This window comes from Phocoena phocoena, chromosome 5 (assembly GCF_963924675.1).
Source record: "Phocoena phocoena chromosome 5, mPhoPho1.1, whole genome shotgun sequence".
Taxonomy (NCBI): Eukaryota; Metazoa; Chordata; class Mammalia; order Artiodactyla; family Phocoenidae; genus Phocoena; species Phocoena phocoena.
Window position 1 is genome coordinate 98,450,296 of NC_089223.1, and position 140,372 is coordinate 98,590,667.

General features: G+C 36.5%; 1 protein-coding gene across 2 annotated transcripts; it reads left to right on the forward strand.

Annotated features, from left to right (window-relative positions):
* Positions 1–26,007: 26,007 nt before the first annotated feature.
* On the forward strand, positions 26,008–120,668 carry RAB28 (RAB28, member RAS oncogene family). Of its 2 annotated transcripts, none has more exons than XM_065877576.1 (7): positions 26,008–26,284; positions 31,088–31,184; positions 36,492–36,580; positions 47,741–47,870; positions 104,472–104,575; positions 109,510–109,587; positions 119,723–120,668. In XM_065877576.1, the coding sequence occupies exons 1-7, from the start codon at positions 26,210–26,212 to the stop codon at positions 119,813–119,815; spliced, it is 666 nt and encodes a 221-aa protein (XP_065733648.1). In that variant the 5' UTR covers positions 26,008–26,209; the 3' UTR covers positions 119,816–120,668. The 2 variants fall into 2 exon arrangements, with proteins under 2 accessions (XP_065733648.1, XP_065733649.1); XM_065877577.1 differs by lacking the exon at positions 119,723–120,668 and adding an exon at positions 118,375–118,464 and having other exon boundaries at positions 26,210–26,284.
* The last annotated feature ends 19,704 nt before the right edge of the window (positions 120,669–140,372 follow it).

Here is a 140,372-nt window from a genome sequence, read left to right on the forward strand (position 1 = left end):
TATTCGTATCAGAAGTTGGACTGCAAACAATAGCCCTTTGGAGAAGAAAATTGCAGAATTGGCTCAGTAGAAGTGATATAAAAAGGGGTGAATAATAAAGATTTCTCCAGAGTGGGACAGGAATGTAGCTTGATTTTGTTATTTGCAGTGCTACAAATATGATTAATCATGTTTAGAGTGGGGAGAATTAGATTGCCAAGGGAAAACCATTTAACAAAATCCCATAGAAATCAATAGAGAAAAGAACTGGACATGGAAAGAAAAATCCAGTGTTTATCAGGTAAAAGCGTTCAGGAAATGAATTGACAACAAACTTTATGTCTTCAGATGAAGAAAATATTAGGAAGAAGTAAAGCAAATTTTCCATTTAAATATGATTAAATATGAGCACTTATAAATGAAAAAGTAAAATGTAGCATGGTGTATATAGTATTTGTGTAAAAAAAAAAAAAAAAGGAGGGACTGTGTATTCATTTCCCAGGGCTGCATAACAAAGTACCACAGACTGAGTGGCTTAAGATAACAGAAATTTATTCTCTTATGGTTCTGAAGGTTAAAAGTCAAAATCAGGGTGTCCCCAGGGCCATGCTCCCTCTACAGGCTCTAAAGGTGAATCTATCCTTGCCTCTTCCAGCTTTGGGTGGCTTTAGGCATTCCTTTGCTTGTGGCAGCATCACTCCAATCTCTGCCTGAGTCTTCATATGGCCTTCTTCTCTCTCTGTGTCTCTGTGTCTTCACGTGGTATTGCTCTCTCTATGTTTCTTTCCTCTTCTTATAAGGATATCAGTTTTACTGGATTAAAGGCTCATGACAATGACCTCACCTTAACTCAATTACATCTGCAAAGACCCTATTTCCAAGTAAGATCACATCCACAGGTGCTGGGGGTTAGGACTTCAACATATCTTTCTGGAGGGGGACAATTCAACACAAAACAGACTCTGTATAAATATATATTTACTTATTCAGTAGACAAATGTTTTTCAAACTGGGGTTATTGTAGATCATATCTTCAAAAAGAGGGCTGCAACAATGTCTCCCATCCTAGGTACACTTCTGTAGTGTTCTTTACCACTCTCCCATTGGTAATTCCCCTCCCCTGGATTCCAGATAGCCTTGGTGACTTGCTGTAATCAAAAGAATGCAGCAGAAGTGTCATCATACATCTTCTGAGGCTCTGTCAGAAAAAAAATTTGCAATTTCCTACCTAGGTCTTGAGAATGCATGCTTGCTGGTCACACCTTCTTAGGATGCCCTCTCTGGGAACACAGCCACTATCCTGTGGGAAGCCCAAGACACATTGAGAAGCCACATGTAGATACTCTTGTTGACAGTCTGAGCTGAGCCAAGTCTTCAAGCCATTCTAGCACAGGATCCAGACATTGAGCAAAGAGTGCTCCAGATTACTCCAGACCCAAGGCATTTGTGCCATTCCCAGTCATCTGAGTCTTCCCAGCTGTAGCCCCAGACAATGCAAAACACAGACAAGCCACCCCTGCTGTGCTCTGCCCCAAATCCTGATAAACAGAATCCCTGAACATAATAAAACGGTGGTTGTTTTACACCCCTAGTTTGTGGTGATTTGTTATGCTGTGACAATAATTGGAATAGTGGGTCATAACTCACTAATGGTTTGTAAGATGAATTTAGTGGGGCACTAAAATTAAACTAAAATTTTTGTATTCTATATTTTGACATTTTTATTTAAAAATATAAACAACACAAATTTGCTATTAAAAGTGATCATTTTGTCGCTGTGATTTGGAAGACTGTGTTCGAAAGATATAGTTATTCAAATGTAATAGACAGCAGAAAGATGTGCAGAGAAATCCACAAACTCAAGGATAAATGTGTGACAGAGAACTTTTGACAGTGTAAAAAAGGGAAAGAAAAGTAAATGTTTGTTATGGGAACAAACCCATTACACTAGTTTGCATGGCCAGCTAGAGGATAAGAGGAATGATTTCTTTTTTCTTTTCAAAATTTTTGTTGAAGTATAGTCGATTTACAATATTGTATAAGTTTAAGTGTACAGCACAGTGATTCAGTTATACACACACACACACACACACACACACACGTTTCAGATTCTTTTCCTTTATAGGTTATTACATAATACTGAGTATAGTTCCCTGTGCTATACAGTAGGTCCTTGTTGGTTATCTATTTTTTACATAGTAGTGTGTATACGTAATCCCAGCCTCTTAATTTATCCCTTCCCACACCCCCTTTCCCCTTTGGTAACCATAAATTTGTTTTCTGTGTCTGTGAGTAAGAGGAATGCTTTCTTGATAGACTACGAATATGAATACTGGCAAAAAGCAACAGTTTAGCACAGGTGTTAAAAAGAACTCTGATAGTAGACTGGGCTTCATTTTAATCTCTTCTCCACTATTTGCATCTGGGTAACCCTAGAAAAATTATATCATGAATCTAAAATTCAGTACTTTCGCCTGTAAAATGTCAATTATGATAGTACCGACTTCACAGAGTTGTTAAGAAATTACATAAGTTAATGTGCATTGACTAGCAAAGGGTCTAGTCCATATAATGAGCTCAAGTAGATAAGTAAGAAGTAGAAAACTCAATACATTAGCTTGGTTCTAAATAACTGAGGAAAGTTAGTTGGTATGGTGGGCAGAATTCTAAGATGGTCCTCAAGAACCCTACTCCTGATGGATAGAGCCTGTATGTGACTACGATGGGAAAGTCACTCCCATGACTAGGTTAGGTTATGTGGCACGGATGACTTAAAGAATAGGAGATTATCCTGGGTAGGTCTGACCTAATCAGATGAACCCTGAGAAGGGCTCTTCCTAAAGCAAGAAATTTGAAGCAAGATGGATTTGATGCGGGGAAGGTTCTTGGTTGCTTGCTTTGGAGTGGAGGGAACCAAACAAGAAGGAATGCAGATGGGCTCTGGGAACTAACTTATCTGTGATTATATCAATGCCAGATAATGACAGAGTTGTTTCTTCATTTCTGATCGTTATAATTACTTCTTTTTCTTGAGCTATGGTGCTAGCTAAGTTTGCCAGTACATCAATAAATAATATCAATGATAGTAGAAATCTTCTTCCCAAGCTCAAATGGAAACTTTGAACTATTTAACACAAAGTGTAATATTTGCTATAGGCTTTCTGTAAACTTCTTTATCAAAATAAGGGAGTTCTTTTCTATTTCCAGTTTGTTAAAATGATTTTTTTAAATCATGAAAGGATGTTGGATTCTTTTGAATTATAATCTCTTCCTTTATCTACTAAGATGGTCATAATTTTTATCCTTTAATCCTTAAATGTAGCGTATTACATTATTTAATTTTATAGTGTCAAACCAGCCTTGAATTCCTTGAATAAGCCCTACTTTATCATGACTTTAGACCATTTTACTCCATTTATGCCTTCCTCTCCCAGACCTATTTGTTGTTATTGTCGTGTTTTTTAGTTTTCCCCTTTTAAACACTATAGGATATTATTATTATTGTTATTAGTTTATAAACTCAGTGTTCCTTTGTTTACCCACATATTGATCACTTTCTTTGTTCTTCTTACATATTAGTCCATATGGAATCATTTTCCTGCCTAAAGTGCATCCTTTAAAATTTTCTTTAGAGTGACTCTAATAGTGGTAAATAATTTTTGTTAGCTTAATTTATCTCCTTCTTTGTACAATATTATTTCTGTGTATAGAAATCTAGCCTGACAATTATTTTCTTGTAGGACATTGAAGAACCCAATTGCTAGTCTTTGGACTTCCACTATGGCTGTTGAGAAGTCAAGGGTCAATATGCCACTCCTTTAATGATAACCTAATTTTAAGACACTCTCTTTGCCTTCGAACTTCTGCATTTCCACAGGGTGTATCTGGATGTGGATTTATTTTTATTTAACTTGTTTGAGATTCGTTGCAATTCTTGAAGCAGTGGATGAATGTCTTTCAAAAGTTCTTGGAAAAGTCTCACCCCTTATCAGTAAAAATATTGCACCTGCCCTGTTTTCTCTTTCATTGTGTTCTAGAGCTCAGATTAGATATTTGATAAACCATTTCACTTTATCCAATGTTTTTCAATGTTTATTTTATATTTTTCACCTTTTTTCTTTCTGTGCTGCATTCTGGATGCTGTCATCTGGACTATCTTATTCACAAATTCTTTTTTCAATTGTGTGAAATACGTGTGTTGTGTTTTTAATGTCAATTATTTTAATTTTCATGTTAAGAAATATTACTTGATTTCTTAGTGTCTGCTATGTTATTTTTAATAAATTCCTCTTCCATGCAAAAATATTCAAGTTTTCAGACTTGCCTTTTATTTCTTTAAACATAGTAAGCATATTTTTTCATAATTTGTGTTAATAATTTCATTATTTTAGGTCTGTTTATGCTGTTATTTCAGCTGATTGTCATTTACAGTACCTTATTTCCTTGTGTTCTGAGTTACCCTTGTGAACTGCTCATTTTTTCATGGGAAGTTAGTTGTGGGGATGCTTTGTAGCATAAGATAAGGGTGCCGTCCTCCAGGGATGATTTGTTTTTGTTTCTTCCATGTGCCTAGGAGCACTAAGATTGCAGACTCATTTTAAGCTAAATTAATAGTTTGAATTTTATCAGTTATATAAGTTGTGTATGTTTTCCCTCATAGCTTGCCCTGTAACTTTGTTTACAGTGGTTTTTTTGTTTGTTTGTTTGTTTGTTTGTTTTGCGGTACGTGGGCCTCTCACTGTTGTGGCCTCTCCCGTTGCGGAGCACAGGCTCCGGACACGCAGGCTCAGTGGCCATGGCTCACGGGCCTAGCCGCTCCACAGCATGGGGGATCTTCCCAGACCGGGGCACGAACCCGTGTCCCCTGCATAGGCAAGTGGACTCTCAACCACTGCGCCACCAGGGAAGCCCTACAGTGTTTTTTATTGAACTATAGTTTGGATTTTTTTTTAATCTTAAGGGGAGCATTACATTTTTTTGTAATTTTGTTTTTATTCCTTAAGAGCCTCTTTCCTACTCCAAGTCATATGTTCTATATTTTCATCTCAAATATTAAAAAGTTTTGATTTTCATAATTGTAAATTATTTTTATTTATAGTATAATATAGAAAATTTATTATTTTTTAATGAATATCCAGTAGTCCAAGCATGATTTACTAAATAGTTCATCCTCTCCTCTCTGATTTGAAATACTATGTTTCCGTGTATGTATGAGTCTGTTTCTGGGCTCTGCATTCTATTCCAGTAGTGCCTTTACCTCTACAATGTCTGCATGCCTCATTCTTCCTTTTCAAAATTACGTGGACATTTAGGATTACCTTGTCAAGTACCACATTAAAACCTGTTTGAAAATTAATTGAAATTGGGTAGTATTTATGTAGACTTGGAGCTGTTTTACAGTAATAACTTTAAAAAATATTGTCTTTCATCTATGAACATAGCCTATATATCTTCATTTATTTCTTTGAGATGTGTTATAATTTTCTCAACAAAATTTTTGAACATCTTCTATGTCTCATTACCTTATCATTTTTTTGTGTGTTTGTGAATGGTATCTTTTTTTTTCTTTATAGTTTCCAGTTGATTTAGCTGGTTTAGAACTATCATTATTTTTTTGTGTGTTAATTTTGTAACCAGCAATCTTAATGAACCCTTTTTAGTACTATGAGTTTATTAGAAGATTTACTTGGCTTTTCTATGCAGTAGATTATGTCATCTACAAAGAAAGTTTTGTATTTACTTTTTAATATTTATTAAGATAGAAAGTGATAAAAACTCTCATCAAAGTGGGTACCAAGGGAACATATCTCAACATAATAAAGGCTTTGTGACAAACCCATAACTAACATCATACCCAATGGTGAAAAGCTGAAAGCCTTTCCTCTAAATTCAGGAAAAAGATGAGGATGCCCACTCTCACCACTTCTATTTAACATCATATTGGAAGTCCTAGCCACAGCAATCAGAAAAGAAAAAGAAATAAAAGGCATCCAAATTGGAAAAAAAAGAAGTAAAACTGTCACTATCTGCAGATGACATGATACTTTAAATCAAAAACTCTAAAATCTCCACCCAAAACTTATTAGAACTAGTCAATGAATCCAGCAAAGTTGCAGGATACAGGATTAATATACAGAAATCTGGTGCTTTTCTATACACTATCAGAAAGAGAAAGTTAAAAAAAAATTCCATTTAAAATTACATCTAAAAGAATGAAATACCTAGGAATAAACTTAACCAAGGATGTGAAAGACCTATACTCTGAAAACTATGAAACACTGATGAAGGAAATTGAAGATGATACAAAGAAATGGAAAGATATCTTGTGTTCTTGGATTGGAAGAATTAATATTGTTAAAATGGCCATACTGCCCAGAGCAATCTATAGACTTAATGCAATCCCTATCAAAGTACTCATAACATTTTTCAGAGAACTAGAACAAATAATCCTAAAGTTCATATGGAACCACAAAATACCTCGAACTGCCAAGGCAATCTTGAGAAAAAAGAACAAAGCTGGAGGTATCATGCTCCCAAACTTCAGACTATACTACAAAGTTACAGTAATCAAAACAGCATGGTACTGGCATAAAAATAGACATATAGACCAGTGGAACAGAACAGAGAGCCCAGAAATAAACCCACACACCTATAGTCAATTAATCTAAGACAAATGAGGCAAGAATATACAGTGGAGAAAAGACAGTCTCTTCAACAAATAGTACTGGGAAAACCAGACTGCTACATGTAAAACAATGAGATTAGAACATTTCCTCACACCATACACAAAATAAACTCAAACTGGATTAAAGACTTAAATGTAAGACCTGAAACCACAAAACTCCTATAAGGGAACATAGGCAGAACATTCTTTGCCATAAATCATAGCAATATTTGTCTGGATCTGTCCCCTACGGCAAAAGAAATAAAAGCAAAAATAACAGATGAGACCTAATTAAAATCTCTTGAACAGCAAAGGAAACCAATGAAAAAGTGAAAAGACAGCCTTTAGAATGGGAGAAAGTATTTGCAAAGGATATAACTTACTGGGGTTAATATTCCAAAATATATAAACAGCTCATACAACTCAATATCCGAAAAAAAAACCAACCAATCAAAAATGGGTATAAGATCTGTATAGACATTTTTCCAAAGAAGACGTATGGATGGCTAACAAGCACATGAAAAGATGCTCAACAATGCAATTATCAGAGAAATACAAATCAAAACAACAGTAAAATATCACCGCACATCTGTCAGAATGGCTATCATGAAAAAGTCTACAGATAAATGTTGGAGAGGATGTGGAGAAAAGGGAACCCTTGTGCACTGTTGGTGCGAATGTAAATTGATGCAGCCACCATGGAAAACAGTATGGTGCTTCCTCAAAAAACTGAAAATAGAGCTACCTATTTTCTGAAAATGCCACTCCTGAGTATATATCCAGAAAAAAATGAAAACACTAATTTGAAAAAGATTTATAATACACAAGATATGGAAGCAACCCAAGTGCCCATCAACAGACAAATGGATAAAGAAGTTGTGGTATATATATACAATGTAATATTACTCAGCCCTACAAAGAATAAAGTCCTGCCATTGGTGGCAGCATGGATGGACCTAGAGAATATTATGCTTAGTGAAATATGTCAGACAGAGAAAGACAAATACCATATGATATCATTATATATGGAATCTGAAAAATAATACAAATGAAATATATGCAAAACAGAAACAGACTCATAGATATAGGAAACAAACTAGTGGTTACCAAAGGGGAGAGAGAAAGGGGCAGGAACAAATAGGGGTTATGGGATTAAGAGATGCAAACTACTATGTATAAAATAGATTAGCAGCAAGGATATATTGTACAGCACAGGGAATTATAGCCATTATCTTGTAATAACTTTTAATGGAGTACAATCTGTTAAAATACTGAATCACAATTCTGTATACCTGAAACTAATAGAATATTATAAATCAACTACACTTCAATGAAAATGCTTTAATATTTAGTGTAATGTTTATTGAAAGGTTTGAGAGTAATTTTGTATCAGATTAAGGAAGTTCCCTTCTATTCCTCATTTTCTAAGAGAGATTGTTTTCTTTTTCTAAATCATAAATGAATATGGACTCGTTGAATGTGCTTTTGTTCTCTGTAATTTTGAAAAAAGTTAAATTATTTTGTCTTTTCAAGAACTGAAGTCATTTATGCCTATAGTTTCATTTCTATCTACTGCTTTAACTTTCTGATTCGACATGATTTGTATCTTGAATTCTATATTATAAAAGTATTTTATACTTCATTCAATCTTATATGTACATAGTAGAGGAAATTACCTCAAATCAAAAGTTTCAATGAATTTATTTTTAATTTTTTGGCTGCGTTGGGTCTTCGTTGCTGTGCGTGGGCTTTCTCTAGTTGGGCGAGCGGGGGCTACTCTTCATTGCGGTGCACGGGCTTCTCATTGCAGTGGCTTCTCTTGTGGGGGAGCATGGGCTCTAGGCATGTGGGCTTCAGTAGTTGCAGCACATGGGCTCAGTAGTTGTGTCACACAGGCTTATTTGCTCCGTGGCATGTGGGATCTTCAGGGCTCAAACTTGTGTCCCCTGCACTGGCAGTCAGATTCTCAACCACTGCACCACCAGGGAAGTCCCCAAAAGCTTTTAGAAGTGTTTTAACTAGGAGTCTGATTGCTAGGTGTAGTGAGTTGAATGGTGGCCTCTAAAAAGATATGTCCACGTCCTAACCTCTGAAACCTGCAAATGTAACCTTATTTGAAAAGGTGTCTTTACAGGTGTAATTATGTTAAGGATCGCAAGACAAGATCATCCTAGATTATCTAGGTGAGCTCTCAATCCAATGACAATAGTCCTTCTAAGAGACATACGGAGGTCTTCTTCTTCTCCTCCAAGAAATGCACAGAGCTACCAGAAGCTAGAAGAGCCAGGGAAGGATTCTTCACTAGAGTCTTCAGAAAGAGTGTGGTTCTATGGACAACTTGATTTTGGACTTCTGACCTCCAGAACGGTGAAACAATACATTTCTGTTAGGGCAATTTTTTATGATACCCCTAGAAAACTAATATCATTCTGGTTATTAAATCTTTTTCTATTTTATATGTTTCAAATGTCTTCTATGAGCCTGTCTCTTGTCTTTTAGTGGAATATGGGTGATCATCATCTTTTTTCACACATTGAGTCTCATTGTCTTCCAAAATGTCTCTGAGTGTTTTCCAGAAAAATTTGAAGAGTTTTTTTCTGAAATTAAGGTAAAGGTGGAGTCATAGTAGCGGTGTGGAAAGGTATGTTTCTTATTAAAGGCACTGACAGCAGGGAAGTTAACATTGTCTCTTGGCAAAAACACAAATCAGCTTCGTAGCTGATATAACATTATTGACAAGTGTTAAAAGTGATGGAAGTGATGAAAGACTGTACTTTCACATGGCATACATGGACAACTTTTTTTTAAAATAAATTAATTTTATTTATTTATTTTTGGCTCCGTTGGGTCTTTGTTGCTGTGCATGGGCTTTCTCTAGTTGTGGTGAGCGGGGGTTACTCTTCGTTGTGGTGTACAGGCTTCTCGTGGTGGTGGCTTCTCTTGTTGCGGAGCATGGGCTCTAGGCATGCAGGCTTCAGTAGTTGTGGCACTCGGGCTCAGTAGTTGTGACAACTAAGCACGGGCTTAGTTGCTCTGCGGCATGTGGGATATTCCCGGGCCAGTGCTTGAACCCGTGTTCCCTACATTGGCAGGCGGATTCTTAACCACTATGCCACCAAGGAAGCCCATGGACAACATTTTTATTATCCTAGAAGGATCAGAGAGGGAAAATAAATCTGTAAGAGTTGAAAGTAGCTGAAGTCTACAAATTTAGCATGTGCTCAGGTGAAAAATTCTGTGTGCATTCATGTGTATGTGTTGTAAAGTGTCATTATTTACAGTATTCAAGATGTAGCCTTTTGTAATTTCCTGTTTATTTTTCTTAGTCTGAGATATAACTTTTTTAAATAAATATTTCCCTTTAGAATGACTTAAATATATCAGACAGATAATATGGTGCCACTATTAATACATGACTATTCAGTAGCTCAGAAATTAAGTGCATTATATATAAATAGAAAATTATTTTCAAGATTTCTAGGATGGTCCTACCTTGTCATTACTCTCTGAAAGCATGGTTCTTCCCCCACCTTGGGTCACCAGTAGAAGACCTTCACATGGATTCCCATCAATAAGTATTTTTCTCATTGACTAAAAAAATTTGATATTTTGGGTGGGAGCTTTGGAGAGGAGAAGCTGGAGTCTCTTAGCTTAGCGTATTATGCAGTACAGTTCAGAGACAGGTATGGTCCCCTCAAGTACTTCAGCTTGACCTGAACTACTGGAGTTCAGCTTCAACATAATTGCAGCACAGCAAGGAGTCCCTTCTGGAAACCAGCTGCTTGATCAGGGATTCATTTATCAGGAGGATTATGACTCCAAACATTTTTCTAAACTGTTGTGGCCATTTAAAAAGGAAAAAAAAAGAGGAGTCTGGGGAACTAATTAGGAAGGAGTGGCTCCCCTCCGAGTCTTGACCTTAACCCCACTGAGAAAGTATGGGATTTACTTTACCTAAGTAAGGAAAGAACATAAATAGTTGGCAAAAATGCTCTGTGGTATGAGTTCCGGCAAGTCATGAATTGGCCTGATACAGACTGGGAGAGAGAGAGGAAATGAAACACAAGAGAAACTCCAAAGACTTTAAAAGTAACAATTAAATGTATCATTATAATACATTATTATTTTGTACTTTCCTGATTACAAGAAAATAAACCAATGTGAGTCTGTGATTAGTATGTAAAATATAATATAAAAAAATGTTTTTGGTCTTTGTCAGGTTATGAAGTGTTGCCACAATGAGTCTGGGTATCACTTTCTATTATTCCATTTAGTAGATTGTGTTTTCTCTATCTGCATTTTAATGTCTCATTAGTTTTGGAAAATCCTCAGGCTTAACCTTGTAGAATATTGTTTCTTCCACATTATTTGCTCCTCTTTCTCCAACTCTAATTGTGTTACACCTTCTTATCTTATTTTCCATGTTTCTTAAACCCTCTTTCATTTAAAAAAAAAACTCCTGATATATTTGTGTTACATTCTGGGTAATGTCATTATTTCTATCTTCCAGTTACTGAGCTATTTCAAATGTACTACTTAATCCACTCACTAAGATTTTCATTTCAGTGATTGTAACTTTCACTTCTTAAGGTTCCATTTAAAAAGAAAAACAGTGTAATTTCTTGAAAGTCTTTAGTTTTGTGTTGGGAGGACTTTATATAGTTTTCAAAACTGCTAGAAGCAGAAATTTAGCCCCTTTTCAAGTCTGTCTCTGCTGTATTAAGTAAACTGTAGGATAAATGAAGATATAATAGCTAGGAAGCTCAAATCAACAAAAACAAGTACTTGTAGCTCCTTGTATAGTCTACAGAGTTCTTTAAAATACTGGTCTTTAATTTGATCTTCATAGTACTCTTGTGAGGTGCTTACTCTTATTTCCATTGCTGAAGCTAAGAGACTTACCCAAGGCCTCCAAGCTAGTAATAAGTAGAGCTGAAATTAAACTCATGTTTTATGACTCATTTTATTCCATACTTTTTCAGTATATATTAAACAATTTTTATGTTTATGTCATGGGGTAATAGAGTGTTGGGTAATTAGGGAAAGGTGTACTTTGTTCCAGTATATCATAATTAAATTTTCTTTGAAAAAAGCTACTTAGGTTCAGCCCAAGATAATTCAAAATATTTCCTGAGTAGAAGACAACGGATTTTCAGACCTGCCTTATTTTCTTCATTTCCATGTTTCCTTACGTTTCTTTCCATATTTCTACCCCTGTTTTTAGGGTCTTATGTTCTGTAAAGCAATTAATAAATTGTAGTTTATAATAATTTAAGATCTACTACTTTTTAGTTTGTTGGATCACTATGAGGATGAAATTAGATCATGTATATTCACGTTCCTCATAAAGTGTCTGGTTCCTAACGGGCACTCAAAAAAAGAGGAATTCTTTTAAATGCAAAGATAGCATAAATACTAATCCCATGAAGTCATAATTCCACTTTGTATCCCTCACAACATGTATCAGTCAGGGTTCTGCAGAGAAACAGAACCATTAGCGTGTGTGTGTGTGTGTGTGTGTGTGTGTGTGTGTGCGCGCACGTGCACATGTGTGTGCATAGAGAGACACAGAGAGATTGACTTTATAGAATTGGTCCACGTGATTGTGGAAGACTGGCACATCTGAAATTTTTAAGGTAGGCCAGCAGGCTGGAAACTCAGGCAGGATTTCTATGTTGCAGTCTTGAGGTAGAGTCTCTGCACCAGGAAACCTCAGTGTTTCAAAATTAACCATCATACAGCGTGTAGTATTAATCCATGGCTCTTCACATTCAGGGACTATATCAAATGTTTTTATTGAATTCAGTTATATTTTTAGAAAAATGTTTCTCACATATCACACCAAAGTTTAATTTATCCATATTTAGTCAGAAAGCTTACTCTCTGTTTACTCACCTTCCAAAAAAGATCTTTTAAAAATATTAGCATCACTGGTTTAACCGTATAGCTTGCCATGGTGACTTTGTTTTATAGGCAAAACTCATTTACATATTTATATGCTAATGTGCTTATTTGATATCAAAATGAGACACTTTAATAATAGGCTCTAACATAGATTTGTTGTTGTACTAAGCATTGTATGCATACATATATTATTGATAAGCTTTATAACAACCCTATGAAGAAAGTATATTACTATAATCTCTTTTATAGATGAGGAAACTGAAACTCATAGACTTTAAATTACTTTTTCAAGGTCATAAACATGACTTCAAATAAAAATCAGATCTCTGAATCTAGGCCAGTGCTTTAACCACTCTGCTTGCATAGCTCTTAACGTTATTATACTAATTTATTTTAGTTATAATGACAGAAGCACTGAGAAAACTTTAAATACATTCTGAATCAAAACACTTGTGTACCAATAGATTGGACTCTCCATATACGTAAGTAGAAATTTAAGTCTTTTTCATATGAACTTTGTATAATGAAGATTTAAGTGTTGAAAATCAGCTTCTTAACTGCTTTTGAGATTTCGTTCTCTCCTGGAATTTTTTAAAGTAGAGTTTCTGAAATAATGTTTTATACAACATTGGTTCTATATGATATCAGTAAAATATTACTTTGGTCAAATAAGTTTGGGAAATTTTGAGTTAAAAAAGTCCAAAGAGAGTGCTTATTGCAATATTTCTCAGAGTATGTTATGCTCAAGTGCATTGTCACTTTCCAAAAGTGGAGTAGCTATAGCTGTTTCCAAACTTTATTTGAACAGCAATTCATGGGACTAGTGTCCCAAAGAACTTGCTTTTGGGGAATGCTATCCCAAAGTTGAGATAATATTTTATAATATCATCTTACTTGTCTGAATGTCTGAAACCTAATTTTCAAAACATAGATAAACCGGAAACCCAGATGATCCAGCTAAGGGGCCATCACAGGTAAAGCAGTTATGCTATAGAGGAAAGCTGTGTAAAACAAGGTTTCTGAAGGGGTCACAGTAAAGGATAATATGTCTTGGAGAACATTTGTACCACTGCCAGTCCATGGAATCTGGAAATGCAGAGTTTCCTTAAAACTTACTGAGCTCTCTATGCTAGTTCTTGATGGTCAGGGAAATTCACATCCCCAAAGCTTCCACAATCAAGTTTCAAATAATATTTTGCATTTATACCATAACTTCTAATTTTTCAAAACATTTCCACACATATTACCTTATTTAACCATGCCAGACTCACTGGTAAGTTGTGATAGGTCTGGTTTTCACAGCTGTGGAGGTGATTTGAGAACTCTCCTGCTTTACAAATTTTGGGTTTTGTCTGGAGCTATGCTTTAGAAATCAATGAAGCACATCCCCAAGCAATGAGGCAGAACTGTGGACAGCTGGGAAATTGAAGCTCACACACCAGCCTGGGGTTCTTTTACAAACAAGATTTTTTTTTTCTTTTCAAACAAAGGGTCTTAGATGATTATGAAACTAACAGGTTTTCTAAATTAGTGGGATCTTCTTATCACACAAAGTTCTCATCTGCTCACTGTGAAAAGGACTGTAGGTAACTATTCAGTCTTTTGTTGTTATTCATGTATTTTTTCATGTTTCCTTTTTCTGATTACAACACACATTCATGTACACTGTAAAAAATTCTTAAAATACAGGGATTACGCTGGTGGCGCAGTAGTTAAGAATCTGCCTGCCAATGCAGGGGACGGGTTCAAGCCCTGGTCCGGGAAGATCCCACATGCTGCAGGGCACCTAAGCCCGTGTGCCACAACTACTGAGCCTGCGCTTTAGAGTCTGCAAGACACAACTACTGAGCCTGCCTGTTACAACTACTGAAGCCCACACGCCTAGAGCCTGTGCACCGCAGCAAAGAGTAGCCGCCGCTCACTGCAACTAGAGAAAGACCGCACACAGCAATGAAGACCCAACGCAGCCAAAAATAAATAAATGAATGAATAAATAAATTTATTTTAAAAATTCATAAAATATAGAAATACATAACATGAAAAGTGATAGTTCTCTATAATCTTGCTATTATTAATGGCTATAAATAACTTGTCTTATATTCTTCTAGATTTAATTTTACTATGCATTTACTATCAACCACATATGTGTATATTTATAAGTTTAATTTAAGAATAACATATAGAAAATTGCACTAATTTTAAGATTATACCTTAGTGAAGTATAAGAAAGTGGACAAACTCATATCTCCACCAGATAAGAAAGTAGACAAAGTCATATTTCCACCAGCCAAATAAAAAACAAAATAGAGTGATTCCAGTACTCTGAAAGCTTCCCTTGTGCCCTGGTCTTCATCATTACCCACTTCTTCCTCCCCAGAGGTAACCATTGCTTTGACTTCTAATACCATAGGGTTTTTTTTTTTCAACTTTATATAAATGGAATTATGGAGGATGTACTCATTCATGTCTGGATTCTTTCATTCTATGTTGTATTGATTAGACTTTTTCCATATTGTAACATGCAGCAATTTTCATTGCTGCATGATAACCCATTGTGTGAATATACCACAATTCAATGGTTGATGAATATTTGGATATGTTCCAGTTTTAGAGTATTATAAATAATGATGCTGTGAACATTCTTGTGCATGTCTTTGTATGCCTCTTGCTTGGATAGATACTAAGAAATGAAATTATTGGACTATAGGGCATATATATATATATCCATCTTTATTAGATGGTGCCAAACACGTTGCTGAAGGGGTTACAGAAATTTATACTCTGACCAGCAGTGCATGGAATGTTAATGGCTCCACATCTTCAGCACCTGGGCAACATCAGTCTGCAATTTTATAGCCATTCTGGTGAGGGTGTAGTGGTAGCTCATTGTAGTTTTCCTTGGCATTTACCTGATTATTATTTCTTTCCCACTGTCTTTGTGCCCTTCCTTCCAGATATTATCTTCTGATTCATTTTCTGCCTTATTATTTCTCTCTTCAACTCTGTCTAACCTGCTATTAAACTTACTCATTGGGATAATTTCTGTTATTATGTTGCTAATTTCCACTTGGTTCTCTTTTACATTTTCAACTTCTTGACCAAATTCTCAGTCTTGTCTTATAAACCCTTACACATACCAGCTATTTAATGACCATGTTTTATATCTCCATTATCTGGATCTCTGTGGGTTACTTCTATTGTTCACAATTTCTCTTGATTTTCAATCACCAAGTCTCACTGCTCATATACCAAGTTTCTGATTGTTAGATATTGATGATGAAAAACTGTAGAGATAATTTGATACTCCTGCAGAGAGAAAAGAGATTTGTTTCCAGTAGTTCACCCAGGAGCACTAGCAACCCAGATCATCTTAGTTCAATGAGGAATTGAGGTAGCACAAAAATTGGCTTCAATTTCTGTGGAGGTGATGTATTTCCAGTTCACCCGCCCTAACTCCTAAGATGTAGCTTCTCAGGAACTTCTTAACCCAAAGAATGGGGGTTGCTTTATAAAGGTTCCTCCTTTGTGATGTGCCTTGACCTTCATTGTTTACCCTTTCTTCTCCCAGCTCTATGAGACTGTGAAAAGTGCTACTTATCCTGTCTCTCAACTCTGCTCTTGAACCAGCAGATACCTCCTGGGGAGAGTGGTCCTCAATGCTGTCTTCTGATCTTTGGGCTTCCTTCCTCTTAGCCCTATACTTACTCATGTCATAATTTGGTAATTCTCTGATAATTTCACATAGATTAAAAAATACTATGTGTAGCTTTTCTAGTTTTCCTCATCTAATCTTTTTGTGGAAGCTTATATGATCCTAATGGTACCTTTGGCACATGAATGTTTAAAATTTTATGTACACATATTATAAGTATTTAATATTTTGACTGAGCTTCATGCCATGTTTACATGAGTTACTTCCACTCCAGGCTATAAATATTTACCTATTTTTTTCTAGTTTGTTATGGCTTCAAAAATGTTTTAATTTCATGTGGGATTCACGTTGGAGTAAGGGATGAGGTAGACTTTAGATTTAAAAATTAACACCATGAGCAACACTGTGTTTTCCCCACTGATTAGAAATAAACTTCCCCCCTTACTATCTGCTCAATTTCTTGATATATTGGAATATTTCTAAACTTTTCTCTTGAAGGAATACAGCTATTTATTCCAGTACCTATTCTACATAATTTTAATTATGATAGTTTAATAATATTTAAAAAATCTGGAAGTTCTAACCTCTTTCCAATACTTAAAAATTAGGCAGTTGCCACTTATTTTTCTTCTAGATTTAGCTTTGGACTGAATTGTGTCCAAAATCTGTTTTATTCAGCTTGCACTGCCATAATAAAATACTGTGGACTGCACGGCTTAAATAACAGAAATTTATTTTTGGAGTCTAGAAGTCCTAGATCAAGATTTAGCAGGGTCAGTTTCCAGTGAGGGCTCTCTTCCTGCCTTGCAGATGACTGCCTTCTTGCTATGTTCTCACATGGCCTTTCCACAGTATGTGTGGGTGTAAAGAGAGATCGCTTTCTCTCTGTCTCTTCTTGTAAGGCCACCAGTTCTGTGGGATTAGGACTCACCCTTATGATCTCATTTAACCTTAATTATCTCCTGAAAGCCCTGTCTCCAGATACAGTCACATTGGGGGTAAAGTCTTCAACATATGAATTTGGGGGCGGGATATACAATTCATATGTTGAAGACTTAATCTCCAATGTGACGTTCTTCTCCTATTCCATCCACATTCTTATTCCCATCTTGAGGTTACCATTAACTAGAATTTTAGTTTACTATTATATTTTTGGATAATTTTTGCCATATATGTTCATAAGTGGATGTATATACATTTAGTTTTGAGCTCTTGTTTTAGAGCTTTATAAATATGGTATCATGCTCTATGTAATCTTTTACGATTAGCATTTTTTTACTCCATGTTATATTTCTAAATTTAATCCAGGTAGCTGTAATTCATTTTTCCCCGCTGCATAATATCTCCATATGTGAATATGCCAAAATCTATTCATTTTGCTGTTGAAGGACCTTTGGATGATTTCTCAAATGAAATGAGCTTATGAAAATTCTTGTACATTTCTTCTGGTGCATTTATGTATGGGATTTTTCAGGGAATATATCTAGGAGTAGAATTGTTAGACCCTAGGTTAGGGAGATCTTTAACTTTACAAAATAATGAAAAATTGTTTTCTAAAATGGTTCCATGCACTCTCCACAAGAAATGTATGAGTTCATGTTGGTCCACATCCTCCTCAACAATTGGTGTTGTGTTGGTTGTAAAGTTTTTGTCTTTAAGCTCCAAACCCACCTTCTGTACTGACTTAACTAGTACTCTGAAAACGACATTGCTCTTTTTCTAGCTTGCTTCCTTTTAGTTTTTGCCAATGGCAAGGGGCACTAGAGGGAGTTTGGAAAGTAGGAAGAGACAGAAGGGGCTTTCTTTTCTGTTTGTGTGATATTTTCCAATCGATGTTCTTCCAACAATGGCATTTCACCTCAGTAGCAGAAGCTGGTTATAAGAGTGGTTATTTCCAGTTTCCAGCTTTTTCTACACTCCTAGAATCAGCCTCATTGTACTCACTTAGAGGCACCAAAAGCAGTGGAACAGTTTTCTCTCCTCAGAAGTGAGTTCCAGCTCTGTGTAGTCCCTCTACTGATCTTCAGAAGCACAGCCAGTAGCAGCTAGTGGAGCTCCTTCCTCAGAATTTTGACTCTTAGTTCCTTGAGTCCTTCCTCTACATTCCTGAAGAACAGCAGCAGTGAGGCAAAAGTCTGAATCCCACCTCCTCAGGCCTTCTCCTTCAAGCTTTAATGTTAGGGTAGCCCCTAACCTCTTCCCTTGCAGTGTTGAGGGTAGTAACTGCTTCCTATAGTAACTAACTTTGTGTTACTGCAGTGTTCCCTTTCTGTTTTTTATTTTTATTTTTTTTTCAGTCTTTTAATACCATAGAACCAATTCCCTATATTAAATTCTCTCTGATGACATAACTATGTGGTTTCTATTTTCTTGGCTGATAAAGATATTATTGGACTTCTTAATTTTTGCTAATGTACTGGATATAAAATGGTAGCTCATTAAGCTCTGTTTTGTGTGTGTTTCTCGGTTACATTAAGAAGGTTGAACTTTTTTTGGATAAGTTTATTGAACATACATGTTTCCTTTTCTGTGAAATGCCTTTCATGTTGTTTGTTCATTTTTCTATTGGATTTTTTTCTTATTGATTTGTATTTCTCTGTATGTTCAGAATATCAATTGGTTGTACATTTTATGTATTGAAAAAATCTTCTCCTAGTTTGTGACTTACATTTTCACTTTCTTTATGGTATCTTTTGATTGGGGAGTTTTTTATTTTAATGTGAATTTCTTTATATTATTCTTTATTGTTAATTATTTTGGTCTTGTTCAAGAAATCCTCTATCCCAAGATAAGAAAGATAGTCACCTCAAATTATTTAACTTCTGTTTTTCACATTTAGATTCTTAATTCCACTGGAATTGTGTGTGTGTGCGTGTGTGTGTGTGTGTGTGTGTGTGATGAAATGTAGGAGTTCCAATTTCAATTCTTTTCATATATGCTTTCCAACTATCTCCCCTTTTTATCTACTGTCATATATAATCTGTCATATATCAAAGTTCCAAGCATGTGAGAGCCTATTTCATGACTCTCCATTTTGTTATAATGGTCAGTTTGTCTATTCCTGAAACAATAAATACACTACATCTTAATTATTATAACTTTATGTGATATCTTAATATCTGGTAAAGCAAGTATTTTTGTTCTTTTTCTAGAATATCTTTGAAATCTTGGATGTTTGCCTTCCAGATGCATCATTTCAAATTCCATGAAAAATTTTATTGGAATTGCATTGTCTCTGTACATCATTTGGTAGAACTGATATATTTACAATATTGTATTTCTATGCATAGACATGGGATAGCTCTTCATTTATTCAGTATTTATTTAATTTCTTTCAATGTTTTGTAATTTCTTTCCATACAATATTTTAAGATGAATTCCTAAGTACTGCATGATATAGTTGCAATTGTAATTAGTATCTTTTAGAAAAATTATATTGTTTGTTGATGATCTTTTCATTTCTTGCCCCTTCCCTTAATTTTCCTCACGTGTCTATTCTTTCAGATAAAATTTAGCATTGTCTGTCAATGAAAAAAAGTTAGGGAGGTTTTGATTGAAAGTGAGTTTAATCTGTTTGTGTGGAACTGACATCTTTATAATGCTGAACAGAACACTACGTGTAAACTGAAGTTTCAGTAGAGACCACTAGTTACAATAGGTGAAACACTCCATGAGCAAATCAACAAATGTAGATGTTAAAAAGGTATATCCAAAAGTCAGCTTCATGATTATTAAATGCTCCAATCATCTCAAGACTATAAAATGTAGATAGAAGAATTTGTGTGTGTGAGGAGAGTGCTATTTGTGAACTGGGATTTCCTTTGGAGGAGGGGGCTAAAGAGCATTATTCATAACATCCCCAAACCTGAAACAATCTCAATGTCCATCAGCAGCAGAGTAGATAACTAAGTTGTGGTTAATTCATATGATGGAATAATGTACAGCAATGAAAAAGTACAAACTACTGCTATATATAATAACATGGATGTCTCTCACAGACATAATATTTAGTGAAGAGTCATTACATACCAAAGAGTACATATTATATGGAGTATATTTCTATAAAGTTCAAAAACAGGTAAAACTAATTTATAGTGCTAGAGGTCACAATTGTAGTTACCTTTGAGGAGGTAATGACTTGAGAGATAGCACAAGGGAGATTGCTGGATTCTGAATTGTTCTATATCTTGATCTAGGTCATGGTTACACACACACACACACGTATATATGTGTGTGTGTGTGTGTATATATATACATATATATATATATATATATATATATATATATATATATATACCATCAAGGGAGAACAGGACTTCAGGAAGAGAGGCTTATTTTTGTCCTCTAGGAGTTTAATAAACCAATAAATTTTGGGGCTCATTTCTATATTCTTCTTAGGTTTTCAGCAGAACTACAGCAATATCAAGTGTACAAGTTGGGAGCATGACCATTATTTTCCCTTACTCAATATATTTTTTCTTTTTTGTTTTTTTTCTTTGTCATTGAGGTGACGTTGGTTTATAACATTATACAAGTTACATGTGTACATTATATTTTGACTTCTATATATACAACAGCATGTCCACCACTAAAAATTTAGTTTCCATCCCTTACCATACACTTGATCCCCTTTAACCATTTCACCCTCCCCCTCCCTGCCACCCTCCTCGCCCTGCCCCTTCCCATCTGGTAATCACCAGTCTGTTCTCTGTATTTACGTGTTTTCTTTTGTTTGGTTTGTTCATTTATTTTGTTTTGTTTGTTTCTCATATTCCACATATGGGTGAAATCATATGGTATGTGTCTTTTTCCATTTGACTTATTTCACTTAGTGTAATACCCTTAAGGTCTGTTCATGTTGTTAGAAATGGAGAGATTTCATCTTTTTTTAATGACTGAGTAATATTCCACTTGTGACATTTATCTCACATCTTCTTTATTGGTTCATCCACTGATGGACACTTAATTTGATTCCATGTCTTGACTATTGTAAATAATGCTGCGATGAACACAGGAGTGCATATATCTTTTCTTAGTGTTTTTGTTTTTCTTGGATAAATACCCAGAATTGCTGCGTGGGGGGTGGTGGTGGTGGTATGAATACTAATGGTATGGTATGATATGGTGGTATGGTGGTATGATAACTAATAAGAACCTGCTGTATAAAAAAATAAAATTAAATTTAAAAAAAAGATTAAAAAAAATACCCAGAACTGGGTACTTCTAGTCTTAAGTTTTTGAGGAATCTCCATACTGTTTTTCATAGTGGCCACACCAATTTACATTTCCATAAAAAATGTATGAGGAGGACTTCCCTGGTGGCACAGTGGTTGACAGTCTGCCTGCAAATGCAGGGGACACGGGTTCGAGCCCTGGTCTGGGAGGATCCCACGTGCCGCCAAGCAACTAGTCCTGTGAGCCACAACTACTGAGCCTGTGCTCTAGAGTCCACGTACCACAACTGCTGAAGCCCGTGAGCCTAGAGCCCTGGATCTGCAGCAGGGGAAGCCACCACAGTGAGAGGTCCACGCACCGCAACAAAGAGTAGCCCCCGCTCACGGCAACTAGAGAAAGCCCATGCACAGCAACGAACACCCAACAACGAAGACCCAATGCAGCCAAAAAACCCAAAAATTTAACAACAAAACTATTACAAAAAAAAGTAAGAGGGTTTTTTTTTCTCCACATCCTTAACAACACTTGTTATTTCTTGCCTTTTTGATAATAGGCATTCTAACAGGTGTGAGGTGATATCTCATTGTGGTTTTGATTTGCATTTCCCTAATAATTAGTGATCTTAATCATATTTTATCTTTATTTCCAAATCCGTATTTACTTAGAATTTTAGTCCTAAGCTCTGAATCTTCAAAATTATGAAATATTGGAAAAAAGTGAAAGAAAACTGACAGATGACTATTGGATTTGTTGAGATGACAGCAGAGATCCATGGTTTTTAAAATCAGTTTACTTGCTGATCCACTTAGTATTTTCTCATATTCATTAGTGATGAATAAAAATGTTTGGATATTTTTACTCTTTATCCCAACCATTGGCTGTTTTAGTACCTTTTTTACTTGAATCTGACATTTTCCTGTTGATTTATTAAATTTTTATGTTCCTCCTTGTGTTAGTTTCCTGTGGTCATTGTAATAAATGACCATAACCTTGGTGCTTAAGACAACATAAATTTATTCTCTCACAGTTCTGGAGGCTGGAAGCCCTAAATCAGTGTTCACTGGACTGAAGTCAAGGTGTTGTCAGGCCTGCACTCTCTCTGGAGGCTCCAGGGAGAGAATTCATTCCCAGCCTCTTCCAGCTGCCGGTGGTTGCCAGCATTCCTTGGCATGTGGCTCCATCACTCAAGTCTCTGCTTCTGTGGTCACACTGCCTTCTCTTTTCCTGTCTGGGTCAAACAGAAAACAGGGACTGGGACCTGATATCTTTAGTCTACTATACCTCCCCACCAAACTGCAATTTTCATGGGAGCAGAGCCCTTGTATGTGTGTGCTCATTGCTCAGAAGAGTTGGGAGCAAGAATGCCTGGCACACAGTAGGCATTCACTTAGTATTTGTCAAAGCAATCATTAATTATAGGGAATCAATTTGAAGAGCTTCCTTTAGAGTTGGGAATTTCTGTTTTATTCCAGAAGTCACATCCAATACCATTAGTTGGAATTTTTAGTGAGAGACTTCAGCTCATTTCAGAAAGAATATTCTAATAACGAGGCCTATCTGTCCACAGTCCAAGTTACTTCATGAGGGAATAAACTCCTTGAATCAGGATATATTCCAACAAAGATTGTTTTGTCACCTGTTAGGGATACTAGAAAATATATTTTAAAGTTAGGTGGGAAGGCGGTTTTACAGATAACAGACAGGTTTATCTTGTGTAACTAATCTTACTTCTTTCTATCTAAAGAACCCCAATTCTTTTTGAAATTTCCAGAATTCTTATCTAAGGTTTTTTTTTTTTTTTTTTTACCCCACATCTCGCAGCTTGTGGGATCTTAATTCCCTGACCTGGACTCTCGGCTGTGAGAATGCAAAGTCCTAACCACTGGACTGCCAGAGAATTCCTTCTAAGCACTTTGTTAAGGTATTAGTTTTAAGACCACTGAAAAAGATTCCCATTTCTCTTTAATTTATATATATATATATATATGGTTCCTAGTCTTCAAATCTAATTTTCAACATGGAATCTTGTGATAGATGTGAAAATATGGTCATTAAAAGAACGCAATTGGCTTTTTGTTTCATGTAGCAATACTGTCTCAGGGATGAATCCATATCCATATAAATGATGTCTCTCCATCAAAGCCGTTGTCCAGGAAATTGGTGATTACAAAATGCAAAGTTTGAAATCACACATAAAAGTCACTTAAATGGCCTTAAGTAAACCTAGTTTTTAGCCAAATATTTGTGCCAATTGGGATGTTTTTGTCTGCAAGTAATGAAATACATCACTAAAGTACCTTAGATTTATTCCCCATAACAAGAAGCCTGGAAGGTAGGGTGTTGAAGGCTGTAGCTGCTCCAAGAATTATGTCCTCACCCAAATAATCACAGCAAAGGAAGGAAGGGGGAGAGCCTTCCTTCTGCATCTCTTGTATTCTTTCTTTTCTTCTTTTCTTAAATCAGAGAGGAAAATCTTTCCCAGATGTTTCCCAAAGGACATCCTCTTCTGTCTCATTGGTCAAACTGGGTCACATAACCATTTCCATTAAGAGTGGAAAAGCCAATTGCTGCCACATTAACTGGCCTCATGGACAAGAAGGGGTTCAATCTGTCCTCATTAAAAACAGATTCCTCAACCTAACATTTACAATGGACTTTGCAAAGCTCTTTCACTTAACTTTTTCTTCTAATTCTCATTAACACATCCAGTGATGTAGAGAGTTGGTGGTGGTGATGGTGGTGGTGGTGGTGGGGAGTAGGGAAAGAACTGGGAACTGGAAGAACTGGAACTGGAAAAACTGGAAACAACTGGGTGTCGACTATTGTGGATAACCTTATCTACAGATGAAGGGACTGAAGCTCTGCATAGGAATCCTGTTTAAGATAACCTGGGTAGAAAGCAGTGATGCTCCAATATGGACCATGTCTAATGGTGACGATGAGGGTGCTTATTATATGCCAGGCATTGTGCTATGTTACTTTACAGTGATTACTTCATTTAATTCTCAACCCTATGAAGGAGGTAGTACCTCTATTTGATAGATAAGGAAATTGTGGCTCAAGGTCACACATCTAATAAGCGCAGGTCTGTGATTAGAACTTCAGTGCTGCTGCCAGGGATGGGTACTTCTTTAAACTGTACTGCTTTCCCATTTGAATTCCCATATTCTTTCCAGGACTATTGCCTCTGAGCTAAGCTTTTTGTGACTTAAGCTTCCTCATCTGTAAAATGACATAATTCTACCTACTTTATAGGGTTCCCATGAGGAGTGAACGTGAATGCATGAAAAGTAATTAACAAGGAGACAAATATAGTAGTCTGGCATTAATATTGTGGAACTTGGGCTTCCCTGGTGGCGTAGTGGTTGAGAGTCCGCCTGCCGATGCAGGGAACATGGGTTCGTGCCCCAGTCCGGGAAGATCCCTACATGCCGCAGAGCGGCTGGGCCCGTGAGCCTTGGCCGCTGAGCCTGCGCGTCCGGAGCCTGTGCTCCGCAATGGGAGAGGACACAACAGTGAGAGGCCCGAGTACCGCAAAAAAAAAAAAAAAAAAAAAAAATATATATATATATATATATTTATATAGTGGAATTTATCTCATTATATTTAAATTTCCAATTATGTCTTTTACCTACGCTACTAGACTGAGATCATCCATCCAGGACAGCAGTTCCCAAACTTTTGAGGCTCAAGGCCCCCTCTACACTCTTAAGAATTATTGTGTACCCCAAATAGTTTTTGTTTATGTAAGTTGTAGCTTTCATTACTGCATCGAAATGAATACTGAGAAATGTTTGCTCCCTTAGCTGTCAGAGTGATATACACATCATGCATCCTCTGGAAAACTTCTACTTATACTTGTGAGAGCATGAACGTGAGAAAGGAAAAAAATAAATGAATTATTAGGAAAATAGTTTTGACTTTATCGGAACCCTCAGGGTTCCCTGGATCACACTTTGAGAACTGCTGCTCTAGCTTAAGTGCTTCGTGAATGATCAGATTCCGCTGTTTGGACAAGGAAACCCAAGGTCTGAGAGGAGGAAACAAAGCAGCACCAGAGCTACGTTCCACGCCTCGCGCCGCCCGGCAGCCTCGCTGTGCAGCAGCTACGTCCTTAGCAACCGCCCCCTCCTCCACCAAGTCGCCGCTCTTCCCGGGGCGCGAAACCCCGGCGCCCACACTGCTCCAGAGGCCCCTCCCCAGCTCGTTCCGCCGGGCAACCTGCGTCCCCCGCGCCCTGAGGCAGGCCCTGCCGCGCTGCCTCTCCTGTGTCCTGGCTTCCATAGCAACCGCGGCGCGCGGCCATGGCGTCACCCCTCCCTCCTCGTCGGGCTAAACCATTCGCTTCAGGAACCTTCACAGGGGGAGATGGAAACAAGGCAATTTAATAGAACGTCTGCGCGCTACTCTGACCCCGTTTTTCTACCTAGCCTAAGTTATACACATCTTTTTTTCTCTTGCCAAATGTCCCTGCGAGTGTGGCGCTGTGTCTCGCCTGCTCGGTTCGAACGCCTCCTTTTCCCAGGCCTGCTGATGGGTCGGCCCGTCAGGAAGGCTAGCGGTCTGCGTGGGTTGGCACACATGCTGGGGAGGGCGCCCGACGTCGCGCTCAGGAGGCGGGGTCAACGCGCAAGGGGGAGGGGAGGTGGGCAAGATGGCTTCTGGCGAGTGATTCTGCCCGGATACCTTCGGCGACCGCTGAGACACCGGGACGGGGGGTGCTGCCCCCACTGCTGCCCTTCTTCCTCTCCCCCGCCCCCAGAGACCCCCTCCTTCCCTTCCTCCTTCTACCTCGGTGGGGAGGGAGGGGAGGTGGGCCTGGTTCCTGGGACACCATGTCGGACTCAGAGGAGGAGAGCCAGGACCGGCAACTGAAAATCGTCGTGCTGGGGGACGGCACCTCCGGGAAGGTCAGTCCTTGAGCGGGCCCGCCGTGCCAGGCCTGCAGGAACCCCGGCCGGCTCTGGCGCCCTCCAGCCTCCTCCCCGCCCCCCCGGCGTCGCCTTATGTCCCCGAGCCCCGGGGCGTCTGCGCTTGGGCCCGCGAGGTCGTGGCCTGGGGTTCGACACTAATAGGCACTTAGTGAAGTCCGTCGAGAGCTGTCCAGCTCCTCTTAAATTAAAAAAAAAAAAAAAGTCATTGCCTAACCCCTGCCTGGATCTCGAACTCCTACTTCTTTAAGACACGAGCCAGTATCGCCTCCCTGGGAAGCTTTCCAGCTTCTCGCCTCTGAGGACTGGCAAGGATCTGCCAAGGCACCTTACCTCTTTTTACTTTAGTCCAGGTCACACTTTGCTCCTTTCCCCCCGTTTACCGTTTCTGATGGCTCCACTGTACTGGGATCTCCCAAGAACTTGACGCTGGAATCAGATTCCCTGGGTGAGAGAATTGGGGCTCCATCACTTACTCGTCGGATCATTGGAGGGCAAATTGCTATCCTGTTTGTACTTCATCTGTAAGATGGGTATATTGATAGGTGTCTCCTCGAAGGGTGAAGTGTGCAAATCCACATTAAATATGAAAATCTACATAAAGCTTTCATAACATGGTGTGCACTCAGTAAATGTTAGTTGCAGTTTTAGAGCATCATATCTGTTCATCTCTGTTCCCAGCACAGGACCTGTCAACACAAACATTCATTCAACAAATATCTATTGAACTCCTATTCTGGACTGGTTGCTGAGGGCAGAGCTGCTAACATGACAGAGGGGATAATTGCCTTAAAGTCTGTCTTTCAGTGACAGTTGGTTGAATGAATGAGAGTGAGTGCGTGAGAATATCTGGCAGCCAGCCCCCTTACCTCGTAGGCACAGGTCTTTAACCCAGGGTTGTGGAGCTCCTGAGATGGAATAAACATTGCCCGGTGCTTGCTCTTTGGAGATGGTTCATAAGATCTTAAAGGGTTCTTGATCCACGTCCCAAATAAGGTGGAGAGCCTCTGCCCGGCCAACCTTCACACCTGTCACTCCTATCAATGGCGCCAACACTGTTTCTGGGAATATTGTTAGAGTTTGTCTCCTTTCTTCTTCCATCCGCTTTCTCAACTAGAGGCTTCAGAAACGCTGGTTATTATTGTTACCAGTTTCCCGTTTTCGGCTTCACGTTTTCATGTTCCTGGTGTAGTTTGGACCCTGGTTCCTATGGTGACGACTGCTCGATACATCTTCCCTGGCAGTTGGCACTGCACAGCTGCTCCTGTCTTTCGTTCTGAGATTTGAGTTCCTAGGGCCCTAGGGAAAGGTGTCATTCATATGCAGGATTTGGAGGATTCTTGTTAATTTCTTTTTTGCCATCCCTGATATTTTGTTATTGATTTTTATTATTGAGGAAAAACAACTTAATATGCTCTGATTACTTTTAAGCATTTTGAGGAAGAAAAGAACTAGGGATCACTTTTCTTTATAAAGTATTAATTATATGACTTTTTGTACACTTGTAACAACTTTTTGAATGGATGAGTTGTTTTAAATGAATCAGCATTGTTTCTAACACCCTTATTCAGTAAAAATTTTAAGTTCTATTTTTATAGTTTTCTCATTCATATTTTCTTTTGAATGTCTTCTAATTTTTCATTTCCTAAATCTTTTTATGGTCAACTCATAACTGAATTTATTTCCTGTTTAAAACTATAATGACTGTCTATAACACTAATACATGTATAAAAAGACACAAAAATTTTCCATTATCTTACATTCTATCATAATTCTTTAAATTTTTGTTAATTTTTTCCCCAATATTCATTATCATACATGTATTTCTCTGTTGAAATTTGTTCATAATTTCTATCTAGGTTTTTCATCTAGCCTGTCATACATTTTCCTCTTGTTACTAATTTAGTGTGAATAATTATGATTTTTCATCTCTGTCAAAAATTTTATCTAGTGTACAACAAAGCGTACTTTTTTCCTTCTATATTATTGAATTAGGATTATCATTCTGCTTCAAAGGATAACAGTGATACTGTTTATGGTGTTCTGATTTAGTCTTTGTCATCTTGACTAATCTATTTTAAAATTGTAAAGATTGTTTTCTGCCAGAAATTTCTGGATACCAGCATCAGAAATCTAACCTTTTTTCATTATTCATATATCAGCTTTTGTTTTTTTCCATACCCTATTCAGTTTTCAGATTATTGCCGTATTATTGGCAGCTACCAACGTTCCCATTCTGTTTCTTTTACTGTTCTTTTCTATTATGAATTCAGCCTCTCTTTCATTCTTACTTGTATCCTGATTTAACTCCTGGCCATATTTTCTAGTATCAGTTTTTCTTGCTAGTTCTAACTCAGGGCATTTTTATACACCCTTACAAAAGCAATAGAATATTGAGATGACCACTAACAGTTTACTCAAGAGAAATTTAGCTCCTCTTGCTATTAACACGTGTTTCTGTTTCTTTCCTGTTTTGAGTCATACTTTGGATTTTATTATATACTTCTTAAGATTTTTTTTTTTGAGGCAAAATATTCTTTTATGGTGTCTTTTCAGTATTAGTAAATGTAGTATGGTTAAAAATTGTTAGCAAAAGTTCACCAAACAAAAAAACTATAAAGAATCAGAAAAAAAGAGTTACAGATATGAAAGATGGTTGTTCTCTTCATAATTGTTTAAAAAGGATATTTATACAATGACTTCTGAGAAATTATTGAATGAGAAAGATAGCGTAATATCTAGATAATTGAAGAGGATGTGCCTCCTTCCCACTGATTCAGTTGATTCTCTGATTAATTTTTATAGTGAGATGTCTGGAGATGGTATAAGAACCCATTTTAATATTCTTTGTTTGCAATGACCTATACTTCTGACAGATTGTTCTCTATTCCAATTGAAAATTCTAGCTTTATGTTTGCCTCAAAAGTGTGAGACTTTCAAAATCTAGAAGTCCGATTTTTAGGAAAAGAAACACTAAGCTGAAGTTACATGTGCCTTGAGTTTGTCTTAGATTTATAAAAGTGTTTCAGCCATCCATATATTAAACATTTTGAAATATCTGTAATAGTATAAGTAGTGTTAATTATTTTTCTCTAGAACTCTGAGCCTCTTCACAGATGATTTTGTGCTCTAAGTTAAATAAGCTCAATGGCATAAACAAGGCTAAATGAAAAAAGGATTTAAAAAAGAATGCTTACTTTTTTTTTCTAATCTCTTAGTTTTTATATTATCAAGGAAGCCAAATGAATTTTCATTTTGTTGTAGTGAGTTTATTTCTGAGTCTAGCAGAACATCTTTCTTATGGTGCTCAATAAATATTTGACCAAATATTTTAGTGATTTCTTACAAATGCTGAATATTTAAATATTAAAAGAATTGGCGTTAGTGTGTGCAAATTGCCATTATATGAAAAATATGGTTCTTATGTCAAAGGGATTTTAGGTCTTTTTGTTTAAAGGAATTGAAGTTTGGCCAAGTTTTCTTTTGCACTACTGTACTTATGTTGTAATTAATTATAGTAAGCTATCTTGGAAATTTTATCTTAGTTTTCATTATTTAGGAATTGACATCTAAGAGCTGTTTTTCCTTAACTTTAGGAATCTGTCTTGAAGAGCATAAAAGCTTCATGAAACTCCCTTTCTCTTCTTTTTGGGGAAGTCTACAAATAAATAAATAATACATTTAAAATGTTTAAGAAGCTTTTGAGTTATTGAGTTATTTCAGTTGTTACTCGATTATTCTTTTGCTTTGGTAAGAAATGGTACCCTAAAGAAACTCTGGAGTTTTGAATGTAACTTAGAGTTGTTATTTAAAAAATGTAGATATATATTTGTTCTGGTTATAATATTCTTGTGACTTTTAAGCTTTATGGTTCTTGGATGGAATATATTTATTTTTGTCTGCTTAATATTAATATTAAAAATATCAACTTCTTAATTTAAAAGATAAATATTATCATTCTATAGAATAATTTTCATTTAACAAATTAAAAAAATAAATTTATTTAAATTTTATTTTTGGCTGTGTTGGGTCTTTGTTATGGTGTGGTGGCTTCTCTTGTTGCAGAGCACGGACTCTAGGCGCGTGGGCTCACTAGTTGTGGCACGCGGGCTCTAGAGAGCAGGCTCAGTAGTTGTGGTGCATGGGCTTAGTTGCTCCATGGCATGTGGGATCTTCCCGGACCAGGGCTCGAACCCGTGTCCCCTGCACTGGCAGGCGGATTCCCAACCACTGCGCCACCAGGGAAGTACAACATTTTTAATATAGAGAAAAATTAGACATGTTTCTTGGGGGGGGAGAAAAGAAAGGAAATTCTATAAACAAGCTTTCCTCTCCTTAATTAGTTCTACTTCTTATTGGCTGAGGGCACAAACTACTCAGATGTTTAACCTCAGAATGAAACATCTCTGAAAGCTGTATTGAACTGATATATAGGGACATATAAGATTCAGATCTTTAATCATGTTGCTTTAGTTTTCTCTGTTGATAATTCTCAAATTCAAATTTCTAGCAAGGTGTAGGGACCTTGACAATCAGGGGATTGAAAGAGATTTAGTTGATTAGTCTGTTGTTGCCACTGATAGCTGGTTGGCAAGTGAAATTTACCTGGTGGAATGTTAAGTCCCTCTTCCCCTTGTAACTGATTAGAACTGCTTAAAGTTGCTTGATGGATTAATGGGAGTATAAGTATTAAGATTACTTAATAAGATTTAGTAGTGATTTTATGTTTACATTTCTTAAACAAAGACATTAATTTTGATATTCTGTGCATCAATTTTTTAGACCTCCTTAGCTACGTGTTTTGCTCAAGAAACTTTTGGGAAACAGTACAAACAAACTATAGGACTGGATTTCTTTTTGAGAAGAATAATGTTACCAGGTAAGAGACTAAAATGTATTAACATAGAAAATTGTCCATATCTGACAATAAGAGACATAAGCAGAAATGTGTAAAATAAATTTTGGGGCTGTTTGTATGTGAAAATATATATAATCAGTAAATCTATCTTAGGGAGGTTAGCTTTCATCAGCATCTACCATGAAGACATACTGTCCATGTGTGTAAGGAAAAAGTTTATATCCTCCCCACTCTCCCACTGTTTCTGACCACTGCACATTTTTTGTGGATAAACAATAGTTGCTTATAAAATTCTAAAGTTAAAAACAAAATCAAATGCCATGTAATTATCAACAGGTATTGTATGAACTAAATGTGAGAAGACTGGAAAGGATTATTTTTTTAAATATTATTTTGATTAACCTCTGCTTCAGTTTTTTGTTTGAGAGAAAGTTGGAACAGAAGTATAATGTAGCTATGGAACTTCTGTGCTCTAATATGTGAATGCTGTTTTATGCAAGGCAGCATGAAATTGCTGGCATTTAATAGACCACTAAAATTTAGGGTCCCTAGGCACTCATAAAAATACAGTTTGAGCATTCAAGATGTTTCAGTTCACCATGCAAAGAAACTATTTAGATGCCAGTTGCAGCACATTTTGTGGGAAATACAGGGAAATAATAACAAAAAAAGAGTGGTTTCTGTTTTAAGTTAGTTTCTGAACAATTGGGGCTTTAAAATGCTCTGTCTATTCACTTGTGCTTAAATTATATGTTTAAAGTATTTTATTAAAAGCAGTTTATCTTGATTGACTTCATAAACTAGTCCATCTTTCTCCTCTCTGAGGAAACACATTTGAATAAAAACAGTTGCAAGTGTAGTGTCAGATTCATATACTGGAACGTGAGTGCTATAGTGGGAAACGGTTTAATAAATTATAATATTTTTGAAATATGTTAACCTCTCAAATACTCCATCTATCAAACAACTCTATGTTTTAGAACAGCTAATGAAAACTCTTGGTAATTGAAGGTATTCTGCATATCTCACTAGTAATATACTCTCTTATATTTTGTGATGGTTGGTATTCGGCTACCAATGAAAAATAAATTAGAAGATGTAGCTTGAGAAAAGAATTCCAGTTTGCCATTACTAAGTTATTATTCATAAAGAGGTTTAATGAGAAACGTGTATTTTGTTTCATTTGTATTTTCTTTTAATGTATTCAAAACTGAAAATCTTATTTTTATTATTCTCACTCTTATGGATAGGTTAATACTGCTTTCAGAATATTTACAACAGTCACTAGTAGAATACATGTACAAATCACATAATATACATACTGAAAACTTATTTTGCAACAGTTTTTTCAGAGATGCCAGTTGTATACAGAGAGCCTCAAAGTGTATTTAATTACTGACTGTTTTGTTTTCGATGCTAATTAGCAAAAGCACTAACTTTCTATATTATTAATATTTTTTAATTTTTCTGATTTTTCAGTTCAAAGACTTAAATAAAGGAGCAAGCATCTACGCAAACATTAAAAACATTTTAAGACTGGTTTTGGACATTTTATATATGTAATATATAAATAATTTCTGATTTTTTGCACAATACTAATTTTTAAATTTTGATGACTTTGTAAAAAATATTTGGTATTTTTGAAATCCAAATTTATAATATATTTTAGAGTTAGAAAGTACTTAGGTTAAAAATAACATTAGGAAATATATACTCTTAATGAATATATATTTTAATTTTCCTGATTAAGGTTTTATTTTGATGGGCAGAGTTCCAGAAAAATATCTTTTTTTATAAAATGGCAGTTGGTTTTATTCTATTTAATTGACTCAAAATTGTGGTAGAAATTTCAGTAAGAAAAAATTTTTTAATGTAACTTGATTTTATATTAATAGGTACATTAAGAAATGAGGTTAATAAATTAAAAGGTTTATATTATACCCTTTATATACTTTAATTCATTGTGTCCAAGGATTAATATTTGTATCATTTGCTAAAACATTACAGGCAGCATTAATTGAATTTATGGTACAGCAGCATAGGAGGCAAATCTTATATTTGTTAGTATTCTAGTAAGTCTTCTGTCCATTCAGATTGTTAGAGGTGTAATACCTCCTGTTCATCTATTGACATTCTCTTCATGCAAGTTTTCAAGGTCATTACTCTGCAAATACTCATCCATGTTAGTATATTTCATGATCTGGTATGCTGTATAGTCTGGATGCAACCACTGTGCAGATTTTACTGCTTAAAATAGTGTATCTGTTAGTCAGAGATTCTGCTGATAGAGCTTCTTAAGAGCCTTAGTCAAAATACTTTCAGGAAGCTTGTGGGTACAGTCAGTAAACAGTGTTCTACTGTGAAAAGGATTTCTAAGTCTTTAGTACAAGAAGTGGGCAGACTTGTGTTTTTAGTTCCATCTTGACTATGCAGCACTTTAAGTAAGGTTAACCAAGGCACCAAGTGTACTTATACAAGGTCACTGTTGAATCCTCTTGGTGGCTTTGATTCATACCAAAAGCAACTTACCTGTATTTTGTCACCTCATTTATTTATTTTTTTCCCTAGTTAAATGTCATTGCTTACAGAAGAGCAGGAATTTTCTAGTATTTTGCATTTGGGATTAGATTGCTGACAGTTTCCTCCTTAACATTCTTTATTAGTTACAAATTTATATTAGATGGATTCTTGGTTTTTAAAAATTTTTCAATGTTGATTATTTGAAAATTCTTATATAGCTTTATAGGCATGTCATTTTGAAAATACACTGGAAGCCTTCATATGTTTTTGCTTGCAAAAACTAAAAGGAATATTAATTTGAATTCTATATTATTTTGTTTCCCAAATAGGAAACTCCCATTTATTTTTATTTTTATGTGTTAATAAGCCTAAAATTCACATGTGGAAGTTAAAAATACTTTTCTAGATACATGAAATAACTATGAAGTTAATATCATTTGTTGTAGCTATAACGATAGCAAAAGATTATTTTTTGGCTAGCATTGTGTATTAGTGGGTTATTAGTATTGCATAGCTATTTTTATCTGAGGCACTAGAATATGTGTATTAAAGAAAAACAAGCCAAGAACAACAAACAGTGTTTATTTGGAAAAGTATGGATTTAAAAAATATCCTCAGCACACAAATATAAACCTCTCAGGTGGGAGATAGTTATAAACGATTTAGAGTCAGTCTTGAAATGATGTAGTCAGAATTTGAAAACATGTAATGAAGATCATATTTCTAAAGTTACAGATAGGATAGGATCTAAATATCATAACTAAATATCAGAACTTAAAGGAAAAAAGCTTCATATTTCTTGATATGAAGTTAAGTGATAGGATTTATTGACCTTGAAGAAAATGGGATTAAATGCCCTTTATTAAGTGTTGCCTAAAATCTTACTTAAAAAAGTTAATATTGTTGAGTACTGTTTTTTTAAGTAAACAAATAACAAAAATTTTGAGAGTAAAATGAACAGAGTACTGCCTGTTTATCTAGGGGCTTCTGAAACTATTTGATATAACTTACAGTGTCGACTAGCCCCTTCTCACCTGCTTAATTTGAGACAGCATTGTAGGAGAATGAATTTTGAGTATCGAAAAATTTAGATTTTTAAGGTATTGGGTTTACATAAGTTGTTGCGTAAGTCTTAGTCTGTGACGTTTTGATTTTTTTATTCATAGACCTTTAAGAACATTTCGGTCATTACTCTGTGAGCGTTGAAAGTGTGTATATTTGGGAATGATGACGGGTAATGAACTTTAGTAGCTCTCATTAATGCTAATGGAAGTTGCTCATGTAAATCCTCTGCAGGTTGGCAGATGGAACAGACCTACATCCAAATAATGGAAAGATTGTAATACAGACCCAACAAGACTTAGAGTTAAGGGTAAAACTTGGCTGCTTAATCCAGTGTCGTACTTTCTTTTCAGTTGCAACGTTGAATGGTGTGACTAACATTCTCCAGTTTTAGTGTTTTGCATTGGCATAAAAATTCATATCTATATAATCCTTTTCTGGTTTGTATTTGAAGTGAGACTAGTTTCTTAGTGTCTAAGTTTTTGAGTTTTCCTGATTTGCAAATCATTCAGAAAGATACATTTTTGGTGTGGGAGCTCATTTTGAAGGTACTAGTTGAGATTTTGTCTGCCTTTGGAGAAAGCTGCATAATTTTATTAGGAGAAATAGTTTGAAATGTTAAACTGTAAAGCATATCGAACTTGATCTTTAAATTTTGTAATTGCATTGATAATAGAGAATAACATAATTTTTTTAACAAGTAAATATTTTGCAATATGGACAAGAATTTTAAAGATTGCCCTTTAGTATTTTAGAATGCTTTTATATGTTTGTATGGGGAAGAGATTTGTTAGACTATTTTATGAGGGCTTTGAAGCACATATTATAATTTGTTTCAGTGGAATGCTTTGAACAGGTATAAATGCATCATAATATTTAGTGATATACTGGGTATGTAACCTACATCAGTTCTGAAGAGGGCTGTCAAAATGTTCATATTTTATAGGTTAAATTTCAAAACATATAATTTTAAAATTATGTTCACTATTGTATATAGTAGCTGACATTCAAATTTAGAAATTCATTGAAGTTGAAACTGTGGGACCATTTTTGTAGTCTATTAGTAATCTGTGAGTTTTAGAACCTATGGAGTTTAGAACTTACAGGAAAATTCATTATGTGCAATAAGGTACATTAGTATATAAAGTTCACTTTTAATTTTTTTTTTTTTTTGCGGTACGCGGGCCTCTCACTGCTGCGGCCCCTCCCACTGTGGAGCACAGGCTCCAGACGCGCAGGCCCAGCGGCCATGGCTGACGGGCCCAGCCGCTCCGCGGTATGTGGGATCTTCCCAGACCGGGGCACGAACCCGCGTCCCCTGCATCGGCAGGCGAACTCTCAACCACTGTGCCACCAGGGAAGCCCACTTTTAATTTTTAAATTATATATCTTATTCCACATATAAGTGCTTTACTTTATGCTCTGTTTAAGAAAAGAAATTCTTTAAGGTTTAAGAAGTTTGTGAATTAAAGCTTTTTTTATTTTCTTCTGTTTTGAAGATGATTATAAATGTGGTTTCATGGAAATGGGGTAAAGTGTAAATCTAAATTTCCCACTGTTATCTCTTTTGACAACATTATTTCACAATTCCAAATATGTGACCATGTGAACATGCAGAATAAAAGACAAATTAGGTTCAGAGTTTATCACTGTGACTTAATGTTCTGTGAAACTGTATTCAATTGTTATATTGTTCCTTAACTTTTTTTGTATTCTTAGTTTTATATTCATTTTTTTGTACTCTAGGAAACTTGAATGTTACTCTTCAAGTTTGGGACATAGGAGGGCAGACAATAGGAGGCAAGATGTTGGATAAATATATCTATGGAGCACAGGTATGAAACAAATTGTATGATTATTCCAGTACTGAAGATACTCTCCTTACAAACACACTGGCAGGTACACACACACATACATGCTCTTTCTACCTTGATTTTTATCTGATATGTAAGGAGACTGATTTTATATTTGTGCTAATCCTTTGATTTCATCCTCCCCCAAAATCATGCTTGGAATGATTTGGGTCAGGGAACTGGAAGACTCTAATAGCTTTCATATGCTGCTTATATTACTAATACTATTGTCAACAGTTGAATACATGCAGTGATAAATGATATTTTGATATTTAGTAACTGATTTGGTTCTATGGACTACTTACAGAATACATAAATTGAATGATAAATATTAGAGAGGAAAATTTAATTTCATTTTAAGTTGTAAGGACAAAAAGCATACATATATGCCTATATATTTTTGTGCTGTGAATTAGTCTATTAAATATTTATAGTTCTTCAGATTTAACAGATATATCAATATATTGTATCAGAAAGCTAAATATGACTAATTATATATATGAAGCACATACAGCATTTTAACATGATAGTCATGTGTGGTGTCTTTTCAGAAGAAAATCTATATAGAGTAAGAAAACCACTTGAATGATTATATAACAAAAATTCTTTGGTATATTAGCTTATATAGACATAATTTATAAGTTTTAAAATTAAATTATACAAATAGAAATTATACATAGTAGTAATATACTTAACAAATTAATTATTGACATGCTGTTTATTTTTGCTTTTCTACTTTGAGTTAGTGTGTATCTTTCATATGATCATGAGGTATTGGGGGGATAATATTCATAATCCTCACTTAGTTTTTCATTGGAGTTCGATATTTTAAGTTGAGAATCATAACATGGTTATGTGGAGCTGGGTTGCTCATAAGAAATGAATCTAGAAGATGAAGACAGACTATTAAGCACTCTGCTGTATGAAGTTTGATACTTAGCAAATACCATTGCCTTAATTTTGGATGGAAAATAGATTCTGAATTATAAAATATTCAGAGAAGGATGAGGCTCATATGGTTCTTAATCATGTATAAAGGCTCTAGGGTTTTGTTTTTTGCGTTATTGATATATAGATTTGGCTCTGAGAACCTTCTTTGCCTCTTCTTCTACATTGTTCTTTGTCTCCTGGAAAATATTTCTGCTCACTTAACATTTTCACTTGTGACCATATGACTTAATATTTTATGACTGTTCATTTTTCTCTTAAAAAATATTTGTCAGATTTTTGTGTCTGGCTTGTTCATTGTTGTTTGTTTCTGTTTTAAACTGATTATGTTTAAAGTAGATATTAAGCTAAAGAAAAATTGCTGGACAGAGATTTGTGGGAAGCCACAGTCCTTGTTTCATTCACCTAGTTGGTAAAATGGGATTTGAAAATAACAATCTCTTTCCTCTTTACTCCATTAAAATCTATCTTCATAGACACATATTGGATTTAAAAAAAATGAAAACTAGATTAGTCAAGCTTCTAATGATATTTGACTCTGAATGTCAAATAGATTAGCTTTTTATGGTTTATAGATATATCTAAAGTTAGTGGAGAATGGGAAGTTTTTATGCATTTCAGAGTAAATAATAATAAAACATTCAATTAATACTTTTTTTCACTTACAAATTAGGGGAATGTAATGTTTATGGGTTAGACTCTTAATTTTACCTTACTTTAAATCATTAAAAAAATTTATTGTTTGATTTATAGAAAATTTAAATTTATTAATATAAAATTATTATATAAACATTAGTGTTGATATGACATTCACATAATATAAAATTAACAATTTTTAAAGTATATAACCAGTGGTATATAGTACATTCACAATGTTGTGTGACCATCCCATCACATCATTTCTTTACAGTGTTTGTTTTATGCTATTACATAGCTGCTTAAAGTCAGCAGACATTAATGGGCAAATTTGTAGAAATTTTAAAAAATTCCATCATTTTTGAGGATACTTGAATTTAGTGAAATGTCTCTGTTCTCTTCTAATGTACTTCACATCTTGGGAGAAAGAGAATGTCACATGAGATTTCTATTTCGAAGGTACATGTTGATTTTTTTCTCTTTTGACAGTGTCTTACATTGTTTATACTTTACAATCTCTGTAAATCATATACCCTGTTTTATTAAAAAACAATGTAATAAAGTATTTCTAGGAATTTCATGAACATTTTCATGAAATCGTCCCAGGAAAGTAGGAATTTTGAGATGATGAGTTGTCATAAATTTTCTCTGCTTTCCAGAGATTCTAAATTAAATGCTATGTAAAATACAGTTAAGTACATTTGCCACTAGTTTCTTTTGTTAAAATACATGTAAATTTTTTACCCAGGCCAGAGAAGCTCAGACTACAGTTCACTACCATAAATTGGGAGAAACGTTACTTTTAAAGAAACAGTGCTTTCATAAACATTTTAATAGCTTTTAATAATTTTATATAATTACATAGCTATTCTTCAAAGTAGATCTATACTGTTTCTAGAGTTGTTGTAGATGCTGTACATTGCCCATCTCACGAATACTTTGGATTTTTGTGCACATGCTACATGATAGAAATCTTTGAGAAGTGTTTTGACAAGCTGTTTTGAGGACATCAGTATAATGTCTTATTTAGGATTTTGTTTTAGGTTCTCTAACTTATGTAATGTGTATGGAAAGAATTATCTTACACATATCTGGGCTATTAAGCTATGTGAATTCATTTTTCTAAAGCATTTCTTATCCAGGAAGAAGCTTATTTGTAGGCTGGAATTAACTTAGCTTCAAATAAAACTGATTATTTTACCCTCTTCACTTTTTCCCCACCAGTTGCGTTAAATTTTAGTGATAGTGTATTGAATAGTGTTGGTTGAAACAATATTGAATAGACACCGAAGAATTAGTGAGGTATTTTGTCAGAAACTAGTTCTAAGAACTGAAGTATGTCCCAGTTAAATTCCCAGAGTTTAAATTAACTTAAAATTTTCTAGGAGTCTTCAGAAAGATGTTATAGGCTATTTTTCATAGTGGTTACAAGCAAACACACAGTACATAGTGTTTAGTGCCCTGTAACCTGTGGCTAACAGAGGCTAATAACAAGCCTCAGAGAAGGACTGGATGTTTCATTTTTGTAGCTCTTTCCGTCCTGGAATCTAAGTGGTTTGCAAACACTACCCTACTGAGTATAAACTCAATGAAGTGTACTCATTTGTGAGGTAGAACATAACTACTATTGTGTACCAGTGCCCCACACAGATGAGTCACCCTGTTAACCACCAACAAAAGCCTGTGGTGCCAGTATGACAACTGGGGAGAGAGCATATCTCAAAGTTGGACTCCCTGAGACTCTCTGCTGTCTTTTACCATGAATTTTTTCATTGGATATTTGTCAACTTATAACTTATTATATTTACAGACCTCTCTTGCATTAGTGTTCCTTCTTACAGGTTGTACTTATACAGCAAAGTACAGTATATGTTGTTATGACTATTGTATAATCTATATGATTTAATTCATTTCTATATATAATTAAAAACTAAAGTAGATTATTTGTTGTACAAATCAAGGAGAAAAAAATACCTGTATTTTGGAAATGGGTAACTTTCACTAAATTGTATGTACTGTATCTGTTAAATTTTAGAACTAAATTTTGAAATACCTTATAATACTGTTAAGTGTTGCCACAGTGTTTGTTCCTTCAAGACTGCTGTCAGTTATTCCTTTGAAAATGGTATCCATTTGGTTTACTGACTCATCATGCTTACTAGATATGGTGATAAGTGAAATAGATGAAAACAAAGTACTATATAATATTATGTAATATTTACTAAAAGTCTTAAGGTTTATAAAGAGAAGGGGTGGTAATATCTTTTGGCAGTTGCGGGGGCGAGGTGGGGAAAGTGAAGTTAAGGCATAGAAGATGGAGGAAATTTTTGTGAAGAATTCAAAGGTGTAGAAGGATTTATTAAACTTGAAGTCTCATTTCCAAAAGTCATGGCAGAAAGGTTTAGAAAGAGGAGCAGGTGGAGGGTAAATTAGGAAGAGGAAGCACAGGACAGTATGGGGATGAAGACATAGCAGAAGGATAAATGGTGGATAGGTGATAAAAGAGGGTATCAGGGACATGAGATATGGTGGTGGGTTTGGATGGCCACAAGATTGCCAAGAAACAGTTATTTCCAGCAGTTCCCCGTAGATTCTTCTTAGACTTGAGTTGTTGCCAAGATGTGTTGCATTTCCGAGGGAGTTGTACTTTCTGATAGTTTTTTGAAAGGAATCAGAAGAGAACTGGATTGACTGATGGGGTGAGAGACTCAGGGGTTTGAGGGTACTTATATTATAGGCTCCCAAAGAGATGAGTACTTAGAGGTCTGGCTTTGGTGTGCTGAAGCTGGTGGGTAGAGGCCCTGGGAGTCCATGGCAGCTTGTATGAGTTTTGGTAGTTTGTGTGTTTCAAAGAAGTGGTTCATTTCATCTTTGTTTTCAAATTTTGGGCTATGGAGTTGTTCATATTATTCCTTCATTATTTTTTTAATGTCTGTGGGAATCAGTAGTCATGACCCCTCATTAATTTGTGCCTTCTCTTTCTTTATCTTTCTGTCTCTCTGACTCTGTCTCTGTCTCTCTTTTTGGTTAATCTGGCTAGAGGTTACCAACTTTTGGTTTTTATTAATTTTCTCTGTTGTTTTCCTCTTTCCAGTTTCATTGATCTCTGCTCTAATTTTTATTACTACTATTTTTTTTGCTTGCAGTAAGTTTAAATTGCTCTTCTTCTTCAGTTTTCTAAAGTGGAAGCTTAGATTTTTGATGTTTCTTCTCTTCTGATATATTCATTCAGTGCTCTACATTTTCCTCGAAGTACTGTTTTTGCTGTATCTTCAAGTTTTGATAGGTTGTATTTTATTTAAGATATTTTAAACTTCTCTTGAGGCTTCTTTTTCGACCCAGGTGTTATTAGAAGTATGTTGTTTAATTTCAAAATATTTTGAGTTTTTCCAGCTCTTTCTATTATTGATTTCTGATAATTCCATTGTAATCTAAGAACATGCTTGGTATGATTTCTGTTCTTATAAATTTGTCAAGGTGTGTTTTATGGTCCAGAATGTAGTCTATCTGGTGAATGTTTCATATGAGCTTGAGAAGAGGGTACATTTTAATGTTGTTGGATGGACTGTTTTATAAATGTCAATTAGATGAAGCTGATTGTTACTGCTGTTCAGGTCAACTTACTGATTTTCTGCTTGCTTGATACATCAATTAATGAAAAAGGGGTGTTGAAATCTCCAACTATATTAGTGGATCTGTGGATTTTGAATTCCTTTAAGTTCTATCAGTTTTGGGCTCCATATTTTGATACTCTGTTATTAAGTGTATATACACAAAGGATTGTTATGTTTTCTTGGAAAATTAACCCCTTTACTGTTATGCCAATCTTTATACCTCATGATTTCCCTTATTCTGAAGTCTGCTTTCTCTGAAATTAATATAGCTACTCCAGCTTTCTTTTCACTTCTTTTAGCATGGTATTTCTTTATCCCTTAACTTTTAACCTGTATCTTCATATTTAAAGCGTGTTTCCTGTAGGCAACATATAGTTGAGTCTTGGTTTTTCATCCACTCTGACAATATTTTTTAATTGGTATATTTGGACCATTCACATTTAAAGTGATTATTCATATAGTTGGATTCATATCTTTCATGTTTGTTTTCTGATCCTTGTGCTTGCTTCCCTCCCCCCCCCCCACCCCTTTCTCTTTCTTTTCTGGGTTTTTGAGCATTTTATCTCTTAGTCTGTCAATTACACTAAAACTTTGTTTTTTAAGCAATTGCCCTAGAGTTTGCAATATACATCTTATACTAATCTAAGTCCACCTTCATATGATACTGCATTGCTTCCTGTGTAGTTCATAAAATATTTCATAAAAGAATATTCTCAGTTCATCCCTCCTGTCCCTGATGGCATCACTGTCATTCATTTCTCTTTTCCATATGCTATAATCACTCAATACCTTGTTACTGTTATTAAATATTTATATTTTAGATTAATTAAGAATAAGAAAAATTAATGATTTTCTTTTACCTTTTCTTGTTCCGTCTCTGATATGCTTCCTTTCTTTATGTAGAACTGAGTTTCTGACCTGTATCATTTCCTTCTTGAAGAACCTCTTTTAACTTTTCTTCCAGAGAAGGTCTTCTGGCTATGAATTCCCTCAGTTTTTGTTTATCTGAGAAAGTCTTTATTCCTCCTTACTTAGAAAAGGATTTTTTACGTCTAGAATTTTAGATTGGTCCTTTTTTTCAACACCTTAAAAATTTCACTCCATTCTTTTCTTACTTGCTTAGTTTCCGATGGGAAATTTTCTATAATTCTTACCCTTGTTGGTCTATAGATAGGGTATTCCCTCCCTCCCCTTGGCTTCCACTCCCTACCTTTTCTCAAGATTTTCTCTTTGTGTTTTGTTTTATGGAGTTTAAGTATATGATGTCTAGGTGTAGATGTTTTGGTATTTATCCTACTTGATGTTCTCTGAGATTCCTGGATCTGTGGATGGTGTGTAATTAATTTTGGCAATTTCTTGGCCATTATTACTTCAGATATTTCTTAAGTTCCATTTTCTCTTCTCCTTGTGGTATTCCAGTTCCATGTGTCATATACATTCAGAATTGTCCCATAGTTCTTTTGTATTCTATTTTATTCATTCTTTTTTATCTTTACATTTCAGTTTTGAAAGTTTCTATTATCTTATCCTAAAGCTGGCTGTTTCTTTCCTGGGTTGTGTCCAGTCTCCTGATGAGCTCATCAACGGCCTTATTTCTGTTATAGTATTTTTGATATCTAGCATTTCCTTTTTATTATTAATTAATGTTTCCATCTCTTTGTGTATAGTACCCACCGTTCTTTCATGTTGTCTACCTTTTCCATTAGAATCTTTAAAATGTTAATTACATTTATTTTAAATTCCTGTTCTGATCACTCCAAAATCTGATTTGAATCTGATTCTAATGTTTGCTTTTTCTCTTCAAACTTCCTTTTAGTGTGCCTTTTAATTTTGTGTTGAAAACTAGACATGATGTATCGAGTAATAACTCAAATAAATAGGCTTTTAGTGTGAGGTTTTATGTTAATTTGGTCAGAAGTTGGTCTGTGTTTAATGTTTGCTGAATCTTTAGATGGCAGAGCCATCAAATTCCTCTAATATCCTTGTGTTTTTCCTCCCCTGTCTTTTTGGGCATCTCAAAGAACTCTTCCTTAGTTGGAGTTTGTGTCTTGCAGCTCTTTCAAATGTAATCTACTATTATATGGAGCCCTATTGGTGTGTTAAAGTATGGACAAGGGGAAACATTCTATACTCTTATGATTAAGTCACAGCCTTGTGTGACTTAAGCATCTGTGTCCCTGGGCTGTGACCTTCTTAGATATTTCTTAGCTTTTCTCATTTAGGTGAGACAGGATGACTAGAAGGGGCTGGAGTTGGAAAATGCCATTCTCTCATGTGGTAGAAGACTCTGAGCTTTTTTCCTGGAGAGGATGCCATTTTACAGATAATGCTCTAGGAATATTTTACAATGGTTACTTGCTCTCTTCTCATGCCAGAGCCATGAGGGGATTTTTCTTGTCTCTTCACGATGAGGATCTTGTGGGGTTCCTAGAGGTAAAACACATGAAAGTCTGGGGGTATCCCAAAGACTGTGTCCCCCAGGAGTTTCTTATCTTCAAGCTAGCCCACACTCAGCCTCCAACAATTCATCAAAATGACCATTTAAATGTTTCTACTATTTACTGGCTCTAGTGGCTTTTGTTCCAGGTAAGCAGATTTTGGCTGTGACTCTTTGGATTCACCCATCACTCCGGATTTCAGGGTGGCAATTTGCCCTGCAAACTCAACTCTCTGTTGTGTCCAAGAAAAGATATGGATTTTCAGTTTGTCCAGCTATGTTCTTACTGTAAGAACAGATGTGATGACTTCCAAGCTCTTTACAAGTCTGAGCTGAAACTGAAAGTCCTAGAACTTCTTTTGTATGTTAATGTCTTTGGTTTTCTCATTTCTCCTTCTCAGTTTTTAACCAGATGGGTGTAGGTCAAAACTGGTACAAAATGGTCATATTAGGAGCAAAGAATAAAAATCATAATTTTTGCGTTAAATGGTATTGAGAAATGGATATATGAACTGATAGATGTTTGGGTTGGTAGATAGCTAGATTAATGAAAAGGTGTTTATCCTTCTATCTTTCTTATGATTCCTGGACAATTCATAGGTATTGCTGACTGAAGAATATTGGGATATATCAGTTTAGATGAGAAATTGGCAAACTTCCTTGAAAAACCAGATAGAAAATATTTTAGGTTTTGCAGGTCAGACTGTCTCTACTGCAGCTGCTCAACTCTGCCATTATAGTGCAAAAGCAGCCATTGATAATACTTAAGTGAGTGTGACTATGTTTCAATAAAAGTTTATTTACAAATATAGGCTATGAACTGGATTTGACCTGGGGGCCATAGTTTACCAACTCCTGGTCTAGATCAGTGATAGTTAATTTTTATTCTATAGCTCTGGTCTAGTACTGATTATCAAGAGATGCTGGCCATGTTTTATTTGCATATATTCTATTATGTTCAGATATTGAACCATGTTGCAATGAATATTTTAATATATTAGTTAGAAGGGTTCTAAAAATTATAAGGTTTAAGAGGCATCATAGGTCAAGGCTCAGTTTATGAGAGTGAAAACAATCTCACGTTTGCCCTGAAAATGTGATTCATATTGATTCAGAATAATAATAAAAAAGTTCCCAGTAAGTGTGTAGTTTGTTGGTTTTAAATTGTCTATTTTTATTACTTTACATAATCAGTTAGGCATGACAGGTATTATGAAAGTGAGTGACAGAAGCATTGCCCAAGATCAGTAGATGGAAGGGCCAGGCAATCCAAAGGCAATCTGACTTCTAGGGCAGAGCTCTTTCAACATAATATATTGTATCACTCATGTCAACTGGAGGTGGAGTCAATAGATTGAATATTAGCTTTGTTCAGAGGCTAATGCTGGGACATTATTCTTAATAAGAAAAGTAGGATTATGTTCATTATTTCAAATAATTCTGTGCTGGGCATTATTTCAAAGCATTTGGGAAGGCAGAAATAGATTTATAAGTTACTAAAATAAATCAGACAAACAATTTTGCATAAAAATTATGGAATAATTAAGTTGAAAGGGATATAGAGTGTTTAATTCAATGATCTAACTTTAGAGGCAAATAACTTGAGACCCAGAGAAGCTAAGTGACTTGGGGGCCAGTGTAGTTTAATAAAAGAGCATGCAGTATATGTAAATTAAGCCATCATGCTGTATGCCTTAAACTTGTACAGTGATGCATGTCAACTATTTCTTAATAAAACTGGAAGAAAAGAGCATAGTACTGGGAGTTCATAATAGTAAGCTAGAGCCACATTGGGAGAGTCAGTTGTTAAATTTTCAGGAATTTTTGTGAGCCGGTTATTGAGTATATTCATGATTAAAAATATATATAAAAACTCATAAATTATATTAAAAACAAAGATTTATATGATCAAAATGCATCACTTACTGATTATTTTACTATATATTTCTGTTGTTTACGCTCTTGAGGTTATTTATATCTAGTGTATCTGTATGGTGGAAGTGCTGTGTAGTGGTGTCCTACCCAACTCTGTTCAGTGAAGTGACATTGATAGCTTTAAAATGACCACAGGGGAGTATTTACACTACAGAAATTGGCAGATGCTACAAATAACACTCTCTCATCCCTTCGCCACTGCTGCCATGACTCAAGCTGGTTAATTAATATTTACCAGCATATCATTGGCCATGACTTCTGTGTTACATACTTGTCTGTTTATGTGCCTGGCTTTGCTGCAAGACTGTGAGTTCCTTGAGGTTGTTCCTCATATCCCTGGTACCCAGCACAATGCTTGGCATATAGTTGGCAGACAAATTTTTGTAGACTGAATGGGTGGACTTTATATTCATTCAGTCCTCGATTCAAATCCTGGCTCCATGTGACTTTGTGTTTATTAGTAAAATGAGGATAATAATACCAGTCTTGCATGATTTTTGTGAGGATTAATGAAAAGATCCAGATATCTGTCTGGTACATAGTAGGTGTAAAAAAGTAGTCAACATTTATGATTATAACTTAAGAAGAAGGAGACATAAGTGCCATTAGGGTCCAGACTTAAATATGCAGAGAGCTTTGTATTAAGTATTTGACTACAAATTGGATGAGAATCAAGAATGTGGCAGTGTTATTTTTGTGAATGTACATACTTCTTCTCCTTCCCACACAAAATAATGGGATATATTAAAAGGAATATGATATATAAGAGGCAGGAAGCAATCCCTCTGTTGTATTTGGCTTTGTTCAGGCTCTTATTACAGTATCATGTCCAGTTTTACATTGCTCATTTTAAAGAGGATGTCAAAAAACTATATGTAGCATGTCCTGGGAAGAACCAACAACTATGATTAAAGGGATAGAAAATAGGTCCTTTGAGGCAAGTTTAAGGAATTGAGTTTGTTTATTCTGGAAGGGAGATGGTGAAGGAGTTACTTAACTATTTTCAAGTACATGAAGGGTTATTATAAGGAGGACACTCTCATGTTGTTCTGCAAATGCACAGAGGACCGAAAGAGGAAATCGACTTATTTCATTTAAAGAAAATTGTGTTAAACACTGAAATTGACTGTCAGGGGATGTCATGGAATCTCCATTTTTGAAAATATTTAAAAAGAGCAGCAGCAGATGGTTATTTATTGAAAGGTTTAAATGTTTGACCTCATGAAAGTGACAGGCAGAATTGTAGACCTTGAAGCTTTTTTCACCTCTATGATATGATTTTCTTATATTTTATTGAAACTTACTAAGTATATCCCAGATATCTCATTGGAAATCCACTTATAGTTTGATAAAATTATTCTTTAGCTTGCATTGTATCTTAATTGCTGGATTTATCTTGAATGAAGACATTCAGTATTATCTGTCTGCTAATACCTAAATTGAAGTCAGATACAAACAGTCCACGTTTGTACTTTTTATACTCTATTCAACATATCTATTACTTAACAGTGTTCATTATTAATATTTTTTAAAGTAGTATATTATAAATATTCTGTAACTCTTTTGCGACAGGGAATCCTCTTGGTATATGATATTACAAATTATCAAAGCTTTGAGAATTTAGAAGATTGGTATTCTGTGGTGAAGAAAGTGAGTGAGGAGTCTGAAACTCAGCCACTGGTTGCCTTGGTGGGCAATAAAGGTAAGTTATTAATGTTTATTTATATATAGGAAACTTTATTTGTCTATCCTGTAGTTTTTATTCCTAAAAAAAAATGATGTTTGGAAACATAAATAGATACTGTTTTCCTGGAGTGAGCAAGTTGAGGAGAAAATTCCTAAAGATGTGTACAGTCTTTTCAATAACAGTTTGATGCTTGATCTATCGTAACTGCTCTGCCACTTTGGCCAATTCCTTGTTAAGGTAAGTTCTGTTCTGCAGTGTGTGTATGTTTTGGCTTCCTGTTGTCTAAGGAAGCAGCGTGGACTATTAAGAACAGCAACACAGCTGCAGATTTTATGATATTACACTGCAGCTTCAGCTCTGCCCCAGAGATTTTGAGAGATACATTTCATTAAATGATACCCTGTTCTAGGGAAGGAAGCAGTGTCTGCATGGAATTTTGTGTGCATTGTTCCTTGCTCTCAGCGCTCATAAACTTCCTTTTCTAAATTTTTGAGGTTTGTTCCTAAATACAGATTTTTTTTTTTGAGAAAGAGTATATTGGGAGAGGAGTGGTGCTTGGAAAAATGATGGATAAGTAATTTTTGAGATCTGTCTCTTGGGCTATGATATACAGCATATAAAAATTATAAGACTGAATTCAGTACAGGATTATTATTTGGCTCATAGTCCTGCAATGCATTTACCCTGGTAAAGGGGACCGTAATAAGAGTTTTCAAATATATAAGATATGATATTACCTAATCTTCTACAACCTATTTGAGGTCAGAAAAAGAGAAAATGAATTTAAATTATACCATGGAGAATTCAGGTTAGGAACTGTTTCCTGACTATAAGCTTTGTTAAATCAATATCCAAGTATACTACCAAGAGAATTATCTTCTCCAAAAGTCTTTAAAAATGCAGTGCATTTTTTTGGGTCTATAATTGTTTAGGAAATAGTACTTCCTGAAGGACCAAGCCATGATTTCTTCATTATGTGGTTTTGCACACTTAGATGAACATTTAATAAATCCAAGCCTTACTTCAAAACCATTACAAAACAGGTGTGAATATCATTTCTCTGAAGAGTTAAAAATATAAATTTTATAATACTTTCTAGAAAACAGTATCACATATCACAAAATGGATGGCTTGGGTAAAAGAAACATTTTTTTTAAAGCTTTAGTTAAATTTTGCTCATCTATTTTTTAGATCTAATTGAGTGAATCAGATGCTTTTCAATTCATTGAAATCCCCCTTTACAAATCATAAGTTTTGATGAGCTTAGGTTCTGTTTCTGAGTGCAGCTTTTCATTTTAGGAGATCATTTGTTAGTCATTCGTCATGTCACCAAAGCATTGGTTTATATTATAGTTAGATGTGTGCTTTATTGGAGGTTTCCCGTCACCTTTTGGGAAATTATAGAGTAAGGGAGTGATGGGGGTTGGGATTTGTTTTCATTTCTTTCAGGATATAATCTAACTACATCTGGAGTAATGGTGTAGTGGTGCACAATTATATACATTATGTTATGTGTTTATGCTATCCTGTGAGGCCTCCACCATTGGTCACTGTCTAAGACAGGATGTCAGGCTAGATGGGCTATTGGACTGTGCTGGTGATGCCATTCCTGGGTTTCAAAAACAAACATTTATATAATTATATGAATTTATGCACAAAACTGTTACAGTGTTATGTTTGAGATATAATTGCATGAAAGTCAAAAGAATTTTTTCACTTTTGGTTTAGCTCTAACCCCTTTCTTGTATTTATAATACTTTCTTTCAGAATATGATCATATAATAGAGTATGCAGACACATAGAATGTTACATGTGTAAAATTAAGTGATTAGAGATGAACATTTTCCTGGATATTATTTACTGCTCTCTGTCACCGGCCCAGTTTCATATGGTCAATATGATCATGTAGTGAATGATCTTACAATTTGTGTTTACAAGTTGATGTTACATTATAGTAGTATGCACTCATTTTCTTTTTTGGGTATATATTAAAAAGCAAAGACTTTTTTTTTGAGCAACACCAAACTAATTAAAGAGATTTTATTAAGAGTTTCTATATCAAGGGCCTCATGAAACATTGGAACGTTTTCCAAGTCAAGGAAGCAGCTCCCAGATTCAGAGAATGTTCCAGATGGCAAGGCTTTCACAGTTGTTTCATCTGACTTTTTTCATTCATCAGATGAGTGTTATATGTGTTCAATCTATTGTTTCTTTTTATTCCTCTTTTTCTGCTTTCTCTTGAGTTAATTGATTATTTATTATTACATTTTATTTCACCTATTAACTTATACATATTATATATTTATATATTATATTTTTAGTTGTTTCCTTAAGATGTTCACTATACATCCTTAATTAGTCTACCTTCAAATAATAGTATATCTCTTCGTGTGTAGTATAAGGAACTTAAACATTAGTGTTTAATTACCTCCTGCCCCAATCCTTTGTGTTATTGTTGTCAGATATATTTTTACATATTCTATAAATAATTTTTTCTTTAAACAGTCATTTAGCTTTTAAGAGCAATTAAAAATAAGAAAAAAAGGTACATTTTATTTTACATTTACTTATTACATTGCCAACACTCTTTATTTATCTGTTTAGATCCAAGAGTCTGTTTGATAGCAGATTCTGCTTGAAGAACTTCCTTTAACATTTCTTTTAGAGTAGATCTATTGACAATGAATTTCCTCAATTAAAAGCAAAGACTTTAGATACTGGTTAAAGGCAAAGCAAAAGAAGCATGATGGGAAGACGTTTGAAGCTGAATTATTATGATCATTATCTATACAGAGTCATCATCTGCCTAAATGATCTTTTAAAAATTCGTTATTCTGTCCTATTCTTTGCTTGAATAGAAAGCATATGTTGAAAAGAAGTATGTGTAGGCTATGAAAATATTGGCAGCAGTAGCCAACTTTTAGCCAAAGTTTAGCAAAAAGATGGGATACAGAGAAAATTTCCATACAAAGAGTGTGTGAATTTGTTCCATAGTAAGAGCTTATAATTAGTAAGTTATAAAATCATGTACTTTTTATTAAAATATGGTAAACTCTCAGAAATTTGGGCTGAGGATTGAGAATAGTTTTAGGTAAAGATGAATTACAGGTTTATTTTTGTAAAAATTACATTTTATTATGGTTTAACTAGTGTAGGTTAATGATATAGGCAGCAGAGGAAGGGACTTGCTTTAATGAAATAGAATTGATAATTAGTAAGTTAATTATTTCAGTATATAATACTTAAAAGTATATAATATATTTGACCCTTGAACAACACAGGGGTTAGGGGCATAGTTCCTTCCTGCAGTCAAAAATCCACGTTTAATTTATAGTCATCCCTCTGTAAACTCTGTTCCTCCTTATTCACGGTTCTGCATCCATGGATTGAATCAACTTCGGATCATGTAGTACTGTAGTATTTACTATTGAAAAAAAAAATCTGCATGTAAGTGGACCTGCACAGTTCAAACCAGTGTTGTTCAAGGGTCAGCTGTACTTAAAACAAATTAATTTATTTTATTTTATATTCAATTCTAAAAGGTTATAAAACAGTAGTGTTATTTCTTTGTACTGTTTAAGATTTTAAATGAAGTATTGAGTCGTGGTTAAGATCAGAGTGTTTTAAATTTAGACAGACTTTGCTTACAAGCCCAATTTCTTCACTTACGAGCAGTGTAACATCAGACAAGTTATGTCTTTAAGTCTCAATTTCTTCATCTAGAAGTAAGGATAATGGTTTCTGTCTGATAAAGTTGGTTTAAGGATTATATGAGCTATTACATAAAAACACTTGGAACACATATCCTGTACACTGTAAGTGCTCAATAACTATTAGTTATTATTATTAATCATAATAGCCTTTTAAAAGCATGGACTATAGTTTCAGTTAGAAAGATCACAAGTTACAAATTAGTACAGCTGACATAGATATTTTACAAAAGTAGCCTGAAGAAAATGGTTCCTAGAGAATTCCTTTGTCACCATCTTATTCCTTGCTTTTTTTTTTTTTTTTTTTTTTTGCGGTACGTGGGCCTCTCACTGTGTGGCCTCTCCCGTTGTGGAGCACAGGCTCCGGATGCGCAGGCTCAGCGGCCATGGCTCACGGGCCCAGCTGCTCCGCGGCATGTGGGATCCTCCCGGACCGGGGCACGAACCCGTGTCCCCTGCATCGGCAGGCGGACTCTCAACCACTGCACCACCAGGGAAGCCCCTTATTCCTTGCTTTTTACCACGATAGTTCTCATGCTGTGTGTTGGGTAGGGCAATTCATTCAGAAAACATTGTCGAGTGCCAGCTATGTGTATTCAGCTAGCCATTGTTAATTTGTGCAAAGGGTTGAACCGCAGAGAGTGCTTAAGGAGTGATTGGGACCTGCTAATCTGGGTCTTAATTTTATTCTTTTTCTCTACCATCTTCAAGTTTTCTAGGAATTTGACTTTCTTTTGCTTTGTCTGGTTGTTGGGATTAATAAATAAAATTATGTTCAAATTTCCGTGGAAGGCTCTACTTTTCCCTAGTGAGGTAAAAAAATATTCCTGGTAGTAACTTTCAAAATGAGAAAGAGGGAGGATTTCCCTGGTGGTGCATTGGTTAAGAATCTGCCTGCCAATGCAAGGGACACGGGTTCAAGCTCTGGTCCGGGAAGATCCCACATGCTGCAGAGCAACTAAGCCCGTGTGCCACAACTACTGAGCCTGCGCTCTAGAGCCTGTGAGCCACAACTACTGAGCCCGCGTGCCACAGCTACTGAAGCCTGTGCACCTAGAGGCCATGCTCCACAACAAAGAGAAGCCACCGCAATGAGAAGCCTGCGCACCACAACGAAGAGTAGCCCCCGCTCACCGCAACTAGAGAAAGCCTGTGCACAGCAACTAAGACCCAATGCAGCCAAAAAAATAAAAATAAATAAATAAATTTATTTTAAAAAATGGGAAAGGGGTAAGTCATCTACTTATTCTGTGTGTTTTGTGGAAGTTCCATTGGAGTTTGATGATGTCTGCAGCTCCAAGTACAATGCGTTGTCTGATTGGCTATGAATATAGCCACATAAGCACCTGGAAACAATTATATTACCATCTAAGGCAACTTCTGCACCAGGCTTAATACCTGATTTCCTGGCCTTGAAGGTCTTGCTCTCCCAGCATCGGGGCACTCTCACTTGATCAGAGCCTGCGCTGCAGAACCTAGGGATTTTCAATATATGACCACTTATTACAGGCTTATTACAGGTGCACCTGACCATGGCCCAACACACAATCACCAACTCTCATGTGAACTATGGCACTAGCTTCCTAACTCTTCCTCCTGCTCTTAGCTTTGATCTCCTAAATCCAGTTCCCAAATCATACTGTATGACTTCTCTCCTTAAAACCCTCTAGTGCTTTCTCATCACACTAGAATGAAATCCAAACTCCTTATCCAATTTCATCAAGCACAGGGTTATCTGACTCCTACCTACATCTCAGACCTCATTTTCTACTAAATGCTCCCTTGCCCACTATATGTGTAAGGCACATTTGTCTTGGCTGGCTCCATTTTGTCATTTGGATCTCATCTTAAATGTCATCTCCTCAGAGTTGCCTTCTTTGACCGCTCAAATCTAAACGAGTCATCAAGTCCCTTTTTGTCAGGACGTTCTGTTTCAGTTATTTGCATAGTCTCATTGTCATCTGATATCATTTCTTGTTTGTTTCTTGTCTGTCTAGGCTCTGTGAAAGCTAGGGACCTCATCACTTAGAACAATCTCTGAATGAATGAATACCAAATGAGTGAATAAAAGCCTTTTCAGGAAGACTCTCTTGAAATTAAAAGTGTATATGGCCTGGGATGTGTTATTCAGGGAAAATGGTTTTCTTAATAAGTAGGTAACAGAGAACTTACTAGATGACCTTCAGGCCCAACTGGCCTAGTGAATTCCACTCTGGTGAATAATGTCAGAGTTTCTTAAGAAACACATTGAAGTTATATTATGCTGGGTCATGTTAGAGATAAAATGTCATAGATTTTATATCATGACTTTAGGTTAAATAAATTAAAAAAATTAGGAATTTTGCTTCATTTTCTTGTGACTTTTACATACTGGTAGAAACTTACACTTTCAACTTTTTATTTACAAATTTTAAATTTGTGTGTTTAATTTAAAAATCAGAGTCTGCACTCAAATACACTTTTAGTTTTTCTTTTAGTGTTTCAGGGAAAGTTCAGATTAAAATGAAATGAACACTCAGGAATATTAATTTTTTAAAGATTAATTTTATATTCAATCCATGTTTTATAACCACATGGCATTTTAATTTGTCATTTTGTTATTTTCTATCTTTAAGCTGTTATGTTTTCCTACTATCTGATCCATCACCTAGTTTCTCCCCTGACTAGCTAACATTCTCAGTTGGATAGATTGTAAACAGAAATTAACAGGGTTGCATAGGAGCTGCCCCCTTCCTGATTTATAGCATCTTAGTTAGTGGAGGGGTGGTGGTTATCAGTAACTTGTATTGGGAGTAGGAATTATCATGCTCCAGTATAGAGTGGATGGATGAATGATTTCTACTCTTAAAGATATTAAACAGATCCTTTCCCAAATAAAGACTAATAACTCAGATTTTTAAACAATCTTCATGACAGATGAGGGCATAGAGAAGAGTGCATCAACACTAATTAACAATGTTGAGTGTATATTCTTCTTAACAGTGATTGATTGTTCTTGGAGTACTATCTCTGCCCAGGAAGTGATGTTTTACACTGTGAGGTTCAAAGGTTACATTTTAATGTACCCTGTAAGTTGTGTTCCCTGAACTCCATGGAAATGTATTAGTAAAACAAGTAAATTTTAAGTTGAAAATTTTACTGATGCTCTCAGTAAAGTTATCACAAGGCTTTTAAAGACTCTTCTTTATTCTTCATAATAGATGAGTATGAGATGACTTTATGTCCAGCTTTAAGAACTTTATGGGAATTTACATGAAAGTACTTACCTATACTGCGACTCTTTTGAGTTTTAAAAAATTCTTATTGTATCTGGAGAGTGGAAATGTGAAACTATGAAGTAAGTAACATTTACTTTGATTCCTATTTTGGAGGATTCATATCAACTTTTATAAAAGTGAACAAGTGAGTCATTATTACCAGTTTGTTTAAAAGAGTTTACAATTTATAAAGCATAAACAAAAACTCTTTTGAGGATTTGAAAAGTTCATTCTGTTTATACAGTCTAAATTATAACATTCTGCCCCTTACCCATTTACTTTAATATGGTTCTTTTTGTTCTGGTGATAGTAATCCCAAAAGTATCAGACCCAAGTGTCTTTTTCAGATGGACCTAATGTTTCTGTTGCTTCATTTTTTTTCTTTTTCCTCTCTCTATATGTAAATTTGTCAAATAGAGCTATGACTATTTACATACTGGAGGATGCTGGTAGCATCTTATTCTGTTACTGATAGCATCAGTGTTCTGTATACTGAGTGAGAGAGTATTTTAATACGTACGCTTACAGCTGTTCTCTTATGTGGTATTTCACGCTCCTACTGTACATTAAGAACACTGATAGTATTTCAAGTTTAATTGGTTGAGTAGTTTTATCAAATTAAATGCATAAGCTTGCATTCACACTGGTGTTGTGACTGATACATTGGGGAAGAAAATGTCAAATAAGTGCTTTTTCATAATACTAATCAGAAACTATTTTTCACCTGACAGTTGTTGCAGTGATGTTATTATGTCATTTCATAGTTACTTTTTTTTAGTTGGCCTACTTTAAACCATTTTGGCAATATTACAGTTTACTTAGCTTGAGAAGTTTAAGGATTTTGTGGTTTTGTTTTGTTTGTTTTGGGGGAATTGTGTAAGCATTTCGGTCATAGCAATCTGTTTATATGATTTCTGTCTGTCTTTCATTGTCATGATAGAGAAAGTGTATTAAATGCTAAAGAAAGCATAATCCACCTGTTTCTTTTATGATGACTCTCTGATTTTAAATTTTAGAAGAAATTAAAAATTAAATATTAAAAAAGAATACAGCTATAAAAACTTTTTGTGAAAAGATTTGAGAGTTTTATTAATGTAATTTAAGCCCCTTTAATGATTTACTTTATATTTGCTGTGATTGTTTAATAAATCCAATATAGATTAAAAGAACACTATAGTGGGGATCAGAAAACTTTGTCCTGCTACTGTCATTTTATCTAGCTACATTATCTTGGCAATTTATTTAATCACTTAAGATGATCCTCATGTATAAAATAAGGGGATTGTACTAGGCAATCATGAGCACCTTCTATTCCTAAAATATGATGACCCAAACTATGTTTAGTTGTAAGTCTGATTAATTGAACATATTTGTTGCCATACAATTTTAAGAGAATTTAACTTTTCATGTGATTGAAATCCTGTCTTCTTATCTTTGCAGAGATGATTTCTTAGGCTCATTTTATCATTCAGTTATTAGATTATTAAGTATCCATTTTCTATATACATGAATAGGTGCATATACCTAATAACAATAAATATAACCAATATTTATTGAATTCTTAGTATTTGCCAGGCACACCCTGGAAATATGACCAACTTTCAAGTGCTTTTTGGGGCTCTAAAAATAGCATTTCTTATTTTTCTTTGAAGTATAGTTGATTTACAATATTATGTTAGTTTAGGGTAAACAACATCATGATTCAATATTTTTATAGATTATACTCCATTTAAAGTTATAAAGTATTGGCTATATTCCCTATGCTGTACAATATATCCCTGTAGCTTATTTCTTTTATACATAGTAGTTTGTACCTTTTAAGCCCCTACCCTATCTTGCCCCTCTTCCCTTCCCTCTCTTTACTGGTAGTGACTAGTTTGATCTCTATAATGTTCTGAAAAAGTCACCTTTTTTAGAGCAGAGTTTTTTATTTTATTTTTTTACTGTTTGGAATTATGTAGGTGTTCTGTAACTAAAGCTCCATGAATGCAGAGACTGTCTACCTTGTTCACTGCTGTGTCTCTAGTATCAAGCTCAGTCCCTGGCACACAGAAGATGCTCAATAAATACTTGCTATGAATGACTAGAAAATTATTAATTCTCTACCTTAGTAAAAGATGAAACTATGGAAATTTTGAGATGATAAAGAGAAAATAATACTGTTTTTTTTTCCTAGCTTTTGTAATACTCTGAGGCTAGGTTTTTCATCTGGAAGAGGCATAGAATAACAGCCTCACTTGGTGCTTATGAGTTACTACTATATAAGATCATGTAAAATGCCTCTGATATTACACACATAGTTCTTTTGAAAACGAAACTCTTAGCCCTCATCACTTAATTTTCATTCAAAATTTTAATTTTAAAAAGATATGAATTGGTATTTTCCCTTATGGATATTTATTTTATAGTGTGTTCTAGCACCTTAATATCTTTAATATAGAGACAGTATGAGTAGTGGTCAAGGACACAGACTTCTAAGTAAGACCACTTAGGTTCAGATATGGGCTCGCTTATTTAAATGTGTGACCATGGTAAGGTACTCACCCTCTTTGTACCTTAGTTTTGTCATCTGTAAAATGGAAATAACAATAGCACCTACCTTATAGGGAGGTCGTTATAAAAATTAAATATATGTAAAGCTCCTAAAACTGTGCCTGGTATATATAGGTGCTGTATGTGTTAGTTGTTATTATTGTATTTCCCACTCTTTCTCCAGATCCTCTCTTCTAGTTATGGGTACTGGGAGGAGGTATTGCCAAGTCTCGTATATTTTTAATTTAAGGATTTAAAAATCAAAAACATTAAAAATTTTGTGGAATGTCTTTGAAATACATCAAAAATGATTAAAATTTTGGTTATAATTATTGTTTGGAAGCCACCCTTCACGTTACTTGTAGTTTAGAAGTATATTTTTCTGAAAAAATATTTAAATTCTATTAATGGAGGTGATATAATTTTGATATTCAATCTGAATGGTGAAAGTTGCCATGAATTTTTATCTTAAGTTTATTTTGCTTTTGTAGACATGTGTCTAATAAAAAAAAAGATGCTGCATAAACCATCATTGGAGTTTGAATGTACTTCTGTTTTTGGTTGAGGTATAAATGTTATTTCTGGCTGTGTCCTTCATACTTAGTTCTTCTTACAACAAATGGAAAGGCCTTAATTGTACCTAAGGGAATAGTTAATCCACAGTGGACATATGGTGGACAAAAGCCGAGTCTAGTAAATGAAATAAAATTATAAATGGTAAAGATTTGAATGCTTACAAAGTCTGGCAGCTATAAAAGATAGTGTATTGTTTGAGATTAGCAAATTTTCTCTGAAGCATGATAGTAATAATTCTTTTCTTGGTGTGTTTTTGTTGTATATTTATATGTAAATTCGACTGAAAGACATACTCTCAACTTATGTATAAAGCATATTTGTCTTTTTTTTATTGTTCATTAAGCTTTGTGATGTGACTTTGACGTCAGTAATAAAGGCTGATGATATCACATTTTTGGAAAGTTACTGCTCTTTTGATTGGGGGCAGTTAATTAGCATTAACCCAGAACAGCTCTTGGGCTTTATGGATTTGAGCATTATATGTGGTTGCACTGCTCCAGCAAAAGGTTAAGTATTAATGGAAAATGGTCACAGCCCTTTTACTTAAAGAAAACATGTTACTTGTAAGTTTTCTTTTGATTTTATTTTTACAGTTACATTGAATGTCTTCATTCATTTAGCCATCCATAAAGCAAATATTGTTGCACATGCGGTGGATAATAAGTCTTTTTAGGACTACTTGTGTGGCATGTCACAGATCATTAACTGCAAGTAACCACCTGACTTGAGGGAAGCCTGGAAGCATCATTATAGTGAAATAAGCTTTTATTTAGGTATCACTGCAGCACATTGATTTATTGAAATGTCACCAATTGCTACTGTGAAAATATATTCTCATTATCATTCAGGGAATGGTAAAAATTAACCACTGTATACTGTAAAAGATATATATTGCTAACAGTGAAAAAAATAAGAATAAATATTATGGTCTGTATTTTTCTAATAATTAAAGAATTAATTAGATGATTAATTAGGCTAAATTAGGTAATTCTTGTAGGATGTTTTCACATCTATGTGTGATTCTATACATGTGTTAAAGGCATGTTCTCAGTTCTTTCTAATTTGAAATACCTTAAAATTAAGCAGCATAGAAAGATAATAGCAAACTTAATATAACTATTGTATTTAAGACAGTCAATCCATAAAGTAATAAGCTCTTTCTGTGAGCACATGGCTGCTTCCTAGGCACATATATCATGAATCCAGCCTTCAGGAAACTTGTCTTTTTGTGGAAGTAAGATTAACATAATGGACAAAAGGTACAAAAGAAAAACAACATATAGTTTAGCACTACTGTTTCAATGAGAGGGAAAGGATTAAGAGGAATGTAGACCTCAAACGGAGTTTTTGCAAAACTGGTAGGGTTTGGATACATCTTGTTATAGGTAAGTCTTGAGCCAATTGAGGGGTATCTCTGCATTTGGAATTTAATGTTGGCTTTAAAAATTTTTTTTAATTTATTTTTTATTGGAATATAGTTGATGTACATTGTTCTGTTAGTTTCAGGTGTATAGCAAAGTGAATCAGTTTTACATATATCCACTTTTTTTGATTCTTTACCCATATAGGTCATTACAGGGATTGAGTAGAGTTCCCTATGCTATACAGTAGGTCCTTATTAGTTATCTATTTTATATATAGTAGTGTGTATCTATCAATCCCAATCTCCCAATTTATTCCTACTCTCCTTTGCCCCCTGGTAACCGTAGGTTTGCTTTTTACATCTGTGACTCTATTTCTGTTTTGTAAATAAGTTCATCTGTACCATTTTTTTTGGATTCCATATATAAGTGATATCATATGATATTTGTCTTTCTCTGACTTCACTCAGTATGACAATCTCTAGGTCCATCTGTGTTGCTGCAAATGACATTATTTTGCTCTTTTTTATGGCTGAGTAATATTCCATATTATATATGTACCACATATTTATCCATTCCTCTGACGATGGACATGTAGGTTGCTTCCATGTCTTGGCTATTGTAAATAGTGCTGCAATGAACATTGGGGTGCATGTATCTTTTCAAATTATGGTTTTCTCCAGATATATGCCCAGGAGTGGGATTGCTAGATCATATGGTAGTTCTGTTTTTAGTTTTTAAGGAACTTCCTTACTGTTCTCCATAGTGGCTGTACCAATTTACATTCCCACCAACAGTATAGGAGGGTTCCCTTTTCTCCACACCATCTCCAGCATTTGTTATTTAGATTTTTTGATGATGCATTTCTCTAATAATTAGTGATGTTGAGCATCTTTTCATGTGCTTTTAGGCCAACTGTGTGTCTTTTTTGGAGACCTCCTAGAGTAATGAAAATAAAAACAAAAATAAACGGGACCTAATTAAACTTAAAAGTGTTTGCACAGCAAAGGAAATCATAAGCAAAACAAAAAGGCAACCCACAGAATGGGAGGAAATATTTGCAAACGAAGTGACCAACAAGGGATTAATCTCCAAAAAGAGCTCATGCAGTTCAGTATCAAAAGACAAACAACCCAATCAGAAAATGGGCAGAAGGAGCACTCCCACTACTGAGCATATAACCTGAGAAAACCATAACTCAGAAAAATACATGTACCACAATGTTCATTGAAGCTTTGTTTACAATAGCCAGATCATGGAAGCAACCTAAATGTCCATCGACAGATGAATGGATAAAGATGTGGCACATATATGCAATGGAATATTACTCAACCATAAAAAGGAACAAAATTGAGTTATTTGTAGTGGAAGAGATGGATCTAGAGTCTGTCATACAGAGTGAAGTAAGTCAGAAAGAGAAAAATACTATATGCTACCACATATATATGGAATCTAAAAAAAAAAAAAAGGTTCTGAAGAACCTAGGGGCAGGACAGGAATAAAGATGCAGACATAGAGAACGGATTTGAGGACATGGGGGAAAGGGGAAGCTGGGATGAAGTGAGAGAGGAGCATTGACCTATATACACTACCAAATGTAAAATGGATGGCTAGTGAGAGGCTGCTGTGTAGCACAGGGAGATCAGCTCGATGCTTTGTGACAACCTAGAGGGGTGGGATATGGAGGGTGGGAGGGAGGCTTAAGAAGGAGGGGATAGGGGGATATATGTATACATGTAGCTGATTCACTTTGTTGTACAGCAGAAACTAACACAACATTGTAATGCAATTATACTCCAATAAAGATGTAAAAAAAAAAAAAGAAAAAAGAAAATGGGCAGAAGATTTAAATGTTGACTTTTTTTACAAAAAAAAAAAATCTCCTAAGAACTCATTTTAGAGTTTCTTAAAATATGAGTTCCACTTCCATATTTTGGTGTTTGTTTCCATGCTAGGAGGATCTAAATAACAAAAAATATTAGAGCCTGTATTAGTTTGCCAGGGCTGCCATAACAAAGTACCTCAAACTGGGTGGTTTAAACAACAGAAATTTATTTTCTAACAATTCTAGAGGCTAGAAGTCTGAGATCAAGGTGTCTGTAGGGTTGGTTTGTAGATGGCTGTCTTCTCCCTTTATCTTCACATGGTCTTTCCTTTGGACATATCTGTGTACGAATCTCCTTTTTTAAGGATCACAGTCATGCTGGATTAGGGCCCATCCATATGACCTTCAATTTTACCTTAATTACTTCTTTAAAGGCCCTTATATTGAAATAAAGTCACATTCTGAGGGTCTGGGGGTTAGAACTTCAACATATTAATTTGAGGGAGAGCAGGTTTGACATAGTTCAGCCCAAAGCAGAGCTATTATGCTTTAATATGTTAGAAGTAAATCTCAAAGAATCATAGAAGTTGAAGCTAGAATAATACAGAAATCTTCTGATTTTATTATTTTATTTACTAATGAGGAAAACAAAATAAGAGCTCTTTTGAAAACGTTATGAAAAACAATGGACGTTAAATTTGTAGACCACCTTTGAATATTTAATATATGAAACTGTGGATTAGATTATTTGAATAACTTTTTGTTTGTTATCAGAATCAAATGCACATAGTATGCAAATTATTGGAAGAATGTTTCTAAAAGCAAATGGTGCCCTCCTCCTTTTTGTTCTGTTCTGGTACTTCTAAAATTATAATGGAAGCCAAAGGAAAGGAAAGTGAGTTGATTTACAGAAATAGAATATCACATATGACTTTTAGAACCACGTAGGCATACATTGAAAATACTGTGGGTTCAGGTCCAGACCACCGTAGTAAAGCGAATATCACAACAAAGTGAGTCACACAATTTTTTTGGTTTCCCGGGGCATGTAAATGTTATATTTACACTATACTGTAGTCTGTTAAGTGTGCAATAGCATTATGTCTAAAAAAACAACATACATACCTTAATTAAAAATACTTTATTGCTAAGAAAACACTAATCATCATCTGAGCCTTTAGCAAGTTGTCTTTTTGCTGGTGTAGGGCCTTGCCTCATTGTTGATGGCTGCTAAATGATCAGGGTGGTAGTTGCCAAAGGTTGGGCTGGCTGTGGCAATTTCTTAAAATAAGACAATGAAGTTTGCCTCATTGATTGATTGTTCCCTTCACAAACACTTTCTCTTCTGCATGCAATGCTGTTTGATAGCATTTTACCCACAGTAGAACTTCTTTCCTCAGACATAAAAAAGAATGAAATACTGTTATTTGCAGCAACATGGATGGACCTAGATAATATTATGTTTAGTGAAATAAGCCTGACAGAGAAAGATAAATACTATATGATATCACTTATATATGGAATGTAAAAAATAACACAAAGGAATATATATGTATACATGAAACAGAATCACAGATACAGAAAACTTGTGGTTACCAAAGAGGAGAGGGAAGGGAGGAGGGACAAATTAGAAGTATGGAATCAACAGGTACAAAATACTATATATAAAATAGATAAGCAATAAGGATTTACTGTATAGCACAGGGAATTATACCAGTTATCTTGTAATAACCTATAATGGGATATAATCTGCAAAAATACTGAATTACTATGCTGTAAACCTAAAACTAACACAATATTATAAATCAACTATACTTCAATAAAAAATCAACAACAAAAAATAGTCACCTGACAAAGAAAAAAAAATTGGAGTCAGTCCCCTTAAACCCTACTGCTGCTTTATCAACTCAGTTTATGTAATATTCTAAATCCTTTGTTGTCATTTCAACAGTCTTCACATCATCTTTACCAGAAGTTGATTACCTCTCAAGCAACCACATTTTTTAGTTATCTGTAAAAAGCAACTTCTCATTCATTAAAGTTTTATCATAAGATTGCAGCAATTCAGTCACATCTTCAGGCTCCACTTCTAGTTCTGTTGCTGTTTCTGCTACATCTGCAGTTACTTCCTCCAATGAAGTTTTAAACCCTTCAGAGTCATCCAAGAGGGTTGGAATTAACTTCCATACTTCTGTTAATGTTGTTATTTTGACTTCTTCCCAAGAATCACTAATGTTATTTAATGGCATCTAGAATGATGAATCTTTCCAGAATGTTTTCAATTACTTTGCCCTGATCCATCAGAGGAATCACTATCTTTGGCAATTATAGCCTTACAAAATGTATTTCTTAGATAATAAGACTTGAAATTTAAAATTACTCCTTGATCTATGGGCTATGGAAAAGATGTTGCATTAGCAGGCATGAAAACATTAATCTCATTGTGCATCTCCATCAGAGCTCTTCGGTGACCAGGTGCATTGTCAGTGAGCAATAATATTTTGAAAGGAATCCTTTTTTTCTGAGCAGTAGGTCTCAACTGTGGGCTTAAAATATTTAGTAAACCATGTTATAAATAGATGTACTGTCATCTAGACTTTGTTGTTCCATCTAGGAGCACAGGCAGAGAAGATATAGCATAATTTTTAAGGGCCCTAGGATTTTCAGAATGGTAAATGAGCATTGGCTTCAACTTTAAGTCATGAGCTGCATTAGCCCCTAACAAGAGAGTCAACCTGTCCTTTGAAGGCAGGCATTGACTTCTCTCCAGTTGTGAAAGTCCTAGATGGCATCTTCTTCCAATATAAGGCTGTTTTATCTACATTGAAAATCTGTTGTTTAGTGTAGCCACCTTCATCAGTTAACTTAGCTAAATCTTCTGGATAACTTGATGCAGCTTCTCTATGAGCACTTGCTTCACCTTGCACTTTTATGTTATGGAGATGGCTTCTTTCCCTAGACCTCATTAATCAACTTCTGTTACCTGCAAACTTTTCTTCTGCAGCTTCCTTACCTCTCTAAGCCTTCGTTAGTTAAAGAGAGTGCTTTGCTTTGGATTAGGCTTTGACTTATGGGAATGTCTTGGTTGGATCATCTTCTATCCAGACCACTAAAACTTTCTCCGTATCAAGAAAAAGTTTGCAAATGATGCAACCAACAAGGGCTTAATTTCCAAAATACACAAACAGCTCCTACAGTTCAATAACAGTAAAACAAACAAACCAATCAAAAAATGGGCAGAAGACCTAAATAGACATTTTTCCAAAGAAGGCATACAGATGGCCAATAGGCACATGAAAAGATGCTCATCATTGCTAATTACTAGAGAAATGCAAATCAAAACTACAATGAGGTACATATATACAATGGAATATTACTCAGCCATAAAAAAGAATGAAATAATGCCATTTGCAGCAATGTGGATGGACCTAGAGATTATACTAGGTGAAGTAAGACAGAGAAAGACAAATATAATATGATATCACTTATATATGGAATCTAAAAAAATGATACAAATGAACTTACTTAGAAAACAGAAATAGACTCATAGACTTAGGAAAACTTATGGTTACCAAAGAAGAAAGGTGGGGGGGAGTGATAAATTAGGAGTTTGGGGTTAACATATACACACTACTATATATAAAATAGGTAAACAACAAGGACATACTGTATAGCACAGGGAACTCTGCTTAATATTCTGTAATAACCTAAATGGGAAAAGAATCTGAAAAAGAATAGATACATGTATATGTATAACTGAATCACTTTGCTGTACACTGGAGGCTAACACAACATTGTAAATCAACTGTACTCCAATATAAAATAAAAATTTTAGAAAGTAGTAGAAAAGTTATTAAAAGAAAACTACAATGAGTTACCACCTCTCACGAGTTAGAATGACCATCATTGAAAAGTCTACAAATAATAAATGCTGGAGAGGGTGTGGAGAAAAGGGAACCCTCTTACACTGTTGGTGGGAATGCAAATTGATACAACCACTATGGAGAACAGTATGGAGCTTCCTTAAAAAACTAAAAATAGAACTACAATATGACCCAGCAATCCTACTACTGGGCATATACCTAGACAAAACTATAGTTTGAAAAGATACATGCACCTCTATGTTCATAGCAGCACTGTTTACAGTAGCCAAGACATGGAAACAATCTAAATGTCCATTGACAGATGAATGGATAAAGAAGATGTGGTGCATATATACAATGGAATATTACTCAGCCATTAAAAAGAATGAAATAACACTGTTTGCAGCAATATGGATGGACCTAGAGATTATCATACTAACTGAAGTAAGTCAGAAAGAGAAAGACAAATACCATATGATATCACTTATATGTGGAATCTAAAATATGGCACAGGTGAACATATCTGTGAAATAAAAACAGACTTACAGATATGGAGAACAGACTTGTGGTTGCCAAGCGGGAGAGGGTGGGGGAGGAAAGGACGAGGAGTTTGGGATTAACGGATGCAAACTATTATATATAGGATAGATAAACCACAAGCTCCTACTGTATAGCACAGGGAACTATATTCAATATCGTATGATAAACCACAATGGAAAAGAATATGAAAGGAATATATATATACACACACATATATTATATATAACTGAGTCACTTTGCTGTACAGCAGAAATTAAACACAACATTGTAAATCAACTATAATAAAAACTTTTCTCCATATCAGCAGTAAGGCTGTTTTGCTTTCTTATCATTTGTGTGTTCACTGGAGTAGCACTTTTAATTTCCTTTAAGAACTTTTCCGTTGCATTCACAACTTGTCTAACTGTCACAAGAGGCCTAGCTTTTGGCCTATCGCAGCTATTGACATGCCCTCCTCACTAAGCTTAATCATTGTAGATTTTCATTTAAAGTGAGAGACGTGTGACTCTTTCTTTCACTTGAACACTTAGAGGTCATTGTAGGGTTACTAATTGGCCTAATTTGAATATTGTGTCTCAGGGAATAGGGAGGCATGAAGAGAGAAAGAGAGACGGTGAAATGGCCAGTGGATGGAGCAGTTAGAACACACACAATATTTATCGATTAAGTTTGCAGTCTTATATGGGTTCAGTTTGTGATGCCCCCAAACAATTACAACAGTAACATCAAAGGTCGCTGATGATACGTCATCTTAACAAATATAATAATAATGGAACAGTTTGAAACATCATGAAAATTGCCAAAATGTGACACAAAAACATAGAGTGAGCAAATGCTGTTGGAAAAATGGTATCAATAGACTTGCTCAATGCAGTGTCGCTACAAACCTTCAACTTTTAGAAAATGCAATACCTGCGAAACACAATAAAGTGAAATGCAATGAAATGAGGTATGCCTGTATGTAACATTCAAGTGAACTCTCTTTTTTTACTGAATATGCTAGGCTTAATTACAGAAGATGGTCTATTTTATCTCTCTTTGAACTGATGGTTTTCTGTTGACTTTTTTCAAATTTAAAAAATATGATGCATATGGAAATAAAAACTTTAAAATTTTTGGAAGACGTTGAGGAACAAATGAACTATCCAGGAATCTGTTGGACACATATAAAAAGTAACTGAGTTTTAATAAGAAGCTCTACCTAGTATTGTTATAATCTATCATATAGTCTCCATATAATCAAAGATTTGTTATTGATAGTTTTTCAAGTGGATCATTACAGAGAAAATTTTCAGGTGCAGCAAGGCAGTCATGACACACTTGATATGATCAGTTGGGCTCTGTATTATAAATATATATAATAATGTGATAAATATATATGATTACAGTTTATATTCTGATATGCTTTCTAAAGAGTGAGGAATGGGTGGAGCTATAGTTAGTGCTTTTGGAATTGTATATATGTAATTGTGTTTGAGGGCATTATTCATTGTGTATCATATTGGAGCAAAATTTAGGGATTAAGAGAGGGTTTAGGAGTTTTGTATGCATGATCAAAAGTTTTATTGGCTTTATTAATTCAGAGTGGTGAAATAGGAACAAAGCACTTTCTATCACCTCAAGAGACCGTTGACCATATTATACTTAAAAAAATTTGTCATAGTTATGGGATGCTGTAGTTATGGGATTTTTAAAGAAAATTTAGATATAATTCACCTACCATAAAGTTCACCATTTTAAAGTACACAGTTTTTAGTATATTCACTGGGTTGTGCAGCCATCACCACTATCTAATTCTAGAACTTTTTCTTTACCCCGAAAAGAAACCTTGTACCCATTAGCAGTCACTATTGCCCTTTCTCCTTCCCTCCATTTCCCCTCCCTAATTTCTGGCGAGGTACTATTCTACTTTATGTTCCTATGGGTTTGCTTATTCTATACATTTCATATAAATGGAATCATGAAATATGTGACCTTTTGTGTTTGGATTCTTTCACTTATAATAATGTTTTCAAGGTTCATTTATGTTATAACATGTATCAGTACTTCATTTCTTTTTATGGCTAAATAATATTCCATTGTATGGATATAACTTACCACATATTGTTTACCCATTCATCAGTTGATGGCCATTTGGGTTTTCCAGTTTTTGGCTATTATGAATAATGCTTTTATGAACATTTATGTATAAGTTTTTGCATGGACATAGGTTTTTATTTATCTTGGGAAGATACCTAGGAATGGAATTGCTGTGTCATATGGCAACTTACTTTTGGAGGAACTACCAAGCTGTTTTCCACAGCAGTTGCACCATTTCACATTCCTACCAGTGATGTATGAGGGCTGCAGTTTCTCTAGATTCTCACCAGCACTTGTTATTTTACTTTTAAAAAAAAAAAATTATAGCCATTCTAGTGTGTGTGAAGTGATATCTCATTATGATTTTGATCTTCATTTCCCTAACAATGATGTTGAGTATCTTTTCAGGTTCTTAATGTCTATTTGTATATCTTCTTTGGAGAAATACATATTCAAATCATTTGCCCGTTTTTAAGTTTTGTTGTCTTTAATTGTTGTGTTGTGTTCTTTAGAGGATATTATACCCTTATCAGATATACAATTTATAAATATTTGATTCTGCAGGTTGGCTTTTCATTTTCTTAGGTCATTTGATACACAAAAGTTTTTGACTTTGATGAAATCCAATTTATTTTTTTTCTTTGGTTGCTTATGCTTTAGGTGTTATATCTAAGAAACTATTGCCTTATCCAAGGTCATGAAGTTTTAATTTAATTTAATTTTATTTTATTTTTGGCTGCGTGGAGTCTTCATTGCTACATGTGGGCTTTCTCTAGTTGCAGAGAGCAGGGGCTACCCTTGTTTTTTAACATCTTTATTGGAGTATAATTGCTTTACAATGGTGTGTTAGTTTCTGCTTTATAACAAAGTGAATCAGTTATACATATACATATATCCCCATATCTCTTCCCTCTTGCATCTCCCTCCCTCCCACTCTCCCTATCCCACCCCTCTAGGTGGTCACAAAGCACAGAGCTGATCTCCGTGTGCTATGCGTCTGCTTCCCACTAGCTATCTATTTTACATTTGGTAGTGTATATATGTCCGTGTCACTCTCTCACTTAGTCCCAGCTTACCCTTCTCTTCGTTGCGGTGTGCATGCTTCTCATTGCGGTGGCTTCTCATTACAGAGCACGGGCTGTAGGCGTGCAGACTTCAGTATTTGTGGCACGCAGGCTCAGTAGTTGTGGTGCACAGGCTTAGTTGCTCTGTGGCATGTGTTATATTCCCAGACCAGGGATTGAATCCATGTCCCCTGCATTGGCAGGTGGATTCTTAACCACTGCACCACCAGGGAAGTGCCAAGGTCATGAAGATTTATACCTATGTATTTTTTTAAAGAGTTTTATGGTTTTAGCTCTTAAGTTTAGGTCTTCAATTCATTTTGAGTAAATTTTTTTAAGATATTTATTCATTTGGCTGCGCTGGGTCTCAGTTGTGACACATAGAATCTTTGTTGCCGCATGTGGGATCTTTGCTGCGGCATGTGAACTCTTATTTGCATCAAGTAGGATCTAGTTCCCTGACCAGGGCTGGAACCTGGGCCCCCTGTATTGGGAGTGCAGCATCTTAGCCACTGGACCACTAGGGAAGTCCCTTGAGTAAATTTTTAAATGGTGTGAGTAGGAGTCCAAATTCATTTTGCATTTGGATATCCTGTTGTCTCAGCATAATTTATTGAAAAGACTGTTCTTTTCCCATTGAATGGTTTTGGCACTCTTGTCAAAAATCAATTGACTATAGATATATGGATTTATTTTTGGATTCTTGCTTGTATTTCATTGATATGTATTTCTATCCTTATGCCATTACCACACTGTCTTATTACAGTAGCTTTGTGGTAACTTTTGAAATCAGGAAGTGTCTAATACTCCTGCTTTATTCTTCTTTTTCCAGATTGTTTTGACTATTCTGTGTCCCTTGCATTTCCGTATGAATTTTAAGATCAGCTTGTCATTTTCTGCAAAGACATCAGCTGGGAATTTGTATTGAATCTGTACATCAATTTGGGGAGTATTGCCATCTTAACAATATTAAGTCTTCCAATCCAAGAACATGGACGTTTAACAACGTTGTAGCTTTCAGGGTATAAAATTCACCCATCTATAAAGTATTTTGTACTTTTCATGCTGTTGTACTATTATAAATGGAAATGTTTTTGTGATTTCATTTTCATAGCTAGTATATAGAAATGCATGTGTTTCTCTGTATTTATATATACTACAACCCTGCTGAAAAAGTTTATTAGCTCTAGTAGTTTCTTTTTTTTTGCGGTGTGGATTCCTTAAGACTTTCAACATACAAGATTATGCCATCTGCAAGTAGAGATGATTTTTTCCTTTTCAGTATGGATACTTTTTAATTCATTTTCTTGCCTAATTGCCCCAGCTTAAATTTACATTGAACAGAAGTGATGAGAACAGATATCTTTGTCATGTTTTTATCATGAAGAGTGTTAGATTTTGTCAAATGCTTTTTCAGTATCTATTGAGATAATCATTTGCTTTTTTCCTCTATTTCAGTTTGATTGTGAATAATCTCAATTGACCTACCTTCAGGTTCACTGATTATTTCTTTTGTCTGCTTGGGTCTGCTACTGAGCCCCTCTAGTGAATTTTTCATTTAAAAAGTGCTTGATAAATTCCATGATGTTTGTTATTTCTAGATCTGTTTCTCTGATTGATTTTTTATCCTGGTTATTACTTGTATTTTAGTTTCTTCATATATCTAATACTTTCTTTACTGGACTTTGGATATTTTACATTCTTGAGTCCTGGGTTTTGTTATCTTATTTTGTACTTTGGTAGGCACTTAAATTATTTGTAACTTGATAGTTTATAAGCTTTGTTAGAGTGACCATACTCTAGAGCTAGTTTAGCCCTATTCCTAAGGTGTTACCCTTTTGTGTTCTTCCATTGAATGCCCTGGTATTTAATGAGTTCTTTCCTCTTTAGTGGTTGGAAGTTGAGTATCTCCCAGTTCTGTTCGCATTCTGGGAATTTTTCTAGTTGCAGCTTTCTCATTCTTCTTTGCCCAGTCTCATGGAGTTTTGCCTATACATGTGTAGTTTAGTAGTCAAGAACAGACTCAAGGAGACTCTCATAAAGATTTCTGGACCTTTTCCTCTTTGTAGCTGTCTTCTTTCTGGTACTCTGCTTCACAAGATCCCAAATGCTTCAGTTTATTTGAACTGCAATCTCAGTTTCCTCTAGTCTACAGGCTGATTGTTTTCAATACTTTCCTTGTGTTCTTCTTCTCCTTTATATAGTTTAGAAGGTTCCTCCAGGTAGAAAGTCACAGTGATTATAAAGCTCATTTTATTTGTTTCTCATCTCTCAGGGATCATCCTCCCTGATATTCAGTGTCTGCTTTATATATTTTGTTTGGTTTTCTAGTTATTTATGGCAGGAGGAAAATCTTGTTCCAGCTGTTCTGACAGAGCTTGAGGCAGTAGTAGTTTAAGAGGATTTTAGTCTTCAGATATATATATATATATATATTTTTTTTTTTTTCGGTATGTGGGCCTCTCACTGTTGTGGCCCCTCACGTTGCGGAGCACAGGCTCCGGACACACAGGCTCAGCGGCCATGGCTCACGGGCCCAGCCGCTCTGCGGCATGTGGGATCTTCTTGGACTGGGGCACGAACCCGTGTCCACTGCATCGGCAGGCGGACTCTCAACCACTGCGCCACCAGGGAAGCCCCAGTCTTCAGATATTTTATATCTCCAAAGTGTTTTGTATCTTCATATTTGTATACTAAATAAGATAAAGATTATACTTACCAGTGTTTTAGGTTGGCTGTTTTTATGAAGAGAGTTTTAAAAATTAGAAATAATCAGAAAAACTCAGTAATGGATCAGTTCATTTCAGAATATCAGATCTGTGGGGAATCCTGATTGTTTGGATCATGAGACTGAACCATTTTCTTACACCATACATATCTTGATTCATGCAAAGTAAGGAGGAAAAGGACAATGTTGACGATTAAAAAACAAATCAACTGAAATTTTCTTTTTAGGGATTGGTCTTGAAAATCCAAATGTCTAAAGTATGTGTTGTGCCCATAGGGTGAAAATTTTCTCCTTAGTCATAATCTTGAGAGTAAAGGTTACCAAGACTAAAACTAACACTAAAATTTTAAAAAAGTCAGCCAAATATTTTGATTAATGCTGTTGAGTAGCACGAGAATAATCTCATCAATAAAAGTAAGGTAATATGTGTATTTAGCGAACATCTGTTAAGGGCCTCTTTTGCCCAGGAATCGTGCTAAATACTGGGAATACAAAAAGAATAAGATATGGTCCTTACCCTTAAAGACCTGATAGTTTTCAAGATATAGCCATAAAATTATGAGGAAGGTTGGATTATAAGATTAAAAATGGATAGTGACCAGTTTATGCACAGTCATGGGAAGGTGGGATATTAAATGGAGATCAAGGTAAAGGATCAGTACCATGTGCAGATTGTGGAATAAAAGTCAAATTCATAGATGTAGATGAAGCATCATTTAGGATCTTATAAAAGCATTTCATTTTCTTCCTCATCGTTCTCATTCTATCAGGGTCTCAATTCTTGTTCTTCTCCTCAGAGATTCTTTTTCAAAGTTGCATTCTCTTTTGTGCACAAATCTTATCAGGTTGGATGAAGCTAGGCGATAACCTGAGGTTAAGAAGAGGATGATTTCTTTTCTGCCCTGTCTTTCCCAATAAGGCTTTTTTTCACTGAATCTTTATGAAAGTCTCACAGGAAAATTTTTTCCCAAAAGATGAGAATGGCAAAGAGGGGTTCTTTAGGTTGAACTAAACAATCAGGTACACTTTTTGTACTCTTCAGTTTGAACATTATCTCAAGTTTAAAACACCAGAGATAATAAATTTGATAATATGATAAAGTTGTCAATGTGACATTTTAAATCACATCTTGCCTTTAACCTAAGCTTTTATTTTTCTTTTATATTTCACTGCTATAATACAAGCAGGTGTTGAGAGGGAATGGAAAGGGAGAGTAGTACCTCAAAGTGATAATCCTATGAATATAATCACTTGTGTGCTTTTAGAATCGATGCTGCTCCAAAGTATGACTACTGTACTGTCAAATTTTTCTTACCACAGAACTCTGTGCACATGTATTAAGTTAAAAAAAAATTAAACAAAATCCCCCAAACTGCCACAACCTATAAAAGCCAAGAACTTTGTCAGATGTTGAAAGTTTCTATTAATTCTCCTATGATGCCAAATTCATCAAGATCTTAGAAAAGTGTATATGGACCAAATTTGGCTTTCTCTGAGAATTCCTCCTGCTCATTTGTATACACAGACACACACACACAGACACACACACACACACAGACACACACAGCGCTCTAAAGTAGGATCTTGAGTGCTTTTGATGATGCTAGAGATTTGCTAATGTTACAGTTTCTGAAGTAGAAAACTCTTTGCTAAATTACTGTGAAGGATTGAAGGATTTGAGGAAAACATTTCTTGACATATGGGATTCAGTCCTTAATTTTAGTAATAGCCAAAGGAGCTTAATTCCAGAACCAATCAGCCTGCTTGCTGATATTCTTTAAAAATAATGCCCTTATTAGGACTTTTATTTTTTAGAGCAGTTGAAGGTTCACAGCAAAATTGAGGGAAGGGTACAGAGATTTCCCATATTCCGCCTGCCCCCACATATGCATAGCCCTACCCCCATTATTAATAACCCCCGGGAGTGGTACTTTTATTACAGTTGATGAACTTAACAGTGGTACATCATAATCACCCAGAGTCCATAGTTTACATTAGGATTCATTCTTGTTGTTATACATTCTGAAGGTTTGAGCAAATATGTGATGGAATGTATCCATCATTATTATATCATACAGAGTATTTTTACTGCCCTAGAAATCCTGTGTGCTCCCCACCTATCCCCTCCTCCCAACTTCTGGCAACCACTGGTCTTTTTACTGTCTCCATAGTTTGCCTTTTCCATAGTGTCATATAGTTTGAATCATGTAGTATGTAGCCTTTTCAGATTGTCTTCTTCCACTTAGTATGTGAATTTACAGCTCCTCCATGTCTTTTCATGGTTTGATAGCTCATTTCTTTTTAGTTCAGTTTATTTGTCCATTCACCTACTGAAGGACATCTTGGTTGCTTCTAAGTTTTGGCAATTATAAATAAAGCTGCTGTAAACATCGGTGTGCAGGTTTTTGTGTGGTCATGTTTTCAAGTCCTTTAGGTAATTACCAAGGAGTGCAATTGCTGGATCGAATGGTAAGAGTATATTTAGTTTTGTAAGAGACTGCCAAATTGTCTTCTAAAAGGGCTGTACCAGATTGCACTTTCACCAGCATTGTATGAGAGTTCCTTGTACTCTTCATCCTCAGCAGCATTTGGTGTTGTCAGTGTTCCAGAGTTTGACCATTCCAGTAGGTTATAGTGCTATGTCATTGACGTTTTCATTTCCATTTCCCTGATTGACAGTATGATGCGAAACATCTTTTCATATGTTGTTTGCCATTTGTGTGTCTTCTTTGGTGAGTTCTGGCTTGTCTTCTCATTCTCTTGATGTTGTCTTTCCCAGAGTAGTTCTTAATTTTAATAATAAAGTCCAGCTTATCACTTTTTTCTCTCATGGATTGTGCCTTTGCTGTTATATCTAAAAAGGTATTGCCATATCCAAAGTCATCTAAGTTTTCTGCTATGTTATCTTCTAGGAGTTTTATAGTTTTGCATTTTACAAATAGTTCCGTGATCCGTTTTGGGTTAATTTTTGTGAAAGGTGTAAGGTCTGTGTCTAGATTCATTTTTTTCTTTTTTTTTTCACATGTGTGTCCAGTTTTTCTAGCACCAATTGAAAAACTATCTTTGCTCCATTGTATTATCTTTACTTCTTTGTCAAAGATGAGTTGACTATATTTATTTGGGTCTACTTCTGGTCTCTCTATTTTGTTCCATTGATCTATTTGTCTGTTCTTTTGCAGTACCACATGGTCTTGATTATTGAAGCTTTTTAGTAAGTCTTGAGGTTGGGTAGTGTCAGTACTCTGTTTTTCTCTTTCAGTATTGTTTTGGCTACTCAGGTCTCTTGCCTCTCCATATAAAGTTTAGAATGAGTTTTTCGGTATCCATAAAATAACTTGTTGGGATTTTGATTGGGATTGCATTGAATCTATAGATCAAGTTGGATAGAACTGAAAGCTTAACAATATTGAGTCTTCCTACCCATGAACATGGAATATATCACCATATCTTTAGTTCTCTCCATTTATTTATTTCTTCTTTGATTTTGTTTATCAGAGTTTTGTAGTTTTTCTCTATATGTACATTTCCTTTACAAGATACAGCTCTTGTACATATTTTGTTAGCTTTACACCAAGGTATTTTATTTTGGGGGGTTATTAACGTAAATGGCATAATGTTTTTAATTTCACATTTTACTTGTTCATTGATGGTATATAGGAATGTGGTTGTCTTTTATATATTAATCTTGTATCCTGCAGTCTTGCTGATATTCTTTTTTTTCTAAATTAATTTATTTATTTTTGGCTGTGTTGGGTCTTCGTTGCTGTGCGAAGGCTTTCTCTAGTTGCAGCGAGCGGGGGCCACTCTTCATCGCAGTGCGCAGACCTCTCACTGTCGCGGCCTCTCTTGTTGCAGAGCACAGGTTCCAGATGTGCACGCTCAGTAGCTGTGGCTCACGGGCTTAGTTGCTTCGCAGCATGTGGGATCCTCCCAGACCAGGGCTCGAACCCGTGTCCCCTGCATTGGCAGGCAGATTCTCAACCACTGCACCACTAGGGAAGCCCCTTGCTGATATTCTTGATGAAATTGATATAATTTTGAAGAATGCCTTAAAAGTCCTATATCTCAATGTACCTATAGGACATTTCATGGAATGTTACTTGTCTGTGTTTAGTATTGAGTATGATATTCTGGAAGGTAGTTGAAGAGAATGTTTCAAGGAAGGAGGAATCAACTATGTCAGATGCTGCTGATAGGTAAGTAAGAAGAGGATCAATTGACTCTTGGATTTAGCAACCATTCATTGTTTATTTTTATAGATCAATTTTGGTGAAGTGGTGAGGACAAAAGTGAGATTAGAATTAATAAGTATAGATGATTCTTCTGAGGAGTATGCTGTAAAGAAAGCAGAGAAATGGAAGGGGGGAGTGGGGTCAGGAGTTTTAGAATTGTTTTTGCTTTCATTTTTTAGGATGGGAAAAATATGTTTCTATGCTGATAGAAATGAAATAGAGTGAGTATAATTGACAATGTAGGAGACAGATGTTAGAATTGCTGGAGTGATGTCATTAAGTAGTTGAGGGGGGTAGGATTCAGTGTACAAATAAATGGTTTGACTTTGGGTAGGAGCATGGATCATTTATTGATTCATGCTAACAGGAGTATAGACGACTGCCTATACTATATTTGATGTGTAGATCTGGTGACATGTAGAAGGACTCTTGACTGTTTCTAGTTTCTCAGTGAAATGGGAAGCACAGTCCTTGTTGTGGGTTAAATTGTTTTCCCCTAAAACAGCGGTCCCCAACCTTTTTCGCACCAGGGACCGTCCGGTTTCTTGGAAGACGATTTTTCCACGGATGGGGGCTGTGGGGGGACGTGGTTCAGGCAGTAATGCGAGCAATGGGCGTGGATGGTTCAGGCGGTAATATGAGTGCTGGGGAGCGGCAGATGAAGCTTTGCTCGCTCGCCTGCCCGCCGCTCACCACCTGCTGTGTGGCCCGGTTCCTAACAGGCCATGGACCAGTAGTGGTCCACGGCCTGGCAGATTGGGGACCCCTGCCCTAAAAGATATGTTGAGATCCTGACCTCCAGTACCTGTGAGTGTGACCTTATTTGGAAATATGGTCTTCATGGATGTAAGCAAGTTAAGATGAGTCATACTTGATTAGGGCTATCTGTAAATCCAATGACTGGTTTCCTTTTAAGGGCAGAGAAATTTGGACAGAGATACAGACACTTAAGGAGGAAAACCATGTAAAGATGGAGGCAGAGATTGGAGTGATGGAGCTACAAGCCAAGGAATGCCAAGGTTTGCTAGTAACCACAAGAAGCTAAGGAGAGGCAAGAAAGGATTCTTCCCCAGAGCCTTCAGAGGGAGCCTGGCTCTGCCAACAATTTGATTTCTGACTTCTAGCTTCCAGAACTCTGAGAGAATACATTACTACTGTTTTAAGCCACCTATTTTATGGTACTTTGTTTCAGCACCCTTGGAAACTGATACCAGTCTTCAACTGAGAGTGAGAATGGGGGAAGGCTTGATGTTTTGATTTCTCATGGGTGTTTTTAAAATTTTTCTTTCTTTGACCTAAGACTTCATATAACATCAAGCTTCCTTGACACTTTCATTGGCTGGTGGGTAGAGTGTTACTAGACTGATTTTTAAGGGACAGAGCATCTCTTCAAGAGTACAAACTTGGTTGTAGTTTTCTCACCTTTTTGCAATTCCAAGCACATGACTTCTTGCAGGTAGGATTTAGAAAAGCTGGTTGCAGCACTCAGGACTGATGGACCCTCTCTTCCCCTCCTCATGAGCCACTGTAGAGTCAGTTTATGATTATTGATCTGTTTTTTATTTTTTAACATTCTTATAAAAATTTTAACATACAGGAAAGTTGAAAGAATTTTACAGTAAATACCTGTATACTCACTGTCTAGAGCAGAAGTTTGGCAAACTTTTTCTGAAAAGAGCCAGATAGTAAATATTTTAGGCTTGACAAGACATATAGCATCTGTTTTAACTATTCAACTGTCCCATTGTAGTACCAATCCAGGCATGGACAATATGTAAATGAATGGGTGTGGCTGTGTTCCAATAAAATGTTATTTATAGACACTAAAATTTGAATTTCATACTTCTTATGTCATGAATTATTCTTTTCATTTATTTTCAACTTTGTAACAATGTAAAAACTGTTCTTAGCTCATGAGCCATAAGAACAGGTGGCGGACCAGTTTGGCCTACATGCTATATAATTTGCTGACCCCGTTCTAGAGTTTACAGTGAACATTCTGTTCTGTTTGCTTTATCACGTATCTATCCATCCCTCTATCAGTCTAAGCAGTTCATCTATATTTTGATATATTTCAAAATTAGTTGTAGGCAGTACACTTTACACCTAAACACTTCATTGTACGTTACTTAGAGATCTTTTTCTTTTTTTTTTTTTTGGTGTGGTAAAATTTACTTACAGTGAAATGAAAAAAAAATTAAGTGTACCATTTGTTGATTTTGACAAATTATGCACCTATATAACCTTTATCTTCATCAAAATATTGAACATTACCATCCCAGATGTGCCCCAGCCTTCCTCATTGCCCTCCAATTCCTGCTGAAGCCATTGCTACAACCACAAAGCTGAAATGAAAGAAACAGAATCAGCAGTATCTGTTGCCACTGCTGTAGCCTCCACTGCCAGAGTGGGAAGAGATTGGAGATGAAAAGAATGGGATGCTTGCTTTTTTTTTTTCTCATTGTCCTTCATTTTCTTTATTGACTGTTTTCTTTAGGGTTAGTAGCTCTGTGTCCTCCCATTCATGTTTTTGATTTCTTAAGCTCTGTAGACTCTTGCTTATTCCTATTTAAATATGAAGATAGAATTGAGTAGTATTGGTAGCTGATCTGGATTTTAAAATTTATGATGAAGGTCATTATTGGATTTTCTTAGTAGCTCTTACCTTGAACCCGAGGACAATCTTCAGGGTTTGCAATATATTTCACCCTTACTATAGAGTATATATATTGACAGTCAGGCTTGTAACATGGGTAGATAGACAGGCAATAACTGAGACCCCTGTCCATTGTAGAAGTTAGAAAGGAATTACTTTGGACTGAGAGTTTATCACTCTGTACAGCTGTCGTTCCTTTCTCTCTCTATACCTTTGTGACAGCTTGAGGTTATGTGGGTGCACTGCTGTTTCTTTCTGTGGTGACAGTGTACTAGGTTAGCTTGGCTAAACTGGAAATATGTTTCCCAAAATTTCCCTCCGTATATTGGTCAGTTAGCATTGGTTACAAAAGACATTTTGTGGAAGACTTGTAAGAGGGAAGCGAAGCGGCAGGCATGCTTTTTGACTCTGAGGGTCAGCGCCGAGTACTAGGCACTGCGGCAGCTCTCACACTGTATCACTGATTTGCTGGGTCATCTTGTATTGTGGGATAGCATGTGGACCTGCAGTTCCTTCAGCTCCTGTCAGATTTCCCCCTCCAGCATCTCTGAATACTTGCCCTGCATGTACAGCTCTGTAGTGAAGGTTGCATGCTTCTCCTGTAGTCACCCTTGGCGTCAGGGTTGGGTTGGCGAGAGACAGATGCGAGTTTCAGTTTGTCATTGCCGGTTCCTGTCATCCTCACAGGTTCCAGTTTGTTCTTGCAGATTTCATTTGTCTCTATCAGTTCCAGCTTATCCTTACAGGTTTCAATTTGTCCTTGCTCTTCTCATTATCCAGTTCCCTTCCTGACTGTTGGTCTGGCTGACCTATAGTGACTTCAGGCTCAAGATTAGATGCAGCGGCATCTAATGTAGGTAGCCTACATCTACTGCTTCAACAGCTCCCACAGTTATGTAAAGTCTAACCATTGTAATAAATCTTTCTTCTTTATCACCCATACTGGTTCTGCCTCATTTCCTGAACCCTAACTGAGACACCCTACCTGTTCCAGGGTTCATAGTAGAAATGTTAATATTAGATCTCATATTTAGAGAGTTATTCCTACCAGCTCATTTTATCTTCCAGAAATTTTTCTGTTTCTTTTCTACTCTTGGCACCTTTTCCTTAGTTTTTTTTTTTTTCCTAGTGCTGCTATGTATTCTCATTTTTAATATTTCTTCAGTATATCAATGGTATTTTAAACCTTTAATAGTTTGGATTAAAAAATCCTTATTGTGCTTAAATATTAGTTTTAAAAACATTTAAACAAATGTAACAATCTCTTATAAACAGTTGAAGTCGGGCTTCCCTGGTGGCACAGTGGTTAAGGATCTGCCTGCCAATGCAGGGGACACGGGTTTGAGCCCTGGTCTGGGAAGATCCCACATGCTGCGGAGCAACTAAGCCCGTGTGCCACAACTACTGAGCCTGCGCTCTAGGGCCCGCGAGCCACAACTACTGAGCCTGCGTGCCACAACTGCTGAAGCCCATGCGCCTAGAGCCTGTGCTCCACAACAAGAGAAGCCACTGCAATGAGAAGCCTGCGCACTGCAATGAAGAGTAGCCCCCACTCACCGCAACTAGAGAGAGCCCGTGCGCAGCAACAAAGACCCAATGAAGCCAAATATAAATAAAAATAAATAGATTAAAAAGAAAACAACAGTTGAAGTCTTCTTACCATAAAGACCCACTTAGTTTTTACATTTAAATGGCCTAGATTGAGACAGAAGTGTCATTTTAAATCAGCACTATGGCAAAGGCATAGTGAGAGGTTTTTGACAACCAACGTTGAGACATATTTTTGTTCTCCGTGAATTTGATGTTCTTGATGTCTCATTGCAAAAAGAATTCAGTGAGAGACAAAGCGATAGGTTAGAAGTGGATTTATTTAGAGAGAAACACACTCCACAGACAGAGTGTGGGCCATCTCAGAAGGCAAGAGAGCTTTGAAATATGGTGTGGTTAGTTTTTATGGGCTGGGTGATTTCATAGGCTAATGAGTGGGAGGATTATTCCAACTATTTCAGGGAGAAAGGGTGGGAATTTCCATGAATTGGGCCGCCGCCCACTTTTTGGCCTTTTATGGTTAGCCTCAGAGCTGTCATGGTGCTGGTGTGTGTGTCATTTAGCAAGCTAATGTATTACAATGAGCATATAATGAGGCTCAAGGTCCACTGGAAGTTGAATATTCTGCCAAAGTGGACCCAGTTCTAACTAGTCTTCATCATGTCTTATGGCTATATCATTCTTTTAAAGGTTTTGCCCTACCCCCTTCCCTCCTCTTTCATTTTCACATTATGCTCTAGATGGGTAATGTAATGTGACGTGATCAATTAAGAAGTAAGGTCTTAAACTTTTCTTTTTGGCAGCTTTAAAGTTTGATCACCTGTTTCAGTGCCATGTGATTCTTCATTGGATTGTGGCTCTTTTGTTTTCAACATGTTTATTTAATATCAGAGATAGTATATTTTTGATTTTTGAAGTTGACTTCTTTTGTTGGCAATAGACAGAATTATTTAACCATTCAGGTTAATTGACCTGCTTTTGGCCCCAAATGAGGTTTTATTATAATGTTTTATTTTCTTACAAGACATTTATATATAAAAGACAATGAAATAAATAATTGTTGGATGAGTTATGCCAAATGGAGAGGTCCAAAAGTATTATTACATTTTAATAAAATATATTATTAAATATTGGTAAAATAATTTTATAACTTTTTAAAGTACAATTACCATTGATATGCTTTTTAAAAAACACTTTTATTTCCATGTATTTATATCACATATTGAAGTATTAGCATAGTGAGTTATTTAAAATATATCACTTGGGCTTCCCTGGTGGCGCAGTGGTTGGGAATTCGCCTGCCGATGCAGGGGACGTGGGTTCATGCCCCAGCTCGGGAGGATCCCACGTGCCACGGAGTGGCTGGGCCCGTGAGCCATGGCTGCTGAGCCTGCGCACCTGGAGCCTGTGCTCCGCAACGAGAGAAGCCACAGCACTGGGAGGCCTGCATACTGCAAAAAAAAAAAAAAAAAAAAAAAAAAAATCACTTGTGTAATGCAGTGTAAGACATTGGTTTAAAACTGAATACCAAAGATGGGTGTATAATTTTGTATCCTTCTTTATTCCATCTTCTTCCCTACCCCTGCCATTTATATATAGAGTTTTAATTTGATATGCTAATACATTGAAACTATGAATTGAATTCTTTATCAGTGGAGATGAATGTTTTCATGTTTGCAATTTAAGCTCACAATTAAGCTCACTCTTTCCTTAGGGTCTCTTTCTGAACCATTAAAGACTACTGACTGGTATTCTATACTTTAATTAGAATTGGTGAAAATTGATTAAATTTTATGTTTAGTCTTAGGTTCAGGAATGAAGTTTTCCTTTTTCAGAAAAAAGTTTTTGTTAGGAATTATCTGTACTCATGCCTTTTCCTTAAATAGTTCCATTATTTTTTTTAGATGAAGCTTTTTTTTTGGTCAGTTGTCTTATTTATTTCTTAGCTTATTGACATATTGGGCTAGCACCATCTTCTGAGAGTTTGTTATATTACATTTAATATTAAAGTCTAATAGATATTTTATAGTTAAGAAAATGCTTTTAGTTTTTATGAGAATTTAAAAAAATTTTTCTATAATCAATTTAGTTAAAATGTTTCGATGACCATAAAAACATAGCTACCTCTTAGAATTTGACTTTGTTCTTACTATTGTAAACATTTGTGCACATTGTTTCCTCTTATATTTTAAAGCATTCATTCAGTCATTCCTTCATGAGTGCCTTTGATGTACTAAGCACAATGGTAGGGGAGATGGTATGATAGTGTTGTCCTAGAGTAAAGTACTTGGTGTACTGGAGGACTTTACAGCAGAAGTAAATACTTAACAGGAATCTTAAGGGATATGCAGGAATGTGCCATACAGAGAAGGACAAGAAATAACAGTTCAGGAAGAAGTAAAAGAATGAATAAAGCCTCAGGAGCTAGGAAATAGTCTGAAATGTAAGGGAAATTTATACCATTTTGTCATGCTAGAGTATAGGGTGCAAGGCAGGAAGAGTTGAGAAGCAGAGACAATATTTTAAGGAGTTTGGATTTTCTTCTAAGAGCTATAGAAAGTCACTAAGGGATTGTAAGCTGAAGAATGATTTGAGCAGTGGTGTAGAGCAAGGGTCAGCAAACTACAGCCCATGCTGCTTTTTTTGTATGGCCAACTACCTGAGAATGGTTTTTACATTTTTAAATTGTGGGAAGAAAATCAAAAGAAGGATAATATTTTCTGACACCTGAAAATTACATGAAACTCAAATTTTAGTGTCTATAAATAGTTTTATTGGAACAGAGCCACACTAATCTGTTTACATCTTGTCTATGCCTGCTTTTTTACTACAACAGCAGAGTTGAGTAGCTGCTGTGAAGAACATAGGACCTGTAAAGCCTGAAATATTTACTGTCTGGCCCTTTACAGAGAATGTTTGTGACACCTGGTCTAAATACACCAATTAAAATATAGAGAGTCAGAATGGATAGAAAAGCAAGACCCAACTATATGCTGTCTATAAGAAATCCACTTTAGAAACCATAAACAAGACCAAAAGACAACCCTCAGAATGGGAGAAAATATTTGCAAATGAAGCAACTGACAAAGGATTAATTTCCAAAATTTACAAGCAGCTCATGCAGCTCAATAACAAAAAAACAAACAACCCAATCCAAAAATGGACAGAAGACCTAAATAGACATTTCTCCAAAGAAGATATACAGACTGCCAACAAACACATGAAAGGATGCTCAACATCATTAATCATTAGAGAAATGCAAATCAAAACTACAATGAGATAACATCTCACACCAGTCAGAATGGCCATCATCAAAAAATCTAGAAACAATAAATGCTGGAGAGGGTGTGGAGAAAAGGGAACACTCCTGCACTGCTGGTGGGAATGTGAATTCGTACAGCCACTATGGAGAACAGTATGGAGGTTCCTTAAAAAACTACAAATAGAACTACCATATGACCCAGTGATCCCACTACTGGGCATATACCCTGAGAAAACCAAAATTCAAAAAGAGTCATGTACCAAAATGTTCGATGCAGCTCTATTTACAATAGCCCGGAGATGGAAACAACCTAAGTGCCCATCATCAGATGAATGGATAAAGAAGATGTGGCAATATACAATGGAATATTAATCAGCCATAAAAAGAAATGAAATTGAGCTATTTGTAATGAGGTGGATAGACCTAGAGTCTGTCATACAGAGTGAAGTAAGTCAGAAAGAGAAAGACAAATACTGTATGCTAACACATATATATGGAATTTAAGAAAAAAAAGTGTCATGAAGAACCTAGGGATAAGACAGGAATAAAGACACAGACCTACTGGAGAACGGACTTGAGGATATGGGGAGGGGGAAGGGTGAGCTGTGACAAAGCGAGAGAGAGGCATGGACATACATACACTACCAAACGTAAGGTAGATAGCTAGTGGGAAGCAGCCACATAGCACAGGGATATCAGCTCGGTGCTTTGTGACTGCCTGGAGGGGTGGGATAGGGAGGGTGGGAGGGAGGGAGACGTAAGAGGGAAGAGATATGGGAACATATATATATGTATAACTGATTCACTTTGTTATAAAGCAGAAACTAACACACCATTGTAAAGCAATTATACCCCAATAAAGATGTTAAAAAAAAAAAAAGAAATCCACTTTAAATATGAAGATACAGTTAGGTTAAAAGTAAAAGGATGGAAAAAGATAAATTCTGTAAACACTAATCAAAAGAAAGTTGAAGTAGCTACATTAATACCAGAAACAAGGAATTTAGCAGGGATAAAGAAGGACATTACATAATGATCAAAGGGTCAATTTACAAAAAAGCCATCACAATCCTAAATGTATATAAATCTGCCAACAGAACTTCAAAATACTTAAAGCAGAAACTGACAGAACAGCGGAGAGAAATAGATAAATCCACCATTGCAGTTGAGATTTCAACACTCCTCTCAATATGGATAGGACAGGTAGGAAATAATTAGTAAGGATACAGAGACATGAACAGCATCAACCAGCTGGACCTAACTGACATTTACAGTACATTTTTTTTTTTTTTTTTTTTTTTTTTTGCAGTACGTGGGCCTCTGACTGTTGTGGCCTCTCCCATTGCGGAGCACAGGCTCCAGACGCGCAGGCTCAGCAGCCATGGCTCACGGGCCCAGCCGCTCCGCGGCATGTGGGATCCTCCCGGACCAGGGCACGAACCTGTGTCCCCTGCATCAGCAGGTGGACTCTCAACCACTGTGCCATCAGGGAAGCCCCATTTACAGTACATTTAATCTGACAAGGGCAGAATACACATTGCTTTCAGGTGCACGTGGAGCAAGAGAGACCATATTCTGGCCTATAAAAACAAATTTAAAAGAATTGAATATGTTCTCTGACAATAGTGGAATTAAACTAGAAATCAATAACATAAAGATATTTGTAATATCCCTATTACTTGGAAATTAAACAACCCACTTTTAAATAACCTACAAATCAATGAGGAAGTCACAAAAAATTAAATATTTTGAATTGAATAAAAATGAAAGCACTGCATATCAAAGTTTGTGGGATGCAGCTCAAATAGTTGTTTAGAGAGGAATGTTTAGCGTTACTAAATGCTTATATTTGAAAAGAAAAAAAAATTCCCAAACTCAGTGACCTAAGTCTTCACCTCAAGAAAACAGAAGATGAAGAGCAAATTAAACCTAATGCAAGCAGAAGAAAGGAAAAAGTAAAGCTAAAAGTAGAAATAAAAGGTAATAGAGAAATCAGTGAAATCAAAAGCTGGTTCTTTGAAAAGATCAATAAAATTGATAAACTTCTAGCCAAACTGACCATGAAAAGAGAGAGAAGATACAAATTACAATATCAGGAATAAAAGAGGGGAAGTTACCACAAATCCTGTGGGTAGTTAAAAGGAGAATGGGGAATATAATGAAAAGTTTTACTTCCATAAGTTTGACAATTTAGATTAAATAAACAAATTCCTTTAAAAATACAAACTGCCAGAGTTTACTCAAGAAGAAATAGATAACCTAAATATTGCTATATTTATGAAAAAGACCCCCTAAATCCATAATTTAAAATGTTCCCACAAAGAAAACTACAGGCCCAGATGGTTTGATTGGTGAATTCTACCAGACACATATGGAAGAAATAATACCAATTGTATGTAAACCCTTTCAGAATACCAAAGAGGATGGAACACTTCTGAACTCATTTTATAACAGCAGCATTAATCTGCTACTAAACCCAGGAAAGGACAATGTAAGAAAACTACAGACTAATATCCCTCATGAACATAGACACAAAAAACTCCTTAACAAAATATTAACAAATTGAATTTAGCAATATATAAAAAGGATACTATGTCATGACCGAGTGGGGTTTATCCTAGAAATGCAAGGCTGGTTCAAATATTCAAAATCAGTTAATATAATTTACTATATAAATAGGCTAAAGAAGAAAAGCCATATGATAATCTCAATAAATGCATAAAAAGCATTGGATAAAATTTAACATCCATTCATGGTATTAAAAAAACAAACTCCGTACAAACTAGGAATGAGAAGTAACTTCTTCAACCTGATAAATGGCATTTATGAAAAACCTACAGTTAACATCATACTTGATAGCAAATGAGTGAATGCTTTCCTCCTGAGGCCAGGTACAAGGCAAGGATGTCCACTCTAACCACTCCTATTCAACATCATTCTTGAAGTCCTAGCTGTTGTAAAACAGGAAGAAAAAAGATATATAAGACATACAGATTAAAAAGGAAGAGATAAAACTACCAAATTCTCAGATGATATGAATAGCTATATCAAAAATCCCCACTTTAGAAAAGTATACAATTTTAATATAAGCTATAAATATAAGACCCAAATAAAAGAAGACAACTCCCATGTTCAAGGCTGCAAAGAGTCAATATTATAAAGAGCAGTTCATCTCAAATTGATTTACTGATTCAGCATAATTTCAAAACCCAATGCTATCTGTGTGTGGTATTTAAGCAAACTGAGTCTAATATGTATATGGATAGATAAAAGGGCCAAGGATAGTTAATATGTTCCTGAATTACAAGGTCAGGAGCATTTGCTATGCCAGGGATCAAAAGTTTTTATAAATAGCTTGTAATAAAGACAATGAGGAATTCACTCAAGGAAATAGAATAGAGATGCTAGAAACAAACCCTCACATAAAGGGAGCTCTGTTGTTATAATGGCAGAGGTATTGAAGATCTTCAAGAAAGAAGAGAATGTTTAATAAGTAGTCCTGGAATAGTTGTTTATATTTCTGGAGAAAAAGAAAATGGTGCCAATAATACTCCCATACACAGAAATCAGTTCCAAATGGATTAAAGACTGAAATGTAAATGGCACAGCTATTTTAGAAGAAAAAAATGAAAGAATATCTTTCCTACCTTGGGATGTGGAGGGATTTTTTAAACAAGATGTAATTGCTAAATTTAAATGTTGAATATATCAACCACATAAGATAAACACATTTGTTTCTATCAAGTGACATTAAATAATTCAAAAAGATAAACCACAAACTGGGAGAAGGTGTTTGTAACCCAAATAACTGACAAAAGATTAGTATACTTTTACAAATCTACAAGAAAGGCAACTTAGTAGAAAAAGGGACATAAAACATGAACAGAAATTTCACAGAAGGACAGACTTCCCAAAGACGTATGAAAGTAAGTGCAGTCTCATCACTAATCAAGGAAGTGCAAAATAAGACCACAGGTAAGTAGCAGGATACAAAATTAATGCACAGAAATATCTTGCATTCCTATACACTAACGACAAAAAAATGAAAGAGAAATTAAGGAAACACTCCCATTTACCATTGCAACAAAAAGAATAAAATACCTAAGAATAAACCTACCTAAGGAGACAAAAGACCTGTATGCAGAAAACTATAAGACACTGATGAAAGAAAACAAAGATGACAAAAACAGATGGAGAGATACACCATGTTCTTGGATTGGAAGAATCAATATTGTGAAAGATGACTATCCTACCCAAAGCAATCTGCAGATTCAGTGCAATCCCTATCAAATTACCAATGGCATTTTTCACAGAACTAGAACAAAAAATTTTACAATTTGTATGGAAACACAAAGGACCCCAATAGCCAAAGCCATCTTGAGAAAGAAAAACAGAGCTGGAGGAGTCAGGCTCCCGGACTTCCTGCTATACTACAAAGCTACAGTAATCAAGACAATATGGTACTGGCACAAAAACAGAAATATAGATCAATGGAACAGGATAGAAAGCCCAGAGATAAACCCACGCACCTATGGTCACCTTATGTTTGATAAAGGAGGGGAGAATATACAATGGAGAAAAGACAGCCTCTTCAATAAGTGGTTCTGGGAAAACTGGACAGGTACATGTAAAAGAATGAAATTAGAACACTTCCTAACACCATACACAAAAATAAACTCAAAATGGATTAAAGACCTAAATTGTAAGACCAGACACTATAGAACTCTTAGAGGAAAACATGGGCAGAACACTCTGTGGCATAAATCACAGCAAGATCCTTTTTGACCAACCTCTTAGAGAAATGGAAATAAAAACAAAAACAAATGGGACCTAATGAAACTTAAAAGCTTTTGCACTGCAAAGGAAACCATAACCAAGACGAAAAGACAACCCTTAGAATGGGAGAAAAGATTTGCAAAGGATTAATCTGCAGAATACACAAGCAGCTCATGCAGCTCAAAAAAAACCCAAAAAACACCACAACCCAATGCAGAAGTGGGCAGAACTAATTAGACATTTCTTCAAAGAAGATATATAGTCGCCAACAGATATATGAAAGGATGCTCAACATCACTAATCATTAGAGAAATGCAAATCAAAACCACAATGAGGTGTCACCTCACACAGGTCAGAGTGGCCATCATCGAAAAGTCTACAAACAATAATTGCTGGAGAGAGTGTGGAGAAAAGGGAACCCTCTTGCACTTTTGCTGGGAATGTAAATTAATACAGCTACTGTGGAGAACAGTATGGAGGTTCCTTAAGAAACTAAAAATAGAATTACATACGACCCAGCAGCCCCACTACTGGGCATATACCCTGAGAAAACCATAATTCAAAAAGAGTCATGTACCACAATGTTCACTGCAGCACTATTTACAATAGCCAGGACATGGAAGCAACATAAGTGTCCATAAACAGATGAATGGATAAGGAAGATGTGGCACATATATACAATGGAATATTACTCAGCCATAAAAAGAAACGAAATCGAGTTATTTATAGTGAGGTGGCTGGACCTAGAGTCTGTCATACAGCATGAAGTAAGTCAGAAAGAGAAAAACATGGGCTTCCCTGGTGGTACAGTGGTTGAGAATCCACCTGCCAACACAGGACACGGGTTTGAGCCCTGGCCCGGGAAGATCCCACATGCTGCAGAGCAACTAAGCCCACAAGCCACAGCTACTGAGCCTGCGCCTGCAAGCCACAACTACTGAGCCCGCATGCTACAACTACTGAAGCCTGCACGCCTAGAGCCCATGCTCTGCAACAAGAGAAGCCACCACGATGAGAAGCCCGCACACCGCAAAGAAGAGTAGCCCCCCTCTCTGCAACTAGAAAAGCCCGTGCACAGTAACGGAGACCCAATGCAGCCAAAAATAAATAAAAGAAATAAATTTATTTAAAAAAAACCCCCAAATACTGTTTGCTAACACATATATATGGAATCTAGGGGAAAAATGGTTCTGATGAACCTAGGGGCAGGACAGGAGTAAAGATGCAGACGTAGAGAATGGACTTGAGGACATGGGGAGGGAGAACAGGAAGCTGGGATGAAGTGAGAGAGTAGCATTGACATATATACACTACCAAATGTAAAATGCATAGCTAGTGGGAAGCAGCCGCATAGCACAGGGAGATCAGCTCGGTGCTTTGTGACCACCTAGAGGGGTGGGGTAGGGAGGATGGGAGGGAGACATAAGAGGGAGGGGATATGTGGATATATGTATACGTATAGCTGATTCACTTTTTTATACAGCAGAAACTAACACACCATTGTAAAGCAATTATACGCCAATAAAGATGTTTTTTAAAAAAATAGACCACAGGTAACTAATAAGGTATAAATCAAAAAAGCTAAGAAGTTACAGAGACATAATGTGAAACTACAGGAATTTATATTCACTGCTGGATGGATTATAAATTGATAAACTACTTTGAAAATAATTTGACATTCTGTAAGGTTGAACATTCATAGACCCTACAGTTCAACAGTTTTATATCTTAAACAGATTGCTATACATATGTATCAGGTGGTATATACTAAGAGTAGTCATGGTGCTTCATTGTTGATAATAACAATTGGAAAGAATTTGAGCATCAGTTGGAGAAAAGTTGTATAAATTGTGGTGTGTTCATACGGGGATATTTTATATGACAGTGAAAGTGAATGATATTTTCCATTTGGGATGACATGAATGAAACAATGTCATGTGTGTCAGAGTTGAGAATGCAGACTGGAGCTGGACTGCCTGGGGTTTGAGTTCTTGCTCCACCCCTTGCTAGATGTGTATCCTTACAAAAGTCATTTATCCTCTCTATGCTTTAGTTTTTTCATCTGTCAGATGATCGTTGTTGTGAGTATTAAACGATTTAATATGTGTAAAGTGCCTATAAAACAGTGTGGTGCTGTATAAATGTTAGCTATTCTTGTTACTCTGAATTCTATTGTTATTGGGCAGTTTTGTCTTTATTATTTACTTTTTGTTGTTATTTAAAATCATGTTTTATCATTCCGCCTCTCCCAATGGATCTAGTGTATGGTCATTGAGGGCAATTAGAAAAGAGAGGAAAATATAAAAAATAATAAATAACCATAATATAATTGCCAGTTGAAGCCGTTCTTACTATAGCATCTGTTCCTTCTACAATCCCAGGGTATACTGTTGTCTAGGGAAGACAAATACACTTCTTTTTTTCATACAAATCTATGTATGAAAGGCATAAGTGAACTGGGACCTTATTATACTATTTACTCATCTATCGTGCAGACTTTGCAACTAAACCTATGCCATACTGAGCCAGTATGAAATTCTCTAGTAAGAATTCCTGTGGAGACTGCCCAAAACATGAAGCAAAATAAGAAATGTCAGTAAGCAATAAAAGTTATAGACAGTCACAAATACAGAAAGATTTACCTACCCCATGGTGTTATGTCCTCATTTAGATCTATTATTACATTTTATCCTGAAGTTAGAAGAGTGGTAGTTAGTCATTTTCTACCACCAGAGGGAATTTAGGTAATTAATGGTACTAAATAAGTTGAAATAATATGAATTTTTACATACTCTCCTTTTTGCCCTTTCGACACTGGCTGCTGTTGGTGTTGTTCTGGTGACTCTACAGAGTTAACGGTACGCATCATTATCCCCTAAGAATCCTTATAGGTGTGTTTGTAGATATGTATATAACTATGCAATAGAAATACAATGAAAAGTGATTAGGTAAATCTTATAGCAATATAGAGAATATAAAAGTGTTGGAGAATTACTAGAAGCAAAAGTAATTAACAAATGAGGATCTGTTAGAGTCAGGTGATAAATAATTAAAGAGAAAATCCACAAGATTCATGACATATATAGGTAGGTCAAAGGAGTATGATTTGATAATAAGGGGTTATTAGAGATCCTTGGGAAAGATTATGAAAACCATGAATATTTTTGTAACAGTGACCCTTCTTTATGATTATATGAAAAATTTGATTTAAAGAGAAGTTTGTTATATTATTATTTTATTAGTAATTTTTAATATAGTGAAATATACACACAGAAAAGTATGTAAAATTTATGTATAAAGAATAGCTATTTCTAGGTCAGGAAATAGAGCATTGGCAAGCATGCCAGAGGCCAACCAGGCACCTTTATCAACCCTCTCTCTACCTTTAGAGTTAACTACTATCCTTTGGCCTGATCTTTTCCTTGCTGTTCTTTTTAGTTTATCATCTGTGTATGCTTTACTAAGTAATAGTAAATTTTGTCATTTTAAAATTTCCTATGGGGACTTCCCTGGTGGCACAGTGGTTAAGAATCTGCCTGCCAATGCAGGGGACATGGGTTCGATCCCTAGTTCTGGAAGATCCCACATGCCACAGAACAACTAAGCCCGTGCACCACAACTACTGAGCCTGTGCTCTAGAGCCTGCGAGCCATAACTACTGAGCCTGTGTGCCACAACTACTGAAGCCTGCATGCCCTAGAGCCCACAAGCCACAGCTGCTGAGCCCACGCACTGCAACTACTGAGCCCACATGCTGCAACTACTGAAGCCTGTGCACCTAGAGCCCGTGCTCCGCACCCAGAGCCCGTTCTCTGCGACAAGAGAAGCCACCACAATGAGAAGCCCATGTGCCACAACTAGAGAAACCTGCGTGCAGCAACGAAGACCCAATGCAGCCAAAAATTAAATAAACAAACAAAATTTCCTATGAATGCCATCATTTATGTGTATTCCTTAATGTCTTTCTTCGTTTGCTCAAAACATTTGTGATATTCATTCTTATTGTGGTGTGAGACTCTAACTCATTAATTTTTCAGTCCTGTATAGTGTTCCTGTAAAATGAAGGATATATATTATTTTAGACACCTTTAATATTTTATATTTCTTTTAAGAGCCTAAAAATGTTTTTCTTTATTCAACAAGTACTTTTGAGTAGCTATTGTGTTATGTGCTTTTTCATTTATTTGTTTTTGTTTTTAGCTGCCTGTAACAGAAGAACCAAGTAAGTGCAGCTTAAATAATAATGAGCTTATTTTCTCAGTGTCTTTGATTTCATAAAATCTTAATTTCTATGTAAAGCATCATGAAAAGGAAAATCCTAACCTGAGGGAAACAAACGTTGGAACAAATATAGCAAATGCCCTTTTTATAGAAAACACTTAAACACATTAACAAGATAAACACTAAAAACAGAAAATGGAAAAAGGAGGGAAGAAGCATTTCACAAAGAAATATAAAAAGTAGTATATAGGAAAAATGTTAAACTGCATTGAGGTTTTTAGATTTATAATAGAAATTAGTTTCTTTGATGACACCTTTTTTCTTTATGTGTTTGTGGAACCCAGTGATTTTCAGGCAGTTGTATTTTTTTAAGAAGTTTGGTTTAAGAATCTACATAGTTGAAGTCAAGTTCTGGTAATTTTTTATTTTCTTGCATTAGCAGTTCTTCTAATACAGTATGATTTACTATGTCATCATAGAAAGACAGCATTAGAGAGTGTACATGGCAGGGTAAAATTAAACATATGCTCACAATCAAATTAATGTATTTCATCTGTCTTCAACTAATAACAATCTGTCATGTTATCTATCTGAGTAGGGGCATAAACAGTTTATTTTGTGTTTGGAGTAACTTCCTGGAGGTAGTTAATGTGACAAGTAGTTTGTTTGAATTGAGTATAACCAGATCAACACTCTAGATGTTTCCTTGATAACCCAAAAATTACTGTGAAAATCTCTACAAGTGCTATATTTGTATTTTGCTTCTTTAAGTTAGGCAGCAACGTATTTTACAGTAATTTCACAGAGAATATTCTGTTTTTGCCATATATGGACTAAGAAGCCTAAATAGTTTATACTTTTAATGCTTTCCATTGACAGGGTATAGACAATAATATAATAAGCTAGCATCATAGAATACTTTCTTTTTTAAAAAAAATGTGAAGTAATACATTCTAGTTTGAATGAAAAAGTCATATTCATTATAGAATATGTTCTTATAGCATGTTGAAAAGTGAATATTTAGGAAAACAGGAATATTGTAAACTCTTAGGCCAATATAAAAATAATATAGAAACTATCATAATGTTTTTCAGAATTTAAAAATTTTACTTAACTTAAAATTTTCTATTTAGTTTGATCAGTAGCTCTGATTATTATACATTTGATATATAGTTTTTAAGCTATTTATTAAATTTGGTACTGTATATTGGAAGACAATTCTGTTCATTATACCAGTAATCCTATAAGTAGATAGAGTGGAGATTGTGAATATGGATGCCTGGATACCAGTAAACAAATAGGACTTATAAAAAAATAGGACTTAAAAAGAGATGTTGTCATGTACTTGGCTTATTAGCATTAGTGTGTGTATTTTAGAAGTCAAAATATATACATAATTTTAAGCACATGTAAATCAAATTTAATAAATTATTAAGGGTATTTTACTTGTCATGTGTGGGCTAATCATGATGGATCATTTTTAAACATTATGTAATTTCACAACTTGTATGTACAGCTGCAAGTACTTTGTAAAGGACTTTATGTAATCAAGTGCTAAGGCAGAGTATCTTATTTTATAATGCTGATGGGCTCAGTTTTATGATTTACTGTTATTAATAAATACTTTTAAAGTACCAGTAAGCAATAACCAGGTATATAATAGTTCACTTTTATAATAATGGGCATTTAAAGTTTGTATGTCTTTATTCTTTTAATTAAAACTCTAAATAAAAGACCGTTAAGTGGTCATCCCCAAAGCTGATGTTCCTTCTTCTTTGTGAGACACTAACAGGATTTGGAACCAGATGGCTTGGTTCTAATTCTGGTGCTAAAGGTGACTAGCAATGGGACTTTGGTTAAGTCACTCTGAGCCTCAGGTTTTTTGTGTGTGAAGTTAGATTAATGCTTTACCTATTTGTCAAGATTGTTATGAGGACCCAAAGTGTTATGTAAATTTTGAAACAGACTTTAAGTTGCTTCAGAAGTCTCCTAAAGTGGTTTCTTTGCATCTGTTTTACCCTTCTGGGTTCTTTCTCCTCGTAGTAGCCAGAGTAATTTTTTTCAAAATGCAAAGATCACATTGTGCCCTTGCTTACAAGCCTCCAATGGCTTTGCATTGCTGTGTTTCAGTGATATCCTCATGTTATTCTGCACATCCCCACTCTTGCTCATTATGTTTCTTTGTTTTCCTCAATTGCACTCAGTCATTTTCCTCTTCTAGATGCATCCTAGTTGTTCCAGTGACAGAAACATTTTTCTCTTCCAACTTCCTGTTAACTTGGTTGGCTTATTCTCATCTTTCAGAGCTCAGATCAAAGAGGTCCTTCAGAGCTACTGTATAAAATTGTCATAATTTCTGTCTTGCTTCCTGTCACTCTCTTACTCTCTATCTGCTCAACAACAATCCCCCCAACCCCCTGGCAATTTCTGATTATAATTGTTACATTGACTTGTTTATTTATGTGTTCACTTGTTTATCAGTCTTTCTCCCTCATGTATGTGAGAGTAAGGATAGTGTCTGCTCTCTAATTTATTGCTTATGCTTTTAGCACAATACTTGGCACATAATAAGTGTTTACATTTAATAAATGAATTTTAAGGTGTTATTTTACTTATTTTAAAGAAGTACATGAACTGTTTTTTTTTGGAGGCTGTGATTTTTGCAACTACACAGTTAATCTGAATCATCTTTAGGTTGATTAATATGCAGTGTAATAACTGTAATGACTTTTGGAGAAAATAATCAGCTGCATGTGTATAAGTATAAAACTTGCCATCTTCTGTTTTTAAAGTTATGATATAGATAATGGCAACTATTTATGTGTACAAGATGCCTGAACAGAAAAAAAAAGTCATATTCCTGAAATCTGTAGGAGTGCAACATTTTTTTAACATTTGTAATTTTCTTTTGAATAGTCTCTGAATTTAGAAACAAAAGTTGTCACTGTGTAGTTAATGGAAGTGCTTTCAATCCAGCAGGGGAAAGTTAAAACCTTTCCAGTATATATCACCTGTAGGATTTCCTTCTTGTGCTTATATTTTTGCTCAGGTGGACTGAAATATGTGAGGTAAGCTGGGTGAAAACTGTATCGGTGTTTAAGTTACCTACATGCATATGAACTTCTCAACATCCCATACAAGACCCTCATGCACATCCCTGCTGATTTCACCATCTCTTGGAAACCAGGTTCTTTCAGATGCTTTTGCACCCATTCCTTTGGCAAAGAATGTCCATCCACCCTGTCTCCAAGGTTGTCTGCCTAATTTTTCCTCATTCTTCAGGAGTTAGCTGAAGCATTGTCTTCTCTGTGAGATCTTTCTTGTCCCCCTATGCAGTTCTATAAATTTCCTTTCCCTATTACTCCTGTTTTACCTTGTCTTGTACAGACCCCTGTTGTTCTCATGGTCTTAGAATTTCACTGTAAAATATTTTTCTACATGTGCTCCTCTCAGCCTTCCTAGCAGTTAGCACTTAGAAGGCCCTGGGTAAATAGTTCATGAATGAATAAATGGATAGACAAATGACAATAACACTAATACTTGTTGAGTATGTGCCAGTCACATACTATGTACCTTACTATGTACCAGTCATTGTTCTGTGTGCTTTATATGTATTTAGTTATTTTATCTATTACAATAACATTATGAGGTACTATTATTGTCCCCATTTTATAGATGAGAAAACTGAGACAGAGAGATTGATTGCTCAGGGTTCCACAAATAGTAACAAGGCATCAAGCCCAGGCATTTTGGCTCTGGAGATTGCATTCTTTACTACCATGTCCTATTTCCTTTCCAAATAAATCAGTGAATTATCGAGGAACCATTGTTTCTTCTACATTTGCCATAATGCAGACAACTGAGAAATTCAGAAAAGTTATTTCTTGTATGAGACTAGTGTTTGTATATAAGCTACCACTCTAGATAGTAAAATAGTACCAAAGATCATTTATTGGGATATGAAAAAATTGCTGTAATGACACTTTCTTTATGATGATATTTGACATAGTGTCATTTTTATCAGAATTGTGTATTGTTTATTAAACATCATTTACTTTCTGTTACTCATCAAAATCTGTTTCTGTGTCCTGATATACAGGCTACTTTATCCTGAAAGTTATCCACGTAAGTAAATTTTGAACCATCACATCAATTTAGGGAATTAATATTCCATTGGAATCAGCAGGGCCAAATGAAGGATGAAAGCGACAGCTTTAGATTCAGAATTCTAATTTGTTGCTTCTAAATCAAAGTTTTGTACCTCAATAAAACCAAAACAAAGTGTTTTAAGAGTATATCATACTAAAATATTTATGGATGAAATGATATTTGATTTGCTTTAAAATAATCTAAGAGTGGGGATATGGATGGAACAAGATTGGTCATGACTTGATTATTGTTCAGGCATTTTATATTTTCCAGCAAAATGTATTAACAAAGGAGAATGCATTTTTGTTTTCATACTGTTTTCCATGTATTACTTGAACCATTTAATGGCGGAAGAAAGAAAATTTCTCCAGTGGTTTGTGTTTTGTTTGTTTTTGTCTCCCTGGTAACTAGAAATGCAAGTGCCTCTCAATTTATAATTGTTTAACATAATTTGTAACTGTTTAATTGAATATGACATAACCAAAATCTCAGAGACAATTGTAATGCTTAGATTTTATTATCTTGCTAGTTATAACTTCATGTTATCATTTTCAATAACTCAAGACCTAGTATATACAGGGAGAGGTTTATTGTTAACAAGAAAGATAAAAATCTATATTATTTTATATTAGTTAAGGCAATCTGTATTAGTTAAGGTAATGCTAGATGCTATAAACAGTCCCTAAAGTTTCAATATCTTAGCACAATAGAAATTTATTTCTTATTTACATAAAGACCAAAACCAGGTATTGCTTATCAGTGGCTCATCTCCTTTTCAGGAACCCAAACTCCTTCCATTTTCTGGAACTGCCATTTTCAACAGTTGGCTTCATGGGTTACCATGAAAAAGGAGAGTAAGGACTACCATACTTGGAAGGTTTTTATGGGTCAAGCCTAGTAGTGTTGCATATCATTTATTCATTACTTTGGTCAGAAGTTAGTCTTATGGCCACAGCTAACTGCAGGTCGTACTGGAAAACGTAGTATAGGTTATGAACAGCTATCCAGTCTGCTCATCTTATACTTACGTGTCTGTTCTACTCTTCTTTATGTCAAAAACAGTGAAGGATCTTAGATTTTACCCTACTTAGAAGCTAACAAGTTAGCCTGCTACTGCCATGGATACTGGCAGAAGGCATGAGGCTCCTGGATCAGAGATAAAGGAATTTATTACTCCCAGCATAGCAAGTAGGGTGAGCTCCATGTTTGTGTTGGTTCCGCTAGGACAGTGTGAGGGGACCCACACAGATGATCTGTATCTAGCGGTTTGTGTCACAGCTGAGGAATCCTGAACTTAGGAAATCTATCTCTTTTATAATGGTCTCCAAGTAAATCTCAGAACTTTGCTCTGGAGAGAGATATTATCTTTTTTATACCAGATGACGAACAAACTTACACTTTATTCCTGAGGGAGACACTTTCTCTTTGTAAGTTGCCATACAAACATCCTTGAAAGAATAGTCTGAAAAAAAAGCTGTCATTCAAAAATTTTATTTTTCTCAACTTTAATTTTTAAAAATTTATTAAAAATTTGAGTATTTTCCTTGCCATCTATTAATGCACATATATACATATATAGTATGTTTACAGAGTAGGAGTTTTATTATATGCAATTTTATACTCTTTAACATCCTGTACTATTGTGTATTTCACTTGATAGCCTTTCTCCAAGCTTTATTGAGATATAACTGGCATATAACATGATGTAAGTTTAAGGTATACAGTACATTGATTTGATACACATATATTTCATAATGATTACTACCATCATCACCTCATATAATTAACATTTTTGTGGTGAGAACATTTAAGATTTACTCTCTTAGCAACTTTCAAGTATATAATACAGTATTGTTAACTATAATCACTATGTGTACATTAGGATCGTAGAACTTATTCATCCTATAATTGGAAGTTTGTACCCTTTGACTCACATCTCATTTCCCCTAGCCCTCAGCCCCTGATAACCACCGTTTCTACTCTCTGTTTCTGTGAGTTTGGCTTTTTTAGATTCCACATGTAAGTGATATCATACAGTACTTGTCTTTCTCTATCTGACTTATCATAGTGCCCTTAGGTTGCATGCATGTTGTCACAAATGGAAGAATTTCCTTCTTTCTCATGGCTGAATAATATTCCATTGTTATATATGTGTATGTATCACATCTTTATTCGTTCATCTGTTGACAGACACTTAGGTTGCTTCCATGTCTTGGCTATTGTGAATAATGATGCAATAAACGTGGGAGTGCAGATATCTCATTGAGATTCTGTTTTTACTTCCTTTAGTTATATACCTAGAAGTAAGAGTGCTAGATCATATGGTAGTTCTGTTTTTAATTTTTTGAGGAACCTTCATACTGATTTCCGTAGTGGCTGTACCAATTTACATTCCCACCCACAGTGCAAAATAGTTCCCTTTTCTCCACATCCTTACCAACATTTGGTATCTCTTGTATTTTTCATGATAGTAAATCTAACAGGTATGAGGTGGTAGTTCATTGTGGTTTTGATTTGCGTTTCCCTGATGATTAGTGACGTTGAGCATCTCTTCATGTACTTGTAGGCCATTTGTATGTCTTCTTTTGAAAAATATCTATTCAGTTCCTCTGCCCATTTTTAATCGGGTTGCTTGTTTCATACAACTATTGAGTTGTGTGAATTCTTTATATATTTTGGATATTAATCTCTTATCAGGTATATGATTTGCAAATATTTTCTTCCATTCCATAGGTTGCCTTTTCATTTTGTTGATGGTTTTCTTTGTTGAAAGCTTTTTAATTTGCTGTGGTCCCACTGTTTATTTTTGATTATTTGCCTTTGTCTTTGGTATCAAATACAAAAAAATCATCCCCAAGACCTCACTTACTAGTCATGATTTGTTTGTTTTTTGGCCAGACCGCGCAGCTTGCAGGATCTTAGTTCTCCAACCAGGGATTGAATCCGGGCCATGGCAGTGAAAGTGCTGAGTCCTAATCACTGGACCGCCAGGGAATTCCCTTTAAGTTCATAATTTTTAGTGGCCAAAGAGTATTGTATTGTGGGGTTGTATCATAATTTAATTGTATTTCTATTCTGGGACATTTACATTGCTTCCAGTATTTTTTTTTTTTTTCAGTATTTTTTTTTATATTACAAATGACTGTGGTGAAGTTCTTAATTTATAATTCTTATTATACATCCCTAATGTGTTCCTCAAGATAAACTCTTCCAAATTGTCTTACTTGGTCATAGAGTAGAAATGTTTGTAAGGCTCAACACACATTTTTGAGTCGCTTTTCAGAAAGCCCGTAGTACAAGCTCTCAGCAGCACCGGGTTTCTTCTCTTTCTCTCTCTTTCTCTTTCTCTCTCTCTCTTTTTTCATTTTGAAAGGTGAACTCAGTACTTCATTTTTCTCACTTGCATTTCTTTACATACTGAGATTGAATAATGTTTTCACAGGTTTATGTGAAACATTTTAAAAGGCCATTTAAGGTGGTCTAACATTCTGTAAAATATCATTATTAGTTACATTTCTGAGAAAATGTTACTTCTTAGTGGATTGTTAATATTCCATGACTCCCTGAAATGCGCTTTTGTTAGTATCTCTTTCTTGCTGTAAACCTAAATTATAAAATATGAAATACTGTAATTTGTATTTTTTAAATTTATTAAACTAAAAATTGTACATATTACTCTTTCAAACAGCTTTCCAAGTTGTTATCAAAATTATTCTTGTTAGCCAAAGTTAATTGGCTTCTCTTAAGACTTCTATTTCACGTACCATGTGATTTTAAGAACATGGCAGATAGACTTAGTATCTTGATAACTTATTTTCTTTCTTTCCATTTTAATTTCCAGGTCAGGGTAAGTGAGCTAAGTGATTTTTTTTTTTTTTTTTTTTGCACAGTTGGTTTTGACAGTGAAATATTTGGATTTTCTTGTCTGTCTAACACAGTCTTAGAATTAGTTGATTTACCTCCTGCATTCTTATCCTATACAGTTCTGTCCTTCACTTTTCAGACCCCAGTTTCTGTTCTTTCTTAACTTCTGAGATCGTTCCATTGGGCCTTTAGGAACTTACAAATAAAGTATCGATAAAATTCTTGTACATATTCTCAACATCTTTCTTTTTTTTTTTTTTTTTTTTTTTCGGTACGCAGGCCTCTCACCTCTCACTGCTGTGGCCTCTCCTGTTGCGGAGCGCAGGCTCAGTGGCCAAGGCTCACGGGCCCAGCCATTACGCGGCACATAGGGTCTTCCCGGACCGGGGCACGAACCCACATCCCCTGCATCGGCAGGCGGACTCTCAACCACTGCACCACCAGGGAAGCCCTCAACATCTTTCTTGACAAAAGTTTTAAAACTACTTCTGTCACTTAGCTCTCCCATAATGACAGTGCTGCTGTCCCCTGAAGCTCTTTCAAATGTTGTCGTCCCCTTCTATATCTACTTTATCACTAGTACTGGAGTAGTGGTAACTGCTAGTTACCTTCTTGTTACATGTTGCTCTTTCCAGAACATTCTCCTTCATCTTCCCTAAAAACCCTTAGATTTGAATATCAAGCCATATGATTATACCTCCTGCTACTTATATTTCTTGGAGTTATCAGCCAATCCCTGAATCACTGCCTTGAATTTCTTGAAGATTTTGGCTTTGGGTCACAGTCACTCCACTATATTGCTATCATGATTCTTGGTAATTTTAGTACACATACAGATTATCCTTCTAATACTTTTGTGTTTCAGTTCCTTGAATTCTTCATCTGCCATAATCTTGCCACCCACCTACACTAACATATTTGTTCTGGAGACCTAGTCAATATTAGTTTCCATACTCTCTTCATAATATCAGTTATCAGTTTCATGTATCCCAGTCTATTATTTCCTGTCTTTCCACCTCACATCCTTTGGTAACCCGATTCCAGTAATTTTTAAACCCACATAAGACCTTAACATCAGTTGATCTTACCAATTTTTCGTTTTCCTGAACCCCCCTTCTACCAACTTAAATTCCATGGTCTATCAATATAATCACTCCCTTACATTTATTATCTTCAATTACTTGCCCTTCTTTTCAGTAATTGTACATGATTGAGAAAACCCCAGCTCTACTTAAATGCAAATCCTCATCTGCTCAATACCTCCATCCATTGCAGCCGAGTGTACCTGGAACAAAACCTACAATATACTGTCTCATTTAAAATTCGAGTTAACTATCTTCAAGTGATTTCTCTTTATCTTGTTCATCCCATGTCAAATCCATTAGCATTTCTTATTCGCTTTTTATTCCAAAAATATATTGAGAATTTGCCCCACTTTTTACCATCTCTCTTGCTCCTACTCTTGTCCAAACTACCATCTTCTCTTTCCTAGATTTTTATTATAGCCCCCTCGATGGCTTCTGTGCTTTACATTTGACTACAGTTTATTCTCATCACAGCAACCCAAACCTTTTAAAATGTAAGTCAGATTACGTCTTTTTTTTCTTTTTCCTTACAACCCCCCAATAGCTTTCCATCTCTCTTACAGTGACCTGTATGATTCCTGGCTTTTAAAACTTCATTTCCTGCTGTTTCCCTCTCTTGCTAACTCTTTTCAGCCACTCTGGCCTCCTGGCTTTTCTTTGAATCTCCTAAGTGTAATCTTCCTTTAGGGCCTTTTTCACTGCAGTTCCCTCTGCTTGGAAGGCTTTTCCCCGGATTTCCTTGTTCTTAGCTTTCTTAAGGTCTTTGACCTACCTGTTTGAAATAGTAATTCCTCTCATGTACCCTTTATTTATTTTTTTCATAAGATATATCGGCATTTGCCATACACTGTAGTTTACTTGTTCTTCTCTTTTCATTAAAATGTCAGTTCATTGTATCTGCAGCCCCTAGGACAGTGCCTGGCCATAGTAGGCACTCAAATATTTGTTGAATGAATGAATGAATGATCAATAAAGTGGTTATCCATTGAAATTGTTAAGCATACTTTAAGCAGGGTGTAGTATGGTTGCGCTAAAAGAAGTTGCATGTTACAATGTTAATGCCTTTGTCCTTCAGTTGCTTAGATATTGGAAGTATATACACCAAAATGTTAACAGTAGTTGTCTCTAGTTAGTGGCATTTTTAATATCGTTTTCATAATTGTCTTTCAGATTTTAATTCCATTTTCAAAAATAAAATACAAGAACTAGCAAAATGATGTTGTTCACTGAAGGACATAAGGGAAATTAAATCATAGCAGTAAGATTGTTCTCACATGTATGTTAGATGAATACTGTATAATAATTTTAAGGATGCTTTTAAAAATAGAAGAAATGAAAGATTTACCAGTATCTCACTGTAATTTCATCTTCAGAATTTACGTTTCTGCATTATTTAGAGTGAAGTACTCTAGTAACTAAGTCCTCTTAAATGTTGCTCACTAAATTCTAACACAATAGAGGAAAACTTTATACTCAAGCTCTGTGAGGGCTTTTCCTATATCTGCTAATTCTCAGAGTCTTGGTTATTTAAAATAACTTTTATGATCCTTAATGGTCTTTTATGTTCATAATACTGGTGATGATTTTTTTAGGACCTGGATTGTATCTTTTTCATCTTTGGGTTCTCACTGCCTACCACAGTGCTTGGTATATAATAGGTACTCAATAAATGTTTATTGAATAATTTTTTATCAGTTGATCAGTGTTCCTATTAGTCTCTCATGGTTATCTTTGTTAGGAGAAAAACTTGTGCTTGGCTAGTAAATCCCCCAATGCTTATAGTAGTTTATCTATATAAGTAGTTGAGGAGTTGTGGGGTGGGGCTGAGGGGGAGGGAGAGAAGAAAAAAGGAAGAAAAGACACAATGATAGACTCTTCCATTAGAAAAGACAAATACACATACATGTTGAATGACAGACTTTATTTTTTTTAACTGGACAGTAATTTCATTGGGGAATTTTCCTAGTGACATGATTTGTTCTTACTCTTGTTGAATTAGGAAAGTATTTTAACTTCAATATTATGATAAACTAGATGTATAAATGTCAGAGCTAATAGCTTAGTATTTTAGTCTTCTACAAATTGATGCCTGTGGTATCTGGACATTTTTTGGCCTCTTCTTGTAAATAAAGTCTCAGTGATGTTTAAGGAATAGCAACTTGTGGCCAGAAAAGAAAAAAAGCTGCATATTATCCAAGCTAAGCAATATAAATGGGGCTAAGGAATCCCCCACTAGATCAAAAATTTCCTAGAGAAAGATCTCTTGAGCTTACAAACTAAAGACCTTCAATATAATTTTAAATAAAGCCTTTTATGTAGTATGAGAGCATTTTTTAGTTGATAATCAATTGCCACTATTATGTAGGCTTACTAGATTTGCAAATTTACAAGTTTTTACAAGTTGGTTGGGTCCCTTCCTCAGGAAATCAGTTTAAGTTTTTTTTTCCTATATTGACTCAAAGAGCCTAGTTGTCCTTAAATCCTGTGAATATATTTGCCTTATAATTTGACAGCATTGAGTGAACACCCTTATAGGGTCTGTAGTGTTGTAAAAAGAGAAACTGTTCAATAAAAGATCACATTTGAAAAAATTAGACTGTGCTGGATAAAACCAGTATTGGATATGAGTACTGTGCTTTGCTTTAAAGCACCTACAACTATTCAAGAAAATATATCCTGGCCCATTACTACTTTCAAAGTGGATACTTTTAGTTTTGGAAAGCAAATGAGCTGTATCTTTGTGAAATTAAACCATGGCTGTAAATAAAGTAAATATACAATGAAATATAGGTATCTTTTAGCAGAAAATTAGTCATGCATTTGTGTTAACATTAACGTTTACAGAGATTACAGAACTATTGTAATTATTAAAGTAATTAAACTATCAAACCAGATATGCTTGAGTAAGTGCATGTTGCAATTAATCACTATGTTTAAACACATTATATTAAGTAGATCTTTTTTGAGTATCATCCATGTGCCTGAAGCTATATAGATAATAGGAATGATAGCCTTCAGTTTTTTGAGTACTTATCATGTGCTGGTCCTTATGCAGTAAACATGGATTAATTCTCAAAGAACTCTATGTATGATAGATACATTTGTTATTCCCAGCTTTTAGATTTAGGGAGTGAGGCATAAAGAGGTTGAAGAAATTGCCCAGAATTACACAGCTCATATCTAAGCTGGGGTACAGTACTAGAAAATAAGTCAAATTTAAACATGTTAAAAATGTATTGATTAACTAATATTGAATTTTGTTCTCTGTTTTTTTGTTCACTTTTCTAGTTGATTTGGAGCATATGCGAACAGTAAAACCTGAAAAACACTTAAGGTTTTGCCAGGAAAATGGTTTTAGTAGCCACTTTGTCTCAGCAAAGACAGGAGACTCTGTAAGTAAAATAATGAATACTGAATATTACAAGTGATGTTTTACTTTTATTTTCATAGGAAGTATACTTCTATTACTTAACTTTTGGAACAAATTAATTCCTGTTAAAGACATAAAATATCAGGTTAGATATAACATGTTTATTCTATTTATGTTCCTCTTATAATTCATATAACATAATTTCATGGTTATTTCAGGGAATTAAAAAATACAAAAGTTAAAAATAATATAAATCACTCATAATCTCAGCATCCAGAGATGACCATTCATAACCTCATATGATTCCTTCTAGTCTTATTTTTCTGATGCTCACAAATATTAGTGCTTCTGCCACTAGTGCTAGTGAATTGCATTTACTGAGTGCCTACTTTGTGATGGGCACTGTACTACTCTGATTATCTCTATTTAATTAATTTATTTTTTCATATTTGACTGGATGTTTATTGTGTAAATCACCATAACCATTTAAACAAGAAACTTTGAATGATGTTAAAATATTTTTGAAATAGTCCAAAATATCTTCACATATAATTTAGATTTATTTTCCAGCAATCCTGATTATCTCTATTTTACAGAATAGTCTTAGAGAGGTTATGTAGTGGGGGTCCAGGGTACACAGAATAAGTGGTGGAGATAGGATTTGTGAACCTAAGGATTGACATTCCAGGGTTCACCATATTAATCATGCTAAATGTTTATTAAAAAGAAAATTGAGATCATAATATAGAAATAATTTTGTTTTTTTAATTTAATATATTAATCTGTAGAAAATTTTATGTCACTTAATATTACTAAATAGATTTAATAATCCATTAGAGTTAATAATCCGTTAAATAAATGTTCAAAAATTTATCCAACCACGTCCCTATCGTTGGGTATATAGATTATTTCTAAGTTCAGTACATTGTAAAATTTTGCAAAATTTCTAATGTACAATTTTGTCCATAAGCTGTGATGTTCTGATTATTTCCTTGAAAGGGAATTGAGACCTATTGCTGAATTACCACCAGGAAGCCTACGTTAATTTATACTACCACCAGCACTGTATGAGTGCCATATCACTGTACTCTTTTTAACATTCAGAATTTATTTATTTATTTTTAACTCTTTGTCAATTTGGTAGACAAGGAAAAAAAGGTATTTTGCTATTTAAATTTGAATTTCTTTGCTGTTGAGGTTGAAATTTTAAAAATTTCATTACCTATTAATTTTCTGCTTATTATCTGTTTATAATTTTCTATTGCTTTTAAAAATTTCCTGTGACCATTTTTATGTTAGGGATAACAGCCATTTGTCATAATTTTTGCAAATATTTTCCACTGCCCAGGTGTTTGTTTGACCGTTAATTTTCTTGACATTTTCAACCAAAGGAAGTTTGAATTTTTTTCTGTGGCTTAATCTTTTTGATGTTCTTCCTGTATGATTTCACCGATGGTTTTTATGCTTAGGGTAAATATTAAATCTTTTAAAGGGTGTTTAATCTTTTGGGGGGTCAGACTCATCTAAAAATGTGACATTTTGGAACCCTTTCCCCAGGATAATGCAAACACGGGCACATACCTACATGTGTCATTTAAAAAATATATAATATCAATATTCCTTGATAAATCCATCCATGGATTAGGCTTTCACCCTCATGTATCTTCCTGGGGGTCTTTTGTCATTTTAGAATTATTTTAACTTCCAGTATTTTAGCTTGTGTTTAAACCACTTAGTATCTTTTGTGCACTTATGTTGAACCACCTGTAAAAATCCCCATTGTTTTCTTTTTAAATTCAACTTTGAAATGGTTTGTTCTTGTGAAGTCACTTTAAGACTTGCAGTCATCTCCAATCCCAGTTTACTTTGCTTCATTGCTTAGGGAGTTGAGCTTCTGGCTTACTGTACTTTCTCTAATACTACCTTTGTCATAATTCTTAGTGATTTCAGTATCTTTGTTTTCCACCCCACCTCAGCCACAAACTCCCATGCATTGTCATTACAAATTACTGCAGCCCTTCTGTTATCTCATATTACAATATCAGGCATCACTGATATTGTAATCACTGACCATCTTGTCTTTCTGGCTCACACCCTTGAATGCCCTAACCCAATCAGTCTGCAACCCCAGCAGGACCTACAAGACATTGATCCTAACAGTTTTTCAATGTCCTCCTTTCATGTCCTCATTTTCCTTTCTTTGTAACTTAATCTCATGGCCAATCAAGTCACTACCGTGCATATACTGTCAAGTCCCTTTCTGCTCATTCACTTTATCTGACTCATTTGGATAAACCTTAACCAAGCCCCTGCCTTTATATGGTTACACTCTTGTATTTGAACGTGGTCAGAGAAAAAAACCCAGAGGCATGCTGGAGGTTTCACTTATATTTCACAGTAGCTAACCTCAAGTGGGCCCTTAATGCTGCTCAGTAATTATGCATGTCCTTAAGCCATTATCTCTCCCTCTCACCTATACCACTGTTTCCTAGCTTCTCTTCTCTCCTCAGATCTTCAAAACTTCCTTGTCCATTCTCTCAGCTGATGCCCTTGTTTCTTATTTTATAAAATATTTGCAACAAACAGAAGACAACTTTCACATAACTCCTGCCACCACATCTACCCCAACTCTCCTTCCCACCCCATATCCCTTCCTGTATCTTCTGTCTCCTCCAAGGTTACTATGGATCTATACTCCTAGCTAGGGTCAACTCCTCCACTGTGCATTAGTCCCATTTCTCTTTGCCTAGTAACAAACATTGCTTAGCAATTCTCACTCCTGCATCATTTTTTTCTATCTACTGGATTATTCTATCAGCATACAAAATATTATGACTTATCTTAAATACAAGAAAACTCTTCTTATAAACCATGTCTTGCCTCCCGCTGTTGTGGCCTCTCCCGTTGCGGAGCAACAGGCTCCGGACGCGCAGGCTCAGCGGCCATGGCTCACGGGCGCAGCCGCTCCGCGGCATATGGGATCTTCCCGAACCGGGGCGCGAACCCTTGTCCCCTGCATCGGCAGGCGGACTCTCAACCACTGCGCCACCAGGGAAGCCCACAAGAAAACTCTTGATCCCACATCTTTAGCTATTGCTTACTTCCCCCCAGTTACCAGTGGAATGTTTTGAAAGAGTTGTCTCTAGTTCTCTCCTCCCAATTTGTCTTGAGCAGTTCTAGTCAGACTTTTGCCCCCAATATTTCACCCCAAAATCCTCTTATTAAGGTCTACCAGTGACCTCCTTTTTGCTAAATTCAGTGGTCAGTTCTTAGTCCTTATCTTACTTGATTTAGTTGCAGCATATAAAATAGTTGATCACTCTCTGCTCTTTGAAATACCTTCTTCACTTAGATTCTAGAGTACTACACCTCCTGGTTTCCCTCCTACCTTGCTAACTACTCTCTTAGTCGCCTTTGCTAATTTCTTCTCTCTCCAACTTCTAAATATTGAAGTGCCCTAGGCTCAATCCTTGGATATCTCTCTTTTTTAAACTTAGTCTCTTAGTGACCTCATCTAGTCTCATGGCTTTGGCCAGACCTCTTCCCTGAACTCCAGACTCATATACCCCAGCACTCCTGCTTAGGTGTGTAACAGCCAGTCCCAGTTTAATTCAGGTCCAGAACTGAGCTCTTGGTATTCCCTCTTCAGATCTCTCACAGTCTTCCCCACTTAAATAAATGGCAGATCTTCTACCAGTTGCTAAGACCAAGAAAATTTTGGAGTCATCTTTGACTCCTGTCTTTCTTTGACATACCACATCTATCACCAAGTCCTGTTGGTTCTACTTTCAAAATATATCCATAATCTGGTGACTGTTTCTTACCATCTCCACTGCTACCACTTAGTTTCAAGCCTCCATCATCTCTTACATTAGTGTCCTTGATGATTTCTCTTTTTTACCCTTGATCTTCTATAGTGAATACTCAATACAACAACCAGGTTGACCATGTTAAATAGAAGTCATATCAATCCACCCTCCATTTCACTCAGAGTGAAAGCCAAAGTTCTTCACATAGTTTACCAGATCTTACATGATTTGTACACTCTTAATCTCTCTACTAGTTTTCTTCTTACAATCCCCTTTTTCTCTCCATTCCACCGCACTAGCTTTCTTATTTCTCCTTGAACATTGACCATCAGTGAACTATAATATATAATGCTCCTTGGGGTACAAATGACATAAACCTTTTGGGGATATGTATCTCTTTTTGATTAGGGATCGAAGTTAAATTAGTAAAGTTGTGATAAATATTCAGTAAGTAATCATGAGATAAGTAGGGATAAGAATATGGTAGAGCACTTACAGAACAAAGACAAGTTATGCATTAGAGTCGGTGACTGATTCGTGTCTATAGATTTTTGTTTAATGATAATGGAGTATACTGCTCATTTTCTGTTTGATAAAATACAGTAAAGATTATAAGTTTTTTGCTCAAGAGATATGGAGAATTTATTAAAATTGATGAGAACCACAAAGATTATTAAAGAGTTGTAAAGTAAGACCTTTGAAGATAGGCTAATGCCAGATCAAAAGACTATTGTAGAACTGGCAGCGAGAAACTTTACCCAGGTAGTAAAGTATAGACTAATTTATTTTCATTTTCTTCAGGACTTATAGGAGTTTGTTATTATGCTAGTAATTTTTTTTTTTAATTTGGTAGCTGTAATTAATTGTCTTATGTTAAATCTTTAAAAGCATAAGTTTTTAGGGATAAACGTATATTTAGACCAGTTCAGTGAAGTGTATGGCTTTTCAAATTATGGTTTAATCATTTAAAAAATTATTATACTTAAAATGTTGCTGTATTTGACAAATAAAGCTATTTTTGGAATAACCTGGTACATCATATTTTTTGCAGTTTTTGCTGTTTATCACTTTTTAGAAAGTTCAATTTATTTGAAAGTAACTTAAACATGCCTGTTTTAAATCATTTAAACCTGTTTTTGTTATGTAGGTCTTCCTGTGTTTTCAGAAAGTTGCTGCTGAAATCCTTGGAATCAAGTTAAACAAAGCAGAAATAGAACAGTCACAGGTGATTATATTGAACTGTATATTTAAAAAAATAATTTATTTCTTAAAAGACATTAATTTTCACCCTGAATCCTTTTACATTCATGCATCCTATGTACATATCCCTAAAAGCCTTAAAAATAGATTGTGTGTATGAATCAGTGTTTATTGCAGAAGATGGAGGATGTTAACTTTTTGCCAAATGATGGAACCTCATTGAAACCTCATTTTGTCCTTTTTGTTAGAAAAATGAGATTAATGCAATAAAAATTTCATCAGTGGTTAAATAATGGGTTAAGGAACTGACTGTATTATTTTGTACTTCTTTATTAAAGTTCTTCCATGATTACTGTACAATATCCTTTTTATATTTTATACAAAATCCCAACTATAATATTTATCAAAGGTTAGTCTTAACTAGTAAGAATTTACCCCATTTGGCATCTTCCACGTTTGCTTTGGTAAAACATTAATTTTTCTAAAGTCTTGCTCTCTGTTCTTCTCTAAAAGGTCCTGCCTTGTAATGATATTAATTCTTCATGTTATTTTATTGTTAATTTAATAATGGTATTAATTATTGAGGATTTCTGAATTCTTTCACTATTTGTAGACAGTTCTCTTAGACTAAGAAATAAATATGAATACCAATAATCAAGCATTTAAAAATACCACTACAATAGCATACCAATTCACATGTTTGATTGAATGAAAAATCAGAGCAAGAGTCTGTAGTTTAAAGTCAGGCTTCGGAAGTGATTTGCTTAGAAGCAACATATAAATTACACTTTCCCTTAATCCCCTCCACTCTTTCCCTGCTCTGTGAAGCTAAAAAAGGTATAACAATCTTTCCCCATCGTTAAATTTTTCTTTAATTCTTTTAGAGTTAGGTCTGTCATGGTCACTCTTTGTGTGTGCATGTGTGTGTGTGTTTAAATAACTTGAGCAGATATCAATTGAAAATTGTTTAGGGAGGGTGGGAGGGAGGGAGACGCAAGAGGGAAGAGATATGGAAACATATGTATATGTATAGCTGATTCACTTTGTTATAAAGCAGAAACTAACACACCATTGTAAAGCAATAATACTCCAATAAAGATGTAAAAAAATAAAATAAAATAAAAAGAAAAGAAAAAAAAGAAAATTGTTATGCTGATATGGCTGTTTCTAGAATTTCATTAAAATATTTGGAACTCTGCTACTTTTATTTCTCATTATTCAAAAGACATTTCAGCACTTACTGTGGCCAGGCACAGTGTTCCGATATTTGTGCCATATAAATTGCTCCCAGACACAAAAATAGCTACTTCGTTTTGGCCTAGGAGGATGGATACAAGAAAGAGAAATTACCATGATTTGCTTGATAGTACTGACCTTGGCAGACCCCAGAGGTCAAGTGATTCCTCTGCTTTTTAGCTTCACTTCCTAAATGATGTTTCTCCCTGGTTAGATAGTCTATGAATGATTATCAAACAATCATAAATGATTTATTGGTCATATAAGTGTGGTTTAGTGGTGGATTCAGAGGAGATTTAAACGAGTTTAAGATGCAGTCCCGGGCTTCCCTGGTGGTGCAGTGGCTGAGAGTCCGCCTGCCGATGCAGGGGACATGGGTTCGTGCCCCGGTCTGGGAAGATCCCACATGCCGCGGAACGGCTGGGCCCGTGAGCCATGGCCACTGAGCCTGTGCGTCAGGAGCCTGTGCTCCACAACAGGAGAGGCCACAACAGTGAGAGGCCCGCGTACCGCAAAAAAAAAAAAAAAAAAAAAAGATGCGGTCCCTGCTTTCAGTGAAGAAAATTAATATGTGCTAGGCACTGTGTTATCTCATTTTACCCTTATAATAACTCTGTGGGGCAGGTGGCACTTCATTATTTTATGGGTAGAAAACTGAGACTGTGGAGAGGTTAAGTAACTTGATCTATTAATCTACAGCTAGGCAGTGGTGGAGCCAGGGTTTGAACTCAGGCCTGTCTGATGGCAGTGCCCCTAATGTTTCCATTCCGCCATATTAGGGGAAGATTTACTGCGTAGTTTGTAGTAGGGAGTTGAAAAAGAAGCTGGCATGAAAAAGTTGAAAGCTTAGGTTGTATTTTGGAAACAGAAGAGTAGTTTGGTTAAAATAAATGACCATTTGTGTTGGAGTGTGCAGGGAATTTGAGAAAAAGATTATGGAGATTTATGAATGCCAAGTTGATAAGTTTTATCTCATGTATTGACAGTGGAAAATAATTTTAAGTAGGGAAATAAATGAAAGCAGTTTTTAGATAGGATTAATCTAATGGGATTTGTGTGTGTGTGTATGGATGTGAAAGAGATTGAAAGCAAGGAGACTGGGTTACTGTCCTCATGTGATAAGGACCAGAATTGGGGTGGAAGGTAAAGAATGGATGTAAGAGACATTTCACAGAAGAATCAATAGGACTTGTGGAATGACTGAATAAAAGGGAGAAGTCCAAGATCACGTTGAGGTTTCTCACCTGAGGAATGGAGAACAGGGGAGACCCAGTGATGAGGCCCCCCTGGAGGAGAAGGTGTACTGGTGTGGCACAGGAGGCTTCACTGAGAAGGGAGTATACATTGCTTGAGCCCCAAAGCAGTGCTTAGGTTCAGTGACAACTCCAGAGAGATGGAGTAACTGGGATACTTTTGAAAGACAGAGTTCTAGGGAAACTTTATTAATATTTGTAGCTCACTCTTAGTCACAAGAGCCAAAGAGTTACTGTTTGGACTTTAGAGATGGACTTAACATCTAGGCATATTTTAACAAAAGCAGCATCAGATGTGTTAACTACATAGTTGCCCAGCCTCCCTATACACCCCACCTTGTTTGTTAGTGTACCCCATCTTCTTTATTATGCTATGAAGTTTAATTCTGTCTTCAATTTGTTGGTGTTGACTTTGAATTCATTCATTTGAAGATGAAATCAAGCTGCTAGAGCCCTCCTTTATTGTGTTTGTCAGAATCCTTTGTATAGGAAAACCTCATTCTCCATTCCTGAAATCAATGAATTTGGTGTTTTTGCCAGTTAAATTATTTATTTCACAGTGGAAACATTTTTGAAAGTTCATTATTTTTTAAAAATTTTATTTATTTATTTTTTATTTTTTTTAAAAGTTCATTATTTTTAAAAGATGTTTCTAAGAACATACTTGCAAGCTGTGTTAAGCAGAGTTTTTTTTTTTAATTGAAATGTATTTGACACAACATTTGACAGGACAACATCTTTCTTGTCCCCCCCATCTCCTGGAAACCACCATTTTATTCTTTGTTTTTACAAGTTTGGCTTTTTAAAATTCCACATATGAGTAATATCCTACAGTACTTGTCTTTCTCTGTCTGACTTATCTCATTTTGCACAATATGCTCAAAGTCTCTTCATGTTTTCACAAACGAGAGTCCTCCTTTCTCCTGGCTGAATAATATTACATTGTGTGTGTATATATATATATATATATATATATACACACACACACCACATTTTCTTTATTCACCTATCAATGGGCACTTAAGTTGTTTCCATATTTTACTTATTATAAATAACACTGTAATGAACAGGGGGGTGCATATACCTTTTTGAGTTATTGTTTCATTTTCTTCGGATAAATACCCAGAGGTGGAACTGCTGGATGGTATGGTAGTTCTATTCTTAACTTTTTGAGGAAACTCCATATTGTTTTCCAGTAGCTGCACCAATTTACATTCCCACCCATAGTGCATAAGGGTTTCCTTTTCTCCACATCCTCACCAGCACTTCTCTCTTATATTCTTTTTTTTTTTTTTTTTTTTGCGGTATGCAGGCCTCTCACTGTTGTGGCCTCTCCCGTTGCGGAGCACAGGCTCCTGACACACAGGCTCAGCGACCATGGCTCACGGGCCCAGCCGCTCAGTGGCATGTGGGATCTTCCCGGACCGGGACACGAACCCATGTCCCCTGCATCGGCAGGCGGACTCTCAACCACTGTGCCACCAGGGTTATATTCTTGATGACAGCCATTCTAACAGGTGTGAGGTGCTATCTCATTGTAGTTTTAATTTGATGATTAGTGATATTGAGCATCTTTTCATGTACCTGTTGGCCATTTGATGTCTTCTGAAAGTTCATTTAAAACCAAAGAAGTTCAGATTTTATATCTATAGAGAGTGGGGGAGTAGGGAGGAAAGGGAGGGAGAGAGAGAGAGAGCTTATGCACCTGTTTTCTGTAATTTTTATGTCATTTGAAAGATTCCTGAGGGAATTCGGTGTCACAAAGTGATAAAGTGTTTTGTATTATTTTATACAGAAAGAGCTAGACTATAGACTCACCAGTTACACACAAGTTGACACTATAGTAATTTCATTTGTGACAAATATTTATAATAAGGTTTTAGTCTTAGTTCCATTCACTGATTAAAGAGATTCTGCTATTTTAATTCTAATCTAGATTATTCGTGTTTGGGAGTCATATAAAATGAGTTATCAACACACTTTACAAGCTTTTCAAGGAAGGAAAGAGGGAGAAAAGAAAGGGAATGCAGCTTATTAATACAGCAAACACTTTTTGAGGGTCTACTTTGTGCCAGAACCCTAGAATCTGGAATACAAAGATGAATAGGTTAAAGTCCTTGTCCTCAAGGACTCCCAGAATACATGAAGGCAGACAAATGTGTTAAGTATGCTCTAGATGCATTTTTTACAATTCCCAATTAGTGGCATTTTCACTGGCCAGTTAATAAACTATGACTTTGTTTGGTTTGAACTAGGTATGCATTAATTTCTTTTCTTTTTTATTGAATTATAGTTGACTTAAAATATTATATTGGTTTCAGGTGTACAACATAGTGATTTGTTATTTTTACAGATTACACTCCATATAAAGTTATTTAAAAATATTGGCTGTATTTCCTGTGCTGTACATTACATCCTTGTATTTTATTTATTTTATACCTAGGAGTTTGTACCTCTTAGTCCCCTTCCCCTATCCTGCCCCTTCCCTCTTCTCTCTCCCCACTGGTAACCACTAGTTTGTTCTCCATATCTGTGAGTCTATTTCCGTTTTGTTATATTAGTTTGTTTGTTTTATTTTTTAGATTCCACAAATAAGTGAAAGCACATAATATTTGTTTTTCTCTATCTGACTTATTTCACCAAACATAATAGCCTCCAACTCCATCCATGTTGCAGATGGCAAAATTGCATTCTCTTTATGGCTGAGTAATATTCCATTGTGTGTCTGTATGTGTGTGTGTTTGTGTGTGGCACATCTTCTTTATCCATTCATGTGTTGATGGACACTTACATGACTTCCATGTCTTGGTTATTGTAAATAATGCTGCTATGAACATTGGGGTGCATATATCTTTTCAAATAATGTCTTCATTTTCTACAGATATATACCCAAGAATGGAATTACTGGATCATATGGTATTTCTATTTTTAGTTTTTTGGGGAACTTCCATAGTGTTTTCCATCGTGGCTGCACCAATTTACATTCCCACCAACAGTATACTAGGGTTCTCTTTTTTACACATTCTTGCCAACTTGTTATTTCTTGTCCTTTTGACGGTAGTCATTCTGACAGGTGTGAGGTGATAATCTCATTGAGGTTCTGATTTGCATTTTCTTGATGATTAGCATTGTTGAGCATATTTTCATGTGTCTTGGCCATCTGTATGTTTTGTGTGGGAAAATGTCTATTCAGGTCCTCTGAACATTTTTAAATCTGTTTTTTTCTTTGTTTTTTTGTTTTTTTATACTGAGTTGTATGAGCTTTTTCTATATTTTGGATATTAACTCTTTATCAGATATATCATTTGCAAATATTTTCTCCCATTCATTAGGTGGCCTTTTCATTATTTAATGCTTATTTAATGTGGCCTTTTGTTGATGCTTTCCTTCTCTCTGCATAAGCTTTTTTTCTTTCTTTTTTTAACATCTTTATTGGAGTATAATTGCTTTACAATGTAGTGTTAGTTTCTGCTGTACAACAAAGTGAATCAGTTATACGTATACATATATATGCATATCCCCTCCCTCTTGCATCTCCCTCCCACCCTCCCTATCCCACCCCTCTAGGTGGTCACAAAGCACCGTGCTGATCTCCCTGTGCTTCTCTGCATAAGCTTTTAAGTTTGAGTAGGTTCCATTTATTTATTTTGCTTTTACTTCCCTTGCCTGAGGAGACAGTTCCAATAAAATATTGCTAAGACCTATAGATCATATTCCATTTTTTTCTTTCACTATTCACTTTTAAAATTTATCTTTTCATATAGTTTCAAAACCAGATGGGATAAAACCATGTAGATAAACCTTGCATTTTACAGATTAGGAGAGGGTGAAGACCAAAGAGGTGAAGTAACTTGCCCAAAGTTGTGGATGTTACTGGCAGCCTATAATGGCATATTATACAGAAAAAAAAGCTCCCACTGTGTGTAAAGTATCATGCTTTTCAAAATGTTATATCCATGCTTTTAAATGGTAACCTATAATCTCTGCACTTCGAATTTGTATCAATCATAGTATTCTTTAATTTATTTAATATTCTTTAATAGTTTACACATCTGTTTTCCATGCTAGACTCTTATGCGTCTCAAAAAACAGAGATCATGTATTATTTATATGAATATTTCCAATACCTAGAATAGTGGTTTGCTTTGAATGAGTGATAGTGACAGGTGTTTCAGCTGTCAAAGTATGTTTACTCCATATCCTGAGCATGATAAACTATGACTTTTGCAAAGGTAAATTTGTTACTACTATCTGGACTAAAACACAGTTGTAGAATTGACCAAATTTATCTTTAGTGTCTTCCGAAGAGTCAGTCTCTACTGCTTATACCTTACCTCAACTCCTAGGTTGCTTGCTTTCTTACCCTTATGGAGAGCTACCATTTCCAGTATCTGCTCACAACTCTTTGACAAAACAAGGGTTAAGCTGGTGTTCAGCCACACAGCTCCCTTCCTCTTAGGGCCACTGCATTATTTTCACTCAACTGACTAATAGCAGAGAGTAATTGAGTGTTCTTTGTGGCTCCAAAAATAAAGGTGGGTGTTTTGTAGGAAACATTTTCTCTGAAAATGTCAATGAATGAATGACTTGTAAACAAGCCGACTACTGTGAAATCGCCTCTCATGAAGTTTATGACATGGAAATTATGCTTTTTTTACTCATAGAAAGCAAAGCTCTGAATATGCAGAGCTTTGGTTCTGGCTTCCAGTTCAGGAACTTTGTGCAAAGCTTTATGTCAAACAGCCAAGGTCCCCAAGAAAGATGTTGCCTTGTTAGTTCTTCTTTAATTTGATGAGAATTAATGGTGAAAATCCAAGTCATTTATGTTAGTCAATAACTTTGACCAGAATGTCTTGAACACAGGTCAGTAACCTGGTTGTGTTTATAGGATAGGGTTTAAACCATCATTTTGGAGGATTAATGAGTTGCTTACTGATTATGAAAATCCCTTCTCTTTATTGTAACCCATAGTTTGGTGTGAAACAATTAGTTTTGGGGAGGCCAGATGCTGGTGTTCAGCGTTTCACTGATGGGCCCCCCCTCATACGTCGTGTGGCAGTTGGTAATGCTTCTGTTGATAGCATCAGGCTGAGTGCCTAGTAAATCATGAGTCTTATCCAGAAGTTAATACTGCCTGCTAGAGAACTGAAGCAGAGCCCATCCAAGGCTAATATACCGTAGTGTCCTGTTCATTCACTCTCAGTTGTTTATCCTGTCTTTATAAACATTATCACAAGCAGCAACCTGATTAACATGTTTTTTTCTGTATGTGCTAATTAATAGATGCTATTATGAAGGAAGATATTTCTGAAATAAATATTTGAACTCATTAAAAGCAAGGATAGTTTCAAGTCCAAAAAATTGGGGGAGCGTGTGTTATCTCTATCGTATTTGTCATATGTGGTCTTTTCATCTTAAGGGTTATAGCAATCAAAAAACCTAACTAGCTTTGATTCTTTATTTAGCGAAACTCTTAGATATTTGAAAACAACAGCTGTTGTGCTTAAATATTGTATGTCAGAATTTTTTTTTAAAATGATAGAAAAGTGTGTTTTGAACTTATTTATTTCTGTATGGAATTTGGAAACATGGAGGTTAGGGTTATATGAGGGGTGGGGGAATGAGCTTCAAAAGAAAGTCTTTGAAAAGTAATAAATATTATTAAATGTAAAAATTGTAAATGACATATAACTTCCTCTGATTTATGCATCCTCTCCCCACCTTCAAAGAAAATGAATCACTCCTTCTTTGTTCCCACAACATATTTTTAAGTCCACTAGTAAAGCACTTATCTGGTATGACAACTAGCTGTGTACATGTTCTCTTCCCATTAGGTCCATAGCAACTTATGAACAAATGCTGTGTAATTCATCATTTGTTCCTAGTGTAGAGCAACTGGCACATAGTAGATCCTCAGTAATGTTTGTAAAAAGAAATTGAATTGGTACCTTGGCTGCACTTTAGCATAGAAAAGCCCCCAAATTCTTAGCTGCCCTCTGAAATATTGGGCGTTATATATATTATGTGTAATTGTGATATCAAAAATAGAACCCACAGCTTCTCTGAGAGGTTCAGTAGACATGTCTATTTCAGTAATTAAATAGAATTGTAGAGAACAATGTTTCTTGGATCTTTGTTCATTTTCTTTACTTTTATATGCATATATTTTGCTGTTTCTTTTGTGACATGTTTAAATTTATGTGTGTATTTCTTTTTCTCCTTTGGTGTTTGTTCCCTTCTATTTTCAGTCATTGAGTAAACTTTCCATTTTTCTTTCTTTTTTTCCTCTTTCTTCTGCATCTTATGTTGTATGGAATTGACAGCATATTGTCAGGGCAGAAATAGTGAAGTACCCGGAAGAAGATAATCAACATACCAACTCTGCTCAGAGTAGAATCTGTTCAGTACAGTAGTGCAGGTATTAATTGATAAACTGTTGCAGTTTGGGGGAGGAGGGTGGGGAGAACTAGTGAATGTTGTCTTGTTCTTTATTCTTTATGAATAGAGAAGTTCAAATGATTATTGTACATTACTGGGAATTAATATTGCATAAGTCCTGGTTTAGAACTTTGAAAAATTGATCCTTTGCTGGGAGACTTATGACTTACACAAGGAATTGGGAAAAAATTAAAATAATATTTCAGTTACTTTCAAACATATTTGTCTTTATGGTTGTGTTTATTACATGTGCAGTGAAGTGGAGAATTGAGGCAGTTATTTCATTATTCATTCCTTACCATTTTTTCCTGAAATAGCCTGGTAATTGAAAGAGTATTTTTTAAATTTGCCTTGAGTTACCCTTCTTTGTCTGCTTGTGTGTGCAGAGTTAGTAAAAGAGTTGAAAACAATAAAGGATGTGTTTTGCTTTAAATAATTACTTAGAGATGAATGTTAGGGCATATTGCTAAATTCATTGTTTAAGATATTCCTTGAAGTGTGTGTTAGAGGGAAGGAAGGAAGAGTTAAAAGTGTCTTTTGGTTTAAATTATTTTAAAAACATGAATATGAGGTAATTTTCTAACTTTCTCATTATTCTATATTTTGTTAGAGTCATTATTCATAACCAATAGTGAGCTATTTGGAAGTAAGTTAGGGATTTGGGAGAACAGTTTTAAAAATTGGGTTGCTTAAAACATTTCTTCTTACATGTAACTTCTCTGACATTTTATCTCTTCACTAACTCACAAATTGATAAACATTCTTTAAAAAGTTATGACTGGATATAATGATTTATGGAAATATTAATAAATAATGATATTCTTTGAAATGGTGAGATCTTATCTATTGAGATATATAAATGATTAATTTTAATTCCTTTGCTTTAAATTATAACCAGGGCTTAATTTTTCATATTGATTTGCCAATTTTTTATTAGATTTTTGGTAACCTCAAGTTATTATTGTCATAAAACCAGAGAAGACTCAGTAAAAGAAATGCTATTACATCCTTAACAGAATTACCCCTGCCCTGCTACTCCCTCACCCTCCACCAAAATATATCCCAGCTTGACCTTAGTTGGTCCTGGCTGGTTCTTTTAATATCAGCTCCTGCTTCATTTATGATGTCTATCATCAGGAGTTCACCAAAGTTCAGAAAATAAAAATATACTTTAAGGAGCTCTTTCTAAATGTTCTGATGTCCTGATAATAACTTTGTTTTCTTTTATGACAGAGGGTGGTGAAGGCAGATATTGTAAACTACAACCAGGAACCTATGTCAAGAACCGTTAACCCTCCTAGAAGCTCTGTGTGTGCAGTTCAGTGAGCACATTTTTCTTCTGTATTTGATGGTTCTGGCTCCCCTTCGCCTCTGTGTGGGCTCGAGGACCTGTAGAAACTTGTTTTATCAGTGACCATCTCTGTAGTTCAGTTAACGCTTTCCTCTCAACTCGCTTCATCACTGCCTGTTGCCTCAGCCGCAGGCAGCTCCTTGGACTGGAAAAAATTCAACTTTGGGACCACACACTTTGAATTCAAAATGGAAAGCCCGTTCTCTGGAATTAGACTGCTTCACTGAAAAAGAATAATGTTGGTCCTCTTTATGTCCTCACTTCTTTTTTCCCTGATGTAAGTTGTTTTAAACAAATATGAAAACTATCTAAGTCTTGATCATCAGCCAGGATTTTGCCACAGCACCGTTTCATACTCTTATCTGAACTCATACCTGGCAAAGTATGCTTCAGAGTACATTTAAACGAGTAATATATTTTATCTACAGATACTTAAGAAGGCATCCTTTTGCTGTCTATTGTGAGTGAAAATATATAAAGCTGTATCGAACTGAAAATGCTTGAAATAAAGCTATAATAGAAATATTTTTTTCATTTTTTTAAAAAGAGCCTAAATACTTTATATTTTAGCTGTAGCTCACAAAGTAGTGAGTATTGGATATTGTATTTTTATTATTGTATCATGATCATTACGTGTTGTGTAATACTCAGGTTAGATGGCTTTGTGAATTCTGATAAACGTTCAGCTGATGCTCCATGTGGACTTTCTCCTGCCAACTGTGTAAGAGTACTTCCAGAATGAATTATGACTATTGGTGGATCATTGTGGATCAGACTGTACCTGATGTTCAGATGTTTTTCTCCTGCAAATAAATTTATTTAAATTACTTTGGGGGGAGAATTTTCTTTCAGCCATCTTCCCTTTAGTTACAGAAAAACAAAGTGTTTTTGGATACAAATCACTGATCATGTGAAGTTTAATAAACATTCAGTCCCTTAGAGTTGTTAGGGCATTTGTTGGACTAGGTAAAATCAGACCCCATAGCCTGGCATTTCAGGAGCTCCATATCAGCTGCATCCTACCCGCCTACCTTTTCTCATGCTGCTCTTCTGTGTACTGCCTGCCTCTGTGCCGGTGGAGCCACGGCTCACTCCTGTGTGACTGATGCTTTCTGATGCTCGGCCTTCCTGTCTTTGCTGCACAGGTCCCTCTGCCTGGAATTCCTTCCCCCTCTCTAAATGTCTGCCTTCTTTCAGTCAGCCTTTAGACACCATGAGGGCAGGGCTCTCTCTGTCTTGGTAACAGTTGTGTTGCGTTTTTTGTGTGCAGGCACAGTGCCAGGCTGGCATATGGGTGCTCTGTATTGGCCACGTCGAAACGGGATGAATGCTTCTCCTCTGCAAAACCACTCCTGTCTCCACAACTGCAAATTCCACATGAGCACCTCTTGGATGGCCATTACACCTTCCAGCCTTGCATCACAGTTATTTGTGTCTTTGTGTTTTATTGTTCATAGACCATGAGCTTATTGAAGGACAGTCCTGGGTCTCTTTTTTCTCATGTCCTTTAGGAGTGCCTATCAGGGTGCGTTCCTCATAGGAGACTTGCCAGAGGTGTGTGTAGAAATTTTGGACATTTAATCTTACAGCCATAAGGGATTTTAGAAAACTTGTTATTTCACATCTTGTGTGGCTAACGAAACCGAAGTCTGGAGGGAAAAAGGAACTTGCCAGAGGTGGGAAAGCCCCTGGTGGTTCCGGTGCTGGGTGAGCAGGACTGCTTCTGGTTCTCCCTGCTGTCCCAGGACCTGGGCAGGGGCAGGCAGGGCCGTGAGCTGCTCTGGTATAATCATTTAAAAAAAAAAGAGAGAAATAAAGGAACTTGCAAGAGGTCATGGAATCACAGAGGTAGACCCCATAGGAGATCTTCTGTCCCTCAGCCAGAGTGACACTTATTCAAGAGTGGTTTGAAATTTAAAAATTGTGGGGCTTCCCTGGTGGCACAGTGGTTGAGAGTCCCCCTGCCGATGTTATAAACACATAACTTAAGTATTTTGATCTTCTTAAGATCTTCATAACTTAAGATCTTCCTGATTTGAGGGGAAAAAATGTCATGAAGAACCTAGGGATAAGACAGGAATGGAGGCGCAGACCTACTGGAGAGCGGACTTGGGGATATGGGGAGGGGGAAGGGTGAGTTTTGACAGGGCGAGAGAGAGTCATGGACATATACACACTAACAAACGTGGTGGGGTGGATAGCTGGGGGGAAGCAGCCGCAAGGCACAGGGATATTAGCTCGGGGCTTTGGGACAGCCTGGAGGGGTGGGAGGGGGAGAGTGGGAGGGAGGGAGATGCAGGAGGGAAGACACATGGGAGCACATGTATATGTATAGCTGATTCACTTTGTTATAAATCAGAAACTAACACACCATTGTAAAGCAATTATACCCCAATAAAGATGTTAAAAAAAAAAAAAAAAAAAAAAAAAAGATCTTCCTGGTCCGGGAAGATCCCACATGCCGCGGAGTGGCTGGGCCCGTGAGCCATGGCCGCTGAGCCTGCGCGTCTGGAGCCTGTGCTCCGCAACGGGAGAGGCCACAGCAGTGAGAGTCCCGCGTACTGAAAAAAAAAAAAAAAAATCATGACTGCTGTACTTGTTAGACATTGAGTCCAGTCTTTCATTACTTTGACTTCTGTATTTTTCATTTTATAGCAACTAAGCAGCCTTTTTAAGCCTTTCAAGGTGGCATGCCCTTCAAGATAGTTCAGTTTATCCTTCCTTTCAACATCTTTCTAATATATGCTGGTCAGTCTGCTAGGGCCTTTAGCAGGATATAAAGTTGAGTAAAAGATTTCAACCCTCAAGGACCCTACAGTCTAGTGGGAGAGATGTTTGTTATTGTTGCTGCTGTTTTAAAGCTGTGACTGATTGAAGTCTACTACTGAACTAAACTTACCCAAGGCTTTACATTCAGTAAGGGGTGAGGCCATGCCCTTTTGATCATTTCATGTCATTTATATATGTATGTGAAAATTTGAAGAGTTTTCAAAAGTTCTTTTTTTTCAGTCCCAATTATTGCAGAACTAAAAGGTATAACTTAACACATATATATGATTGTACAGGCATCTGGAGAAGGCTGAGAGAGATTATATAGGGTCTATGATCAGACCAAAATACTTTAGTTATGTGTTTATAAAGTCAGAGCACCGAATGGGCCTGAACGGGGCAGGCAAGAGAATGGCCTTTGTGGGCTTGCTCTGTCTGGGACATTTCCAGGCCCTTATCACATGAGCTATTATATTTTCACCCTATCTTTGAGAAGGTTATCACTGTTCCTGTCATGCACATGAGGACATCGAAGTGGGGAGTGAGTGATTACACCAAGTCCCTCTTCGAGTAAGTGGTAAAGCCAGGGTCCACACAAACCATTTCTGAGATGGGATGGCCTAGGCTGGGTACCGAATTAGGTTGCCTTCCATTTGTGAAGATCACAACTGGCCTTCCTGTGGGTTGACCAGGCCTGGGTGTTATGTTCTTTTGAGAAGTGGTGATGGCCAGTGCTGGCCATCACCACTTTCTCACACCGACCATCTAGACCAGCAAGCTGTGTGTCCAGAGAGGCTAGTGGTTGTAAATTTGCCCTCTGATCGCTGAGGTAAGGACAGAAAAATACCTCCCCTGCCTTTGGTCTCATTGGTTTTATGTCTCTCCCCTCTAAGCTTGACCAGTCATTGAGAGCCTTTGGCTCAAGGAAAGCAAGCACAGTGAACATGCAATAGAGCATATGGCCAAAGCAGATTTCTGAATTCCATATTACAATTTTCCCCATACCTCGGGTTTTATTTTTGAAACAAAAACGTAGGATTCATGCTTATTTTACTTTGACTGTTACCTCTCCTGTCTACAGTTTTTAATTTAAAAAATTACAAGTCTTTCCATCTAGTTTTAGGCACTTTGTCTCCTGAAGACGCATGCTATAAAGTTTCAAACACATTGTGGTCACTTCTGCTTATTGAACTTTTGAAAACACAAAAGTTTTCAGCCAGAACTGGTCATTGGATGCTGCCTTTCAAATGCACCCTCTATTATGTGTGGCAAACCACTCTGGAGTGGTTTTTGGAGTGGCCCAAAGAACTCCTCCTGTGACTGCTTTATTATTCCAGGAGGAGGTAAGCCAGGGCCCTTTAAAGTTGATCACTGAAACAATGTGATGGGGCATAATAATTTGTGTGCCGTTTAAAAATAGAAAAGTTTTCTGGCCATAACCCATTCTGGTGATTGCTATAATGTTGGACATCCTGAAAAACAGTCGCAAGATTCAGAGGAAATGGAAATGCAGACCTTTTGAGCATTGTGGCAGACATCTGTCGGCCTCCTCTCCAACATCATGTCACCACTTCTCCCAGCAACAGTTTCCTGATTTCCTGATGGAGCCCTCCTCCATTTTCAGCCTCTCACGGCTCTAGGGGTAGATTCTCATTGGCTTAAACCTATTAGGATATTAATTCCTCTTGGCCTCAGGGATTGGCTCAGAAATGAGTGGTTAATTCCATCCGAGCTAATGAAACTGGAGGGTACATTTGCTGAGGTTTCTGAAAAAGAAAAGAGAAAAGAAGAAAGCTCCCACCCCCTCAAGTTTCCAAATGACTCTTTGCCCGCTGAACTAGGTTGAGAAGGCTGTAGCTCTGAGCAACGCTGGCAGCCGTCTTGAGGACACAAAGGGCGACCCTGCCCAAGTACAGAGCTGACCCCGAGGGAGCAGAGGTGAGAAGTGGGGAGAATCCCAGTCTCCGACACTGAGCCCCAGATCACGCCATGCCACGAATCGTTTAACAGCGTGACTCAGTTTCCTTTATCATTTTGGCAAGTGTTAGTTTATTTTTTTGTTACTTCTTACATAAGCAGCTGTCATGTATCAGGGCCTTTGCTTGGCATCAAAGAGATGAATGTGATCTGTATTTTATCCTTAAAATCTTAGTCTAGGTACATGTATAACTCATCAAACAGAGTTACCAGACTCTGTAATCAGACTGTTAAATGCTTCAATAAAACCCTAATATTGTATAGGAAGATGTGGCTTAGCAGTGAGTGAAAAAACAGGGATTTCAGATAACAGGAATCAGGGTCAACAATATAATTGCCTCTTAAAAGACTGACTCGTAATCTTAGGCTATGTTAATACCAAAAGAGTCTCTGTTCTCTGAGTTGTTTTGTGTATAGGAATCACCTGGAGAATCTTGATTTAGTAGCTCTAGGGTGGGGTTTGAGGCTCTGCATTTATTTTATTATTTATTTATTTATTTATTTATTTATTTATTTATTTATTTATTTATTGGTGGTATGCGGGCCTCTCACTGTTGTGGCCTCTCCCGTTGCGGAGCACAGGCTCCGGACGTGCAGGCTCAGCAGCCATGGCTCACGGGCCCAGCCGCTCCGCGGCATGTCGGATCTTCCCGGACTGGGGCACGAACCCGTGTCCCCTGCATCGGCAGGCAGACTCTCAACCACTGTGCCACCAGGAAAGCCTGAGGCTCTGCATTTATAACAAGCTACCAAGTGATACTAATGCTGCTGGCTTTTGGATTACACTTTGAATTAGAAGAGATTAGACCATGCCTGCATTATCTTTCCTCTTATGGATGCCCCTCTTTAAGAGGGCACGTTCTGATTATGGTGAGGGGATCCAGTGTCATAAGAAATAGTTGAAGGAGGGCAGTATGCTTAAGATGGAAAAGGGAGGGCCTGAGAGATACTCTGTTGGTCATCTCCAAATAGGTGAAAGACCACGCCTTAGAAAAAGGTTAAACTTCCAATATAGAACCTATAGAACTCCAGAAATGGGAGGGATAGATAGAAGCTATACAAAGAAGATTTTGATCCAGCCTAAGAAAGAACCTTGCAAACCCCTGCTTTATGCTTTATGAAGTGTTGGGTCATGTTGCAGGGTTGCAAACTCATATGGCATCAGGGGCTAGGTAGGTAAATGAATGACTACAAAGCAGTTAAAGAGCATAAGACAGTAGGGGGTGGGCAGTGATTTGGAGAGCATTTGCCTGTCTAAAGCCATTCCAATCCAAGTTTTAAAGTTATATTGGCCAAATAAAATCTGTATGGATAAGGCTACTGCTAAGCCCTATATTAGAATCGTTGTGCCAATTAGAAAAAAAAAAAACACGTTCCTTTCTCACATTGCTTTATTTCCCTCTTCTAGAAAATTGTCACACTGTTTTGTTAGAGCCGGTCACTTAATTATCCTGGAAAATGGGTGATTGAATCTATAAGACCTGTGATATGAAAGGCAACCCTATTGATGGGATGAATTCAGCGCTTTAGATCGCAACCTCAGCGTCTGGATGTAAAGCTGATGAAATTAGGAGAGAAAATTATTTGTCAAACTCATCTGGAGAGCGGAATCATAGTGTTCAGGCTAAGCCTTCGGGACATGATGTGCCTAGGGACACAGTCTCTGCCCTCAAGTTAGCAGGGCATCCTGGCATCCTAGGTATCAGGAGAGAATCCATCCTGGTAAAATGGTGGGCAGCATGCTGAGAGCAGCTCAGTGCCTCCAGACAGGGGTGAAGGAGTGGTCAGAACCGATTTGACGGGAAGTGAGGCTTGGCCTGACAGTCTTGAGTGAGACAACCCTCCCAGCACCTTCATCCCCAGGAATTGAGCCTTTCAGTAGAGCAGGGCCTTTGGGCTGAGCTCAGACCACATACATTCCATTCTGTCTCGCCCTTCATTTCATCAGTTTTCCACACTGGAGAGCTGGAAGTGAGAGGAAAGGCAGGCTATTTGTTTTAAAGCCCTGCTTCCAAGTCATATTGAATGTTCTTAGGTCTCTTACACTGTAGATTGAAAGAGACTCAGGACTGGTGTTCGGGCCGAGGGAGGCAAGTATCGTCAGTGCTGTACACGTACCAGCTCAGCTAGCTATTCTCATGGAAGCCTTGTGACCCAGCCTCCTTAATCCTTAGTTAACCTAGATCCGCAGGTTGCACACGGATAGGACTCAGCCACGGGCCCCTCCTTTTCCACTGCTGCTGCCCTCATCCCCTGATGCCTGGGTTGCTCCAACAGCCTGCTGAATTTGACGCACAGGTTTGAATTAAGTCACTCTTGTTCCAAACCCCCCATGGTTCCTCATGCCCTTTTCCTTCAAAGGAAAATGACTTCCTCAGCCTGACATTCAGAATCCTCTGACAGCTTCCCCATCCTTCCTTCTGAAACATCTGTTTATCTTCAACTCTGGTGACTACTTTGTTCTAGCAAGTGGTCCCTCACCTCTGTGTCTCCACTGGGATTTCCTGCAGGGAAAAAGGGACCCTGTAGAGACAAGTTAGAAAATGTGCTTCTCCTGGCTCAAGAATCAATTGACTGTGTGACTGGTCAAACCACTTAATGTCTCTGGGCTGTTTCCTGAGGCTCATTTGCGAATAAGGTTATATGTGCTCTTTATCATCACCATGGCTTACAATGGATGCAGTGCAGATATACTGAGCCCTTTATAAACCTCTTCTCATTTGATATATGTGTTAGCCTTTAAGATGACCCCTATGATTCTTGCTATCAATTTGCCAGCCCTCTGATGCAGCCAGCTTGGAAGTGAACCCTCTGGCTTTTCATCTGACTGCAATTTCACCAAGAGACCTCCAGGTAGAAGAACCCAGGTGAGGTACCCCCAAATTCCTGATCCACAGAAACTATGAGAGATAATAAATCATTATTATTGTTTTAAGCCACTAAATCTTGGGGTAATTTGCTTCACAGCAATAGGTGGCTAATACAATGAGTACTTGTATTATCTCTGATAGGGAAACTGAGGCTCGGGGCAGTTTGATAACCTGTCTGAGGTTGTATAATTGGGGAGTGGTGGAACAGGGATCCAAACCCAGGTCTGCCTGGCTCAGAAGCCTGACCTCTTAGCTATCATGTTATACTTACTTATTATCATTCCTGTGACTCATTCACAGTAGGTGCTTATTAAACAACTTCAAATGAATGAACAACTGTTTTCATGACTGAATATATAAATGAATTACATGAATATATATTTACAAGGGGAGCCTGTAAAAATAAAGAATGAATGAATATTAACAGTCTCTATTAAATCAGGTTGGAATTAGCCTAGTTTCTTTAAACATTTTAATCTCCAAATGAAAATAACTCTATCATTTGTTCTGACTATAGAAGTACTGTAAAATACTTAATACAGAGAAAAATAAAGACATTAAAATCACCCCTCCCCTGCTCATTATTGTTGACATTTTGGTGAAAAACCATCTTCCAAATATGCATAAATGCATATTTCCAGAAGCTATACATATAATAAATTGCATTATATTAAATAACTCATTTTGAAATTTGCTTTTGTCAATAAAAGTGATGTTATAGACATTTTCCACATCCATAAACATAAATACACATCACCATTTTTAATGGTTTCATGGTTTTCAAGTGTGTAACAGGATAATTTAGTCATTCTGCAATCTATGGACATTTGTTTTCCCCTCGAGTTTTCACTATTATTATAAAGTATGCTTTGTTGAACATCCTATGTATCTCTTTCTATGTTTTCCTTTATATATTTATCCTTGAGATAAATTCCTAAAAGTAGAATTGCTGGGTTCAAAGGGTATTTTGAAAATATTTTATATTTTTATAAAATTTGCCAAACTGCACTTCAGAAATGTTGTACAACTTATCCTGCTCATGGCAAACGAAAGTGCCCACCTCTGCATGACCTTGGCAGCATTAGAGACGATAAATTCCTCATGCAAATGTAGTGGGTTCCCTGACCTGTATAGTCCTCTACATGGCACTGGTGTGGACTGACTTTCACCAGCAACCGTGAGCAAAGGCAGATATGATCTCTGTGTGGTAGTGAAGACTCATGCCTACAGGGATGTTTTCCTGGTGCCTCTATTTTGGTCTTAACATATTTCAGTAATGTCAAATTGTTTCTTATACCCAGTAAATATCCTTAGAAAGCTTTAGTTCAGAATTGTTTATTCTAACTTGAATTGTATAAAGTCACAGCACACAAGTGGCTTATTAAAACAAAAGTAACTCACCTTCCATATAAGGAGCCTCTGTTTTCCTTATTTTTCTCTCCCTTCCTCTGAAGCCTCAGTCCTCCCTATAAGTCCCCCTGCCCACCCTCCACCCCCCCAAACAGAAGTTACCAAGCTTTCTTGCGCCCTTTGCTTGTACAAGGAAGTGAATCCTCCAGCTTTTCATCTCACCACAGCCTCACCAGAGGCCCTGAGCTAGGAGCACTAGCCCTGAGCTTATGGCACCACCAGGACACCCAGGGTTCTAAGGCCAACAACCCTATTGTTTGTATCTCCCTGGCGCCTGGCACTGAGGAAGCACTCAATAAAGGTTTATTGAATGAATAAAACCCATCTGTATTGTAGGCTGTCATAAGCAACTAAGCAGCCCAGTGGGTGAGCTGGGAGGAGCTCTGTCCTGGAGACTGTCGGCTAAGAGACTACTGACCTTGTCTTAGCCACTAACCAGCTATGTGAATGTGGGCAAATTCCTCCACTTCTGTCAGGCTCCATTTCTTTATCTGCAGTGAGTTTGTTAGATGCTATCAGTGGTTCCCAAACTTGGTTATGATCAGAATCACCTGGGAAGCTTAAAAAAAGTACTGATTCTGGGGCTCCACCCCAGATGTAGGGTCCTGGATTCTATTTGGGAACCGCCAGACAAGCTCATTTCTCTGTGTATCTACTTCTCCCTCATATGACAAAGAACATATTGCCAGCTGTGAAGCTTCAGTTTACAAATCTGTAAAATGGGGATGATAACTATGGTGACTGCCCTGAGAACTCCATGGGGCTGAACTGAAACTCTAATCATGGTGGGGGAGGACCTTAAAAACTTATAACAATTCTAAACATGTACATGAACTATTGGCCTTTTCTGTCTGCTTTTCTCAGTGTGATTTGGAGTCCAGTTTTGGCTAACCAACCCTTACAGAGCAGCAATAGAGCCCCCCATGTTAGATAATGCCCTGCTGAGGCCGCATGTTTTGCTTGTCCCACTAGCAGTCCAGATTCTCTTGAAATCCCCTCATTTGTTTCTAACTTGAGAGTGGGGGACCTTCTCTTTCCAGCTTCCCCAAAACCCTTGGCTCTTGAGCCAGCTTAACCATTTCCTCTCACCCCACCTCTACCGCCTGTTCTGTCCCTTATCCCAATCCTCTGACACTTTCTCAAATTTGTCTTCCAAGTTGGCAGGTGGCCCACTCACAGATTGGCTGGCTGCCCTGTGTTTGGGTGAGGTGTAGGGATGATGCTGTAAAAGTTGACAAGAAGCTGAGTGAACCAAGATGTGGGTGCTGTCTCATTATTCCTCCCACAACCAGGAACAGAGGGGGCCTGGTCTAGTTTGTTTTTGGTGCTCTCTTTGAAGGCCCACCCCTGAAGACTGTTGATGATGAGGAACAAGAGAGGGAAGAGAGAGGGAAGGCATCAAAGATTTCTTGAGGAGCTACTCTGCACCAGGTCCCATTCTAGGCACTTTGTACATATTTTTCATAATAGCCAAGCTTTATAGCACATCTCCTTTGCCACACAGTTTACGTAGGGCATCTAGTTTAACCCTCATCCCAGGCCTGCAGTGGGAGTTGTGATTCTCATCTACCAGATCAGGAAGCTGAGATGGAGAAGTGAAACGTTTTGTCCAATGTCACCTGGTCAGCAGGAGGCAGGACTAGGATTTGAACCCTGCTCTGATTGACTCAGGAGTCTGCCCTGCCTGACGGGAATGGTGTTTATTCAAGCTCCATATTTAGCATTTTAATTTCCAGGCAAATGCTTGAACCTAGAATGGGATTTCTCCTACGTTTTTGGAGCCAAAATTATTTTAATTTTATGGCTAGGAAAAATGTAAACTTACGTTTTCAGCAGACCAGAGATGATAAAGTGTGCATTTGTCAAATAAAATTCTTTGCTGTGATAAAGTAAATTATCCCTTGGCCTTGGAAAAATTAGGCCTCACTTGAACTGTTTTCACTTCAGCCTTTGCTAATATTTCTGTTATCTCCATTAGGGATTACAATGATGAATGCCTTTTATTCGCATCGTTAAGCACTTCAGTGAATGTGTGAGCACACAGGACATCATAAGTCACAGGGAAATGAAACAACATGGTCTCCTGGAACTAAGAAAAATCTTGAGAGTTTGACAGATTGGGGTTCGCATCCTGTCTCTGCCACTCTCTAGCTATGCAAACTTGGTCAAATTCCTTAGCTTCTCTGGGTCTCTGTTTCCTAATGTGTAAAACATAGATAACAATACTTATCTCACTGGGTACTTATAAGGATGGAATGAGATGACATACTTATAGCACTTTGCTTCACACAGTTCCTGGCATGAAGTAAGTGCATAATAAATGTCATGGTTATTATTGGAATGGCTCTCATGGTAACTAGTTGTTTAATGACACACCCAGGGCTCGCTTTAGTTATTAGTCCTTTGGGCAGCAAGACTGAGTTTAGGCCTTACTGTCTAGTGGGCCCCAGCTGCTGATGTACTTCTGCCCCTATTAGAAATAGCCGAGGCAGTAGGCAGGTGAAGCTCACTAGGGGGTGTTATCTGTTGAGATCATTTTGGCTGCAAGCAACAGAATATCCAACTTAAAGGGTCTTAAAAATTAATATCGGTCACCTCTCACAACAAGTATTCTCAGGGTAAGGTGATTCTGGGGTTAAGCTCCTCAAAAATACTACCAAGTTCCTAGATTCTTACCTTTCTTCTTTGCCATCCTCAGCCTATTGGCTGTTAGATTGGCTCTCTTGTGGTCTCAGGATGGCTGCAATAACCCCAGGCATCACATCTTTACAGCACGAAATCCAAAGGTCAGAAAAAGAAAAGGGGGCCCATTCCAACCCATGCCTCTTTTAAATAAAGAAGAACAATTTACTCAAAGCCCAGGGGTCCAGAAGACTTCCCACCCCTTTTGTTGGCCAGAATTTTTATCAGATGCTCATCCCAGACCAGTGGTAAGGGAAATGATTAGGGCCAGTGATTCTCAACTCTGGCTGAGATTGAACTGGGGAGTCTTTAAAATACATACAGATGTCTAGGTTCTACCCTTAGAGATTGATTTAACTGGGCTCAGTTGGGGCCCTGTTGTGCACACACACACACACGTGTGTGTGTGTGTGTGTGTGTGTGTGTGTGTACACTCCAAAGAGCTCTGATGAGCATCTAGGGTTGAGAATCATTGGTTTAGACCCTCCTTGGGGTGGGGAGCATCCTAGTCTTCAGTGAAAAACATGGCTATAGGACATCTGAGCCAACTGAAGTTCTAGAAAGGGCAGTGTAGTAGTTATCCAAATGCATCTGCCAATACAGGTACAGGAAGGGTATCTGGATTAGGCCACATGGTATTGTGAAAAAAAATACATTAAAATCTGACAGACCTGAGTGGGAACTCCAGTTCTACCACCTGTAAATTGCATCAATTTGGTTAACCTAATCTCTCTGAGTCTTAGTTTTCTTACCCAAACAATGAAGAGAATACTACCTACCTCTTGGGGTAGTTCTGAGGTTAAATGAGATCAAAGCAGTGACAACAGCTGACACGGATTAGGGCTCAGTACGTGCAAGTTAATGTCCCTAAAGGTCAGATTTTCCTGTTCCAGACCAGAAAATATAATTGGACCTGCCCTGGAGGCCTTTTGGCCTGTCCAACGTGGTTGCAACCTGACTGATTGACTAAAGCAACAACAGCAACGTTCCTCTGTGTTGTTTGGAGCAGAGGCTTGGCACAGAGTTGGTCAGAACGTCGCCCTAGGCAGGGTTGGGTGGAAGGTTTCGGTGACCATGTAGTAAAGAGTGAGGTGTGAGTTCTGGCTGGATCCTAGGGTGTATCAGAGCCTGCAGAGCCCATGCTTAATTGCTTAATGGAAGCTCTGGGCATGGCCAGCCTCTTCCCTGTCAACCTGGTGGCCTCTTTATCTGCCTACCGACCAGGAAAAGAGTCAAATGTAAACCAGCAGTTCATGGAAATGGGTTGTCAGGTCACTGAATCAATATGTTACAGTTAATCTGTTAAAAACAGCAAGGCTCCCCATTTGTAAACATCTCCTTGATAAGCCCTTTATAGCATATACAATGTAGGAAAATGAATGGCTTCCCACCAGCTGCCCTAGAATCATTGCGCCCCTGTGCTTGTCCAGATGACCTCCCAATTCAGCTTGGCCCAGCCCAGCCCAGCCTAGCCCAGCCCGATCCTACACATGTGGACCCACCTAAGCAGAGCTCTGTGCTGCTCCATCCTGGGGGCCAGGGATTTCCAAGGAGGAGAAGGTGGGGACCTCCATCTTTAAAAGGCTCAGAGAATCAGCATGTAGTAATTCTAGCAGCCTTCCCAGTGTAAGGGTGTGATCATGGACTGAAAAGTCAGGTAACCCTGGACTTGGATCCTGGTTCTCAAACTTGGAGCTGTGTGGCTTTGGTAAGTTAGTGAGTCACATCCTATGTGTGTTTAACTTCCATAGATTTAACTCCGCAAGCTCGGTAAAAGAGCACGAGAAGAAGAGAGATGATTATTGACAGTGGGGGTGATTTTGCCTGCCCATCTATTCAGTGAGCACGTACCCTGGAGTGAGAGGTGGGAGATGTGGACCTGAGCTGTCTAAGTCAGTGTTGGCTCTGCTTGTCTCTCGTGCCGCGAGAATCTTGTGTGGGGTGTGATTCAAGTATTTAGGGCAAATGCGTTTAACTATAGACCTCTTTTGTTTTGCTTGTTAATTTTGGAATCCAAGCCCTGTATAAGATGGAATTTTATTCTCTCTACCCAACATGGTGGGGGCAGTGCCTAGGCTGTATTACATCATTTTCTCTTCCAGGGTGGGAGGGTCCTTGAGGGGGAATCTGATTCTTCTCCAACTTTTAGTTGCCCTTGCTTCCTGTTTCCTAGAACCTAGTATAGAGCCCTACACTTAGTAAATACTAAAATTAACACTTGGTGCCTATGTATATTCCCACCTCACTCTTACATAGAAGCTGAGACGGAGACACTATTGTGACTCACCTTCTCTAGCCAAGTTGATATGATCAGCAGTAAGTTCCTGACCCAGACAGGCCAGTGAGTTCCTTCTTTAGGATTCCTCAATTTAGGAAGGACACAGTGGCTCAGGAATAAAAGATGGAGGCAGATATGTTGATGGCATTCAAGCCCCTGGTTCCAATATGTCCTGGAGTCCCAATACTGTCCCTGAATGAGACCCAGCATCCTTATAAGAAACTTGCACACTTACCTAAGTTAGTTCAAAGCAGGTTTCAGTCACCTGCAGCCAAAGGAGTCTTATGCAACACAATAATTTAGATTAGAAAATGACCCCATGTCACTTGCATCAGTTCAAGATAGGCTAATTGACAGATTCTCACAGGCAATCTGAACTTAAGAATGTACCCTGTTGGAAGATTTTGGAGTGGCCACAGAGCTGAAGCAATTAGTTGACAGTCATCAGCCTGGGCCATCATGGCTTGAGCCCAACCTGATATAAGTGTACTCTATAGGTGAAAATATCTCAGGCCAACCAGTTAGGATGCACTGGTTATGTGTCATCAGCCATAACTCAGGAATCAGATGAAATGTAGAGACTTGGTTTTGCCTTTCCTATGAAGACTCTCTTCCCTCGAGCGATTGCACTTTGGGAAAATGGCTCAGCTTCAATGCTTTGGTTCATTCTAACCCAGAGCATGGTCACATGGCCTTCCTATTCTGTGTGGTTTTTTTTTTTTATTTTTAAAATTTTTTAAATTAATTAATTTATTTTTTGGTAAAACCATAACAAAACTATTTTGGGAGGCAGCATGGGTCTGAGAGCCAGAAGACCTGAGTTCTAGTTTGCTATGAACAATTTGTTTCATCTCTCTGGGCCTCCGTTGACTGGTTTGTAAAATGAGATTATTAGACCAGGAATGGAACAGAAGGTTTGTCTTGTTATCTCCTTCCACATTTGCCAGTTATCTCCACTACTACCTTTTCACCCAAATTACCAGGTAATGTTCACTGCACAAATTCAGGGCTGCAAGAAATATACCTTCGTTTTTCTACAATGAACTTAATTTTTGTCTCAAGTCCCATTTACTCTAGAGTGGTCTGTCCCATCTTTCCCCAGGGTCATGAGCAAATTCTGTAAGCTTTTTAGAAGCTGATCCATTTGACCTTTACTACCATCCTCCTCCTCCATTATCCTGTCTCATTCTCAATCACTGGTAGTTAAGTAACCTGTTCACATAGTTTGTAAGTGACCACACTGAAGTACAAACCCAAGCTAAGAAATTCTAAAGTTAATATAGATTTAAATATAGATACATAGATATAGATATTTTCCTATATAGATATAATAAGACATATACGTACACCCACATAGGTGATGCCTTTTTTATGATTCTCAAAAGTCTGTGAAGTAGGTTTCATTACCCCCATTTTACAAATGTAGAGACTGAAGCTCCATTTCCATAATTGTTTTGCCCTAATAGGAAGAAGGCATGGAGATTCTAACCCAATTCTGTCTTATTCCAACCCCTGAGTTCTCCCCCTAAATTCTGTGTCTCAATTACATTTTCAGAATTAGGTGAGGCCTTAAACGAAGTGTCAAATGAAACATATGCTAACTTCGGGGCTGGCTGGCACCCTGGCCACCTGCCCTATGGTGAGAACAGATGCTGTCCTGTGGATTGGACATAATTCTTTGGACATTCCAACTGAAAACCTATGTCCATGACAGTGGTATTCTTCAGATTCTCCAGGGGAAGGGCTGTGAAGGAAAAGATGAAGAATAAATTATGAGGCAGCTGAGATGGAGGAAAGGTTTCTAGCAGAGGGAAATGCTATCTGGAGCTCTGATTCTTGGATTAACGCAGAAGAATGAGAATTATTGCTAATGGAAAAACTTGGCTATCATCAAGTAAGTCCTACTTTAACTTTATTTTTTTAATTTTCAAGATAAATTAAATAAATTTGTAGAAAATCAAACACAAAGTACTAAGAAGCACCTTCAAAATCTTTATAACATGATCATAGTTGGTGTTAATATTCCAGAAGTTTTTCTGAAGTTTCTTTTAAAAATAATTGTAACTCTTGAATTGGCAATCTTCCATCCTTTTCATTTAGCATCATTTATAACTCCTTTTTTCATATGACCACATGGTTTCATAACTATTGCTTTTAATAAATGTAAAATATTTAATTGGGTAGGTATATCATAATTATACAACCGTTTCCCTTTTTTGGGGCACAGAGGGTTTCCTCAACATTTTAGCTACAGTAAATGATGCACTTTGCATCCTCTGTAAATGATGTAAGTAAATGATGCACTTTCAAAGGAATCTCCATGCCTAGCCTATATCTTCTCAGTCTCAGACAAATCCACATCTCCCTTTCTCTCCACTTTTATTGCCAGTCTCCTACCTGGGCACCTCCTATGGGATCTTATAGTGTAGATAATCCCATCTCTTTTTCATATTTTCAACCCTTCCAGCATGTGTAAGGCTCTCCTGTCCTAAAACATCACCCCCTTGACCTTGAGTCCCGTTATTACCCTATCTAATATTCCTTCCCTCACCTCTGTGTTACATCTCAGGGTATTCTGGCTTCCACCTCCTCCATTCCACTGGAATTGCTTTTGCAAAGGCTCCCACAGAACTCCCATGGACCTTTCTCAGGGTGTATCTTGCTTCTCCACCTGACTCCTTTGGCTTCTGGGATGTCTGTCTCTGTCCCCGTCCAATCTCTCTGTGGCCCCAGTCTCCATCTCCTTGCATGGTCTGTCTTGCCCCTCCCTTGCTTGTTGGTGCTCCCAAGGATCTCATTCTTGGCCCTCTACTCACTATAGAGTTTCATTCTTTCTCAGTTTAAACCACACTCAGTAAGCTGCTAACCTCACTCCATCAAACCTCTGTTCCTACCTTGAACCCTTCTCCTAAGTTTGATTCAGGCTTCCATCCTTCCAATTTACAAATACATGTCAAGAGCTTTGCGTATGCCAGGATTTGCTCTAGATTGCATTCAGACATGAATAAAGCACACTGTTTTCTGAAGACTCATATGTCCATTTGCTGTTGGACATCTCCACTTGGACGACACACGCACAACTCATATTGAACTCATTCTATAACTCTCTCTCACCCAGACCTGTTCCAGTGCCCATGCTTAGTTCATGGTATTACCATCCGGCTAGTTGCTCCAGTCAGAGAAACTCAGCATTACCCTAGGTTAGCTCTAACCTCAATCTGTACGTTTTATGCTTCTTTCAATGAATATTTCTGAATGTGTATGTTGACCTTCTACCTTCTAACCACAGTTCCATCCTTGGTGCTCATCTCCTACCTATTCTTTGGCAAGAACTTTTTCATGGATCTTGGGGCCTTCAGGATAGTTTCTAAACTCAAACAGGACTGTGTCAACTCCTGGTTAAAACTTCTGATGGCTTCTCACTGCATAACGGATAAACCACAGGTACTCTACTGTAGCATCCATGTTCCCTATGTGTCCGTACCTTTGCTTACTCCTGTAACTATTTCTCTGCCATTCTGTGTGTTACTTTATAACACTGAGCTGCTTGTAGTTTAGCCATCTTAATTGCTTCGTAGGTTCATGATTCCCTTTGCTTGTAATCCCCACCCCAATTTCGTACTTATCTAGTTCCATTTTTTCTTTAAACCTATCCTCAGGCATCATCATCTCAAAAAGCCTTTCCTGATCTCTCCCTCCCCACCTCACTGGACTTAGTCACCCTGAAGTTCTGTGCAATCATAGCAGCCTGTCCATGTCTTTTTCACTACACACATCACATTAACTGTTCACATGCCTGTCTTCCTTAGGAATTCAAATAAATGTTGAAAAAATTAAGTTAAAAATTCCATGTATGTGCCTAGCAATTCTATTAGTTACTAGATCACTCTAGTTCAGAATAATTTGTGGGGCTTTCTGTCATAAAACTAGGGAAGAAGTGTGTCCACAGGATTGTTCTAAGTCTCCAGTTGGGCCAAGAATTGGGATTTCACCTTTGACCTCCTGACTTTCCATCCCAGGCACTGACTTTGAGACCACAGCAAAGCTCCCAGAGTTTCAAGGCACTGGACAAACTCTCTGCCCCACAGATTAATTTTAGAGTCATTGAAATTCTGCCAGCTCTGGGGGGAATGATTGGGAGCCAGGCTGACAACCAGCAAAGGAGGAAATTACTCTGTGTCTATTTCAAGATGAGAGAGTTGTAACCACGGTGCCTCCCCCAGTGATGCTTTTCAAAAAAACATAAATTTAATACTTTCATGAAACTCAATCTTCTAACCATAAGTGTTTCAGGGCTCTCTTTGATGTTCAGGAAAAGTTGCTTGGTGCCAATGTCTTTTGCACATATGGTGTGAAAGCCGCCTTGCACATGAGTCCAGCATCTTGGGTTCCCAACTATCTGGAAGGAAGAGTTAATATTTGTTTCAATAACTCAACAAATATCTATTCAGTGCCTGCTATGTTCAAAGCCCATTGTACTGTGGAAGAATGAGCACAGATTCAGTCGAAAGGGTGTTCAAATCCTCTCTTGGCCTCTAACGAGCCACAGATCATTGGCAAATCCCTTCTTCCCTTGAGGTCTGGTCTCCTCATGTGTGAAATGGGGTTATAATATCTACGTTTTGGGGATACAGGAAGGATTATATAAGGTAGAATATGAAAGAACCTGCCTAGGACAGTGCCTGGTACCTAAATCTTTATTTAAAAGAAACAAGGAGAATCCAGTTCCCTACAAATATAATTTGAACTGACAAGTTGTAGCTCTTCTCTTACTATAAGTAGCATTAAAAACCATTAGGGATGCATCAATTAGAAATGTATTTGGCTGCAGAAATACAAAACCAATGTCGGATAAGTAAATGATTAACAGTTGACGCTCAAAAAAATAAAACCCTGACTTGTAGTGTTTGCTGATTTCCATAGTGGAAATACTCCCATCATGGCTGGTTTTAAGCTATGAGTGTGATGGAACGGGATATGGAATTGTGAAGATATATAGTATCTAGTATAGTATATACTATGTACATAATACAGAATTGGGAAATAAAAACATCATTCAGATACAATAGAGGTACATAGTTTCAAGAGCATAGGTAATAGTAAAATTTGTAAAATATTTTAGAAATCAAAGAGTATAACCTCTATTTTTAACATAATTTATTTGATTGTAAGACTATATAACAAGTTTTAATAATGTTTGTACTTAAAAACTGGCTCACAAAATTCCTGAAAATTTAATAATTCCCTTTCAGGGGCTGGTTGAGTCAGCTCCAGCACATCACTGCACAAAGTCCTACAATAGTGACTTAAACATATCACATTTTATTTGTCTCATGTGACATGAAGTTCAGGGATGGACAGCCCAGGGCTGGTGGCTTGGTGAAGCCTTTGGAGACCCAGACTCTGCTCTGCTATCCTGAGCCTGAGTCCTTCATCCTCATGGGTATTGCTGCAAGATTGCAAGAAAGCGGCTATCCCTCCAGACCCTGTATCTACATCCCACTCAGCAAGAAGGGGGAAGGAGAAAAAGAGTGAAGCATTTGGGAAGAGACACTGTATAGTTCCTAATTACTGCTGTAACAAACTGCCACAAACTTAACACCGAAGCAGCAGTGGCTAAAAACAACACAAGTTTAGAGGTCAAAAGTCGAAAAGGATTCACAGTGGGCTAAGGTTAAAGGGTGGGCAGGGCTGCATTTTTTTGTTGTTGTTTGCTTGTTTGTTTGTTTGTTTTTTCTGGAAACTCTCAGGAGAGAATCCGTTTCCTGGATTTTTCCAGCTTCTAGAGGCTACCCACATTCCTTGGCTTGTGAAGCCCTCCTAGCTTCAAAGCCAGCGGTGGCTGGTTGACTCTCTCATCACATCACTCTCACTCTGCTCCATGTCACATCTCCTTCTCTGGCTCTCCTGCCTCCCTCTTTCACTTATAAGGACCCTTGGGGTAACATTAGGCCCACCTGAATCATCCAGAATAATCTCCCCATCTCAAGATCCTTGCCTTAATCCCATCTGCAAAGTCTTTTTTTTTTTTGCCAGAGAAGGAAACATCCACAAGTTCCCAGTGTTAGGACACGAACAACTTTGGGGACCATTATTCTGCCTCCCACAGACAGCTTCCCCAAGGGGCTATTTCCTTTCTCTCACTGGCCACCACTGGACTCTCACAAGGCCACCCCTAGTTCAGGGCAGGACAGGAGATCAAGTTTTAGCTTTTAGAACAATATAGAAAATATGGATAATATAGTAGGGTCTGGAAATGACCACTGAGACATGACAGCCAACCAACAGTGTCTGCCACACTGGGAAATAATTAACAAATAGCCAAGCAGGTCTATCCAGGGCGTAATACACCTTACAGTCTCACTTGACTCAATGAAATTATTTTTTTAAAAATAGACTACTGGGCTTCCCTGGTGGCGCAGTGGTTGAGAGTCCGCCTGCCGATGCAGGGGACACGTGTTCGTGCCCCAGTCCGGGAAGATCCCACATGCCGCGGTGCGCTGGGCCTCGTGGCACTGGTTGGGAGCCTCTCCCGTTACGGATCCC

Coding starts and splice junctions, on each gene's coding strand:
- RAB28 (XM_065877576.1), top strand. CDS start 26,210: ATGTCGGACTCAGAGGAGGAGAGCCAGGACCGGCAACTGAAAATCGTC. Junction 26,285..31,087: donor GGGACGGCACCTCCGGGAAG/GTCAGTCCTTGA, acceptor TCAATTTTTTAG/ACCTCCTTAGCTACGTGTTT. Junction 109,588..119,722: donor CAGAAATAGAACAGTCACAG/GTGATTATATTG, acceptor CTTTTATGACAG/AGGGTGGTGAAGGCAGATAT.